The 131,607-nt window shown below is 39.7% G+C and overlaps 2 protein-coding genes and 2 long non-coding RNA genes across 5 annotated transcripts; 3 read left to right on the top strand and 1 right to left on the bottom strand.

Annotated features, from left to right (window-relative positions):
• The first annotated feature begins 29,281 nt into the window (after positions 1 to 29,281).
• Positions 29,282 to 33,654, top strand: LOC117818089. The gene is made up of 4 exons (XR_004632298.1): positions 29,282 to 29,389; positions 29,482 to 29,544; positions 30,777 to 30,844; positions 31,605 to 33,654. It is a non-coding gene; the product is annotated as an uncharacterized LOC117818089 (long non-coding RNA).
• A 2,132-nt stretch (positions 33,655 to 35,786) lies between these two features.
• On the top strand, positions 35,787 to 118,178 carry ctnna1 (catenin (cadherin-associated protein), alpha 1). Of its 2 annotated transcripts, none has more exons than XM_034690956.1 (18): positions 35,787 to 36,243; positions 39,187 to 39,304; positions 39,938 to 40,133; positions 50,151 to 50,317; positions 51,172 to 51,291; positions 52,857 to 53,126; positions 57,546 to 57,749; positions 80,677 to 80,757; positions 81,044 to 81,196; positions 86,924 to 87,016; positions 88,453 to 88,609; positions 89,319 to 89,519; positions 92,359 to 92,510; positions 96,014 to 96,124; positions 97,799 to 97,980; positions 103,462 to 103,567; positions 115,008 to 115,142; positions 116,188 to 118,178. In XM_034690956.1, exons 2-18 carry the CDS (start codon positions 39,200 to 39,202, stop codon positions 116,476 to 116,478), a joined length of 2,724 nt encoding a protein of 907 aa, XP_034546847.1. In that variant the 5' UTR covers positions 35,787 to 36,243; positions 39,187 to 39,199; the 3' UTR covers positions 116,479 to 118,178. The 2 variants fall into 2 exon arrangements, with proteins under 2 accessions (XP_034546847.1, XP_034546848.1); XM_034690957.1 differs by having other exon boundaries at positions 35,881 to 36,034.
• On the bottom strand, positions 72,931 to 75,262 carry lrrtm2 (leucine rich repeat transmembrane neuronal 2). The gene is made up of 2 exons (XM_034689544.1): positions 75,259 to 75,262; positions 72,931 to 74,573 (listed from the first exon to the last, which is right to left on the bottom strand). Exons 1-2 carry the CDS (start codon positions 75,260 to 75,262, stop codon positions 72,931 to 72,933), a joined length of 1,647 nt encoding a protein of 548 aa, XP_034545435.1.
• A 3,196-nt stretch (positions 118,179 to 121,374) lies between the features above and the next one.
• Positions 121,375 to 123,264, top strand: LOC117817338. The gene is made up of 2 exons (XR_004632126.1): positions 121,375 to 121,895; positions 122,941 to 123,264. It is a non-coding gene; the product is annotated as an uncharacterized LOC117817338 (long non-coding RNA).
• Positions 123,265 to 131,607: the final 8,343 nt, after the last annotated feature.

Here is a 131,607-nt window from a genome sequence, read left to right as displayed (position 1 = left end):
GGGTATCACACATAATTAAGCGCTTTAATTTAAAATCAGCCCTGAAGGCTGAAAACATCACACCAAAGATGTTATTTTCTTCAGTACTCTGAACTGACGTCACGGGTAGTCAGCTTTAAGGACAGCAGCTGATTCATATCCCAGCAGACAGACAGACGTCTGCTGGGATATGACCACAGGTCAGCAGGAATACGTGAGCTTTCTTCATGCTGTGTTCATTCCCTGTGATGCTTTTTTTCGGTTCCAACTACTGTTCAAAGCAAACCTTTATATATTTATTTCTACACAAGGCTTCATATAGGATACTCAGTGGGACTTTTTCGCCACTATCTCCTATTCAGAACACAAAGCGTCTGCTTCAATGAGCTCTTTAAATTCAGCTGTTATATACCGACAACAAAGGCAAAAAATCCACACTGACAGACGTATAGATTATGTATTTCTATGTTTCACTTTGTTTTCTTTGATACAAAGTTTTTCCATGTTGACCTCTCTCAACTAGAGAAAGAAAACATCACAATATATTCAAGGTCAACACAGCAGGTCCCTTTAGTTCTGACTTTTTTGACTTGGTGGAGTCATGACAAGAGAGGAATAATATGACCTTATACACAAAACAAATCAAACATTTCTTGCTCCACCACTAGCAAGTCAGGGTTTTAGACATGATTGCCTCACGTTTTATTTTGCTGAACTTCCTGGTATTATTTCGAGACTGACACCATTAGGTTGACATTTGAGGCTACAAGTGAAATCTCAACAGCTATTTGAAAGATTGTCTTCATTTAATTTAAACAAATACCTGCTAATTAATGACATTACTCAGGCTTATTGTATCTCCAATGATATTGTGCTTATGTTAGCAATACTGTATGTACACATTAAAATTACTAAACATCATTTTGTTAGCATTGCCATTATGGTCATGGTTTACATGGACCACTAATAATTGGAATGATAGCCAGATCACAATAAAAAGGTTAAATTTGTGGAGGCCAGCAACAACAGCTTGTTTTTATTTGTGCCACATTATGTACACATTAACATTTCCTGGGTGCTATATTTATACGTTGTCAGTGTATTAAGATTCTAAGGCTCCTGTGAAGAACTTTAGGTTTGAGTTGTTTTTGGTGCCCCCTGTGGCCAAGTAAGTACCTGTTACCTCTTTGATGTTTTTGAGTTTTTTAAGATACATTTTCATGGCAGTGACTACAGGCGTTGATAATAACTATGTATTCTGATGGTCTTTATATTTATGGTCTTGTTTGTTTTCATAGCTCATCAATGTTAACTTTATTCTATTTCACAACCAGCTAAAAACTCCTCAAATGAGTTGTAATATTAAAAATTACTCTTCAGTTTCTGTCACAGAATGTGGTAGAATTTGAAATTCATCATCTCACTTCCAAACAGAAAGTTTCCGTAACTGTAATCTATACAGTTCATTCCTTTTCGGATTGTATGTAATAAATGTCCAGGCCTGAAGACGCATACATGCAAAAGAAGGGCCTGTGTCCACTGGCACATTTTTGAAGCACCTTTTCTCCATATAAGGCAATGTAGTTCAGTGTTTTCAGCGCCCACCATCCTGTGTGTACAAAAAGGCCCTCTTCATCAGCGACCCTCTGGATCTCAGCACTTCTAGGCAAAAGAAGTTCAACTTTTTTAACACCACTTTGCTTCTCAATGACGCTTACTCCTCAACTGGCTTATCAAAATCCACATGTGGTGGACTTCCGATATCAGCTTTGTTAACATCAATTCCGGAGAAGCCACTCAGGTTTATGTAATGCACCCATATATATATATATTTTTTTTTTTAAAGTTGTGATTTCTAGGTCTTCAACTGCTGCTAATGCAAGAACATAATTCCTTTCCAATGATTTTATGTTTTCCTGGGAAATGTCTTTGTATAAAAGATTATATTAAAAAAACAAAGCAGTTTAATCAACTAAGACTTTTAAAGACCAAATTAAGTACTGTGGTCAAGTACTGCTGGACAACTTTTGTAACCCAGAAATGGTAAACAACAACGAGAAGTTTACAGCAATGAAGGTCATAGGCACTGCCAGCTTAAGAAATACTGTTGGTGGGCACACGGGCCCCAAAAGTATTTGTCGCTGCACCATTAACTGGCCACAGGAAAATACAGTACATGTTTCAGACTTTAATGTAGGACTCTGCTGGTTGTACAGATCCACTTCAAATATGCTCAAAAAAGCCTAGTAACCTTGATGATGCTTATACTGAGATTGTGCATTATCATTGAGCAGACTTTGTCTGGAAATCTCAGCTTTTAAAATGGTCAGCACATGTGCAAAACCTCACCAAAGTTATCACACAAACTGCAAAACTTCACTGTGAGAAATCTAATGAAACCAGTGGTTTCATGTTAACCTAACAGGATGTCAGCAATTTTAATTTATTGGAAATGAGTTTTTATTTTCTAAAGTTTAGGAACTCCTGCACAAGATTTTTTTTTTTTAAAGTTATGTTTTTGGGGCTTTTTGCCTTTATTCCATAGGACAGCTGAAGAGAGACAGTGCATATGGGGAGTAGAGAGTGGGGGAAGACATGCAGGAAATCGTCAATCGGCCGGGAATCGAACTGGCGACCCCTGCGACAAGGACTGTAGCCTCTGTATGTGGGGCGCTTAGACTGCTAGGCCACCAGCACCTTGACTCCTGCATAAGATTAATCAAACCTGCTCAACATTGGTTGTAGGTGTGTCGCCATGACAGAAAATTCTTGCAACTCCAACATCTACCTAGTCTGAAGCTTTTATTCATGTTATTATTTCCCAAACCAACAAAAGACGATGAAATGTCAACTATTGTGTGAATGTAATGGATATTAAAGAGATCAAATAAGGTTAAAAAATGTTGTAAATAAAATGTTAAAACCAATCTAACAATCTTGGGTTTAAAATAACAGTATGTTTTAAAAAGAGCATAAATACATCTTTAAATATCATGTGTATTGCCCTTTAAAATATATTAAATGTTAATTAATTCTGCTAAGGTTAAAATGTAAGTTTATGTGGGTAATCGTTTGGATTGGTCGAACATTTGTTTAATGTTGGAAACTTCTGGTTTTATCCACCAATAATGTGTGTTTCTCTCCTTTCTAATCAAAAATAGTGCAAAAAAACATATTAAACTCTACACGTATTATCGTAATTAAAATGAATATGAATGTTACAAAATAGTTCTGTTTACAATCAGTCGAGTAAGTTTATTCAGTGTTTGTAATACAGAAGTGATAGCCGATGCTAATGTGTTTACCAGAGCAGTTGCTAGCTTAAACTGTACAGTCAGTGCGTGGTGTGAGAGACACACAGTGCCAACTGGTGAGATAGTTTGTCAGTATTTGTATTGTTCAGTAAGGGGGAACTGGGGTTATTGCAGTGCAGTGGTAAAAAGCTGTTCTCATGTACAGCATGTTTACTTTTACATCGCCCCATTACACTGTGGAATGAAAGCCAGCAACAACGTTTGCTTCTTTCCTTCTCCTCTTACAGGGGTGAAACATGAAGCTGATATCATAATCAAACTTCTGGTAGTCTAGTTCAGATGTTGTGAAAACACAAACTTACTTTGATGAGAAGATGAAGTCAGCAGCAGTTATACTTCTCCAGAGCAGCCACGTTTTTTTGTCAGTTTGTTGGGACAAATGACAGCCCAGCATGTGGTGTTTTCATCCTACTGCGTCCTGGAAGGGTTCATGCAGATTTCTCAGTGAAGTGCAGAGAAGAAAGTGATGGAATAATGATGCAAAACCCCAAAGAGGCTCAGACGGTTGCCAAAGTAGTCAAATGTTAAACTCTATTGACAGCAGATTAAACTGTCTCTGGTGCACAACACTCAGACTGTCACACTCACACTTATTACAAGCTTACACCCCTCAACAGCCTGTTTACTGGAAAATGTGGCATAATTTCAGTTAGATGGTAAAGTCAAGACTTCACTCAAAAACCCAAGGAGAACATTTTCTTCATTTCTTTCTATCTACAGATAATTATTAACTAAAGTTATTGGTTAAAGGTTCCCTTTGTCCCCAATCATCATGCTGGTAATGTGATCATTTTAAAGTAAGTGTTTCGTGTTTTCTGTGTGAATAGTTTGCTCTTGTTCAGAGAACTTCAGAGCTGCAGATCCGTCCTTACTGCACATGATCCACTGTTTCTCAGAAGACACTCAGACATCAGCTATTAAGAGACTGTGCATGGAAAAAGGCAAAGAAGTTAATAGCTTTAAGAGCCATTGTCGGGTTAGATGTAGCCTATTACCTCAGAGATACACTTGATCTTTCTTTGCAGGACAGAACTGTTGGTAATAGTTTAAAATATATTAGACTGCGGTTACACAAGCCTGCAAATACTGTTTTTTTTTGTCACTATAAACGTCTAATCCTGAGAGGTGCATTTTTTTTCTTTCCTGCAAAACCTGCCACAGTGAGTTTGGGTGCAAGACGGGGTGAGCAGGGTCAGATCTCCCATCTGCTCAGCGGCAGACAGTGGAGGACGGCGCTCGCCCCGGTCAGCTCCTGATAGTGAGAGTGTACACCTGTGCCAATGTGAAGCAGGACATTACTATAAAAGAAGAATTTAGAGTTCAGTAGTATTCAAACCCTAATCAAGCCCTGAAAAGACATGACACCAAGAGTGACAGCTTTTGTGGATTACTCACTTCCTGACAACAGTGTCCTAGACTGCTCAATTAAAAACACCTACTGATTATAAGTACTCATTAATGAGATAAAGGACACAGCAGACTGTCCTGAGGCGGCTTTCAAAGCTGGAACAAACTATATAAAGCTCACAACACGGTGGTATCAGGGGAGTAAAGAAGGACACGTAAACAAGAGCAGACAAAAGCACCACAGTGTTAAACTGAAAACCTTTAAAATAACGCACAGGGGGAGGAAATATTGACGATTTATTTTTTTGTGACAATCAATGTTCACATCATTTTTCTAACTGTTTGTGAAAATTGAGCTGCAACATAATTTCTGCAAAATGAATGTGTGGTTTTATCCTGTCAATAAGAACAGGTATAGGGTATACATTGACAATAATCCATGTGCAGTCTATGTGAAAAACAACATTCTGAAGTTAAACCTGCGGTTTCTGCGATCAAAATCTTCATGGTCACTGGGGACATCAGCACAGGTTTATTCAAGGTAAGAGCAAATCTCGAGCAACACATTTTTTCAATTTAGTCTAGAGCTGGATGTATTCCTGGATAAGCAACTTCCAGCGTCTTCTCGCTGTTGCTAATGCACTTAAAGGTTTAAAGACATCCCATTTCAGAGGGCACTCTTAGTTTTTTGGAGAACTTCACTCTACTAAATCTTAGATATCTTTTAATCAGTGAGACTGTTGAGAACTTTTTAGGTGGTATGAGTTTTCTTAGCTGAATCAGACATTTACAGACTTGCGATCTATATTTAGCCTTGAAAGGTAACCGTGTGATTTTCTTTTTTTTTTGGATGCTCATGTCACACTCTTGCTTAAAAACTGTCACTTGACAATGATACTCTCATTTATGCCAAGTTTATCAAAAGCAAAGCATGTAATTTTGGGAAATAGGCTTGTTAATTGTCTCACAGGGTGATAGATGAAGAGATCAAAATCAGTTTTATTTGTTGTGCAGTAAACATGTAGCTGGAGCGAATAGGCAGTTAGCTTAGCTTAATAAAAGTCTAAACTCACCCCTGAGAATAGTGTGCAGAAATGGGAATATTTATGGAATCTAGCAGTCAGATTCTTGACTGAAATGCTCCATTGCTCACCCCTCATGTTAGTGAAATTCCAGTGGTTACGGTTGCCTTGAGGACAAGAAGCTACAGAGATGCAAGATAACTATGATCCTCCATTTGTCAAGTTTTTTAACCCGTGCCTTTCCGCCAGCTACTCACTATATATAAAAACTCATGCATTGCTGGTTTGCCCATTCTATGCTACTGTAGAAACATGGCAGTGCATGCTGCGGCCTCCATAGAAGGGGACCTGCTCCAATGTAGATATAAAAGGCTCATTCTACATTTAGACAAACAAAAATATATCTAAATTCAGGTGATGATACACCAATTTAAATATATCTATGAATAGTATGTTTCATGTCTACCAAGGCTGTTCCAATAAATATCACTAAATACTACAGACTGTACATTTAATGCTAAGTTAAGCAAATATAATCAGATGATGGTTTGAGCTATTTATTTATCCTACATGCCTTTGAAGTGGTAATGATTTTCTCAGCAATATCATGAGTTCCCAAAATTTTTGACCTTTACATTTGTACAAATAGATGTACTCCAGGCCAAAAAAAGACCTCTCCAGCTTTACAGAGTAAGTAAATCCAGTGTTGATTCAATGAAGCATAAATGTCAACAAATGTAAGAAAAGATGATCTCTGTAGAGACTACACCGACTCTCCACCACTGGTCAAAATGCTTGTCTCACTGACTGTGTTTCTGTGGTGACTGAACATTCCACACGTCTCCACTTTTCTCCTCTCAGTCCTGATGAGTGCTTCTCATTGTGAGGGGTATAATTACCTGTGAAGTTATTTGACTGGGTCATTGAGGAGTTTGCACTGATTTGTAGAGGGATTATCATTCATTCCTCAAAATGAGAGTTACTGTTTCTCAGAACAGGCAGAATGAAGGTGTTTCTGTATGAAGTCTCCTAAATAACCTCAGTAGTCTGCATGATCTTTATTTCACTTGATAGAGGTTACATGTAGTGAATTAAACCCAAAGCTGAATCTACCTGAAAATACAGAATCTTTATGTATGCAACTCAGGATTTGGACAAGTCAGTGTAGAAATCAGTTTTCTTGGTCTAGTATTGAGGCGGCTGTGGCTCAGTGGTAGAGTGGGTCATCTCTCAATCAGAAGGTTGGAGGTTAGATCCCACCTTCTGCTGCCAAAGAGTCCTTGGGCAAGACACTGAACCCCAAATTGATCCTGCTGTTGTTCAACAGTGTGTGAATGTGTATGAATGAGATTAGCTAATACTGATGGTCACTTACTATATAGCAGCCTCTACAACCAGTGAGTGAATGGGTGAATGTGAAGGGTAGTGTAAAAGCACTTTGAGTGGTCAGAAACACCAGAAAAGTGACATATAAGTACAAGTCCATTTACCATTAAGTCCATTTAATGCAAACCCAGAACCCACTGACCCTCACATGTTGACCATTTAACACTGGAAGCACTGAAGAGAAGACCAGTGAGGGCAATAAAGTCATGAGACTTAAGCCAATGGATTCTATGACTTCTGAATAGACTAAACACAAAGGTTAATTTCATCGTAATCAGAGCATGATGCACACAATGTCAGCCAATCAGGTAGAGGTATCTAAATTTGAAGTCATTAAACTATATACTGTATATTTCAGATCACAGCTTACAAGAATCACGAGGCTGTGCTTCAATTAAAAACTCAACACACATTTTCAAAGAGGACAATGGCCCAATCCAGGTCTTTGATCTTAAGTGTTCGCACTGAATCCTCAAGGACTGTGATGACGTCAGTTGTGCAGTGAGCTAGTGTGCAGGTCCAAGTATGTGCTTGACGTGGTATGAAATTGAAGAATGAGACACGCTTTCATGACATCACAGGTTCCTTTGGGGCTCAGAGCAAATAGTTGATCGTCAGTCTGTGTTTGTGTTTTTTACTTTACAAAGTCTACATACTGAAGCAAAGTCTCAAAAGTCAGAAAATCCATTCTTGCTAATTCTTTGGAAATACCTCACTTAAAAAACAGAATCAACCCTACAAACGTGGATTTGAGTCCCACAGAAGGGATTCATTTGTTGTATGTACTATGACCTCCATGCTTGCCTTGTTTACTTTTAGTTTTTATGTAAACTCTGTTGAATACTACTCAATATAACAACATTTGTTTTTATTTAGTATTTGAGATAATCTAGTCAAGTCCAAAGATATGCAGATAGATATGTGGTGCATGATTTGACAATGTAATGTTAACATCAGAGTACTCATTTTATAAGTTTACCATGGGACAGCAATAACCGCTCACACACTTGCAGCAGTGTGCAGAAAACATTAGGGGCAGGCAGGTCATCACACTGGTGAAAAAAGGAGGGGGGCAGGAGGTGGAGAATTTGAAATGAGTCAAAAGGTGAGTTTCCAAATAAAACGAAACATTATGGTAACAGATGGATCCTTAACTAGCTAACACTGATTAGTTACGTCTAATTGATAGACACTAAACCTGTGGGGTGGCTTGCCACAGCAAATCGTTTACTACCACATCAGAGAGCACTGATCTGAGAACATCCTGTGCTTCATGTTCATAAATACACTCTTCAATCATGGATGTAAAAAAACAGAGAGTGCTAAGTGCCGCCTGCAAATGAGCAGTAAAACAAGGTCATAACGGAGCGCTTAACCAACTTTTCTAAGACCATCTTTAATTGAATAGATGCTGGTCTGCCTGAGGGCCATAATTAAATTATGAAAATGGGAACTGAAATGCCACTGTTGCCACAATGTCTGCATGCAGTATAGGATAGGGCCTCATTAAAATATCTATACTAATTAGTAATTAGTATTTCCTATAAATGTCAGTCTAGACATGTTTTAATTGACAGTATAATAATGGTCATCTATTGGGGCTGTATTTGACTTTGCTCTGCATGTTAAGCTGAGTCAGACTAAAAGCATCTGTTGTTGTTAAAGAATCCAGAGAGAAAACATAAAGCAACAGAAAAGGAAACAGTGGCCTGCCCTGTCTGGTTCTCACTTAATAGTATCACATGCCTGAGATGTCATATGATTTTTTGTTAAGATTAGATTAGCATGTCAGTAAATGCTCTGGGCCTTTGAAAATGTTAATTGCACGCTCTAGTCAGTGTCAAGTTTAAATTAGATGGCAGAAATGACAATGTGAAATAGTGTGAGCCGGGGTAAATATTAACACAACAGGAGAGACCATTGAGTGAGCTTGATGTGATGCATTATCCCTGCAGTGTTTTTCAGCCTAAGAGGGGAGTCTTTCTGGTTTTCAGCATTAGTTTCATGTCTCCTCTGGCTATGTATTTCAGTATGGACTTTCCTTCGTTATCATTATTTTTATTTGTTTATAAAACCCCCGTTAACTCCTCACATGTGCAGTACATGCACTTTATCAGCTGTGTAATGCTGCCTGGTAAAAAGACCTAAAAAGATCTTTTGTTCGACAGTGCTTTTGGGTTAAAAATTATAACATCACAGAAAAGACATATGACTCTCCAACTCTCTCCAAAACTCTTGAACAACACCATGGCTTTGTGGTTGTTCTTCTGTCATAACATGTAGAAGTTACATCTTCTGTGCCTGCCTTACAATGCAAGCTGTCTCTCTAATTTAAAATTGTATGGGGTTCAGTTGCCGATCAGATTACGACTCACTCCCAGCAGTACAGTCCTCCCAGTATAATATGAACTGGCAATAGGTCAGAAAAACTTTTAATCCAATCATGTTTATTATCAGATTGGAAACTCAGTTCAAGTTGGATTTATGTTTTATTTCAATCAAAAACAACACAAGCTTTGACAGGCACTCCCCTGAATTGAGTCTGGCCACGCAGTTTGTCCCCACATGCTTGTTTTGTTCTCGGACGGCTGCTGCTGGATGACACAGGTCTTGTGGATCTTTGGATAATCATATGATCTCTCTCTGCTGCTACCCCCGGGGGATCGAGCACAACTAATTCAAACAATGTGGTGAGCCCATTCCTTTATAGCAGTAACCACACATCTCCTCAGATGTTACAATACTTCCCTATACAAGTGATTCACTTTCTGAGAACGAATAATCCAAACAGTATTTTTTCCTCCTCCAGGCTCCAGATGGAATTTTGATTTACTGATGGTTTATGTTGCACTCATTTCAGTTCAGAGCTGTTCATTAGCGTGAACGTTTCAAGAATAATCTTGCCTTGAGTCTAAAAATCAAATTGTGAATTTGTGAATGTCATTCACTTTCCCTCAAGCTGTGACATGTTGACACACGAGACAGCAAAATATGCCCTGTTTCCTCTTCCCTGAGCTATTTCTAGTTTTAAAGGGTCCTGAGGTAGTATTTCTTTGCACTTGTTATTCTTTAATGTGGGTAGCGTATTGATTCAGAGCTGAGTACACTGTGTAACTTGCTCTGCCTCCAAGTACACAGATTTGACAGATGAATGATGTTGATTTTGTTTGATGAAGGATATTTTGGTCCAAGAAGATGAAAGCAAAGTTTTGTCTGTGATGTTCATCCAATCATAGATTTGGCTTGAAACGGGAATCGATTACATTTGCCCAAATCAGGGCCTTAACAACCATCCAATGCCCATTTCTGATCTTTCATAATGAAAAACATGTTTCCAATTTCTATGAGACAATGCAAGCACTTGTGATATAATGAATGCAATGGTAGTGTCATTTGAGGACATTTTAAATAATATGGTTTTAAGCCTCATATGTTTTATGATGAAATACAGTATGTACCATTACTTATGGAAGGAAGAAATGTACTGCTTTTACAGAAGCAGAGCTGTATTCTCACAGTCACAAGGACATTTTAAGTGATGCTGGACTGACGTACTTCTTGCTACACGATACAAAGGGAATGAAAATACTGGGAGTTTTCACCATAACACTTTCTTGTTTCGCTGTAAGCAGTCTCTTTGTTTGAGCGGGCTTAATGATAAGGTTCATGTTGCTCAGTATGAAACTCCTAGTATTTAACATTGAAGGTTCAATAATAATTCATATTTAACTTTCTCGTATTGCAGGAATTAATCTGAGTAATATACAGTATTAATCTGAGCCTGTGAGCATGCAACTTCAAAAGAAACCATCAACAAAACTTCCTCTGTTGGTGATGACTTTTATCAAATAATTCATTTTATCTTTATTTTTCAAAGGCTCTTGTCAGAGAAATTATATTTTTTCTTTAAACAGTGTTTAACAGAAAAAAAACATGTTCTTCAGTCTTGAAGCACAAAACTGAAGAACATGTAATACTTTCCTATCAGCGTCAGCTATTCATGTAACAACCCTGTATGTCATTATTAAAGCATTAGAGAGAGAGACTTGTTAAAAGTGCTTTGCGTTACTTTAAAAAATATCTGTGCATTATAATTCAACAAGATTCTATGCTTCAAACAACATTTCTGTTAATAAAGATAATAAAATGATAAAGACCATTGTTAGGGTGACTGCTCCTCTCTCAGTTGCTGTGAAGCTGGAGCCGATCCCAGCTAATATTTGACTTGTTACAGAAAGAAAAGTAGAAGTGTCATTGAAAACATTCATTCTTGTTCTATTTATAGGTCCCACTGGACAATGACAGAGTAACCAGGAGTGTGTACTATCAGGAGAAATGACACAGCTAAATGAAATTCACCCATCCTTATTATTGTTGTCTTTTTCTGATGTGCCAAAATCAGGAATAGCATAGGTCTATGAGTAGTTCAATCTCTATAAGAGGTTCATATCTCTTGTTATGCCGATGACACCCTGCTGATGGCATCTTTTCTCTAATGTCTCTTGAAGAGTCTGTTGCAGATATGAATGTTTCACAATTTGTTGAAGCTTGACAAAAACAGAAATACTTATTCTTCCTGAACTTGTTTTGCACAAATACCAAAATGTTACTGTAAAGAAATGTAAAAACCAGTAACCAACAACTAAACATCTAAAATTGTACTTCATGCCAAATCACTTGTCTTTCCAGTTTTGTTTTTTCAAGTAACAATAATTGCCGGGCTGCAGCTTTTCTGCCTGCATGTGGGCTGTGGGTCCTCTTTGGGTCCTCTCTGGGTCCTCTCTGGATCCTCTGGCCTTCTCCTACTGCCCACAGACATGCTCATTAAGTTAAATGACGACGCTAAATTGCCTGTAGATGTGACTATGGGTGTGATTTGTTGTTTGTCTCTGTATGGCCGCCCTTTGATTGGCTGGTAACCTGTCCAGGCTGTGCCTCTCCTCTCATGGGATAAGCAGTATAGATAATGGATGGATAGTTTTGAAGAGGTCATCCATGCTTTCCCACATTAACCTTTGAACTTTTCAATAGAAACTAATTCAGGCAGCTTCTGTCAATAACACTTTCCCACGGTAAAAATGTTGACTTGTTGTAGAGGATGAGCACAGCTCTGTGAGTCTCTTTGTTTGTAAAAACTGTCTCAAATGCAATGGCAAGTCTTGGTGAGATTTTGTAATGTTTTTCCTTTTTGTCGTTCATGTTGGTAATAATGATTTGTGACTGATAGTTTTAACCACAAATGATGTGTTTACAGTGGGGTAAAGAGTACTGAAATGCTCTTCTCAGGTAGTACAGTTTATTTGATGAAACGTTACTTACAACTACCAGTTTGTGAATCTACTCAACTAAGACTAAAAAGAATTTGCTCCAAGTCTAGGGTACAGAGTTCTTACTTTTAACCACAGAGTTGGGAGGAAAGTAGATTAAAGTAAGATATGAACCTTAAATTACCTAAAAGCATATTTTCCTAATCTAATTGTTGAAGTTTAACCAACTGTAGACATTTAATGAGTGAAGGGATCATCTACCAAGAGTAAAGTTATTAAATCCTTTTATTACATCTTTTTTTCAGGGTTGCACTGTAGCATTGTCTCATAGAAATGGGAAAGGAGTCACAGCCTACTGTGTGTGGAGGCCACTGTAAAATGTCCAGGACAGCTCTTATAAAAATCTGGTTGTAGCTTGCAGTCTACCTTACTGTTGAAAAGAAGTGTCAGATCAGCTGATGTGTTGTTAACCCAAGAAGGACAAATATGTTAGTACATTTCTAAAGTAACAAATGTCTTTCTTCTAGCATGAAAATACATTTTCCTCACATTTGTTGCATGTTAGTTCAACTGACCATCTAGTGGTAGACATTAGCCAATCACTTGGCAGTCATGCAGTTGGAACAAAGCTTGTATTCTTTTTGCGTTTCTGTTTTTTTTACTCAGTATGTTGGTGTAAAAGTACGATTTTTCAAACAACTCAAAAACTACAAGTGCAAAAAAATCTACTCAACTACAGCAACATCAGTAAATGTATTTAGTTACTTTTAACTTATAAGTGCTTATTACATTTCTTGGAAGCATAGTAGCTGGCCTCATTAGTTAGAGGTTAGTGAATGCCAAAGCCTGAGGCAGGTAGAGCACACTATTAAGTATATGCAGGCCATAAAGTATCTGCATAGTTTTTTTGTTTTAAAAACTATTTATTGGAGGAGTGTTCTTCAGTAAATGTGATGTTTTCTGTATGTGTTTTTGTTGGTACTTTAACTTGAAGTTTGTGTTTGTTGGATACCTGGTGTTTTTTTTCTGTATTTTCTTTTAAGTTGCACTGTGTACAGCTGTAGCAATTTTGATTTTACTGTACTGGGACAATGACAACAACTGGCTTTCTATTCTACTCTACTCTATGTCTATGTTGGTCTATGTAAGAAGTCAGTTGGATGTCATTAAAACCAAAATATATAGAAACGTCCTCAACTTAGTTTCTGTGGTGATTCCTCTTATTGGTTAGCAGGTACTTACTGGGGCGACTCAAACCACATCTGTTTTATCACAAAATCTAGCATGACAATGACAGGTACTTGCTGAAGTACACACAGAAATAGGGGTGTTGCATCTGACTGCTGTGTGGAGTTGGTAACCTCTTTTATTCAGAGACTGAGAAGCAGAGATATTCCAGATGTAGGAGCTCATTTGTAGCAGTTCTGGTGTGATCATGATGCCTCCTGGATGAACCTCAGCAGCAGATGTATTTCAGACACACTTCACTAAAAAGAGACCCTCTGGTAGTTTCTGAAGACACTGGATTGATTATGAACTAAAAACACCTGAGGCTCAATAACAGCTATAGGATAGAGGATGGGATGGAAACAAGAGTCTAGTTAAGCCTCTACACATTAGCATGAGCTGACTCATCTCCATAATGCTGCTTTTTATCGTAAAAAAATCTTTTTACTCAGCTATCCATTGCATAAACTGGAAAATCATGATGAATACCAACTGAGTCATAACCAACCAGTTCAATGTGCAGATAAGCAAAGAAAAATTGTGTGGTCTTCTGCCTGTTGCTCAAGATTCAATAAAGGAGCCAGAGCAGACCTGTGTGCAAAATCACTGAGAGGGAAAGAGGGAGAGACGGGATATGAAAATGTGCACGTATGCTACATTAGACTTTATGTTGTGTGGACATTTACCAGGCTGTGCATATGTTTGTTTACTATACAAAAAAAATAAAGAGAAGCAAATTGTACATAGGTACAATGAAAGAGATTCATGGAAACAAAATGAATGAGCAGAAAATAGAGCAGAGTCAAGGCTGAGTTGTGCTCTTGACCAAAGATCACATATCAACTGAGAGAGTTATGTGCAGATAAACTAAAGAACGATCTTATTTTCAAATTTAATCCAAAACCTGACAACATATTTCCCAACAAGTCCTTTTTAAAACTGTTCATTACGACTGCCCTTTGAGAAGACACACATGTATTCACTGATCTTTGCATGTATCCACTGTTGCTATAATTAGTACGACACTCTAATCCAGGTCTTTATCTGTCAGGCAGGCTATTGGTTTTTGCACAATAAAGCATGCTGTTGGTGAAGAAATCCCAGGTTGACAAAAAAATGTCAAAGCAAAGAAACAACAGACTGACTTAATACTAATAACTTTGAGGGAACTGGAAATGTTGTAAGTAAGGGATAATGTATAGTGAGCGGGTGGTTAAAGGGGGTTACATGTCCATACTGTCAGTGGTTGTCAATATGTCAGTTTAGACATTATAAAGAGCTTCTGCCTCTGCATGCAGATTCATTCCACCAAGAAAACGGCAAGCCAAAATGGTCAAAGTTGAGGAAACACAATTTCTTTAATAATAATAATAATAATAATAATAATAACAATAATAATAATAATAATAATAATAATATGGATTCAAGACTTCCTTGACTCTTTTTAACACTCTTCTGTAATGACTGTTGTGTCAGGGTCGCTCCTGATGGAGACATCTGATCTACTCTTCTGAACAATCCTCTTTCATCTCTTTATTATGATTCCTCCTGTCTGAGTTCTTATTATTGTCTGTCTGTTGACTCCACATTGATGCACCACGCAGAGGCAGGCTGCCTTCTCATATTTTAAAAATTATTTCCAATAATATGTTTGTCAAATTTTCTGCTGGTCTTTGATGTGGATTGTTTTTCTTGTGAACACAATCCAAGTAAAAAAAATGAGATTAGTCTTCCTGTCATGCCCCAATGCTTTGTTAACATGAGTGCAAAAAACAGATTTGATAAAGTAAAACACTTCAAGAGCTATCATTTTAACACTGATTTAAGATTTTAAAGGCATAACTGTTATATTTTTCAGGCTGGAGGGATGGCATGAACTTTTTCTCCAAAGTGTTTTTACTCAAAAATGTCTCCTCGCAGTTTATATGCAGCAGGTCTTCTGATGGGTTCGTAAAGCGTCTAGCTGCCCATCAGTCTGCTCTCCAGAAATAAACAAAACAGCTCACTTTCACCTTGAAAGTGTTAAAAAAAAGAACCTGTATGCAGTATTGATCCTGCTGAGCCTGCTGGGCTTTATGAATTAGTGCTCACCATCAGCCCAGCCAGAGCTCTCACCTCTGTGTAGCATCTGAGGATTCACACAGTGTCTGAGGGCTTTCAGCATTATCAGTATGCAGCACGCATGCCTGCAGGTCTGCAAATAACTCCATGGCATAGCCTCCACCCACCTGCCCACCCCACCTCAACATCCAGCCCATTTGTTGATCTATACTTTATTGCTATATTTATGAGTAATACGCAGGCTCCAACACAGTCGTTCCAATCAACCAGGGGCTGTGCAAAAAAAATTCCCCGCCAGCCATAAAATTTAATGAATAATTTGAATAGATGCTGATGCAGATGGAGCTGCTGGTCAAGTGGGTTTATCTGATTTGCTGTGCTACACAGCTCCATGTTTGGTTTTTACGAACAAAGGATTAAATCTTGTAAATCTGCCCAGTTTGCCTGTAAGCTCTTAAGATAAAAAATGAACATGTCAGACAACTTGTGATACTCGATAACGTGACTTTTCAGAGGTAGGTACTGACTGAGCATAAATGGTCACAAGCAGATTGACCTGCAGCCATTATAAAGCTCTGTGGACTTCAACGATTCAGCTATGGAGACACAATCAAGCACTAAGCCTATGAAGCAGCAAGGATCAATAATAGATTTTTTACACCCGAGGGGAAGGGTTTATATCTGACAAATGACAATCTTCTGTTAGATATTCATTCATTCGACTCAGAATGTGACTCCAGCTGAGCTTAAGTCATTTTAGTCAGGAAAATCAACAGACAGAAGTAAAGGAGTTCTTGTGTGGAATAAAGTCAGCAGGATCTAATAATTACAGCGAGGTACCAAGGATCAAAAGCACATCTGATTTTGGGTTTGTGTTTTATCATTCTGAGTGAAGGCCTCCTTTTCAGGGCTGACACTCAGGTATTTCTGCTGTTTTCCTCATTGCTTTTCATCTTTGAAGTTCCTTCATCAGGCATATGGATATTTTTGTGTATATTCCAAAAATATATTCATTTTTCACAGATTTTTGTCACACAAGGATAGAAAAGGCCCACTGGTGATGAACTGAAAGAGCTAATATAAAGGCACTAAAAATAATGAAATATCAGAGTTTACATATGAGGTGAAGACATTTAGTAAAAGTAAGAAGAATATATCTAAAAAATATGTTTGAATAAAGAAGAGATAATAATGTGATTGTCACTGTTACAAATGTCTTCGTCTTTCTTTTTGCAGACACAGGCAATGGCACAGAGGTGTTACTTGTCACACACAAGTAAGTGCCGATCAGATTAAGACTCACTTGTAAAATTAACATTTTTCTTCCATTTGCTGTTTGATTGAAAACTGACCCTAAAATGTCTTCTCCAAAGAAAGATGAAGATTTCTAACATATCTCTCAGAAATATACATCTTCTGTTCCTAAGACCATCTTCTGATTAATTTTATACAGAGTTCATGCCACTGGACTATCCCAAATCACTTCATTCAACATGCAAAAACACAGAGTAAGTTAGAGTCAAATAACAGCATAGAAAATGATGTTTCGAGGATAATCGGTCAATAGCTCCAGAACTGTGGAGAGTTTGGACCTTGAGTTAAGTGTTTTTATAAATGGTAAGCTCTTTGTTTTTTGTCTAAACGGATGAGAGAACTCACAGGTGCTTACGTCATGGAAACATTCAACATTTATATTTCCATGGTAACTGTATACAACCGATACAGTCAGATTCTCTGGCATTTATTTCACAGATCTAACACTAACAAAATAACCCCACAAATAAACTACAGAAAATTCCCTGTCCTCAATTAGCAATGTCCAATAGCTTAATGGATGTACATTTTTTATGAACAGTACACTTATGACATATTTCATTAATTTTATGGCTGATTTCAATAGTAAATAGGGTGGGGTTTTAATCTTAAGTATCTGTTTGGGCTTCTTGTCTCTGGCATTGCAGTAAAAGCTGTCTGGCACTGACTCAGCCACTTAATATGCAAGTATTTCCACCTACTGGTCAAGTGATAACACTGCACATCATCCCCATGCCTTTATGTCCTAGTTTATGATACAAATCTAAATTACTGCTGCATAATAGAGATTTGGGCAGATACTAGACATGCATGTAAAATTTGAGCATATTTATAGAATAGATTGCAGTCGGTGGAGCATATCACTGGCAGCCCCTGGGGTTTATAGCTGTTATCAAACAGCCTGGTTCAGGCCTTCGTTGATTTGTGTCTCTGTTCTCAGGTAGTCCCGCGTGTAATTCAGTCCAGTGTGTCCCTTCATCCATGCTGCCAATTTCCTCTGTCGAAAAAGCATGACAAAGCATGCCAGCAGTTCTTGTTGTGCATTTTACATAAAGTCTGTCATCTAAATCTGCTCTGATGTTCAGGGAATAAAATAGGTGGTGCCTCCCCCTCTTGTGGTTTGATACATTATTACATTGGTGTGCAGATGCAGCTCTTAACTGTGCCTGCTCATTAGAGCTTTGATAACCATATTGGGGCTTGAGAGGTGCTTCAGAATCTGCAATTTGTTATAAAAATGTATGTGCATGGACAGCCGGCTTGTTTCATCAGAGCAAAATACCCCAGACAATCATTTTCTTGTGTATCATGTGGAGCTATGTGAGCGTCTGTGATCATGTAGACAATGTTTAAGAGGGGCGAGAAAGAAATCAATGTCAGGATTGAAGTGGTTTCCTTATTTCCTTTGGAGTGCAGTGTATTGCTGATTGAGCGTTCAGACCCATTCAGAACCAAGATTGCCTCTCCTTTTTATAGGCAGCTCCAGCTCGGATTGACTCTCAGTCTCATGATGCTGGTAAAAATAGCTTTATTCTCAACTGGCTCGATTTAATTTAGCAGGCCTCTGTCTCCACTGTGATAGCTGATGGAGAGAAGTAGATTCATAACAGAGGAGTTGATGGATCAGAAACTTATAAAGATTGCAAGTATTTTGTGTTTCATTTAGTCTGAAAAAACAGCAGTTAGCAACATCAGAGATGACTGCAGCAGAAAGCCCAACATTTGTATTTTTCATTTGTGTGCATCTGAACAAATTCCTCTACCTTGATGTTCCATTGTGCATGTGTTTTCCTTTGACAGTGAAGACGAGCGTTGGGAGTAGTGATTGTTCCTCCATGCATTCAGAATTTCCTTCTTTAATCTCCTCCTAGGAAGCTGCTGGGCTCGGCTGCAAAGCATGGATGGCTGTGTGAGTTATGGCATGCAAGCTTTTCGGTTGTGGAAAAAAATTGGATGAAAGGAAGGATTTCACCCAAGAAAACGCTAATTGTGAAAACTTATCACATCTTTGTGCAGTCCTCACAGATCCTTAGCAGATATGATAAAGCTGTAATATAGGACAGACAAGATTGAGCACAAGGGGAACACTGGTCCCTGGGGGTGATGGTAAAAAGCCACAGGAAAGTGTGTTTCTCTGCCAAAGAGATGGTGAGGAAAAAGGCTTTCTTCTTTTTCACCTTCCTAAAGGCACTGAAGTCATGCCTCACTTTCTCTCTTTCCCTTTTCTGTTTGGTGTTTATCATGCATGCTACACTTTTATATGTGTGTAAGTGTGTGTGTTTGTGTGTGTGTGTGTGTGTGTGTGTGTGTGTGTGTGTGTGTGTGTGTGTGTGTAAGTGTGTGTGTTTGTGTGTGTGTGTGTGTGTGTGTGTGTGTGTGTGTGTGTGTGTGTGTTTGTGTGTGTATTTGTGTGTGCGCGGTGAGTGTGGCAGGGCATCATTGGGTGGAATGAAATTTATCAAAGTCAGTGGAGCATTGTGATGAAAGCTTTGTGAGGGAATTTCAACCACGACTATAGCCAGGGTCCATGCAAAGTGGTTAGCTTTCTCTTGCGTTTTAATGAGAATTCTCCCCAGCTATTTTGGTTCACAGAGTCTAGTATGGCTTTAACCTTTGCTATTTATACTGTCAGCTGAATTGGACGGTTAGCGGGGAATTAGAATCATCCAAAAGTTGTTAAGTGTGCAGAGAATCTGTGCAGGCATCCATCTTTCTGCTCCCTCCCCAGAGACAAATCCTCCATATTCAATTTGTGTTTGTGTGCTCCACTTTCCATTTGGAAGCTGATTGATTCACAGCTTCCCCATCCACTATAATCACCAAATAATTTACCCAGCTGTTATCAAGAGGCAGATAATAGAAAATAAAAGAAATCCCAATCTTTACTTTGTTGGGCCAGAACATTACAATCAAATCCCGGAGTTTTTTGTAAGACAACAAGAATGGAAAAGGGAAGAGAAAGCTCTTGCTATTTGGGTGATTGCTTTTGCAGTATATTACCTGTGCTCTTTGTCTTTGTGTCCAAATGGATTCATACACCGAAGGCCAGTCATTTATTTATAATAACCCAGCACATTACTGTAAATGGCACGGCTGAGACCAGCTATGATGTCCTCTGCTACACGCAGAATGAGCACAGCCCATTGCCTATGCATTTACGACCTCCAGGTACAGCAGCACATGATATACAATTGACATTAACTCACTACCACTGTCAATGGAGCACGGTAAACACATTCATGATTGCAGCACAATAGCTTTGCGTCCGAGTATGATGGATCACTTGCCATCAAAATACCTTTTGATGACAGATTCGCTCGGATGCATTAAACACTGCAGGTTCGACAGTATTGGGAGGCAGAGAGCAGTTAACATGAAAAACAAAGTACACATCAGGACTGCACTGTGAGCAGTCATGTGTCAGTTTACATAATTGAGACTCCTTTTAGGCAATATTTGATCTGGTGCTGATGCATTGCTGCTCAGTGGTGGTACCTTGTAAATGCTGATGTTGAAGTCAGTGTTCAGTGAAGAATTTCACATTATTTTCAGGCAGAAAAAGAAATTCAGATACCATCCATTTAAAAGTGCTGTGAGCATGTGGTGAAAAAGAGCTGCAAGGAAGGATGTCCAGAGATCTTCCTTTCTTAACACACACAAACCACCAGATCTGCAGCATTTTCTCAGGCCACATTTTTACAGTGGGATGAATATAGCACTTTTACACCAGGCTCCAGACAGATTTCCCAACCTGCCAAGTACTGACTGAAATTCCAGTAATAGTTTTTTACATTTATGTAACACTTGCATAACATGATGGATTTCATTATTAAAAAATACACCCTGTCATGGGTTTTTTTTACAGTCAAAAATGTACCTATCATCTCATGCAGCCTCGTCGACTCTCTTCGAACTACCACATTATTTCACTCCTTAAGCAGAAACTTGTTGTCCTAACACTCATTACAAACAAGCACTGACATTGGTACTGCTTTCTCCCACTCATACCTCTGGCTATTGTATCTGTAATTGAACTCAGGTCCACTGCTACTCAACATTCCTGACCACTCTGCCTGTGACAACTTTGCATTACAGTGCGGTGAAGGTAGGAAGGTCAGAGCAAGAACATACTGCACGAGTATCAGAGAGCAGACCAGGATTTCTGCGGCCGCTTGTGCTTATCTGCCTTATAATTACACTGAATATGGTCCAGTTTTGCATGAATAAAAATTTCAAAGTGTAAAATTCATAGGATTAAATCCTGCAAAAATGTTAATTTAATACTCAGATAACAGAGTGTAGATCAGTCCAGAGTTCAAAAGTCCAGATAGAAAGTCTATTTATAGGAGAAGTTACTTATTACACATTAAATTTAATGTTCCAGGGCTTAATGCAAGCCTGCAAGTGTATTACTTCAGTTTACTTAATCATTACAACATGTATTTTTAATGATGCATTGTTTCCAATGACACTAGCCAAGTTAATAGCATTGCAACATAATTAATAGATGATGAGTTTGTAGACAGAGAAGGCACATTTAGTCTCCTGCTTTACTCACTTTCACACTCAAACACATGCATAAATTTGAATGAACAGAAGCACACAGAAGTGGAAAGAGGAAAAGGCAAAATCAATTCCAACCAGCAGGAACCTGACCTTATGCTAACTATGAGCAACTGAGACACTTAGTAACTGTGGAAAGCTGAGGCTGACCACATTAGAGTGGAAATACATAGAATTATTAACCAGGCTTAAAGGAGATCTGAATGCAAAGATGTACCTAGTGGCATTGATTGAAAGAAATCACCACTCATAGCAGTGTATATAGACAAGATCTGACACACAGGATGATGTTAATCCTTATATGTCATTTGCTAGCTGCACCTAAATGCCACCTCCCAGCGGGGATTGTACATAAGACCCCTGGACTTGTCGCCACTCTTGTATCAAGCTAACCTTTGTGTCTTTGATCTGTGACAAGAAGGACAGCATCTTAAAGAAAAACAGACCCAGATATTGTAAAAATATAAAAACCCTGCATAGAAGTGTTCCAGAGAGAAAAGCGTCTATTTTTTAATTACCCAGAAGATAGATTTAATTTTGCTTATATCAAAGGTAATAGGTTACAAAGACACAGTTCTGTTTAATGTTAAAGTTAAGAGTCATTAGCTTTGAGGCGTGAGAAATTTGAAAGCTAAATTTAAAAAGGATTTCTCAAAGTAGGGAACAGAGGTTTGTTGTGCCTTTGGGTTGTACTTAATTACTTTAACTCACCGGCCATTCAAACCTTTTTCTCCCAAGCTGTTCAATACCAAAACACATGTGTTGTTATGCAGAACAACTGTCATAGATTAAAAGCACCATCCAGATGGTTGGTAAAGGAAATGTTCTCTTACTGTGACCTAGAATTGGCGTGATGGTTCACAGGTGTTCTTTGATTTTTTTGTGACTAAAGAAATGTATTATAAAGGAATAGCTTAACAGAAAATCTAACCTAATGTTTTCTCTGTGGTATATATTAAGTGCTGCTCTAAGGGATACCAGGATTTTGGAACAGTCTGAGGTGATTTTGACACACTCAAACACCTGACAGTGAAAACCATAAAACTGACATACTCACAGCTTTTGGAACTACTCCCATGTTTTATGTTTTGATCAAAAGTTCAAATGTTGTTTGAAGGACAAAAATTTTGCAATAATTAGATAGCACTGCAATCTGTCAAGAGAATTAAGTGTCCTTACGCTTTCTTTTCCATCATGAGATTAGGAATAAGCTCATTTTTGATATAGAATGGTATCTGTAGTAGAGTGAAGGACGCTTATTGTGAAAAATGTGTTGAACCAAACCACCAGCTCAAAAGACACCCACACAAGCTCACCCACACTCTCTCACACACACACACACACACACACACACACACACACACACACACACACACACACACACACACACACACACACACACACACACACACACACACACACACAAATAACACACTCACATACAGGTGTCCTCATTTAAAGTGATTATTTCTTTGAAGAATAAGGATTGGAGTAACACCAGTATTTTGTGCATGTTCCTCATATGGAATATCAAAATATGCCATCCGAAGATGAAAGTGACAAGAATGATGATTCATCACCGCCTGCATTTATACACAACTTAGGTCAATAGAGGGCAGAAATCCTATCACACTATGACACTGCCATATTATGGCATTTTAAAGTAATTTATCGGTCATTTTAATATTTTTGTTTGAATAAATAGTGCTATAAAGAGTCAGATATAAGATTTATTCCATACCATTTTGTGCTTAATTAACTCCTGAGAAAAATATCTGTATTTTTTATGGCTCAATAAGTGCTCCGTCTTTTTTCTCTAAATATATACACAATAACTTCTGATCTGTAATGCAAAACAATGAGCTTAAAGAGTCTACACTGTAAAATATCTTATTACTGACAAATTGGACAAGTATTGTGCTTGCTGCATTGGCAGCCATTTTTACCCACTACAATCATTAAACTGCCTACTTTTGGTTTTTAGTATCTTGAAATTAGATTTATATCTGAACTTGTTAGGTCAGAGTGACTCGTTAAATTTTATTAGAATTTGAGTTTTTGCAGTGTAAAAACTCAAGAGCTGAGGGGTTTAGTATTTAAGACCACTCACTATTAAAATGTTTACAATTTAATTCAAACATAAAATTATGTATTTCTTTATTTATAAAGGCAATTATATTTATGCATTATTACAGCCCATTTAGCAGTTTTGCAACCAAAGAGCTGGATAGTTTTGATCCTTATGACTTTTAATTGTGCCAGCAGTGGTTTTCGTGAGACTCTGTATTATATTCTTCAAATGCAACTTTATGTAAGAGATAGATAGCTTACTAATCAATTCTCTGTTGGCTTAGATGTGCGTTACATGGCAGGGGAGGCAGACCTTGACATCTGTCGTGATAAATTTTTCATAAGGACGCCCTCCTAGTGGGCATACCCCCTCCAATAGTATATGAAAAATTTACCATAATCAGTGAAATGAAGCTGAGCAATCAGCAAGAAATGAGTTGAAGGTGCACTCTGTGGTCTTACATGTGAAAAAAGGCAGACCGAAGCTCTTTGACAGACATGCAATGAGAGATCTGATACTGCAACACCCAGCCTGGCTACAGATTTCTTATTCCTGCGCTTTGATCACTGCCGCTTTTTAACCAGGTCCATTTCTCACTCTGTTTTTTTCCTTTTATTCTGCACCTCCAAAACCCATTTTCTCTCTATGATCCTGTAAAAAACACACAGCTGGGTCATTCGTCTCATTCCACTTTCTCTCCTCATCTCCCCATGCTTCATGATTAATGGTTTCATTACACTTAAGAGAACATCAAGACACTTTTTTGGATAAGCTGCATCATATCCGTCACAGGATGGTTGTATTTTTCACTCTTGTCTCCTGTCATGAGATAACCTTGGTATGTAAAATGGAGCAACAGTAGCTCTTTTACAGATGAAACTGCTTTGTGACAATGTCTGTTGTTATCATTTTGTATCGTCTTTGTCAGTCTTCAAAGACATGTCAGAGCCTGAGTCGACTAACCCTTGGATTAGTTTTTGCTGCCATGCACTCCGTCCTGCTGTGGATGTGATACTACAGAGTGGATGTCAGCTCTGTCACACTTAATGTAAACTGACAGGGTATGATCAGCTTTTCTGGACATAGATCCATGTATTTCAGTCTAGGCCATTTATACACATCCAAGTGTAATTAAACCACTTTTCCAGACCCCTCAATGAAATGTCGCTTTGCAACAACCTCTTTTACTGGGCAGATTATGACAGTATCTGACCGTCTCGCTGAACCTAAATGTATTGTGTTCAAGCTTAAATACTAAGGATAAAATTAGAGTTGCATATCTGACCATCGTTTACACAATTTGACATTATTTAACAAGTATGGCTCATGGTCTGATGGATGATTCCTCTCGATCTGGAGTGCATATCCAATTATACAAGTTTTGAAAAAGCACCTTTCAAGCTGATAAAGAGAGCTCCGTCAGTCATCAGTTGCTTATTTACACATCCATCCAATTTGAACTCTCTTTGAGCTGTAGCTACAAACTCTTCAGGGAAATATTTGTTTCTCTCTAGCTCCTGAACGCTGCCATATAGCTTCCTTCTAACTTTGTTTGAATGTCTTTTCAAACCCCAGCAGTTAGTGTACCATGTGTTTAGGAGGTTATTCATATAAACGGCAGCCATCTTTAACCCTAAAGAAGCCAGAGAGCAGAGTGAACCACAACTCTAACATAAAAAACCTGTTTTACACTTCTATGTCAAATCTACACTTTAGCATATACTGTGGGTTTGCGTAGCCCTATACCTACGCAGTAGCCTGTACACTTAGGCTGGCCTTCACCCATTCAAAAATGTAGCTATGGGTCAAATCAGTGCAGCCTTGTGATTGGTCCATAGCGTAGTTTTGTAATTTCCTGTATTTACAACATTTCCTGTATCGCTGCCTACACAGATTCATTGGCTGTACATTCCATCTTCTCTGACGTCTCCCCTCTTTTATCTTTGCAATAACTACAGTTTGGTGAACAGCTGCTCAACATTTATCAGCTTCTACTGCAACATAATACCCTTGAATTCAGATGCCATAGTTTTCTGTGGACAACAAGCAAAGAATATAGTGGGCCCAGGACCTTGTGATATGACGAGCATAGAAATCTGCTAAATAGCATTTGGGTGGAATAATGCAGAGCAATGCAAAGCTAACCCTGCCCAAGGATGTAGTGCTCACAACAGCATATGCCACTATGGCAAACGTATAACCCAGGCTGAGGTTGTAGCTCAGACAGACAGGGGCATGTCCAGAGGGGTGGCCGTGAGTGGCATGGGTCCATCTTGATATCTTGTTGGCCCCCCTTGATGCCACACTAGAATCTCATACTATGATTGGCTGTTTTCCTTGTCACAGACACTTTTGGTGCAGTAAATTGTGTAAAAATACTTCAGATGGCTAGTTCAGATGTTTGTGGCACAGGTGTGGAAAAAAGAAAGGAATAAGTCCATCCAAAATTAGTTTATTGGCGGTTTTGACAGTTATAGTGTTTAGGTTGTGGTTCATTTGCATGAGTTTGGCACTTTAGTTTGTGACCCTTGACAAACATCTTATTGAGTCCTTAATTAATTAAGCTAAGAAGACTTATACGTTGTCATTTTGTTTAAGTAAACGATGTTCATTCATTTGTTCACACACAAACCTGATGCCCTGCATGAGTCAGTGCCCCAGTTTGGCCACCCCAGTCAAGAAAGTCTGGACACGCCCCTGCAGACAGCTTACAATGAGCTAAAACAGCTTATAAAGCTCCTCAAAGCAAAAAAGAGTTGAAGAGGGTTCTTTATCAATGGCTCCTTTCAGATTGTTACATTGTTCTTGTTCTGATTTCATTGTTTTTATAAAAAATGTTGATATAGACAATTTAAGTGTATATTAGAGTAGCTAATGATTCCATAGCTATTTATTGTATGCACAGGAATAAAACAATGTAGTCAGTAAAGAAGGATTTATCAGCTTCTTTCATTTAGCTGGAAAATGTTCTCTTCAATAAGAGAAATCTACTCTAATAATAGTAAACTACATAGTTGGAGTGTTTGCAATGAATGTTCAAAACAAGACCTACAGGATTGAAATGATCTTAAATCTTTAAGAAGATTTATGACGTCTTAAAGATTTAAGACATCACTGAAGGCGCTGAGGGCTTTTTATGGGCAGTTTTTGCTTTCTGCTGCATAAACTGAAAGCTTAATCAAGAAAACGTATAATTTTAAAAGATAATTGTAGTTGGTTAAAGGGGGAAAAGAAACAAACTTTACTTTAGTAACAAACCATATCATACCACTTTGCATATATATGCTTGAGTAAAGCAAGCTAGTCAGTTAATTAAAAATGCAGAGTCTAAGATATCACCCATTGATTTTATGCTTCAACAAAACACATCCCCATTTATGAAATATTGTGAAATTTTGATAATAGACGCATGGGATTCCCTGTTATTGGCAACATCGGCGTGTCAAAATAGAAATCCATAAACCTCTCTTGACAGTGCATTAAAGTGGACACATCCCCATGATTGATTGGACATCCAGCTGACAGATCCCGCCGATTGTTTACTGTGGTGGACCCTGGCAACGACTGGGCGTTTATTGCTGTCTGGTCCTGCAGTATTTCAACGTTGTATCTCACTCCTAAGAGCCATCAGCGAGCAGCATCACAGCAAACACACACATCCAAGTAAGCATTACCGGCTTTCACACTGATGTTTTCACTCGCAGGTACAGAGGGAGTCTGGATAATTAATGGGTAATTATCCATCACACTTTGATCAACAGTTTCTTGAATTCCCTCTAGGTTTGCGAGAACTCTGAGAGGGGAAAAAAATGCTGTTTACCATGAGGGTAATGGGAATTGGATCATCACTTCAGAAGCACTTGTAGTTTGTGTATTTTTTATTTCGTACAAGATTTTTGCATATCAGTGGATCAGCTTTTCTTCAATGTCGTATCCATTATTCAAAACACAGCTATTTTTGCAAGAAATGTCACTTGAATTTTAAAGCCCTGAAGGGTTGAAGATACCTTTCCCTGCAATCAGGTGATGCAAAAAAAACCATTCCCCCGCACTTCTAGGTCTCATTACCCATTCAAATCACAGCCGCACTTTAGGTATGAGTGACTGACAAGAGCTCAACATGGAAACCACAAATAAACGGGAACACTGGTGACATCCTCCCCACCAGGAGTCCTTACATCGGAAAGAATCAATGTCAGACTTGAAGGAGCATCGTTTTCTCTCGCTACATTTTTCTCTGATGTGTGAAGACTTCGTGCCTTCAATGACCCATGCTTTGCACCAAATCAAAAACAAAGCATGGCCGACTTCACAGAAAGAGCAACACCACTTTCCTTCTTCTTTTTTTGCTTTTTTGCTTTTGTGATGCCTGAAGAAGTGATTAAATTTGTTGTATTTGGAGCAGTTTTGATGCAAGCCAGTAAACAAACACTTTTTCGGGGTGGGGTGGGGTGGGGGGGCGTATCATTTCTGCTTGAACAACAACGTAGGGCAAAGAGAAAATAAGAAAAGATCATTTGAACAAGCCATCATCAGCTGTGTGCAGAGTGGGAGGATGTGCTCATTGAATTACTACACTTGTGCTGCATTCAGTAGAGAGTGAGTGACTCAAGCTCACAGCGTGGTACTCGGTTTGATAAATTTTTATTAAAGTAAATACGTGTATGAGGAGCTGTGGGTGAGCTGGTACAGTCACATCTATTCATTTCCCTGGATCACATGGACCAAAACAGGTCCTGATGATGTCACTGTTCTCTGCTGCATTAATATTGAAAGGTCATTTCCCCTACTTGGAAGCCATGTCTATCACGTGCTGGGCTCTATTTCAAATTTGCCACAAGACTGCCTTGGTCAGTCTAACTATTCATTGCAGTAAAAATCTGCCTAACAGTGTTACATAAGTTCTCTGGAAATTAGCCAACTACATTCCTTCTGATGAAGCCCTGATGAGATGCAAACACAATCTGCTTAAAAACTGACCAAGAGTTTTCTTTCTGTGTGGAGTTTTTATGCTGTGTGAATTCTGGAGACCCCTTTGGATGAAATCGATGATGTTTACCCAGGATGAAGACAACATGTCGGATGAGCATCATCACCCATTGTTGCAAAAATGTTGCTCTTACCAAAACAACTTGTTGAAGGATGCAGAGTGATGTAATGTACTGATTTAATTACTAACTGTAAAGTAATAACGATAAAACATTGTAAACTCTGATTTATTACAGTTAGCTTACAAAAGGTAATCAGATGTACTGGTTTAACATTACTCGTCACATCCCAGGTGTCATGACATGTGCTCCTGTGTCCTGGTTGTAGAGTTATTCCATGTAAAACAATAGTTCAACCGAACAAATACTTCTTTTTGCTAATCTTGCTCCATTATCAACCTTGAGAACAAAACATTGTCGGAAAAGAACATTTTCTAAAAAACAAAAATACTCACCCTGTTCACTTACTTACTTCTCTCTGCCAAACTTTACCAGCAGAGCTCTAAACATAGTCACTTCTGGTTGAGTGCCAAATATCTACTGAGGTTTATCTGTGGAAAATTCAACCCCAACACTGGCACTAGAACTCAGTGTGAAGAAATTAACCATCTTATCGCTAATAATGTCATGATCTGGATTTTCAGTATATTGTTTTGTGTTAAAATCTTAGTGTTTGCCGGCAGGGAAGTTGTTTATTTAACCCCTGTGCTCCCTTTCAGAGGCTGGGCATGGTCTCTGGAGACTGGACTCTCCATTTACTCACCTGTTCCATATCAGCTCCTGATTAGCAGCCTCCTGAGGCTCTGGTCTCCTCTTTACATGCTGCCAGATTGTTTCTACTCTCCAAGTGGTACAGTTGGCTCCTTCTCAGTGTTTTTTCCTTGTTTTGCATTAGTTGTTATAGATTTTCCTGTGCCTAACCTTTTGCTGATCTGTCTCCAGCGTCTCCCTCCTTCGATCCCCAGCGCCTAACCATGCACTGCCAAGCTTCAGATCTTTGGAAGTGTAAGTCTCACAGCTGCCTCATTTTATGTTCTACCTGTGCCACAAACACCACAACCACCCAACTCCTGAGTCTCTGTCTCAACGGCTGCTCTGCCAGCTCCACTGAGTCACCAAGTCACCCCTGCCCTATCAAGATAACTGCTGCCAATTATCATCTGCCTGCATGAAGAAAAAACTATTTTGTAACGTTTTCCCCCAATCTGTGGTCTCAGATTTTGGGTCCCCTTTAAAAAGTATTGGTACAAACCGTATAAGATAATCTAATTTTATTATGTAGGCCATTAAATCGCATCAGAAGAGTGAGACTATTAACAAAATCAGTTGAAAACTTCTCACGGTACCTTAAAAATGTCACAGATATTACAAATATCAAACAAGAATACAAATATTATTCATTTAATTCTAGTTTTTGTTTTACATAGAGTCAGTGGCAAAAAACAGCTCAATATAATTAAGGCTTGAATTCAAGATCCAAGAACTTATATTTCATGAGTCATGAACTCAGATTTCATGAGTCACGAACTCAGATGCATTGAGTCATGAACTCACAATTGTTGCAAAATCAGGTTTTTCTAATTTTATTTCTTATGTAATTGTCATTGTCTGCTTCAGCACATTGGAAGTCTCAACCAACAATATTGTGAAAACTTTTCAAAAAGAACTGACTCCAAAAATAAGATTTTTTTTTCCAGCAGCTGCTTTATAATGTTCTAATTAGGAACCTTAGGCTACAACGGTAGTGTTATAGGCATAATTAGTTTTGAATCCTCAAAGAAGTCTTCCTATCTCTCCAAATGCTGCTATGTGTTCGATCTTATTCTATTTGCAGAACAGTTTCACTTGAAAATGTGTCCTGACTTTAAGACACTCTACAAAAGTCTGAACATGTGACAAAATGTGAAAAAAAGGCTGGACATGTACATTCATATAGACACATGTACTCTGTGTGTGTTTGAAAATGTAGCCAGCCCCAGATATTAAAACATTTAAAGATGCCTGTAGCTTACACATGTCCTCAGAGCTGCTTATTAAAAAATGAAAGCCATAGAGTAATGTACTGCCTGGTGTTATATAACCTGTCTTCAGCTTCTTATTTTGAAGCACACCTTCAGCAGCATCTTTTCCAGATGGGATGCAATTTGAACAGGCTTTGGACCTGTGACTTATTACAGCTTTGAAACACATTATGTTTAATTTTGTGTTTTCCTTCACATTCTTCACCTCTATATTAGCCTGAATCCCACTTGGAAATCAAGAAATGAGGCCAGAAGCTCCCAGAAGAATCACGGAATAAAACAAGGTTTCTGGAATAGTGTGTGCACTGTGAATGACAGGGTGTTTTCAGCCGGGTGGTCTGCTGGTAATTGCTTCGTCGTATTCAGGAATCATTGTATGTGTGGAAATGATGATGAACATGCTTTTGTCTCTCCATCTGTGAAAGATATCCAACAACAACAACAAGATAGATAATGTGATCACAAAGAGCTCTACAGAGGGAGAAGACAAAGCAAATCTCACACAGTTGTATTAATATTGTCAGCTTCACTTCGTCAAATAGAAATCTTGCTTTGCACAAACAGCACAGATACTGGTTTCATTTTAAAGCCCTAAAAATACAGAACTTGAGTTAGGCACCTACAGATTGAAGTTTCATAAGCTACACTCACTAAATATAGCTCAACTGGGGGAAATGATTCACTATCACAGGTTTCTGTGGTGTCCGGCAGCAGGCGCAAAAGCATGTCACTGAGTTGCTTCCTGCTCTTTTTTTAAGCCAAGGAGAGGGGCACACTCTCTATTTGAGCAATTAGAGGAGCTAAAGTCTGATACCAAAGTCTAAACCAGCAGGTGGAGCTAAACAAACTGTCAATGATGGATTAGCAGCAGTTGACTCATGAGCCGCGACCTTCTCCACAGTCCAATCAGAAGAGAGCAAAGCTGCCATGTGAAGTCATATCATCACTGTCCCAACACCTTGCCGTGAACATGTGTGAGATGTCCTCCCAAGGGACTTTTGTTTAATTCACTCTGATAATGTATGTTTCTTTTCACCTCTGCAGGAAAGTCACACTGAATGACTGCTGTGTGGAGGCTAATCATTACTGTTACTAGCCTGTTGACTCTCCTTTTCCTCCCCTCGAGTACTGCTGTGGAGGAGTGACGCCTACATGGCAGCAACACACTCATTTCTCATCACGGAGGTACAAGGTCTTTTTATCGGGACGGGAGAGCCTGAAGATGACATCATGCAGCTCTATGGACAGCTGTCAGGATGAGTCAGGTGAATGTGGGCAGACTGAAAGTCGCTGTGTTCCTTATGTCAAGAGGAAAAAAATCCTCCTGCTGTGAGGGACCTTCCAATCCAGTCAACATCAAAGTATGAGTAACAGCTTTGACAGGGAGCTTTAAATACAGTAGCCGCCATGAATGCAGAACAATAGAGGAAGAAAGAATTGTGAAAAAAACTCATTGACAGCTGCAATCACAAGTTTTTTCTGATCGGCATTTAGCAGTGACTTTCAACTGGAATAGAAATAGAATGCTTCAAATGTCATTATACATAGTCTACAAAATTATGAATTGCCTTACCTTTACATGCATGACATTCAGGCATTCATAACATAGTTGCAAATATTCATTCAAGTTGCACAAAATAAGCAAATTTGACTACATAATAATAATTGTATTTCGAAAAATCAGCAACTTTAACAAAAAGAATTACCCAAACAACTCCAACATTTTCAAGATCCTCTTTTTTAAATCTATTTTTTTCATCCACCATACTTCCACACACACAGATTTGCATGTGCTCAATTATACATTCAGAGTGTGACAAACATGTGCACTTCCCCATAATGAGAAGGAATTATTTATAGCATGCTGTGCTCTTATCATTTGTCGGGCCCAACAGGTACAAAAAGAGTGGAGGTCAAGGACACCCAAAACTTGTCCTCCCAGCAAGCTGTTCCTCTGACAAACATTTATCATTCAAGCACACAACTGCACCACATCCAATCCCTTTTCAGTCTTAATTGGATAAACAAATCTTCAACGCTGTGGAAGTGATTGGTCATCCTCTTTTTGACTGAAATTAAAATTGTACATAAGAGAGTTCACTGTTATATCTCTGTTTGCTGGATTATAATATGCTTATTTAATGCACGACCCTTCAGTTTTGCCATGGTCAAAACTCTCTTTGGGGAAACAATTAGTTTGCAATTTATTATTGCACAAAAAATATTCAGGAGTGTCTTTCTTGAAGATAATAATATTCTGAAGCCTTCATTAAGAGCTTCCTAAGTACATTTGTAAGCTCATTCCTTTCAGGACTATAATTCATGCTGCATTGGTGGAGCCTCTTAATTAACACCTACTTCAGCCAACAAATAGAAGTGTGTTAGTTGTACTTGCCTGCAGAACAAAACACCATTGTTGTTTGTAATTTTCTCCGTGGCCACCTCCTTGAATTGCTCGAGACTGTCTCCCTTTTCGCTCTTTCTCTTTTTTGGGGATTTTAGACTCTTTATATAATTGAAATTATGAAATCTGCTTGTAGTGCTTTGTCATATTTGATTACGTTGTTTCTTTTTATAAACAGACTTATCTTTAGCCGGTGCAGTTTTCAACACACACACCAAATGAAAGGTGCAAAAAGGATGCAGGCTGTAAAAAATGTAATCACCTAATTACCGACTGTCAGACCCACTTATTTTTTACCACCGTGGGGAAAATTCCGTTAGTATGACACCTCTGTTTAAAGACAGAGTGTGTGTGTTGTAAGGCTGAAAAGTGAGACAGGAGGGGTGGCACCTGGCCTCTTTAGATAATCTATTTATGGCTTTCACACTTGATTAGGCCCAAACTAAAATACTTGGCTCTTGAATGTGTTTATCAAATGTTTTAGTGTTATCAGTCACAGCAGCAACAAACCATAAAAAGTGTTGCGACTGCATACTGATCTGATCTTGTATGGTTTTTCTTAACCTTGAAATTGCAGAATTTGTGACATCTGCCAGCTATCTCTTCCTATCTGAATAGAAGTCTCATCTGAAATGTCAGTGCTGCTGTTGGGGATGTTTATTATACATAAATAAAATATGAGAAACTGAATATACAACCTGCTTATTGTGTGTGCACCTGATGCAGCTCCAGCTGACACTGGAGCTTGCTCTTTCTCTGTTACCCTGTGTTGAATTTTTTAATCCAACATTTGAACCCAATGACCTCCAACAAACAAATGAACAAGTATATAACTTTGTCATAAATGCACTTCAACTATGATTTTGAGAAGGTTTGAAACCACACTGCAGTAATCTTTTTTAATACACTAAGGAAAGAGACATAAAGAACAGAATGGTTCCTTTGGTATTGAAGCAAGACAGTAAAACACCAAATGAAGAGTAGTAAAACTGGACTCAGACTTTAAATGGCCCAACTATAAACAATTCAACTCCGAGAAGATATATCTGCCCCCTTCCCCCTCAACCTCCCTGCAACAAAAAAACAAATCATATATTTAATATACATCACATTTGCAGGGCCTAGAGTAGAAATCCCTGTGATGCCTATCTGTACAAAAAAAACTGTTGTGGAAGATGCCAATTAAGTGGGTTTAGGGCTCGATTAAAGGGGTAAATCTTTAACTAATTTTGTATTTGAATGTTGTTGAGCTGGGCTACAGCAATAGAAAAATACAATAATAGAGAAATAAAAAGAAGCTATGAAGGAACAATTAGATTTCCCCTGAAAAAAATAAAAACCCCATGGATTACAAAGTGGCAATATGGTGCTTGTTAGGATTATCTAGTGAGCTCTGGATCTAATAACAAGGCAGTCCCCCCTGTAGTAACCCAATGAATCGAGACAAAGTGAAGTGCTGCTATGAGGATTAAACAAGCTATTCAGTTTTAACTGTATAATAGAAACCAATAGTACATGGACAAAAACTTTTGCAATAGTTCCTAGAAACATTTCCACTTTTTCTCTGTTAACAAGTTCCTTCTTCAGCCTTCATGCTAAGAAAGTAAAACTAGCTGATGTTTATTGGCAACAAGTTTTACGTTTGGTTCACTCCTCCTCAATCTGTGCAAGGCACGGCCTCCTACAGTGTAAAGTTGTGCACAAAGCTTATTACACTAATTTGAGACTATCTCATATTTACTCCAATCTAAATGACTCATGTAATAAGTGCAAACAATCCCCAGCCGACCATTCTCATATGTTCTGGTTCTGTCCCAGGCTTGCAACATTCTGGTCCGAAATATTTCAAACGCTTAGCACAGCATATTCTATAACAATCACTCCTGATCCTCTTTTGGCCTTGTTTGGTGCCCCCCCCCGCAGCCTGTTACCTCTAAAGTAATGCAGACTGTCCTTGCCTTTACCACCCTCTTGACTTATACTCCTCAAATGGAAACACCCTCAACCTCCATCTAATAACAGATGGGTGAAGGAGTTGTTACTGTCTATTAGACTTGAAAAGCTCAGGTTTTCCCTCAATGGTTCCTCAAGTACATTCGAAAAGACTTGGAGCCCTCTCTTAAATCATATTGAATCTTAGACTTCCCTGCCTGATTGTGTTGACTGACCCCCCCCCTTTTTTTTCATTTTCTTTATTTATTTTCTTTCTTCTAGGTTTTTATATATATTTTTTAATTCTATTTTTGTTACATTTGGGTCTGATTCTCTTATTTTCCTTATTTGTGTAACTGTCGTGTGTATTCTGTATTGTTTACACAATATTTTTTTAAGTACAAGTGGGGTGGGTTTGTGGGAGGGAAAAAAGAGGGGAAAAATGGAAAGAATGGAAGTCCTCTGTACCACTGTCGCTTTGTTACCTGGGAAACTGCTTCCATAAACAACAGTATCAAAAAAAAAAAAAAAAAAAAAAAAGAAAAAGAAAGCAAAACTAGAGTCTTACTGCTGAAGAGGATAAGGGCCGCTGGAAAAAATAAATTAAGTTCAATTTTTTTTTTATTATTATTATTATTATTATTATTATTATTATTATTATTATTATTATCTTTTTTACAATTATTATTATAATGAGAAAAAAAGTCGGAATTCTGGGAGTCTTTTTTCACAGAATTCTGACTTTAATCTCAGAATTCTGACTTTTTCTTCAGAATTCTGACTTTGATCTCAGGATTCTGACTTTAATCTTAGAATTCTGACTTTTTTCTCATAATAATAATAATAAAAAAATGTTGACCTTATTTTTTTCTTGTTCTGTTCCAGTGGCCCTAATCCTCTTCCGTATCCTACAGCTTGGCTCCCATAGTTCTATAAAGGCAGTAATTAATCCATATATGGGCACACACAGTTAGTGCCACGCCCCAAACACCTCCTCGTTTGCGGGCCTGCTGTGTCCTGTGGTCGCCCTGCCCCACTGCCAGGAAGTTCAGGAACTCGGTCACCGCCCCGGCCCCCCCTCATCCATTGTTGGGCGAAAGACTGCGACATCGAAACGCCGTTGATCGAAACTTTTCAGGTACCTGACCACTGAGGATCTTTTGGTCTTTCTCTTGTGAACTTTTCAGTGTGTAAGTTGAGCAGACACACTTTGTGAGGCCATCAGCTGGGAGGAACATTAAACTGAGTCAGCGCGGAGAGGAAAAGGGAGGAAAACTTTTTGACTCCGTAATTCTCATTCCTCCATTTTGAACTTTTAAACTCCAGTTTTCTAGTGGGCAGCACTCGGTAAGTTCACAACTTTTCCTTACAGCTAAACGTAAACCTTTATTATCTAATATAATTATTTGTTCAGCCAATAGTGTCGATAGATCACTTTATTTCGCAGTGATTATGAAGCTCGATGATGTTTGTTTGGTCGGTTAGCATTAGCGTTAGCAAGGTGTCGTGTTTGGCACAGTGCACGTTAGCAGGTAAAGCACATCAAGCTTCAATATTAACTTTTCTCAAGTTATTGCACTTAAAACTTGAAGCAACCTTTTTGAATCACTTTAAACCTTGTAATTACTTCTTATAGCGTCAATATATGTGACTTAATGATGGTGAAACCAACGTAAAGTAGGTGAAGTTAGCACAACAGGTGTGACTGACCTTAAGCTCCTTAACGTGAGCATGGTTAATTACACAGAAGATCCACCTAACTTACTGTTCTTCTGCTTGGGTCGATTTAATGTGTTAAAATTCAATTTTGGGCCCTTCTAGGTTGGATTGGGTATGTAAGTGTTAGTAATAGATTCCCACCTAATTGCGAATCTAAAGTATTTTGTTATAGTCCAAGCATATCGCGTTTGTATCCTCTTACAAACGACCTGCAGGTTTCCCCCATGGTATCTAACCTTGGCTTTGCACATTTATTTTAGTTTCGTTTGACCAGATTTTGAAATATCTTTCTCAGAGACCACTGCTGCCACACCCATAGACAGGAGGTGAATCACGACACCTGTCTGAGTTAGTTGGAACAAACCAGGGCATACCTGCCAACATTGGACTGTGAAAATTAGGGAGATTTTCTGCAGTATCTTAAAATCAGCCTATACCCAGCAACCCCGTCCATGTGTATGACCCTGAACTGCAGATTAATACATGTAATAAACGGATATGTAAGTCAAATACTTTAAATGTCTCTTCATTTTAAGGTTTGCAGTGAAATATGGCAATGAAAACATACAAAGTTTAACAAATCCATGTCTTACAAATAGGACAAAATTCATAAACTTATTGAAGAGTGAACCACTGCAGTGAGGAGTAACACACATATTCCAGGTAGAGGGGTTTGTGTTGACATCATATTTTGATGTTAATACCATTATAGTATTATTTCAATGAAGGAGTCTGTGTAACATTGATCTACATCTTTATGTGCCTTTTAAAGTCATTTATCTGTCCTTTAAATCCTATTTATTACCTACAGCTAAATGTTATCTGACCTACAGTAACCTCTGCATCCTCAGCCTCTGCTGCTTTCTGCTCTTTATTTAAAGAAGGAAGAGATTTCCTCTGCATCTCCACCTGAGGTTATCAAGTAGAGTTTAGTGTTTTAATAAACTTCACCTGTGATATTGTGATAGTTACACTGTCAGCACTCTGTCATCAGATTTACACAGCTCTAAACTCTCCTGATGAACTTTAAAGAGGATGCTGCATTATTGCAAGTCATAACTAAATGTAGCTTTCAAGATCAGGGCTAACCCACTTTGATGAGGGATGGATACAATCTTTAAACAGTGCAGAAGTTTGTTAAACTCATAACACTTCAGCAACAGGTGTCACAGATCTGCCTGTCTACCTGTGTGTCTGTGTTTACTGTCAGAAACGATCTCATGCAGCATCTTGTGGATCAAACCATCGACCAGGAGAGGAGGGATGGATGTCTTGGGGGGTTTGAATATAAGGCTCAAGTAGAGGACTTCTTGAAAAAGAAGTTGAGGGACACTCATTTGATTGACATCAACGTGAGATAGGGAGATTGTTGGGAGAAATAACAACTCGGGAGTACAGTAGGAGAATAAGTTAAGAAGCGGTAGACTCTCGCCTAAATTAGGAGTGTTGGCAGTTCTGCCATGGAGCAGTTTTTGATGCTTATATTTTATTTATACATAAAGTGGTTAAATGGAATTGGACATCACCAGTAAGACCTCCTGTATTGCTGTTTTAATTAACTCGCGACACCAAAGGCTTAATACACTGTATTATTTATTAAGGTGGCCTCGGACGCTTCTCTCTCAGCAAATGAAACCAAAATGATCCGCAGTTTTCAGCACCACCAAAAACGTGACCTTTTTGATATCGTAGCTTAGATTAATTGCAGAAGTTGATGAATTATTTTGGATCAAAGCCTCTGTGAGTAGGAAGGAAGTGCCTTAAGATGTTTTTCAGTGATAAAATGGGTTGCAACTGGGCCAGGCAATCTGCTTCCATCCGTTCTGACTGGCATTTTTAAATTAAAAGTTAAGAGGAGCTATAATTCATAAGTTTTCTCCATCCAAATGCAAACATAAGTCAGGATGTTTGACAGCAAAATTGAAAGCACACTCACCCAATGAATAATAGGTCAGTAAAACATTAGATAGCCATCCCTCGATTATTCCTCAATTATTTCAAAAATTTAAGCTTAGCCTCTTTGTTGACAATGTAGGCTAATAGCACTGTATGTCATTGTTGTCATATTCCGGCTGACCAAGTTTTAGTTGAAGCCCTTTAGCCCTCAGGCTTTGCTGATTATCCCTGCCCATCCATGTTAGATAGTTTATCAATGGCTTTGCAGTCAGTGCCTAAAAAGAGGGATCGAAATTGGGCCACAGTGTCATTCTGTAAGGGATGGAGCATTTCTGGCTCAAAGTAGGAGTGTAATATTTTGGCTGTCACACAACTTTTAGAGACTAACTGGTCTGTAAATCATACAGAAAGCTTCAGTTAGCTAGCAAACTTCTCTTACTCTATCTCATTTTATTTATGATTATTTTTCTTGGCCAAGTAAAAAGCTTTTCTCTACAAAAAACAACCACAATCATAGTACTTAACATATAACATAACATCTATTCAATGTTTTAAGACATACGTGTATGTGTTTCATGCAGTGTACTGTTTTTAGGGTTGAGTTGTAAGGAAAAACATGTCCTGGAGTCCTGGTCAACATATTTCCCCCTTCCTTCTTCCCTTTTCTACCCTCAGAAATCCAGACACTATGACAACCATCAACACAGCCAACATCAACTTTAAATGGGATCCAAAGAGTCTAGAGATCCGTACACTGGCAGTAGAGAGGCTGCTGGAGCCCCTCGTCACTCAGGTAAAGTACACGTTTATTCTTTGAAAAAGGACATTTTATTGACTAACACCACTAGCACACACTATATGGTGGTAAAATAAGTGTAAAGGGTAAAAAACAGAACATTCTAAAAAAAATTAAAGTGGAAAAAAATGAATTTGGAAAAAATAAAACGAATTTCATAGGGCCCTAACAGTGGATAGAGCAGGGGCTGAAGAGAGAGTGGGGATGACATGCAGTAAAGGGACACAGGCGGCACCTGCTCTGAGGACCATAGCCTCTGTACATGGAGCGCACGGTTTAATCACAAGGCCAAACCGACTCCCCAAGGCTGCTACTTTACCTAGAATTAAAGGAAAGGGTTATATAGCTTGTTGCTGGAAGTTCACAGGATCTTGTATTGTGTCAGGTTAAGTAAATGGAACATCATCCCTTTCATCCTTTCAAGATTTTCATTGTTTGCATTCATAAATTCTTCATGAAAAATAGATGGATGCTCTTCCTATGGAGCAAAGGAGTAGCATAGAGGGAAAACTGAAATAGCAATGTCACATGTCTGAAAAGAGTATGTTGGCATAAGTATAGTCTGCCAAACACACTCAAGGCTCTGAGGTAGCTGTGTCTGATGTTGAACCTCGTGTATCCTTGCCATAGGTCACCACTTTGGTAAACTCCAGCAACAAAGGCCCATCCAACAAGAAGAAAGGACGCTCTAAGAAGGCCCATGTTTTGGCAGCATCAGTGGAGACTGCCACACAGAACTTCCTGGAGAAAGGAGAGAAGATCGCAAAGGAAAGCCAGTTTCTTAAGGACGAGTTGACTGCTGCTGTGGAAGATGTCCGAAAGCAAGGTATGTTGAAAATATATCCTACGACAGCGTGTAGTTTGAAGCTTGTTCAGAGTGCTTCTTAAGATAGGGATGATGAATAAATCATAAGCTATGTACATATCATCTGCCCCAGAGGAAGACCTTTAAATAAGAGCATGCTCTGAGCTCCATGGATCTTCTTCTGTGCTGTGTTTTCAGGCTACAACTAATAGAGACTTTTCATGTTAACATTCTGACCGCTCATACACTGTCATTGTCCCGGTTCAATCAGGATTCAGGTGACTCGTGTTTCTCCCACTCACACACTTCTGTGAGTGTTGTATTCCAGTAAGCACTGTGACGTTGAACAGGAGGTGTTTGCACTTGAGCATCATATCATGAAACTCATCTCAGCGGCTCAGTGTTAAAGATGATAAGGAAAGACGTGAGTCAGAACAGTTATTGAGAAATACGGCTTTAATGAAGAATACTGACTTATTATATGTATTGGACCATACAGTATTCATGGGTTTTGTTTAAAGTTGGCTAAGGATTGAGATGCAGATGAATGAGAATTATTTTGCAATCCAACCCTGATGTGGGCCTGGATCTACTTTATATAGATCCAAATCAAAAATTGAATACCAGCATTTACCAATAAAGTAGGGCCGTTAAGTAGTATTGCTATATATAACTTTATATCAGTCAGCCCTGCCACAGTAGATATTTATTTGATAGAATCTTACATTTTTCCCTTTCCTTGAGCGGTGTAATACTGTGATGGACTCTCATCAGGAGCAGAAGCGTTTAGTCAGCTTAATTCTAAGTGTTTTAATCTTTTCACACCAGAGGCAAAAACGGGTACTTCCTGGATCTTTGTGTCAGCTTGTAAGGCGTAATAGTTTGTTTCCTCCGCAGCTAAAGTTGTCTGTTGTGATGCTGACAAAGTAGAAAGTGAATCATCAGGCACCAGAAGGCTCATTGTGTCTTTGGAAATTATTCCGGGGGCCTTGTAGGTAATGGCTGTGATTTGTCTCGCTTTCTTTGTGAAAGGTTGCCTGCTGAGCTGCTATTTGGAATACAAGGTCATTGTTCGACAGAGGAGACATCCTGCTTTCTACTGTTTTTGCTCCCATGACCTATATCTGTCATGGTTCGATATCAACCATGGCCGAATTCTCAAACACTTGGTCACAAAATATTACATGCAAATGGCCCCAAGTGGACATCACAGTTGTCTTATACTGCAGCTTTTGGTTACACAAACATCCCGCAATCTTTGTACTTGTGTTAGTGAAAAGCAGAAGCTCAGGCTTTTTCCGCTCCAGTAGCAAAACGGCTTGAGCAGCTGTAGCGCACACACTCATACAGCGAGTGGGCTCTGTGTCCTCTTGATGCTGTTTTTGTTGCTTTTGGGACTTTGTAAGGCGAAAAGAAGTCGAATATTCTTTACCATGCCATTGATCAGCTCTATCTGCTGCTACAGTCAACTGTGACCCCAACAGCTCTTGCACACAGCATGCCAAAGCAGTGTGTGATGGCTGCCTCTCTGTAGTACTGCAGCTGACTGTCACAGTGTTCACACAGGCTGCGTCTCGGCATCAGTGCTGCTGCAGTTGTTCTTGTCTCTCTATATTTGAATTCGTCTTTGATAATGCCACTAAAATACAAGTGTGTGGTTTTGATATTGATCCATATTTTTTATAAATGCCAAAGTTAAACAAAAAACAGATAAGAATATCAGCAAGTGTTTTTTCTTTTTACTTATAGGTGTCTAAAATGCTGTGAAAGGTGTATTGTGCAAGTATGACCATCCCTAGATCATTTTCACGGACCAGTTTGGCTGAAAACCATGCAGTCTGCAGTTGTAATCTCCTCTTCTCCTTTGTGTGCGCTGCAGCCCCGGGTCAGAGCTTTAGCCCTGCTACTCACATGGGCGACAATGACACTGCTGTAACCTTTCAGTGTTCACAGAAATGAAAATGACAAAGTTTTGTGACTGACATGCACATGCTATATGAATCAGCTGTCACACATCAACGTAAAGTGAGGATGTTGTCACACCAGATCAGAGGAATTCATTAAGGTAGCACATTTCACAATGTGGATGTCTGTGAAAGTTTGTTGTCCGACTCAGTCACAGGACTGTGAGACTTAGAGCTAATGAGACACAGTGTGTTTGAAACATGGGCTTTCCTTACGTAGACGCTACTTTGAACAATTAGTGTCTATTCTTGCTAAGGATGCACCGAAAATTCGGCCACCGAAAGTTTTCGGCCGAAAATGCCCCAAAACTGTATTTTCGGTTTTCGTCCGCAAGACTTTTATCACCGAAACAAAATGTTGTGATGACGCAAGCAAAAACGTCGGCAAGTGCGCACTTCTCTGGATAAGGGCCAACATGTCTGCATCCGTTATTCCTTTAATTGCAGCACTAAAGCGTCTTCTAAGGAAAGAGTTTGAGACGGACCACGGAGTGAAAACAATGAAAAGTACACTCTTAGAGTCTGTCAGCACACGTTTCACTGAGATCTTTTCAGATCCTCTGCACTTCATCGCGACTGTACTTGATCCGCAATATAAAGATCATTACTTGGATGGAATAAAGCAGCGCGCATGAGAAATGATCCAGCCTGGATGGATGCGGAGAATCCGTTTGGAGACGGAGAAGCGCACAAGGCAGAAAAAAGGACTGGTCTCTCTGAACCAGATGAGGGGCATGCATTATCGTTGTCTGATATGTTCAATGAGATCCTTGATTTTAGTGAGGTTAGTACACAGTCAGAGCCATAAATGCCATGGTAGGGGAGACCGGGGACCGTTTTAACATTTTTGACATTTTTGTCTATAACTTTGAGCTCTTTTAACCCAGTGTGTTCAAACTGCTATGTAAACTAGCTTCAAGTGTCTGCTAATAAATGGCCTGGAAAATGCCTGTGCAACACAAACAGAAAATGCAAGGCCTACTCCCCACTAATAATTAGCATAATAATTTCTTTCAGTGTTTCTGCTTTGGTTTTGTCATTTTTAGTTTCTGCCAATAATTTTCATTTCAGTGCATCCCTAATTCTTGCCAACATGCAGAAAATGTACTCCTTTATTGACAAATCACCAGGCATGTAAAACGCCCAATCTCTTGCTTTGCAGATCCCATCTTCCAGCTCCCACTCAAGTCTCATCTGTTCATTTACTTATGAGTTCTGACTGTCTTATGACACACTAGCAGGCCACCGAGACCAGGGCACTGTGACTCGAGGGGCGGCTGTTATCACCTTGTGAAGTGACATCTGTGTCACTGTGCCTTTTCTCCCCAGATGCCCCAGCCAGTTAGAAGTCGAGTTCAAGCTCTGCTCTGAGTAGTTGAGAGGTAAATGACATGTTGCCAGATAGCCTGTGCAGTGCTCAGTGTCCAGGAATGTTACTGTAGTCGCAGTAAGCTGTCACAGGGCTGGAATCCAGTGACTGTTGTTAGCTGGTGCCTGGGCCTGGCTGTCAGCTATGCCATGCTGCTCGGTGGAGCGTGCCTGGACTGATAATACAGCTATTGAGTAGGGTAACAACACCCCCACACACCCCTGGATTCAGAAAGCATTTTCCACCCAGCTGTGGTTTACCAGCTGTTTTCAAATGGAGAAAACAAATCCTACTTTATCATCTAAGGTAATTGTGCATACAACGCAAGTGCCATTTGTGAGAAGTCGTTCTCTGTGTATTTGAGAATAAGTAGGTGTTATGGTTTGGCTCACATATTCTTTGAATGTTTCAAATAGTGTTGTATTGACCAGAGGCATCCATAAGTTAAGCAGACATTTGTCACCCTGTTGAAGACTTGAACTCAGCCGTTCCAGCCTGCTCGTGTCCTTGTTCTCTTTGTCTTGCCCTTCAGTCCCTGCCTGTGTCATTGTTCTCCTGCTGTTTAGTGTATCCCTTTGTGATATACATTTTAATTATTTCATTGTGCTCTCGGTGAGCCACAGTTAAGTGTTAGATGGATAGAAGTTTATTAAAGGAGTACCGATCACTATCTGCCCTCTGAAAATGGCCGTATTGATTTTGATCATGGGGGGAATAAGAGCCTGAAGGTGTTGGACTGTGTTTGAGGTCTGTGTTGTTGATCATTCGCACAAACGGCTGTAGATCAGATGGGGTGAAATGGTCAGACTGTTCTACACATCTTATGTTGCTGCTTTAAAGATCTCTTTTCTCACCACAGAAGTGCCTTGAGATATTTGACCTGTAATTCCTATGTGACAATACAGTTTCTTTATTGTAATAATGATGAAATGTTCTTCACTCATCTGTGAACTATTTATTAAAATGTCTAACTTTGTTGTAATGGAAGTCATTGTTAGTTGCAGCCCCTTTTGAAAGGACATTTTGTAAACTGCTGTGTACCTCGTTAAGGTATTTTCTTTTAAATGCGTTACATGATGAAAGGATGACAGTTGCTGCTTATGTAGGGCTGTTATAACCACCGTCCCCTCTGCTTCACACCCGTTTTTAGCTGTGTTTTTAGTGTGTCTGTTTGATTGGCTCAGTAGGCTTCATTATAACTGACAACGCAGTCTACACTGGCCCTGTAAAAAAAAAGAAGCCTTTCAAGCTCCAAGTTGTATTTTTTAAACTTGCTCAGGGTACTCCATTGATTTTGTACTGGGCTGTGAGCACTGTCAAAACTCTTCTAAGCATGCCGCACAACAATATTTTGGCAGAACAGATCCACTGGCCGAGCACTGACTCTTCTTACTCAGCCTGCAGCACTGTGAAGATGTTTCTCAAAGCTGTCCTCCGTCACCTGGTGACATAGGCTGTGAGGGACACGTTCCTTTTCATGAAAATATATGTCAATTTTGGTTTACTTGCCATTTGGTGAAAGCGTTTCATTTTGGAGCATCTGCAAAACGTGTAGGACATGGTAGATATGCTGACAAGCTAAAAACAACGCAGAGGCCATGCCAGGCTTAAATCAAAGAATTTTGCTTTGTGGCTTTATTGAAGAATCAGAATAGCACGCTGTTAAAGAAGTGTAGGTATCCTTCTAACCAGGGATATACATTTAAATTATTTACCGTGATCCATTTTTGGAAATGTTAACTATCAATTATCGATTCATCAATAAAAAACCATTATTATTCTTATGTCAAAAACAAGGCCAAATATGTTTTTTCCCTCTAAATTATATTTTCTACAGCAACGCAATGCATATCACTGATGGTATTGAATACGGGTACAACATGTTTAACACTGATTATCAATGATCAGGCTCATAAAAATATTATCCGCGGACATAGTCTTATAAAGTGAAGGCTCATACTACTAACCGAAAAGTACTTCAGACTCACAGTGTCCAGTGTTCTGCTCTACTCGTTCTTATTGAGAAAAATAAACCTGTATTTGATCAGGTGTCAGCCGGGAGCGCAACCGGATTATAATCAGTCCAGATGCAGAAAAGCTCAGACGGCTCTGATGTTGCTGGTCAGCAAACATAGCAATTCTCAACAGTCTGTTGGCTTTGTATCTAAAGGAGAGGAAATGTCCTGTTTAAAGTTGTCAACCCTTGTGTCTGTATCGTTGTAGGCAGCAGTTGCGCATTGATCCTCTTTAAAAAGCGCTCGTGGAGACCTGACGTACAGCCACAGCCGCCAGCTGAGCGTCTCCGCTGTGCGCAACACCTTTAACTCCTGAGTCCTAAAGCTCAGCATCCTTGGGTTATCTAAACTTCAACATTACAATGAAAGATGTATATTCTCCTCAGTGCTGGCAGAGCTTGATCATATTTACACATTGTTGACTTATTGACACTCACATTCTGTCAGTAGTTGTTGAAGGATTAGACTGAGAGTGCTAGCAGGCATACATGATGCTGGCTTTAGCAGAAGTTGGGTCACGTGTGTCCTGGCACAGGAACAAACACTTTTGTCTCCCAGGTTGTCAGATCACCGGCTACAAGGAGGGGAGTCTGCTGATGGCTGCTGATGTTTCCTTCACTAAGCCGGGTAGCTCACATTTTATTAGTCACTGAAGCTTCTCAGTCCACTCAAGCTTGTAGCTTGGCAACATTAACTTACAGTTAAACTGAACAGGGAGGATGCGTTTCTAACTCTGCAGCTTGTTGCTATGGATTCAAAGTGACTGGAGGGGAGAGTGGAAGTACACATTCAATTTCTCAAACAATGAATTTGAAGGATTTTTTTCAGCCAATAACTAACACTGATGTGCAAGTTAGTGCTTGTGACTAATTAAAAAAGTTTAATTACAGTTATTCACCTGCAAACATTTTTGATTCACTTAATGAACATGATTGTATTTGATTTTGATGAGTGCTTGGAGGCCTTAATGATAGTAGATTTGTATAATTACAAGAAGCATAATTATGAAAACTGCCATTCTTTATTAAGACAGGTCATGGAACATTTCCTCCCACTACTGTCTCTTATCAGAGGATATTTTGCTTTCCTCTATGTTCTGTAAATGTAGTGCTTTTGGACAAACTAACAATATTTGCAGAAAATCAGTTTTGATTTGATTTGATGTCTTTATTTCGAACATGTAAAAGTAAAATAGAAAAAACAAAACATACAAGTAAAAAAGAAGAAATAGTTATACAAAAAAACCCAAATCAGTTCCGTTAGCAAGCACTGAAACATTTTACTTTACATGTGCGAAGAGGAGTAGGAAGAAGTTAAAACTTATCTAATCCTACCCCTTTATTCACTATTTTCTTGCATTATACGAGAGCATTCACACAAAACAAATCTTCATCTCCTATCTTCATACTGACACCTACAATCAAAAGCAAACTCCTCGTGATTCTCAACACTTGTCTTCCTCCTTGTACCTCATGAAAATTACTTCTTTATACCTCTTCCTGAACTGGATGATGTTCTGACATTGCTGTAGCTCCATGTTGAGTCTGTTCCACAGTTTTACTCCACAGATTGAAATACAAAAGCTTTTCCTTGTGGTCTGAACACTCACCATCTTTAATCTTAACTTCCCTCTTAAGTTATAACCCCCCATCTCTTTCAGTTAAATTGTGATGGGCATGGTGTTATCATTTTGATGTGCGCTATGAGCAGATGTATACCGGTCTTTCTTACAAAGCAATGTTAAGAGTAGGGCTGGCCCATAAAACAATAACAATAATTATCTTAAAATCATTTTTCTCAATATAAATATAACAAATGTACAATAAGAATTTGATACGTTTCAACCTGTAATTACACTCTCGAACCACTGGAAAGGGAGGGGGCGCTAGTGTGTCTTAAATGCTAGTATCCACCCAACATTAAACAGAAGAAGTCAGCATTGAACAGCCAATCATGTCGCAGGGTGAGGGGTAAGCAGGTTTAAAGATGTTTGGAGTGGGATGTAAACACAGCTGAAACGAGGGACGGCGACAATGAAGGAAAGTCAAAACCTACCAGCTCAAAGCAGAGTGAAAATATGCTCAACAAGAAAGGCCACTAAACTTCATTAGTGAAGATATTTTGGCTACTTATTAGACTACTAAATCCCATATACAAGCTAAAACCTTCTGGTTTCACTCAGGAGAAAAAAAATCAGCCTTTAAATGATATAACAGAATTATTTTATATTTATTGTGAAAATGATCGGTATCGACGGATATGAAAAATGTTATTGTGATAGCATCTTTTTTAACATCACCCAGCTCTAGTAAAGAGCAAACATCTGAACAAAGTTGGGTTACCATTGTTTAAACACATCAATAGGGTATGAGCACCAAATCTGTAAAGCAAATGTTGATGTTCAGTAAGACCTCACACATGATGATACGTGGCATGTATACAAGTCATGTCAGCATAAACACAGATGGCATCATTGCACGCAGCAAATTATATCTGCTCAAGTTGAAGAAGTTCAATTCAGTGGAAATATGTATTACTCTGAGCTGCATGAAGGAGCAGGCAGAGACAAGGGCAGGAAAGATTGGTCCAGAGGATAAGAGGAGTTGGTATTTCTGATAAATCTGGAAATCTGTCCGCCTTAGCGCTCATGTAGAGTTGCATTTTGTTCTCACAGCCAGCCAACACAGGCGGAGGAATTCATCCATTTGTGTTCATCTGTGGTCAGGAAACACAGAAAACAGTCCTGCAGTCAAAGCCAAGAAGTCACTTAACTTTGTGTCTTAATACGGCTCAGTTTATCTTGTAATGAGAATGTGCACTTATGAAAAACACACCATTTCATTCAGCTTACTCTACAACGCTTACCCGGACAGTGTATAAGACTCAGTGCATATTTCAATCCATTTCCCAGTGTTGCCTTTTGTTACATGAAATATGATGCCACAACAGTCTGCTACATTCCTACTTAAATTCCATTGTTGTCTCTGAAAGCCTCCACAATTGTCTAAACTGCTTACCCTGTTTAGTTTCTTGGTGTCTGGAGTTGGTCCCAGCACACAGATGGTAAAAGAAAAAAACACACCCTCCATGGAAGCATGTTTTTCTGAGCACCACAGAGAACGTGTTGGATAAGATGGTAACAACTGCAGCCTGAACTGCTACTAAATCAGTGTTCAGTTGTCTTTTTTTTTTTTTACCAGAACACACTTATCACCGAGAGGAAATTATTCATGTTGCTGCTTGTCATCTGTTGTTTTCTCAGCCTCAATAGAGCTGAACTACATTGAAGGAAAGTGGACAACATAAGTGCTCGTCATCTCATTGGCATTGGATTTCTGAATGCGGGCACACTCTTTCTGTTATTGGGCATTCTTCTTTTTTCAAAGTTTGTTTTGGCTTTCCCTCCACTGAAGTAAACTATTTACAGATTTACTGTCTTGTTCATAATGTGAGCCCACAAAGTCCATTTGTGTGCTCAGTCAACTGTGTAGACCCATCCAATGCAGGACAAAGAATGGTGGTGGACACACCAGACAGTGAGCCCTTTGTATTGGCTTTGACCTCTTTTTCTTTTTTTTCCTCTGTTTTGTAGAGGGCTGTGTGTGCATGTCTGTGTGCAGGCACAGATTATTACTGGATATTGTGAGGTGTGTTTATCTTTGTCACTGTGTGTGACACGTGCTGACCTCTAGCGTGCAGAAAAATGAATCAGACTGTTGCCGCCCTTTTGCACACTCCTCTTTGTCTGAAATGAAGACTTCTGAGGCGATGGACTTCTGGTCTGGAACAGATTGCTGCTCTCAGATATTTCCTGCCACCTCTTATGGACCACCACTATTAACACTATATTTACTGCCATTAATACCAATGCTGCATCTTATAGTAAATAATGATAATATTAAGAATAGTTCATTTGCAAAAACAGTTAACTCACTTTTGAAAAATAAAAATATATATATAAACACATTTTTTTCAAATACTAGCTTTGGTATGATCAATCAACTGAGGTTTGGTGGCTTTGACTAAGTCAAAATGACTTTACTAATCAGAGGTATCTTGAAAATGTAACTATTAGGAATCTATATCAAAAGTTTTTGCAAATTAACTCTTCAGATGTACAACTGCAGTTATTCAGTGTTAATCATGGCCACCAAATAACACTGAATTACTGCCATGAACACTCATAGGTGTGCTTGTTAAGTATGATCCTCATACTTAGTCGAGGTTAGTCAGTGGTCCAAGACACCAAGAGAGACTATTTAACCCTATGTTCTAGATCTTTCTGTTAAAATTGATGTTTTCATTTGTCTTTAACATACAAGAATATCACTGTGCAGGTTTTCTTTAATTGGGTTAGGTTGACATTTTTGTATTGTATCTATGCTGACATTTAGATTACACATCATGTAATTTGTAGGCCTGTAATGTCAGTGCTTGTAAACCTTAATATCATTTGTTCAACCAGGTTAAGCATGCTGCATGAGGGCTGACTTTATGCATGTAGAAGTCAAACAGTCTGTCAAATAGACGTTACATTATTCCCTGTTCTGATTATGTTCCTAAGTTTTGTACATTTTAATGACTAATATTAACTAATCCAGACCTGTTGATGTGACATTTTGCACAGCTGAGTTTAAGTTCTACACTGCAGCTAAAGCAACATTTTCCTCTGTTTTGTATCTTTTCTCAGGTGACTCCATGCGGCAGGCTTCTGGAGAGTTTGCAGAAGACCCCTGCTCGTCTGTGAAGAGGGGCAATATGGTTCGTGCTGCAAGAGCCCTTCTGTCGGCAGTCACACATCTGCTGGTGTTGGCAGACATGTCGGATGTCTACAAACTTCTACTACAGCTCAAACTGGTGAGGAAGTAACATTACCTGTAGTTTTCCTGGTAGGTGTCCTTGAGTGCAGAGCAAGACGCCTTTAAATCAAATGTATTATTATTATTATTATTATTAAAATACAAAGGTCTGGTTACTTTGAACACTGCATGGTCCTCTCACGATTAAAATGAGCTGATAAATTGTTCACAGAATAAAGGTATCGAGGTTGATTCCATATTTTTTAATGGACTGAATAATCCAGTTCACCCAGTAGTTAAAACCCCCCCCCAAAAAAACACACGATTAGTGTTATGATACACAGAAAATCTTTAGTCTTGTGTTTTCTCAGTGAATGTCAAACACACTGTTTGCCATGCAGTGATCTTGTTATCTGCTGCTTCTACTACTTTTTATTTCGTCTTCAGTCGCTCACTCAAATACATCTGAGGTCAGAGAGAAGCTGTGCATAAGCGCTGAGCGTAGATAATCAAGTCAAACCAAATGGGCCAGATTTTTTGGAATAGCTCTTCCATGTTACCATGTCACAGCAATTAGCCCATGCTTACCTGGGTAAAAGAAGGGGTGGGTATCATCTTGACTAACTGCTTCCTTTTGTTACTATTTTTATCTATTTCACAGGAACTTTGAATTTTCTTGTTTAACCCATCAAATGTATGATAATGAAGAGATGTTTCCTCTTTCTACTTAAGCCACTTAAATAACATCTTCAGAGATTGGCTTGATTCGATTGCAATTTATTCTATTCTATGAAATCCTGATGTCTTCAAGACTGCATCACACATGCACATGATGAATCAAAGCAATCTTGTAGTAAAGCTTTGCACATTTTTGGAATGTTGTTGTTGACTTTTTTCATCCGTCTGTCACAGGTGGAGGACAATCTGATGAAAGTGCGCAATGCAGGAACAGAGCAGGACCTCGGGATCCAGTATAAAGCTTTGAAGCCAGAGGTGGACAAGCTGAATCTCATGGCTGCCAAGCGACAGCAGGTAGTGTACGATTTGCCGTATAGGGAATCAAAACAGGGCAATTGCATAGGAGCACAGGAAGATTCAGTCCTTATAGAGGGGCTGTGGGAGGTTATCACGTACATGAAAGGTCATATTAAAACATTTCTCCAGCACATGTACCAAATAAGAAGCAGATCAGTTGGAGGTAAAAGTGAAAAGAGGAGTGCTTCACGCCTAAGTATACGTATGGATGGTTGGTTTCAGTTTGCATGAACATGGTGTTTATCACCAAAATCAGTAAAGTGGTCTTGGAGTGCAAGAAAAGAGCACAAAGGCATGAATCCAAACAATTGCACTGTGAAGTGGTGCATTGTTTTTCTCCACTCTGGTGTAGGTGGTTGCCAACAGAGAAGTGCATTTCATAATGTGTTGTCTAAATAAAACAACTTATTTAGTTTCTTGGTGCACATCCAGGATTACACGTTGCTCTATTGCAGGAAACAACGGAAATGTATTGGATTAAGATTTAATTTGAAACTTGAATACCTGTGTCTTCACACAGTGCTGCCATCAACACATCCTTAAAACAACATGCCATTTTCAGTGATGTGCACAAATACTAATTACAAAACAAACAAACATTAGGTTTGGACTTGTTTTGTAAATACAGTTTGTAACTTACATTGCACAGCTTTGTCATATCTGAGCTATAACACATGCACAAGCAGTGTTTTTATAAAACTCCCTCTGTGTAGTTTGTCTGCCCACTTCCACAGTGTCTTACTATACTGAGAACAGTGATATTATCAGCAGTTTGTAAACCAGTTTTACTAATACACATCTTAAATCTAGAAACAGGTCACTAGTATTGTGATACTGTGTACAGTGAGGATTTCCTTTTGTAACTTGAGGTTGACTAAATGTTTGAATGACGCTGCATTACATAACACTGTTGTAACAGTATCAAGTACAAGCGTCATGCTGTTAAAGCATTCAAACAACACCTTCACACCCAGCCAAGAAAAGATAGTTCTTGATCTCCTCATTCCCCCCTTTGTAAATGGGAAACTTGCCAAATAATCACTGATGATTCTGTAAAGAAACGACTTTGACTCGTAATTTCCGTGGGTAGCCAAATGTATTTAACCAAAGTGATGCTGGAAGTAATGATGCTTAAAGGCTGTTTTGTTTTCTCAGTGAATGTCTGAAGAATTAGTGGAAGTAGTGGAGGGGAGGCTTTAGTCTTGTGTGTGTGCAAGCCCCTTTTTATGTCATAAATCTATGCCAGTGATCACTATCTCTCCTCCTCCCTCCTATGAAGATGTAATTGCAATATAATGCTGAGGTCTGAATAGCAACGCATTAAATTGCAAAGGCATATTATAATGGCCTGATTATGACTGTGTTGTGTTACCGCAGGGGACAGAAATAAATCTGGGTCATCCAGAACAAACTCTGTCGCACTTAGTGTCTCTGTAAGGGTATGACTGGCCCATTCTGAATCTAAAGTAGATTACTACCCAGCCCCCTGTAAGCATCCCATCTTCCAGTTAACCTTTTTTTAATCCTTTCTTTTAACGTTCCTTTTCATCTCATCCTGCTAGGAGCTAAAGGATGTCCACCACAAGGACCAAATGGCTGCCGCCCGCGGGGTTCTGCAGAGGAACATCCCCATGCTGTACACAGCGTCCCGTGCTTGCCTGCAGCACCCTGACGTGGCAGCCTACAAGGCCAACCGTGACCTGATCTACAAGCAGCTGCAGCATGCCGTCTCAGGCATTTCTAACGCTGCCCAGGCTACTACCACTGAAGATTCAGCACTCAGTCAGCCAGCAGGAGGTGGAGAGCTCGCCTACGCCCTCAACAATTTTGATGTAAGTCAAATGAGTGGTTTACTAGTCACAGCCTATTTGTGTTTTTCTTTCATCCCGCCAGAGATCTGATGGATTAGTAAATATCATGCACTTTATGGTCATCCTTTTCACGACATAAACAAAGCTCAGTTCTGAAGGTAGAGTAAAATATATAATTAGTAAAAGCTACACGAGGACAAGTCAGGAAGGTTATTCTTAGGTCATATTTTAGTTTACGGAACTTAAACAACTGAATCATAAAATGACCAAAACCCTGGAAGGGCTTGGGGAAGAGGTGGAAATTAGGACGAGAAATGAGGAAAAAAATGGGACATGGCTTTGGGACACTTTGAACATGTTCTTGAGTCATTGCTCCTTTTACTTCTTGATAACTCTGTGTTAAATGAAGGAGATTTTACCTACTGTAGCTTTCAAAAAACACTTAAATAACACTAGTATAAAAAACTGAGTTCACATGAATAAAGGTTAACATTTTTTTCCAGTATTTGCTGAACTTTCTCTACTGTCGAGCTATAGAATACAGTGGAAGCATAACATTTCAGCATTCATTTCATGCAGAGGTGAGAAGGTTTACACAAAATCCCTGTGTTGCAAACAAGAGTGTGCTTCATATTGGCATTTGAAAAACAGAAAACCTAATCTACAAAAGAACCTTACATATTGCTCTTCAGTCTCTCTGACATTAATGCTTTTAAACCTGTGTATTTCTTTCTTTGTATCTGTGTCAGACTTCATCTCAAAGATCTCATGTGAAAAGAATGATTCTTTGAGGTGTTTTGATGGAACTTAAAATGCCTATATGTGCAGAATGCCAGTCATCATAATAATATTATTAGAAAACAACATGAAGAAAACAGCTGGATAAAACATCCAATTAATCACCTTAATACAGCATGGGGTGATAAATGCAAAGATCATTAACCTGATTGTTCCTTTTTTTCTCACTGCCACTGATTTCAGTCAGATATGTAGAGCACCTTTTTATTTTCAGGAGATTTATTCAAAAGCAGAAAGCTACAAAAGAGACTACACATCATCGCTGACAAATTAGACCCTTTCAGTGAGCTCTATAGAAGTTTCCATTGTTTCCTTTTTAGTTTGCACATTACTTGTCCTGTGTTCATCGGCTGTTTTGTCATTTACAAAGCAGCAGTGTGTAACCTGATGATTTGCTCCTGCTGGGACATTGTTTGCCGGGTGATTGATGGAATCTAAATGCTCATGTTTTACCTGCCCTTGGCCATATGACACACTGTTAAATTTGTTATGGCTTTTTGCAGACATCTTAATAAGGGTAGTTATAGCAACCTGAGGATGTTGTGTTGGGGAAGCATTGAAAGCAAGTGTTTGGATGGTGTACCCAAGGGGGGGGAACATATTCTTTTTTGATAGGTTATTACTTTTTACATCTTTTTAACAACTGGAACTCCGTTAACCAGCTGTCCAGTGTCACACTTTCAATTTTGCCTTTCGTGTTTAATTTGAAAACATGACTGCTGTCATAGGATCTAAGTGACTGTCACTTTTAAAATCAGAAAATGGAAAAGTTCTCTCAAAGCCCTCTCTTGTTAATGTCCATCTAAAAAATGTGACACCCTGTAATCACAGAAACCTTGTTTCTTTCCAATTATATTCCACCGAGCCTGTAATGAAGCCGAGTTCAAGCTTTATTGAAACAGATTCTCACTTTGTTTGAAGTCAAGTGAAAGCCTGTCAAGAAAATTGAGCCTTAAAAAAACCTCCTCCATGTTTCTGTTTAAGCCACAGTGTGGAGGTTTGTGAGGGTCAGTGCCAAAGCAGACTGCTGCTAGAGCTCAGGTTTTCTGGGCTGCTGCCATTATAAACTAACTACTTCAACTTATACAGTCACTGACAAGGGTTTTTTCTCTTATCCAACTTTTATGTGTTGAAGCTTTTATGATTCAAATCATTTTTTTCTTTTCAACTCTTACATAACAAGGAAGCCTCTTGAGTGAGGTGTCAGAGATTTTTCCACAATGGAAGCATTTTGGAGGTATCACAAGGTTTCATTACATAGTTTGGTGCCAGTATGCTTCAGCTTCTTTAAGATAAGATAAAATAATCCTTAATTTGTCCCACAATGGGGAAATTTAAGTTTCACAGCAGCAAAGTAGACAGTGCAAAACAGTATAAAGCAAACAAGAGCATATATAGCAATTATTAAAAAGTTATTAGCAATTAAAATTAAAGAAGTAAAAAAAGCATATCTTACAACACGTATACACAACTAAAGTAAATTTACAAATATTTACAAAACCAGTGACTCAGTGAAAACTGTACACAGACTTGTAGCATTGTATAAAACAATGTACAGAACAGAACTGAGAAGATCGGTAGAAAGACGTATTGCACATGTAAAGAGAGAGGGATGAAGTGAGATGAAGTAATTATTGCACGTTAATAAATAGATGTGGGAAATATTGCACTTGAGTCCGTTTTGGTGACGTTATTGTTATTGGTTATGGAGTCTGACCACTGCAGGAAGAAAAGACCTGCAGTATCTCTCCGTGAGACACCGCGGGTGAAGAAGTCTGAAGAAAAGTCTTTTTGTTGGTGAATATGCTAACAGTTAGTAGCTTTTAGCAATACTGATTAAAACATTATTTAAGCTTCCTAAGTAGCAAACGTGATACGAAGGCCCTGAGAACACTTGTTATCAAGAAAGTCTGGCTTCCCATTAGTCCTAATACTGTATGTAAAACTAGGCAAATCTGCTCTTAACTATTTTTAACAACACAAAGCTCATGCCTACAGGCAAAGAGAGATTGTACATTTCACTTTGCAGGTTACTTTACCCACTAGACTTCCCGTGAAAGTGTTGGAAACAGATTTACAAGGTTTTGTATTATAGAATCGTCTGATGTCAGGCTTTTCAGACTAAGTGGATTACAGTCATGGAAATTTATGTTAAAGTGTTAGAAACTATAAAAGCATCTGTCTCCAATGACAGCTGGTGAGCCAAAAGATTAATCTACATAAAATAAGTGTCAACAATGCAGTCTCTCAGATGTGTTGCATCAGTGATTATTTTATAGGCAGCCGTGCAGAAAGTCACTCCCCCAAAGACGGGCATGCAGACCTTTCCAGAGGAGCTACTTTGTGATGCCTAATTTCAAGTGCATAGAAAAAAAAATTAGCAAATGAGTCAACCCCCCCAATTCTCTGTCTCTCTCTCTCTCTCTGGCTCTGTGTTTCCTCCTCCGTGTCTCTCTCGTGTGCCTGTTGCCATGGTGATATGACACGCAAGCAGAGGAGGTCAGATGAGACCGAGTGGAGGGGGCTGGAGGTGGCTGTGATAGAGGGCGGGCTGCCTAATAAACCACACTTCTGACAGCTGAATTGTTGAATATTTTGTAGCCATAAAGGCCTCTGTGAAAGTGCAAGAGTTTGTCTGTCATTTGGGAAGTTGGCTTTCTTTCTTTAGCTGACACCAGCGTCATGGTGATACCTTAACCCTGCGCAGCGCCTCTCCAGCATGTCAACTAGTTGCCTCTCGCAGCAGGCCTGCCCGTGTGAAATCAGACATTTAAGTGTTCTCTCTCATCCTGCAGATATGAAAGAGAGGAGAGGAAGTTACTGTTGCTCGTCTGTGACTCAAATGAAAGGCAGTAAAGGCCATTGTTTAAAGACCTTTCACGAAAGGGGTTATATATTTATAAATAATTACATATTTATAGGCTCAAAGGTTTTCTGAAATGGATCTTGTAGTCTACATTATAAAAATAGAACAACTTTTCCCTCATTCTTTTTATTTTGTTGCCTCAGAGCAGAACTCTGTTGCTGTATATTTGCAATTCCTGATGAATCCCTGACATTTTTTGCTGTGTTTTCTGCAGTCACTGCACTGAGAGTCTCTTTTAAAGCTGTATTGATAAGTCATAAAACTGTGTATCAGCAGGGCAGAAGTGCAAACTTTGTCTTGGTTACATGGGCTCTGACTCAGGTTTATAAATTGGCTTTTGTCTGTTATGTTTGAAATGCATAAGAAAACAGTCCTGACTCCAATTCAGAAAAGACAATGATAAAATGTCTTTAATATCATTTATACTTCACTATTACCAAACTGTATTTATAAACTATTAACTGTTAACGTGAACAGCACTCTACTCTCTGTCATCTTCTCCATTCGCACTGAAAATATATTTGGTTTGAAGCTGTAGCCTCTGTGATGTTTTCACTCCTTTGGCCCGTGGATACTCAACAAGCTGCAAAGAATATTCTCCTCTCGGTTTTCAAGCCACCAATCTTGTCAATAAGTCAAATCAACCCTCCCCCTGTCTCTACACCTCTCTCCCTCTCTCTCTCTCTCTGGGCTTGGAGAGTGAGACATTAGTGTAACATGATGACCTAAAGTATACTTCTACCTGTGTAATTTCCCCTCTGACCTTTTCCTTACAGAAACAAATCATCGTGGACCCCCTGGCGTTTAGCGAGGAGCGCTTCCGTCCATCCCTGGAGGAGCGCCTCGAGAGCATTATCAGCGGTGCTGCCCTCATGGCCGACTCATCATGCACACGTGATGACCGCAGGGAGCGCATTGTGGCCGAATGCAACTCTGTACGCCAAGCTCTTCAGGATCTTCTGTCCGAGTACATGGGCAATGTAAGTGTGATCTTTCAATTTCACCACATAATTCACACTTACTAATAAAAAACAATACACTTTGAAAGCTTGTTTACCTCAAACATCTATCTTGAACCTTGTAAACTTTGTAGATTTCGTTAAGTATATATTTGCATTCTTCTGCAAAGACTCATTTACACGTTCTTGGTAGACAATCAAGACTTTGCATCAGTCACTTAGCTTTCTGTATATCCTGAAGAAACAAGAACTGTTCAATTACAAAGAGTAAACAACTTTGCCCTCTACTAAGAGTTAACTACATACATCTGTTGCACTTACCTCTACATATGAACCCTATTGTTACTCATCCTTTGTTTGGGAAGTAAATGGCTTGCTTATAAACAATGACACAGCTCATATTGACCTTTCACCAGCACACACCTGCCTGTTACATAATTAATCTGTGGGAAGTGTTTCTCTTTGTGAGAGACATTAGTGTTGTTCGGATATACAATTTCCAAATGGTTCATTCATTCCCTGTTTCGACAAACCATTGATGAGGCTGTGAATGAAGAATAAGCGTTTCCACTTTGTGTTATTATACATCAATCCTACTTTTAAGCTTGCTGTCAATATCAAAATCACAGTGATTAATTGGTTGAAGCGCATATTGATCTAAGGTAATATCTAGCTTCATCTTACTCAACAAAAAACAACCCCCAACACAGCTCTACCTTTAAATACTTGAATCTACTGATTGTTGGGTAAAAGTGATAGCTAGGTTTGGAGTTTGCCAATTCTTCACAAAAGATATTAGATTTGTACACCGAGGAAGAAGTCCCTGAGACGCTTAACCGAGGGCCCAATGGGAACCTCTGGGGAGAAAAGCAGCCGCAGGCACACGACTTAAATGCCTCTGTGACTAGCAGGTTATGTGACATGCGGGATAGTGGTTGTGACTTTAGCTGGATTTGATGTGGACTAGGTTGTATCCTCTAGTAAGGTTTTAAGCCACTCTATGGTGGTACTTCTCGGATAAGCTTTTATTGTGAGAGCTTTACACATTCCTGTGTAGTGCCTCTGTAAAACTGCAAGGTTAGCTGGGTACAGTGTTTTCAAAGGCTTGTAATAAACTGATCAGATCCAAGGCCCTATTTCACACCCATCCACATCAACTATAAATGTCCCCATTAGCTTCATTAAGATATCTGATCACATATATTTGTGTTTACCTTTTTATGTGTTAATACTTTTGTAGTTAAGTGGTTATTCCCGAAATAACAAATGCACATAAAGATCTGCATTATAACACGTTATACTCTGAAAGTCAACAGCTTTTCTAACCCTGCACAAACTCATAAACAAAATGCATTTATGAAGTATGAGTGAGGCATTTTGTCAATTTCACAATCTGTACTCCTGCCCATGCACATCAGTGCTCTCTCACCCAGTCAGGTCATTCAGTGATTGAACAGATCAGAGATCACTGCAGCAGATTAGTGCAGTTCTTTTCAAAGAACTTGTGAGACTTGTAAGGCATGTCGAAATCTCTTTTTACTGTGTTTAGAAACTCTAGCTGCCACTTTCAAACAGCTGCACCCAGCCTTTCTGAAATCAGATAGCTATTTGGTTCAACCAATATGTATGAAGTGTAAGTAACTCTGTAGTGCAAGCAAAATGGGGTCAAACTGATTCTGTTCACACTGAGTATATTGTATTACATTATGTTCAACAAATGATAAGCTCCTACGCCATTAAATTCAACATTACTTTTCAAAGGTGAGAGATGAAATCGGGCGACTATCCAAGGTTTTTTTAAACCTGAAAATTATGAACTTGGATATCGTTCTACCTGTAGTGGGTCTCATTTTCTAACCCTTCAGCCACACAAATTAGACGCTGCCATCTCCAGATGACAGGAGCTCATATATATATATATATATATATATATATATATATATATATATATATATATATATATATATATATATATATATATATATATATATATTACAGTATCCTCAATGGTTGCATGGTTTGATGTGCTGCATGGAGGATTCAAAGCTTTTTATATTTTTCAATTAAACCGAAAGTAAATAGATTTGTATTTCTTCACATTATTCTCTCCATAAAAGGCACATTCCACATTAAAACTAGATTAAGCGTGGTGTGTTAGGGAGGGAAAATGGCTTTGCTTACCATAATTATGTGGCAGAAAAGCATATTTGATCCAGAGTTAGCAAATGAAGCTAACTGAGTGTGAACCCATACTACACAGTTAAATCCTCTTAGATTCCATCCAGATTTGTTATCAGCTGTTGCTGGCTATGAAGTCACTTCTAAAGTAAATCCTTTTCTTCAGATGATTAGTCTGCAAAGTCAATATGTGATGAAAGGATTAGAGAAAATTGTTCATTTCTATTCATGAAATTCATTCAGCACTCTTTGATGATATAGATTTGGAAACAGAAAATGTGAGTTTTTGTTTTTGTTGAACTATTAACCACCCAAAGAAACAACAAGAATCCCTTCATGTTTTCTGTGAGTTAAGCGTTAGACTTGTGTCTACCACTTCTACAAATGCCCATATCATTTTACCTAAAAGTATTGTCACTTGAATGGAGAGCATTCAAATATAATGGATGTTTTTGTGCTTCCAGTTCCTAGAAGTTGCCCAAGAGCTCAGATCAGTAGAAATCTCTTGTTGTCTGTGTTGCTACATGTGTGAGGGAAAAGCGATGATTCAAAAACTATGATGATTGATCCAGTGTGTCATTCGGCTTCTTTGTGCTCCCCATCAGAATTCTCCTGTCTCTGTTTGGACAGCTCTGTGTAACCACCTCCTAAAAATCCAACATTATCTAACAGCCCAATTTCAGTGTGTGCCAGTCATCCAGAGACATTTCATTGCGGTGGCGATGCATTGTTTATTACTATCTATGAGCTTGAACTTTATGTGTTCTCTGCTGTTCTCGCTGGCTTATAGAGGTGAAAACATAAATTGCACAGCTTGCCCGTTTCGTTTTTAAAGTGTTCTACTCGTCCCGTGGATGTAATGGATGTCTGGTCAGGCAGGATTTGATTGTAGAACAAGTTTTAACACTCATCCACACACTCAGCAGTCCTTCTGCCAGAGCACAAATATCCAAGGATGCAAATGCTGTTTTCCAATTTGTTCAGATATCTGCTATAGGCTTACGTCGGCTGATAACTTGTAGCTTCCCTTGCCTGTCTCAATACCTACAGTAATAGTCCGTCCAAGCCAGAAGGCTAACCTTACATTATCTAAATAAAGTATTTTGTAGCTCTGTATGTTACATAATAAATAGGCCAATCTAGAAGTGGCACATTCAGTGCATGGCTGCTGGACCGTTGGATTTATTTTGGCAGAGTGTTGGACAATGTCCTAAGCCTGCCTGCTTAATAATTGGGCAAATGGGTTTTCTATGTGAACCCAACAAAAATCTGTTTCTCTCAGGCTCTTAGCCAAACTCACCACGCACTGCCACAAAAATCTTTTAAGTAGTTTTAAAGGGTTAATATAGAGGAGCAGATAAACATACAGGGCCAAAAAACACACCCTCCCAGCAGATAATGTGCTGCATACAGAACGTTAAGATGCTTAACATGCTGAACATGACAAATTAATTCTTGTTAAAAACAGGGAAGCTTTACTTTGTAATAGTGCAGTAGAAATCTGGTCATTCCAGTATACAGATGGCCAATATTTTTTTGTAATACTTCACACAGATGTTAATGGATTAATCCTGTTTATTTATTTTTTGCTAAAATGAAATGTTGAGTCATCTTTTGCTTGGAATCAGTGGTTTGCATTAGGTTAGAGAAATGAAATGTGTTTTTTGGTGGACATTTGAATGACTGTCTTATGTTGCACGATTTAAAAGGAGAATTAGCACAAGAACCATCTTGAAGTTTAAACTATCGAGGAGCTGTTAGTTGTTACATTAATAACCTGATGATGGATAAAAGGTCAGCAAACGTATAACAAATACGAACACACTGTTGTTGTTTTTACTGGACTTAATGGACATATTGATACACTCATATCAGTGAATGTATATGTTTCATTTTCTCTCAATACTTCCCCGCACGTGATCCGGTGACAAAGCCATAGTTTGCTCTCATTGCTCACTGAGAACACTGCCAGTTTATTTTAAGGCTTCAGGCCGTTCATGCAACATTTCTGTTTTGCTTCAAAACAAGTTTTCTACTTCACTGGACTTGTCCACGCCACTCATGTAACTCTCAACGAGTTGAGAACTTGGGTTCGCAGAGAGAGACATCTCGTCACGGCAGTGATGGTGAGTGGTCATGACAGTGGGTTTGCCACTCATTTGGCCAGATGAAGTAAACATATGACAAACAAAAAATATATCATTTTCTATAATGTGCATTCAGTGGCACTGCATATCCTCTGAGACCCTTGGCTGCCATATAGTTAGTAAGAGAGAGAGGAGGTTAATTCAACATGGTGCCTTAAACAAATGACAGATAGTGTGACTGGTAACTTCAGAGTGTCTGTGATGAAGGTTGACACACTAAACAAACCTCACTCTGGCTCAATGAGGACGTGTGTGCTGCTGTTCCGTAGCACGGCTGTAGAGGTGGTATGAAATATGTAATTCATTCAGGACCTCCTTCAGCACATCATACCAAATGAGCGCATACTTAACAATGATTTTGCTGGGGATATACTGTATGTGGCATATTGTGATTGTGGATGGTGCACTGCAAGTCATTAAACAATATGTTGCCATTACAGCATATGGGTTTACAATCTCAGCTGAGGCAGTTGGATGGACTCCTAACTCATTCTCTTTCTTCCTCCCGTCCCTTCTGCTTCCTCAGTCCCTCAGGCTACAAGTTGTGTTTATCCCTCTTCTCAGCTTTTCTTCCTCTCCTTCATCTGTTGAAAGAAATCCTGTCAGACATCCCGAACATCACCATCTTTTTATTGAGAAAAATTTCAAGGATAGAAACTTTTGCAGCTTTGTTCGTAAACCTTCACTAGCTGCTGTGTAGACTGCTGTTGGGTGAATCTGTTGCAGCAAGTTTTCTAACAAATGTATGTACCTGTCCTACATAGTATGCACGGAAATGGAAGAACTTCTCTCAGTTTTAGAGGTGTCACTTTAAGGGATTTGCTCATTTCCATAGGTTTTTAAAATGTTGAATGTTTTTTGATAATTAGAACAAATATTAGTGTCACTTTGAGTCTTTTTTAATGCCTGCTCTTTGGTCCAATACCAAACACATTTCCCCCATAAGCAATAAGGTCTGTTTAATTAAGGCATATTACAAATTATATTACTCTTGTAGGTCTCAAGGCACAACTGAGCATTTCATTAATAAGTAAAAAACAAACCCTAATTAAAGTCAGTTTGATTTCACATAGAACAATTATTACAATAATACAAACATTTAGTACGGAGGCTTTTAAGAGTTTTTAACATGTCCTTGTTATTTTTGATTAGTTTTTTATTAGCTCTCAGTTTGATCTCGCCAAGCTTTGGGTTGTGCAGCTAATTTACTTAATAACTGTTAATCAGAAGTAGAATATATAAGTCGACTTAAAACCAGTAAATGCTTTCATATTTACTGACCTTGCAAGTTATGTCACACAGGTAATAGTTCACATCATCACAGGGTGACGTGAACTACATTTTTTCGCAGTGCACTCTTTAGGGTTATTTGAGAGAATATGGGACTATATATTCACTGGTGAAGTGTATGAGGTGTTATGAGGTTAAAGGCTGACTCTGAGTTATGGGCGGCAGAATTGTGTCTAAATATGTATGGCTTCATTCTGTGTGGAGTGCATGGATGTCCTGTTTTTTTCCGTTTTTCCTGGAGTGGAAATGATGTACTCTCTAATGATGATCATTTAACGAGACCAGTCCTTGTCTACTCGACCAATGAAGAGTAAAGATGGGTGGGGGAATTGTTGCCCTAGCACTGCCGCATAGTGCGACCTCAATTATTCCACATTGTCATGACAGTTTGACATGGAATGTGTTGAGTATAACTGGTTCTGCCATTTTTTATTAATAATGCATCTCTAGTTCCCAGCATCTGTCAGGGTTTTGTTTCATATTAGAGAGTGATGCTAGGTGGCTTTGACATATTAAGCTACTGACATTTAAATTCCTTCAACTTGAGGTGCTACGTTATCCTTCAGACCCTCATGAAAAGGACATTCCTGGACTCTGCTGTGGGACCCTTATGTCTCCCTTCACTAGCTGTGGGTCTTAACATAGTCTTCCCACTCTGTGCTCTTAAACATTTCCCTCACAGTTTGCTTTGTGAAACCTATTTTCTGTTTTCTCAGTGTACGAAGTCATTCTCTTCCCACTTCTGTCCCTTTCCCTCTCGACAGCTCACTCTTTACCGACTCTCTGTCTTTTTGCCTGAGGCATCTACAATGAGTGGCAGAATTTTGCTTTATCCCTATTCCTCTGTGCATGCACAGTTGCCTCATATTTTAAACACATTTAAGTTTGATAGGATCTTGGACCCACTCTGCTTATTTCAGTCTATTGTACGCTACGTGCAAGCTTATAGAGATAATTATAGTTAAAATCATCTGAACACTAAGTTCTCTGTAATAGGGACACCAGTGGGTGGTTTATACGGCCTATTCATTCTGAGGAAAGTTCATGAAGTAACAGCCACTACATTGTAGAAAAACTGTAGTGAAATGATGCAAAGTACTTTCTTTAACCCATTCTTTAGAAAATGTTCTAAAAACAGAACCACTTATCCAAGATCATTGTGGAAGCAGTTTAATTTATCAGGTTGTAATCTCATCTAAATGCATAATTAAAACAAATTACGCTCCATACAATGTACAGGAAAAAGATTTAGTGTCCCTAAGGCTTTTCGTGTATTTACAGCCTCTATAAAACACTAGTCTGTCAGTAACAGCGCGTCAAGGCAACATTTCTCAGACCTGGCCCTTGATCTCTTGCTGCTGGGTTCTCTGCTTTTTGATTGGACCTGCTGGCAGGTAGATGAGATGCACCCTTTTCGCCCACAACAGTTTAACCGGATAACAAGGGCCATGGCCTCTCAAATGGACATTTTGGAATGGTACTACTGAAGTCTAGCTTTATCTCTTTACACAGTTGTATGGGTGAATACACTCAGCCCAGGGGAAACATCCCTGCAGGTTTTTTAAAAGCTTGTCTGTGGCTTTTAGTCCTGAATGGTTTCATTGGAATATATGGCGAGCTGTGCCTCCACAGGTTTATACATGCGTATCTCCCAAGATGAATATTTAATTGTTTGCCTGTCTGATCTTTTCTTCTTCTGTGGTACAGTCTGAGGAACAGTGTGTTGTCAGTATGTAGAGCTGCAGCACTGATTTTAGTATGCAACTCGCCTCCCATCCTGAAAAGCTCTCTCTCTGCTTTAGCCCGTGGGATTACTTAATGCCTCCAAATATCTCTTTTGTGCACAAACAGCAGATGTGATGTCGTAAAACCATCTCATTTATCCCACATCGTTGTTTAGAGTTCGAAATTATTCAGTTGTAATTTAATTGTAATTTAGAGATGATATAAGGAGGTGGTACATACTCACCGGGAAAAAACAAAACACACTGGCAGATTATCAGATAAGACGGAACAGGAGCTCATGGAGTCCCTTTAAAAATCTGTAACTTTTACCATCCATCACAGCAGGTTATGACATGTGTGGTTCACGTGTGAAGTACTTTTTAGGTATAAAAATGTTGATATTTTCCTCACCTGAAGTAGGATTTCTTATCTTTTGCTAAGACAAGTCAAAAGGTTTATCAATCAAAGGTAAGTTGTTCTTAGCACTTCTTTCAGCTGGATGGATTATCACTGTAATGTGATGTAAGTGTTCTTTATTGTCACATAAAAAAGACTCAGGCAATTTTTTTTTGTAGGAGTTGGGCAGCAGAAACAAGCTATTACACACCTGACACTTTAAACACCATAAACTTAAAACAGTGGATTTAACCTCTGTTCACATCGCAGAGCAGAGTTTGGATGCTGATGAAAGAAGGTTAATGTAAACCTGAACATGGAGCCTGTTGATTCTAAGCTCTGAGCTGAGAGGAACCACAGATTAACATATTAACTCTCTGCAGATACCTTTCCTTTTAGTAGCTAGATTTTTTATGTAAAAATGTGTCATTGTCCCATTTTGACAAATAATAAATAGATTAAATGTTCTCTTTCTTGCCTCTCTGAGCATTGATTTTTCATTTGTTAGACTTGCACAAACCAAATGAAGTCAACAATAGCATTTCTACTCTGAATCCAGAAACACCTCTCGAGTCTGTTTCTTTGTCAGATAAGTTATATAAGTAATTGTCCTCCATCGAGCTGCACAAACATTGTTAAAAATGACAAAAAAGAACAGAATTGGAATCCACTGTGTGCAGGTGTGTTTAGCCAGAAAATAACATTGGCTTGAAGGCGAGGTAGACTGAATTGACGTGAATTGAGCTGTGATAAATGTGTCTCTCAATTGGAGGCAACATGTGCACACACATTGGCACAGACACTCAGCTGTAGCAGGTCCCTTTGTTTTCATCAGAGATGCTGCTGACCTTGGCAACGGGAAATTACTGTTCACAACTGCGATATTAAATCACAAAGTAAAATGGGATAATCTTTCCGTTATATTACATTTTTCATTCCTTTAAAAATTATGCCCATTCCTTCCCTGGCCTTCTAACACTGCATTTAACACATACTGAAGAAGTTTAACATCGATTTGTTATCGCATTTAAAACTACGCAAACACGCTTTAAACAACATGTAGTGCAAACCAGGGAGAGGTCACCACTCTATCACAGAGCTCCCATAAACACAGAAACTAAGACAAACACTTTGCACTCAGGTTCACAGTGGGTGTTTGTAGTTCACCTGTCAGGCATGTTGTTAAACTATGGTAGAACTGCAGCACTTTAAGAGTCAACACTGGAAAAAGTCCCAGCCTGGCTTCCATCAAGGACCTCCTACCTGTCAGGAGGAAGGATAAGCTCCTGTGTTTGTAGTCTGGCAGTTCAGGGAGATTTGTAGGAAGTGTTTCTATTTTTTCCTCATTCATTTATTATGTACAGGAAAACAAGGTTTGTCTACACTTCAGGTGGAGCTGTCAGAGCTGTCGTTAAAGGCGAATGCTTTCAGTAATATATTTCATTTAATGATGTGTCACATTTTAAAGCATTTGCTTATAACTTTAAAACATTGCTTTCTGGTTTGGACGGGCTCGCCATCTTAAGTTATGTATTGTCCTTAATAGGATGCTGTAGAACTGCGCCAATGCATCAAAAAGAGGGAAGCCAAACTGAAATGAATCTAAATAACTTTGGCCTGAGCAAGTGAGCCAATGGCCAAAGCCACAAGTCATTGAGGTAATCAGTCTGGATGTGGTCTTTATGGAAAACAGTCGTGCATTTCTGAATTATGCTTACATTAGATGAAGATAAGTTTGTCAGTGTTCGGATATGTAGTGATGTAATGTCTGCTCCTTTGCAATCTGCAGCATTCTTGACAGTTGCACTGGAATGCTGTTGCTTGACAGACTGCATCACATAACACTGTATCACCTCTGTTTGCAGCACTCGTAATGGTTATCACTTTGTAATTTTTCGTTACTTATCTTCTAATTCCTTTAAAATCTCCTTTGTTTCTTAACCCTCTGTGGAGCAGTGTTGAAGAATGTATTGTGTCTCTATGTTGCTGACATCCATCTAGCCTGACTTTGATACAGGGGAAGGAGATGGTAAAGAACATAACAAAGATGTAGATATCTAAAATTCTTTTTTTTTGTGAAACAATATTCATACTGTCAGCAAAGTGACACTTGAAAGGTCCTGCTGGTTGCTCGTCTCCCCGCTGTTTGCACTGGAATTCCAGAAATGAGATTTTTGAGGAATGGCTTTAAGAGTTAATCATCAGATATACTTAGGAGGTATTTGCTAATGAGCACAGATCAAAATGTCCTACTTAGTAAGCATATTCTAGATTTATTAAAGGCTTCATAATGAATACATGGAGCATGCATGGACAGAGTCCTTGAACCCTGCAAAACACTGAGGCCATGCAGTCAGACTCATCACTTCAGTACATCCCCCACCTAGCTGCACTCTGCAGGTGACTTACTGAAGCTTGCTTTCTGTCGGACTCATCAAAAGAGCCGGCAGAATTGAAGTGTTTCTTACAGTTTGATACTCCTCACAACGTGTGCATCCTTTAAAACCTCTTCTCTGTGAAATACAGACGGATGACTTCAGATAGAGTATACATCTCTCTAAACTGGGACACAAACCTCAGAGCTGTTTTCGTCCCTCTTAAAGCACATTAGATGTTTTTTTGTGTAGAGTTCCTACCAAAAAGGAAAAGCTTGGATAAGATTGCCTGATAAGATCCACCACCAACAGAAGGGATGAGCTCAGTGATGCAGCATCCCCCTCACTACCTAAAACCACATTCCTCTATTTTTTTTGTCCCAGTTTCTACATGCCGTACTTTTAACTGCACAGAGCTTTCTTAATGTGAAAAGAGAGCATGACAGGCTCTTTCTCTCGTTTTTATTCAAAACAGGTAAAAAAAAAAGAAATAGGTTTACTTTGATGTGCAGTGAAAGCAGATTTTAATGTGTTACAAGCTCTCAGTTCCTCCCATTGTTTTAGTTCAGTAACACATAAAGATTACCTACTGGGCAAGTGAACAAGCCAATTCTTCTTCTTCATTGAATGTTACGTCTATACTTAGATGAAAGAATGTCAGAAAATATCTCCATCTGGAAGTATCTAAATATCTTACCAGATAACATGGAATTATAACCAAATCTCCATCACTGGCCTTTGAACTGATTGTGGTGGTCCTTTCTTTGTAACAAACAATTTGCCCACTGTGGTGGTACTATAAATTCAGGCCTCTGTAAGGGAGGTGTACACACATAAAAACACAAATACTGAACACTCATCTAGTGGACCATGTACCATTAAAGTCGACTCCTGAACTAATTCTGACCCTGGACCATAACTTGAATGAAATGCCATTTCTCCCCTGCCTTTTGAATCAGATGAAAGCAACCTCAGTTTTAACCTCATCTTTATTAAGTTGCGTGCAAACTACTGAGTTGGAAAACCCCAAATCCGTGTGTGAAGTTTCTGCCATGTCCACTCTGCAAATCCCCTGAGTCTAGTGCCAGCTTTTAAAAATCCTGTTATTCCTCTGTGTTGTGAGAACCAGAGAGCAATAAATGTGTTAACGGTTGTCCATATAATTCTAACTCTTATAAACATAACAGCAATAACCACTACCGTCAATGCACAAACACAATGAATCAAGTATTTTAAAAAACAGTATGTTAAGATTGTAGTTGCTTAGTTAGATTCCAAATTGAGCAGTACCGGTCTCACACGGTAGATTTCCCATGGATGCAGCATTTGTTATTATTCTTCACTGCTAGTTCATCCAAGATCATTAAAAAAACAAAACAAGAACAATGAAGGATTCTGTGTTAGGGTTTCTTTTCTTGATGTCCCCTTATAACTATATAAAAAAAGGCCTGCCACATTTTAACAAACTAGAAAAAATAAGCACAGCCTAAAATGACAACATCTAAAGCCTCTTAATGACTAGTGTGCAATGATTTAATCCCCTTTTCTCTTAAAATCTTGTTAAAAACACAATACATTTAAGACACAGACTTTTGTTTGGACAAAACGAACATTTAGAAGAACTGCCTCATGTTTTTGGAACTCGTGATGACTTTGTAATTGATTTATACTAAAAACTAAAAGACCGACCAATTAATTAAAAAAACAAAAAACGAGTGGAAAATGAAATTGAAAAAACAGTTGCAGCCCTCTATTGAAGCCTAAAGACCACTTTCTGCAAAATGCACTGCAATACATGATCAACAGTAAATGATCAAGTAAATACCCACACTTTGAACTCAAACACTCATCAGCACTCTGTCTCAAAGCAAGGCTTTTCAAGTTATCTCCCACTGTGGACTCTACAAAGACATCTTCCCTGTAGGCGTGGAGATTGGAGTTGACTTGAAAACTAGATCATCTATTTAGTGTTGTCATGGGTTTATTTAAGGCAATAGGACTAAAATGAATCCCTTCTTCTGAAAAAGCTTTAAGCAGAAGATTTGATTAGACGACTGAAAAGAGTTGTCTTGCCACTGACACAGATTATAGAATTTTTCAGTTTTACTCGTATATCATGTTCACCAAAGATTTGTGTTGCTCAAAGATAATTTTTAATGCTTAAACAATATGTGATAAAAGACCAAACCATCCATGTTGAGCATCCATCAGTTAGCAAACACTCTGTAAATTATAACCATTTTATTTAAAAAATATATGTTTTGAGGGGAAAATGTTTTTTTTTTCTTCAGATTGGCACATCTTATCCACTATACAGATATGAAATTGTACATATTACAATACAAAAGGAAAATGGGAAGAGAAAAGCATTCATTTGCACAAAGAGGTTGGGTAAGAGAGAGGGGAGTGGATCACTTGTTTTTTCCTTTTTTTTATTTTTTGGCAGGGTTGGGACCAGGGCTAGAGGATGACAAGAGGAAACAAAAACAGTTTACAAAGAGCCAGAGTGCAAAGGGATGCATATTTCTACAAATTTTGTGGATTTTCAGTCACTTAGTACAACCGTAGTCTTAAACAGTGAAATGTCAAATGATCGACAGAACTTCATAGGATTTCCACATACATCCCCATTCTTGGTGTAACCAAAAATGAGATCTCTCCATAATGTTTGCTGAATGACATTAAGAAGTATTCAACTCAATTTTGACTTTTGAACATGCAAGACAGATTTGAAGGGCAATAGTAAAAGCAGTGCGAAGCTGGAAGTAAACAAAATTGGATACATCGTGGAATTGGCTTTGGAAAATCATTATGATGGGTGTGAGCAATGTTTTTCATTGAATTCAAATGTTAAGTGTAAGAATTTTTGGTTCACACAAACACTTTCTTAAACACTGTTGTTGTAGGCATCATATGAGCATGTGCAGAGACATTGACACTAGCATTCATGTTGAAAATTGGAGTCAATCTTGGCAGGCTCAATTTAGTGACAGTCTAAAATGGTACCTTCCAGCTACCTCTAGAGGGCACCAGCCAGCGAACTGCATCCTAATTGCTCAAAACCAGATTTCTCGCTTCAAGGCGCAGTGTTCACAGATGCATTTTTCCGTCTTAATCGCTCACTTCATTGAACATTGCCAAAAGCTGAACTGTGGAGAAAATTCCACAGTTGGATTTTCATAGTTAACAATTTAGAATATTACACTTGAGAGTGTCAAGAAATTAATTTTAGTTTGACTTTGTATGTGATTTAACATTGGGTAGCTCTTGTGTGGTCAATGTGCATTTCAAGCCCAAGGAGTTGTCAGAACTTATTATTCAATCCTCCCTTTACCTTCAGAAAGAGATTTGATTTTTAATACAGATATTACCCCATAGTTGCCCCTCTCCATCGTCCCATCAATTCCTCTCAATCCCTCTCTCTTGCACCCTGCCCCCACCACCAAACTGAACACAAAGAAGTGCGGAGCTGCGGCAGCAGCTTTAGTCTGATGCTAATGCACATCCTCTCCCTGCTGCATACAAATTTGTCCTGACCCAGGCTGGCTGTTTGCTTATCACTGGATCTCCATTTGCTTTCAGGCTATTGACCGCGGTTTAACTTGACACTTGTGACTGCTACCAAGGAACTGTTGTGATATTTACTTTTTTACCATACTCCTATTTTAAAGACTTTTCATGACAAGTCTGTATCCCTGACAATAGCAGTGTATTAAAGTAAAGGGCTATGTGATGTTTTTTTGTGGTTTGGAGGATGATTCTGCCAGAAACATTTTTGAGTGGCTGAACAAGCTAAATGTTGCTGGATCACTGGTGTGGGTGACAGAATATTAGATTCTTTTTGCCTTGCCTTAATTGGTTCAATCTTGAGCCTGTCAGTCCTGATTAGTGTGTAAGCAGTAAAGAGCCCGGGCTACTAGGGGGAAAGATTTTATTCTCAGAATGAAATGTTCTCCTGTCTGGCATTTGCACTGTTCATTTCGCTTTCTCTTGCTACCCTCTCACCTCTCTCTCTGTCTCAGTATATTGATCCTGGTATACGATAGCAAATCAACAAACTGTACTTACTAGGATAAGCTGCTGGAAATATAATGGTCACAGTGTGTATGGCATTTGGGAGCTAGAAAATTCATGGTCAAATCATTGTACATTTAAAGGCCTAATCATTTTGTTCTCGATTTCTAAGGTGAAGAAGACATCTATGTTGGCTAAGCAGTGTAGTATATTGGAGATTAACCACAGATAAACAATGCTTAGTGTCTCTCAGAATTTATTTGTGGCAGTTGGCCCTTGTGAGCAGGAAGAAATCCAAATTACTGAACACAAAAACTAATCTGTTGGCTCATGGAAGGCTGTTTTGGGGTTAGCCACCCACCAAAATCCTGTAAACAGAAAACACTCAGAGATTTTGATCTGATTGAAGATTATAGACTCACCTAATAAACTAATTTCTAATTTGTGAAGAAATAGAATTTCATTTTTTTCAGGATTTGTGTTCATTTCTGGATAACCAAAGTTATAATTCAGTGCTAGATTTAGCTGCGAGTGGCCTCAAATGTATCGTAAATCTCCCAAACAATAAATTCTACAACAAAACCATCCTGACAATTTATCAAATTTGTTCCCCCAGTGACTGAGTGATTGGCTTACACTGCCTGTGGTGCAGTTAAAAACACATTTTCAAATATTTACTCTTAAAAAGAAATAAGACATAAATCACATTTCTCCACTTAATGTATGTCGTTAGCAGAGGGCCATTTGGCTAAGTGTTTTGTCTGTGCTGCAGAATATAGAGACAATGTGGAGACAAATCTCACAGTTTACAATTTTCTTGTTTAAAATGATTGCCCCTGCCTGATATTAACAACTTTGCATTCATAGAAAAATAAATTTGTGACTATCTCTACATCATCCCTTAACTGTCATGTCCAACCTCTGTCATTGTGGCATTCAACATTACTCGCATTTTCTCAGATCTCACTTGTAGAAATTATGCTTTTTACATAAACTGGAAAAAAATCAAAAAAGCAAACCCTGTATCATCTGAAATGGTCGAATGGCAAACCATATGCTCTAGGAATAAATAAGAGTTCATACTTCACACTCTTTGTAAGGCAGTTGCTGACACTTGCACTGCCCATAGCCATTGATAATCACAAGTGCCCCTTCTTCGTGGCTGGGCTCATACTCATTATAGGGTACCTGTGTAGCTAGATCTGCCATAGGCTGCCTCTGCTGGGTCCTCATCTGTCTGCGGTTCTGAATAGCCGAACAGTGGCGTATCCGGCGCAGGGTGGGAGGGCAGCACTTCCGTGAGATATACACAACGAAAATGATGAAAAAGAATGAAAATAGGAGGGCCATAGTTCCAATGATAACCCTATGAGTCATAACAGTGTTGTCCATTGCCGAGAAGTCATCCGTTACAGCTGCCTCTTCCCATGTAGCAGTAGTTGCTTGAGCAGTGCGTGGTGCTTGTGTTGTGGTTGTTGTCGTAGTGACTGTGGTAAAGCTCCCAAAATCCTCTGCATAGTCCTGCGTAGGGGTTGGCTGCATAATTCCAAACAAGGAGCTTGTGATCTCTGCAGCCATAGTAGCGTCTGTGGTTGTACTAATGGTCTGTACAACTGGCGCTGAAAAATTCTGGCAAAGCTGGAATCCATAAACGGCATCGAGTATCTCCTCACCTTGGGCGTATTCAGGACTGTGGCAGAGAATGGAATGTTCCCACCTTCCCTTAAAGGTGCTTAGCCACGTGGCCAGAGAGCAAATCCTTTTGGTACATTCCCAAAGGTTGCTAGACAGCCCAATGGTACCCAGAGACTGCCACATATCCATGACTTGGGGATCCAGACTGCTAAGTTTGTTGTTATCCAGCAGCAAAGTCTTTAAATTTGGCAGCGTTTGAAACACATCAGGTGTCAGGACACGAATTTCATTTCCTGTTAGGTCCAGCTTTTCTAAAGTAGACCAGGTCCACTCCATGCCACACGTTAGGTTGCTGATCTTATTCCATTGCAGATAAAGAAACTGGAGGGCAACAAGTCGAGGGAAATGGGCCAAGTTGATCTTGGTCAGCTGATTGTGTTCCAAGTGGAGCTCTTTAAGCTTAATGAGCCCAGCAAATCCATTTCGGGCCAGACTCCGTAGACGGTTACTGCTTAGGCCAAGGTATTCCAGGCTGCGGCAGTCCCAGAAAGCGCGAACAGGTGTGGTACGAAGTAAATTGGAGCGGAGATGGAGTATCTGGAGCTTCCTCAGTCCATGAAACAGCTCTGGTTCCAGTGCTGTCATCTGATTGAAGGATAGGTCCAGTATTTGGAGATTGATGAGGTGGATGAAGGTTGTGTTGGGCAACTTGGTGATACGATTGGAGCTTAAATTCAGGTCTTTCAACTTGTAGAGTCCTTGAAAGGCATCCTCTTGTACTGTGGTAATCTGGTTATGGTCTAGATGTAGCCAAGTGAGCTGGCTGAAGCCATAGAATTGATCAGGGCTGAGCTCAGTGATGCTATTGTGGCGTAGTGACAACCCCAGGGCCCCCTTGTCCACACCATCTGGGGGTGCCTGAAGCCCCTGGGTGTCGCAGTAGAACTGCAGATCCTCACAGCGGCATTTTTGAGGGCAGGTTGTGCACGATGCAGGAGGCAGCAGGCACACTAGGAGCATGCTGATCACACACAGACACAGAGCCGCTGGTGCAGGTCCCACCAATGGCCACCTTGAATGGAAACCTGGGTGGGTTCAAAGATAAGAAAATGAACTGTGGGGCGGGAAAGCTTATCTCTGCATAGCACTTATTACTAATTCATAGTGACGATTGTGCTTTTTCTGAGTGCTCTCATTTCCCCCATGCAGGCACTTGTTAAAATATTTTTCATTGAAAACTTTCAACACGTATGCAAACACGATCTCATTTCGTTTATAGATGAGATCAATAAATCTATCGCAGATTTATTTTTTCTCAAGGCATAATGATACATGACATTCATTAGCAGCACTTTGTCCCCAATCTTTTTCTATCTATATGGAGCCTCTCTTCTTCTTCTTCTCATAATTTTTTTGCTCTGTGATTTGGCTTGAATTTAAATTTCCTCTGATTACTGTCAGTAATCGAAAAAACATGCTATAGTGTTATTTATGTTTTTGATTGAAACATATCGTCATCCTTTTGAATGCTTTATTCTTTTAACTGAATAAGTTTTTTTTAAGTCTTCATCAGTAAAGAGGTCTGCCATGCAAAACAAATGGTATTTAAAGGTGTAAATATTCACAAGTGGTGTGTCGTTGAGAAAGGAAAAATGAAGGACAATTGCGGTAAATAGACTCGGCTGAAGAGATTTTAGTCCTTAGCCTCCCTTGCTCTGACTTGTATTCCCTATTCATGTCCAGATCTGCCGTATAAAGGGACTAACTTACCCATTCTTTTGTGCACATCGGAGGCTGCATTCAACTGTCCTTTTCCGCAGACTCTTGGAGCAACCAGATGGAAGAAAAATCCAAAGGGAAAAAACCCTTTTGAGTGAGCACAAAAGGAATCAGCCTCTTTGGAAATAAAGCAATTCTGAGCCCACCCAAATGAAACAAAATATGAAATTCCATGTTTAGAGATGATGCTTGTTCCTGTTGGTTTTTCTTAAGAGTCCCTTAAAATCCAAGCTCAGAGAAAAGGTTGAATCTTTTCCTTCATCCCACGAATCCTTGAAATAAATATTTATATATTTTTCAAGTTGATCAGTTGCATCCAGAGCGACTCCGGTGAACAGATCCCCCCTCCTCTCCTTTTTTTCTTTTTTCTTTTTTTGCCCTTTTGTTTCCCTTCCACCGCAATGATGTCAGCTCAGACGGTTAATTGAAGATCAAGCATCCCCTTTTCATGGTTGTGGTCGTCCAACCCTAACTTGTTGATGGCAGCCAGAGATCCTGCTTCCGACGCCGGCTCAGCCTCAGCATAGCCTCTGCAGAGCTGCGAGCGGAGCCCCTCGTCTGCTAGCTGAGACGCAGGGAGAGAGAAAAAAGCAGAGCAGGGAGTCAGGGATGTTATTCTGTGCTTTTTGTTGCAGCCACTCACTGCTACAGAGTGGTGGCAGCCTGGCGTCGATCATCACTACTGTTTCTCTCTCTCTTTTTCTCTCCCACACTCGCAAACACCCTCTCACTCTCTCTCGCTCAGTCACTTGCTCTCTGCCTCATACACACTGCTTGTGCACCTCAGTCTTCCTCCACCTCCCTCTTGCAACCCCCCCTTTCCCTCCCACTGGCTCGTCACCATCAGAATATTGATATCTTGAACGTGTTGCGGCAGCTTGCTGTTGAAATTAACCACAGCTGTAAATCTCAGCCTCGCCTTGCTGTTGTTCTGCATGCCCCATGTATGAATGTATACGCACAGGCGTTCAGAAAGCAACACAACAAAGCTTGATATAGTTAGAAACATGTGGCTCTGAGCAATGTGAGCAAAGGATAGGCAAAGGTATGCTGCAGTGCCATATCCCTATGTTAGCATCGCTAACATAGGTCATCTGTCTTATATTCATAATTCACATATCCTGAGTGCAGTGCTTTAATTTTTGAACATTGGCATGTGATGTATGGCCAGCTGCTTGGAGCTAAATTAAGCCAGCTTTTTAAATGTAATTGACGAGGCTGGATACTTGCTTTATAATGTGGACCACAAGTGGATATCAAAGAACCTCAAATGTTAACATGATTTAGTTGTTTGACATCAGGAAAACGGATTTGATTAATGGTTTTGATAAAAGAAGGCTCTTTTTCGGCACCATTTAGAATACAGAACAGAATGTAATATTCATAGTTCAGAGCATGAAAGTGCAGACTTTTCTCAATTATTTAATGTGGGCAGAGATGAGTGTAAGGCTAGTTGTGCTGAACTAGATTTGAATCAGCCAAATACAAGATACAAGAGAAAGTATAAAGGGCAGATGCTGATATCTTTCACTTCACCATGTCAACTTAAGTTTTACCAATGTGCCTTTAATTTAAACTTGACCTCTGTTTGCTACAGCCCTTAAAACTCTTCCCTGCTTGTGCTCTTGTTTTACTTTACTGAGATGGCATGGAATGAAAGTGTTTCTGCCCTTACTAGTCACAATTAGGGGTAATAAAACGTAAAGAAAGAAGCAGGTGCTTTGGCCCTGGGCAAATAGTGAAAGAGTAACTCAAAAAGTTTCATTTCATCTTTGAATTATGTATAACTTGCATACTAATATGACGAAGAGTACGCTCCCTGATAATGTCTTGTCGATCATTCTTAGGTTTAGATACCAAACATGCACTCAGCTGTGACTTTCTAGGTCACTTGACCAGGATGCTGTCATTCTCCACATTTTTTGTGCTAGACTACTCTCCCGCTGGGACTCTACTGAAGTATGAAAGAGTGGAAATCCTCTCGAGGCATGATTGGTATTGTTTTTTTTCCAGGTGTGCACGCTTCCTTTTTTAAAAGAAAATCTGTTGTTTTAAAAAGCATTTTAAAGAAAATGTGAATTATGTCAGATGTCCTAAAGAATGAACTTCCTTCGATATGAAGAACCATCTATCTGAGTACTCTGGGATCGGTGGACTCTTGGAGCATACTTTTCCTCTCATTGAATTTTTCCATAATTCCAGCAGACTGGTGGTTTTGTCGAAACGGGATGTTCCTAAATCTGTCCTAAAGGAGATGGATAGAGTCTCACTTGAGTATAATAAAAGATGCCGCAGAGAAACTGCCTCCATAATAAGCACCTGAAGAAGTGCTTTAGAAGCCTCTGGTGTGGAAATGAAATATAGGCTAGGCATGAATGAAATAGGATTGAGAGAGTAGGGGCAGTGCAGACTGAAGCCCTACCACAGCACTGCATCCAACCGGCACAAAATCACAGGGGATTAGTGCCGTTGAAGCTCCCGGGCCCCCAACTATGTACACAACCCCCCATTGGGCAAAGGGCAGTGGGGGAAGGTGCAGGTCAATGCCACCACCAACTATGGTGTTATGTCGCAGTTGATTTAAGCACTATAAGGGGGATGAACAGCCCAGAGTCCAACGGGTCCTTTGCCTTTCCTCTTTTGCCCTTTCCTGCTCATCTAATTTAGCTCTAATTTTATTAATCTCTAGTATCTGTCTATCTTTGTGGCTGTCCTCTCTCTCCTTTCCATCCCTCCATCCTAACTGGTACTTTCACATGCTGACTAGATGAGTGCGCAGAGAAATGTTACCCAACATTTCTCTGCGCTTTGTGGTGACTAGTAGTTAAGGCTTTAACTACTGTGGTGCACTAAGCTGTGATTACTGTCATGAGTGTTGCATCACAGTTAGAGAGGTTGTAAATGAAATAAAAATTGCGAGTCAACAGTAAACTTTTATTTAATGCAGATTTCTCATTTGGCACAAGAAGAAAAAATATATGAGGATGAGAATAAGCTCTATTTTTAAGCTTTCAATGCTTAGTGTTAGGAAGGCAATAAATGGAGCTTTGTGAAAATAATTGTCTTGCTTCAAATGAAGCCCATAAAGACTTAATATGTGATATTGATCCATACAATAAAATAAATTACGGCTAACATTATACATACATTAATACATACACAGTTATTTATTTATTTTTCCACTGCAGTCCTGGTTTTTAAATATTTAAAATTTGACAGTATTTCCCCACCTTTTTAATTTCTGGATGTTTGACAACTGTAAGATCTACATCAGGAGACCAACACCTGCATCACAGGTTGACTTTATTGCTTTACCGCAGTATATTTCATATTTGTCCCGTACAACATCCATGAAGAGAGCTGTGCTGGCAGACATGCTCAAATAGGATTTGGATCTCTCTTGATCCCTGCATGAATAAAATTTCAGATTTAAATCTTCCAGCAGTTTGCCACAGCAGCACTCAGAGGGTGTGGTGTGACATGAATTATGGCACTGTTGTGGATGCAAATCAGCTGTTTTTAACCAAAGGCAGCTGTCTCTTTTTCTGCCGCATGCTTTCAGCGCTTTTGTTTTATTAATTGAAACTGTTTGCTATTATTTGTTTGTTTGCTCCATGATTCACCGCTCGCAATATTAAGAGTTGGGAAATAATTCCAGTGTTTTAACGGAGGGCAGTGGGGTGCGTTTGACAGCTGGTCTACCCAGAGCACATTGGTTTACAATAAATAAAAGGATCAGAAATGGATCAGGCTGGGTATCTGCAGAACACCAGCTGTACTAATAACACTATTAGTGACTGGTTCTTACATACAAATGGATGGATGAATGACTGTATTTATTTTGTGTCTTGCCATTAACGTGACTCATCTCTCATGAGGGTATCGGACACATTCATAACCAACAAACAAATCGCTCTGTATACCAGCCAACATGATGCATTGACCCCATGCAGAGATGAAAGCAGTGGCTTCTGTCAAAATCTCTCCATGTAGATGTGATATCTCAGGAGTGCCTGGAGGGGAGATGCTTAAATTTGGTACACATATCCGAATATTAGACTCAAGAAAAAAATAAGATGTCTGTGATCAAAAGCCACTGTGACATCAAGTCCACCTCTTTATCTATTTTTTGTAAACATGTTTTATTGATTTTCACATTTTGCTGGGTATTCACAGAATGTATCAAAACATACAGAAAGCACCCCCCCCCCCCCCCCCCCCCAAAAAAAAATATTGCCAGAATATTACACACATGAAACACATACAGAAAACTTAAAAAAAATAAAGAGAATAGGAGTAACGCTTAGATTGTCAGAGTAAATTTTCAGAAAATTCTACACAAAACCTTACAGTACATAAAATGACATTTAAAAATAAAAATAATAATAATACATGAATAACTAACCACCTCTTTTTTTTAATGAGAGTTATATCTCAGTAGTTTTTTCTTTTTCTTCACTGATCTGTTTATTGACATTTTGTTAAATGTGAACAACACAAAACCAGGACAGTGCCCAGATAGTGATACACAACAGCAACAACAACAACATCAAAAATAATAATAATAGTACAGATTATATGAAGATTTAAATTATATTGAGAAGTGTATACAAATTAGTATATGTATAAATACATAGCAAAATAAAGTAGTAAATAAATAAGTAAATAAATACAAAAATACCAACAAAAATATATACATATAGTTGTGCTCATAAGTTTAAATACCCTGGCAGAATTTGTGATTTTTTTTGGCAATCTTTTAGAGAATATGAATGATAAGAGTTTAACTTTTTTTTACTCATGGTTAGTGGATTGGTGAAGCCATTTTTTGTCAAACTGTGTTTACTCTTTTTATATCATAATGACCACAGAAACTACTCAATAAATAGTATATTCTGCCAGTGTATGTAAACTTATGAGTACAATTGTATATATTGGTCTGTCTGCCACCCTAAACATCACTTTAAAAATTGCCAAAATAGGTAATCACCTAATCAGGGATCTCAGAGAAGTCCAGCTCCTGTAGATACCTAAAGAACAGGTCCCACTAGTTTGTACTTATTTGAGTTACTCCTTGCTGTAGCCCGTGCACACTGGAATCAGATTTCCAGTCACACACTTTGATGAGATATCAAGACGCATTCTCTCGTATTATGTCCCTCTTATCCATAATGTGATGAAATCTCTCCTAATAATGGACCCACTTAAGCTGTTGTTTTGTTGATAAGGTCAATTACTCTTTCAAATATTTTGACTACACAAATCTGCATCCCTCGCACCTCGTCATACCACTTACACTGTCATACTTCTGAAAACAAAACAATTGAACTCAGTGAAAAGATGCTGGAAACAGTTGTCACTTTACACACTTCCTTACTCTTTTTTTCCTTTTCCATGTTTGTGTTTCAGGCTGGAAGAAAGGACAGGAGTGATGCTCTCAACACAGCCATCGACAGGATGACAAAGAAGACCAGAGACCTTCGCAGACAGGTTTGTTTTTCTTTCCGCTCTGTATTTATCTTTCACATCCTTTCAGCTTGTGTACTGTGAGATTTAAATGTGAAATATGTTTTACTTTCAACCAAAATATCTCATATGCAGTTGATTGGGTTGACAGGCTATATCTTAGGAGGCTGGTGTCTGTCTTGAACATGAGGGGAAGGAGTACTTTGTAGTCAGGTCAACAAGCTGTTCTGAATGTGTCAGAGCATATGCACAGAGCAATGTGTTATTTTAACTGAGCCTTTTTCTTCATTTGAAATATCTTCCTTCACAGCTGCGTAAAGCCGTAATGGACCATGTCTCTGACTCCTTCCTGGAGACCAATGTTCCCCTCCTGGTCCTCATTGAAGCTGCCAAGAATGGCAATGAGAAAGAAGTCAAGGAATATGCCCAGGTGTTCCGTGAACACGCCAACAAGCTGATCGAGGTAATGCAGAATTTTGAATTCTCTCACAGCCAAAACGTGCCATGACCCAAATACAAAACATTTAGATTTGTTCTGTTCTGGACATTTTAGCTTGGCTCATAGCAGTCGTCAGGCTTCATCCAGCTTTGTTCTCTCACTGTGGCTCTGCTCTCAGATATTCCCTCGTGATAAAAGTTTAGGATTACAGTGCCTCAGAAAACAGCAATCTGGGATCTTTTGTCCCCGATGAAAACAAAGCAGTAAACATTGAAATTATTTTCTGTGATTTCTACCACTTTCTATCCACTCTGTGTTTGTGTACGCCTGCCGCTCACTCACACACAGAGACACACACACTTGGTAACAGCGTGTTTTCAATTGAAGGCAATGCTGATTCTAATCTGAAGCTGTAATGCTGTAGAGAGCAGACAAACAGAACACTGCTTTATGTGGTTATAGCAACAGATCAAAATTTTAAGCAGAACTGAAGGAGTGAAACAACCGCATCTCGGGATAAGTGCTAGCTCTAGGAAGATGATGTCCTTACCGCAATAGATTGATGTACCACTTCTAGTTGACCAACAACAGAAGCTCACAAAGATAAATATCTGAAAGGAGTCTTTTTTTTTGCATCCTGCTTGAGATTGTGTGTCTACACTGTTGTATACTTAGCAACAAGAACACAGATGCAAGGGGTCAATGTAAAGTGACAGACTTGGCAACAAGAATGAAACATCAGCTGTCCTCATTAGGAGACTTTCCTTCAGTTTCTTGAATGCCTCCATCAGAGCATCATATGCTGACATTTGAAAGTGACTTCTCCCCATGGGCAGATGACCGTGAATGAGGCCTGATTGGTTTGCCCAGTGAAAGCAGGCCAGCACAAGCTTTCACCAGGGAAACCGCTGAAGCGTCAGAGGGAAAAGGGGACTACACTTGGGAGTAGACCCTTAAGTAGCTCTTAAGGCTTCAGTGTCAGAAGTGACGTTAGCACATGACCTTTGGACTTCCCTAACGCTTGGATACTGCATCAGCTCATAGCACTTTGATGGAAAACACAAAGAGGCACAGGTCTGGCAGAAAAAAATCCGTGGGCGAATCAGACAAAGAATGATTTTAGTCGTGAAATGTAGCTGGATGCAGCGGACATCCTTTCACAATGAACTTCATGATGACACATTGAAATGAATAGTGCTCTGTGTTGTTAGTCTTAGATTAACTGACTGAAGTTTTGTGCACCAAGGTAAACAAAACTGAACAAACTTCATAATGAACTTTCAAAAAATTCAACAAAAAAACACCCAAAAACTAACGCACACATTTACTTGTAGTGATTAAATTCAGCGTTGTCTCTTCCTGACAAAATATTTTACCTGCCCAGTCTCCATGTCTGTAAAGGGAAACTTCACTGCAGGCGTATTCAAATGGTTCTTCAAATATTCATCAGCTAAAGGAAGTTTTGTCACATAAATAAGGAATGACAGTTACATATCCGAGCTGCCTCACTGAATAGTGTGTAAGAGCTTTGCTGTGTCAATAGAGTCGGCCAAACTTAAGTTATGATTTGTCTAAATGTGATTCATTAAAACTACAGGTTCAGTGAAATTGTAAGTGAAACTAGTAAAGAAGGAATAATTTAAGCTTCAAAAAGAAAAGTAGCAGTTTTTTAGAAGTATGTGGCATAAAAATGAATTGGTTAAATCAAATCAAGATGACACACATAGATGACGCAAAAAGCTTATGGATGATCACGATGAGTTTAATAAGGTCTAAATGTTTCTGCTCAATCAGAAAGACTTACAAACTACATCTAGACCATTTGAATAAGAAGGGGCTCAGTCGCATTTCTGCATTGCATTATCAAAGCAGGACTGCAGTAGGGGGGGGGATATGGGCTGGCAAGCGCAATTAAAACAATAAAACAATTAAAATCAGTAAAACAAACAAAACAATGAGTGAATAAAAGAAAACCATGAATAAAAGTGAATTAAAAATAAATGTACCATCATGGATAAAACAATATCACAGGAAGGACTTTTGATATAAATGTTTTCAGCTGTGATTTAAAAGAAGACAGGATAAGACTCAGTCTTATCTCATCTTAATCCACCATGAGTATTGCACCTTGCAGTATTTAGATAGTTACAGTGGCAAGGAAAACCGCCTTTTAACAGGCAGAATTCTCAGGCAGAACCTGACTCATGTTAGACAGCCATCTGGAAAGAGGGATACAGGAGATTAAGAGAGAGAGAGAGAGAGAGAGAGAGAGAGATGATAGTTGATTTATGGTTTCAGTATTATTGTCTAAACTTGCCACCAGTGTCTGATACATGGGTATTAATGACTTTGAAATAAGTTCTATTGTTTGTCAGGACAGTTTTGTTTTTCCATCATTTCTTCATTTTGGATAAACATTGTAACAAGGAGACAAGGAGCAAACAGTGTTGTGTTTTGATTATCAGAACAAACTTTTGTCAAAACTAACACTATAATTGGCAAAAGAACACAGTCAAAACTTTTCTATTCGTTTTCATGAAAAAAAAATCCCTCTCCTGTTGTGTAAGCCAACATAAACGCAACTGAGCAAAAGGTGAGTCACAGTCAGACTCCAGGCTTTCAACCTCTGACTGAAAACGCTTGACATTTCCCTGCAAATGCATCATGCGAAGTGAATATTGAATGATGCTGTAAGTAACTCTGGACGAGGACCTCTGTCAAAAACTATGGGCAGAGATAGATACTGTTTACATGTCCACAGGAGAAAATGTTCTGTGCCTCATCACACAGGGGAAAGATATGTTTCGTTTAATGCAATATGTCCCTTTTTGAGGTAAGGACAGCAAAATGTCAGAAATCTCTGACTCTGTTAGGATGACATCATGAGCAGTGCAATTGTAGGCTGCCTCAAGGCAAATGGTGCATTAGTTCACACACGTTTGTTTGAAAGCAACATTATGACTGACCCACATTTGGGCCCTTCAAGCAGCTGGTCTATTCTCTGATGTTTGTCAAAGTATCATTATTTCAAAGCTAACTATATGAAGCAAAATTTGAGGTTTTATACTTTTATGAACTTACATTTCATTCCATCTCTATAGACGTATTCCATGCTGTCACACAGTCTAATATATGATGATAAAATGCCCTTATCTTTGAATAGGATTAATACGTTTTTGACCTGACATCAGGAATGACTTACCTTTTATCAGGTTTTCAACCTTTTTAAACCGTTTTACAGAAAAAAGGGCACACAACAGACTTAAACCTCTGAGTTTAATACAATCATGACATTGAAAATCAGCTTTCAAGATGCATTCTCCTCTTCTCCCCCTCCTCCACTCTTGTCCTTTTCTCTGGCAGCTAAAGGGAAATGTATATGATATGGTGTCTTCACCTGCTCTGCTCTTCCTCCTCAAGCTTCCCGTCTGCATTTCCTCTGTTTGACATGAAGCCCCACGAAGGCGGGAACGTTGACTTATCAGATTTCACTTGGTGCAGAAATTCTGAGACAAAACAAGAGACCATTGGTTATCTCTGATCACCACAAGCCCTCTTAGTCACGTCATATATCTAACTCTACACAGTGTCCATCACATTAATCTCAGACTCTCACACAGCATCTCAGTTAGTTAAAGAGATGGTGTGATAAAAACGGCACGCTGTGATAAAGCCATGAGGATAAAGTTTATTGGATTGCCCCTCATATGCTTCGGCAGCATTATTGTATCACAGGTCCTCACACATTTCATGTGATTGGACATGGCTGTTGTCATTGAATGAAATGTTTATTATTAGAAGGGGGTGGGGGGTAGGAATGCGGAACTTGGCAGCCTGATGAACCTGTTAGTGTATTTATATGGAAAGACAGATGCATTTTTGAATATGTTTGCACAGACTCCGTACACTCTGACTCCCCTGACACTTACAGAGTGTAGTACAGCATGGCAAGCAGAGCGCTGTTAGTTGACTTCAGGTTAGAAATTCCTTCTTTGGCTTCCCTCGCAGTCCCTTTATGCTGAGAAGGCTGTTTCCCTCGAGGTATCACGGTGCGAGCAAGAGAACGCTTATGTGAAAGATCATGAAAGTAAAAACACTGGTCTAAAGTGCTGTTTTTTCTCTTTGCACCCGCTCCCTCACCCTTCCTCCCAGGATACTGAATGTTCTCCCTATGGTCCCTGCATGTGTTTGCATAGTGATGCAGAATGTGTTTATATCAATGTTTCAGTGCCTCACCAGCGCTGTGGAATAAGTGCTTCTCATCAGCAAAATTGCTCAGGAATTTCGAGGTGGGGGTGGGTCGCTTCTTGTAGAATTGACTGAAGAGGAGAGGATGTTTCACACTCTGTGATTCATTCCACCACCACCAAGGCTTCAATGGAAAATTATTTCTGAAAGATTTTCCCCACATTTCAATGCTTTTGTAATAGCACTGGATCTACCAGCTTAAATATTCAACTCCCAAAACCCAGCACAGTTCATTAAGGCGAACATGAACAATCAGATGGTAGAGGGTGAAACTTAACCTTTTCTTTCCTGCTATACTCCAGAGAGGAGAGAAACCAAAGAAACCAAAACAATTGCTAATATTCAAGCCTTCCATTCTAAACACTTATTTGCTTTTCCAACTCCCTCAATAACTCTCTGTTTGTGCTTTTTGCTGTCTTATTTTTATAGCTGTAAAAGCACTCCTGTGTGTGTATTATCATAATAAGCCATTCAGTCAGCTGCACCACATTTTAGATATTAGGGTAAAACTGGGTTTTGTGAACAGCATATGTGATAGTTGTACTGCTCATGTTGCTGCATGACCCAAATCTTAGCAATTAAATCAGTGAGTAGAATATATATATCAGATTGATTTGCTGCAAAAATAAGACACAGGTTCCCTGTCAGTGTTGTCACTGCTATAGTGCATTCAATAGCATGTTTCTGCCTTTGTAACTGATTATGCTTTAGCACATTTTCTGTCGATTGGATAATCCCACTTTGGCACAGTTCCTCACATCCAAGGCATTCTGTTTCAGCATTGTTGCCAGTACATCCCTACCAACAAATGGGAATCTTCACAGTCTCTGACCTAATTTTTTTTTTTAATTTGAGGAGATGCAGAATGCTACTCTATAAGATGCATGAGTATTTAGAAATAATCATGCCAGGGATGATTTGTTGGTCAATACAAGAAAATATACTCACAAACCATAAATGTTGGCAGCCTGGAGCAGGACCTGCTGAGCTCAGCACTCTGGTTCTCACTCGTTTTTGAAAGTGTCAGGAATATTTTGCCTCTCTGAATCCAGGAGCGTAATGGCAATCTGGCAGCCTCGTGATTCGTTCACTGAGAGCCACCACGTCTATGAGTCACCCGTTACAACTTCTAACATTTGTAGAAATGTGACTTATTTTTTATGGAAACAAATGCAAAACTTTTATTTTATCTATTCAATCAGCAGCTCATCTTTCGTTTCCTCTCCCACTTGTCCTTTTTTCCCCTCTGTGCCATTGCATTGTATCATTTTAACAGCTTTATAAATTAATCCTCAGCTGTGGGTTTGTATTCCACTGCGATTGCTTGTATTTCAGCATTGTTCCATTTCTGATAGGGAAGAATCCCAACCCAGGCTGCCATAATGAACTTATCTAGATTAATTATATATTTATGTGTTGCTCTTTCTGTGTTTCCCTGAAGATAAGACTGTTTCAGAGTCCCTGTCTGTGGCTAAAAACTAGATGTGTGTGTTTTCTTTTTAGGTGGCCAATCTGGCATGCTCCATCTCCAACAATGAAGAGGGAGTGAAGCTGGTCCGCATGGCAGCATCTCAACTGGAAAGTCTATGCCCCCAGGTACGAGGCTGTTTTGCCCCTTCTTCTATCTAGCTCACTGATAATGCTTTTTGAGAGGCTGCCATTTTGCCTTTTTATACAAGCACTAGGAGTTGCCAGTCTTTTTTCCTAATCATGATTTGATATTAAGAATGTGCAGACCAGCTCATATGCAGTCAAGTGCTTTAGAAGCAGATTAGAACAAAATTCAATTTTTGCAGTTGAAATGAACTGGCGTTTATTGGATTATCAAATTAATGTCAAAGTCAGAGTCAGCCTAATGCAAATAAGAGACCTAGCTTACATGTCAATCATACTAGAATAAGGGTGGTATGGATGTACCATAGTGAGTTTTTTCAATCCTTTTTGGCAGAATGATAGTTTAATGCACACAACCCTGCATGGATGTTACCCTTCATACAGCCTGTTAATTGTAACAATAGGGAAATTAAAAGACTGGGGAAAAGGTTGTAAGTATGCAACACAGAAAGCACTGTACTGTGTACAAACAAACAGCACATAAAACGGGTAGTATGACTTGCCAGTGCAGTCTAGAGGAAGTGGTACCCCCATGGTTTTCCACCTGCAAACATAGTATTCTGTTGTTTGTTGGAGAACAAAACCATGCCAAAGGTAATTCAACCTGGAGTTGCAATCCCGGGCTCTGTGTTGGCAAGGAATACATTTGCTCCTGTTCAACTCAGGCACATCCATCATCTGATATCAGTCAGTTTGGTGCAACATATAAGAAACTATGTCTCTATAGCAGTTTAGATTCATATTGATGGGAACAAATGCAGCAGCCGTGCATGACACAGGTGAAAGTGCGCTTGGTTTATTTTGTAACGAGTACATGAGATTTAAAAAGAACATAGAAACAGGCAATCACACCTTCAAGAAGAAGACCGCATTTTGCCTCAGATATCATTTGCAGCCACAGAGTTTTATGTCCCTATGAGCAAATTGATTCTCTCACTTTCTGTGCCCCCACACCCCTCTCAACTTTAACAAAACTCCCTGAACACATTCGGGTTTGTAATTCCCCAGCCCCATTTACGAAACATCCCATCATCCATTAGGATCCAGCATTTTCTTTATACCAATATCCTTACAATGTTTGCCACGACTCCCTCATCTGTACCTCCGAGCTCTGCCAGTTTTCTTTACTATGCTGCCACTGCTCCTTTTAATCTCATCTAATGACTCGTATTCACCCTGTGCCTTGATATTCACAGATGTTTCTTCTCCAAAAGCAAGCAGCTGTTAGTTTTACTTCATTCAGTCCTTCAAAACATTTTGTGTCTATAGTCACTCCCAGCGATGAATTGGTTTCATGCTGCAGTCCCAACATCGGGGGTGGCAGAGTGGGGGGGCTTTATGTAATCATCCTATGCTAATGTTGTGGCTGAGGGCTATGCTGTAATGGAGCTTTAATGGTTGTAATTGGGTGATTACAGGTGATTAATGCAGCGTTAGCCCTTGCTGCCAAACCCAACAGTAAGGTGGCCCAGGACAATATGGATTTGTTCAAGGAGCAGTGGGAGAAGCAGGTCCGTGTCCTCACTGATGCTGTTGATGACATAACATCCATTGACGACTTCCTTTGTGTGTCCGGTGAGTGGTGCTCATTTACATCTTATGAAAAGAGATGTGTTGTTCTGTTGGATGATAATTAATGATTTGTGTTTTTAAATGTGAAAATAGAATTTGAGACCATTGTTAGGAGGAGGTGAAATAGCTCTAAAGATTCAGAGGTACTTGTCTTTTCTGATGAGCGCCATACATATCAAGGCTGATTGGACTCTACAGAGTAAAGTACTGAAGCATCAGCAGCACTAAGTCTGAAATTGACATCCTGTCACGTGTGTTAAACCGCACAAATGGTTTGTCAGGCATACCCTTTAAGAGTTCTCGTTAAGCATTAAGCCGAGTGACTTCTCTCACCTCCAGCCAAGGACAGGCTGTAATTTACACAGTGGACATTTGCATTAAACAGGCCCCCCATTAATGAGCAGTCTGAGAATTTGTCTTCAGTCCTCTCTTTCTTAAGAGAGCATCCCAGTGGCCCTTTTAATTTCAGGACTATTCAACTAGGTGTGGGAATTTCCTGTCAAGAGGTGTTCTGCCATTATAGTGCATAAGAACAATTTCAACCTTATATTAAAGCATGTCTTGGAAATGGAAAAAAGCAATATTCTGTCTTAAGTGAAAATTCAACACTAAAGTCTTCCCCTCCAGAGAGCTTGGTAGCATGTTTTGAGACGTAGTGTTTAGGTGGTATAATGTATACACGGCTAACTGCATCATTGTTTTTCATCCCCAGAGAACCACATCCTGGAGGACGTGAATAAGTGTGTCATCGCTCTGCAGGAGAAGGACGTTGACGGTTTGGATCGCACTGCGGGAGCAATTCGAGGACGTGCTGCCAGAGTGGTCCATGTCGTAACGTGTGAAATGGACAATTATGAACCTGGAGTCTACACAGAGAAGGTCCTGGAGGCCACCAAGCTCCTCACTGACCAAGGTACTGAAAAAACAGAACAATATAAAAACACCAAGATTACTCAATTAACTACATTGACCTTCACTCAAATACATTATTATTATTTTTTTCAAGTTGTGTTTTTCGGCATTTTTGCGTTTAATTATAGGACAGCTGAAGAGAGACAGGATATGTGGGGAGTAGAGAGCGGGGGAGGACATGCGGTAAATGGGCGACCGGCCGGGAGTCGAGCCGGCGACCTCTGCGACGAGGACTGTGGCCTCTATACGTGGGGTGCCTAGACCAAATAATTTTAGCAAATTTAGGACTACAACTTAAAACAAAAGACCACTTCTATAACTTTAAGTGTGACGGCAAGTTTAGCCTTTTTATGGTTTTAATTGTACACAGGTACAAGAACATTCATAGGAAAAGTACACTCAAGCTTTACCGAGAGGGTTAAACATTCCTTTCAGATCTTTATTGTATGTAAAGTTACTTCCTTATATTAATCCATCAGCCATCCCCTTAATTTGTTTTTCTTTAAAAGTTGATTGCTCATTATTCATTTGATATTTATTGAATTATCTAAGCCAGTCTGCTTTGTTTGGGCATTGAGCTTTTCCACTTTATGCCTGATAAAGGCTTTTGTGTCACAGGCAGAGCCACACTGAGATCTGTTTACTCTCTGGTTTTCTCTTAGGCCTGCTCGTTTGCAGCTTTTTGAATGCTTGTACTGTGGGTACCAATTTAAGTTTGATTGTTATGGCACTTTAGAAGAAAAACAATTTTGAGGTACTCCCAGAATTGGCTTAGAAAATGTAATTTTCTGATTACAGCCAATCCCATATTTGTTATAAATGCTGCATTGTGGGATATAACCACCTCGACTCAACTTGCACTGCTTATCTGCACAGCAGGCAGTGTTCAGTTGTCAGCTTGGCCTAAATATCTCAACCCGAGCTATGTTATAGAGGTTGTTTCTGTCCATATGCTGCACTGTATCATTACCAAGCAGTGAGTGTGAGCCATGTTGGCTTCCATCACAAGGAGGCTAACAAGATGGCAGAACGATTTGTCGGTTGTCAGATTTAGGAACAATTTAGCCCTCTTGACACGGCTCCCATTAACAGTCAGGATATGCAGGCTGGAATTCAAGCAGGATCTCTGCTGTGGCTGAGAGGTTATGAGCTCTGGTGTCCCACCAAAAGGGATGAGATTCAGATTTAATCTGAACAAGTCTGATCTTTAATTATAAAATTTCTTCCCTGACACGATCTGCCAATCTTGGTAAAATATTAGTGCATTAAACTGGACAAGTTCTCCATAGGTATAGATAAAATCAAGTGTTAAAGACTTTAGATTTTTACAGTAACGTAGAAGAAGCCTTTAATTGTATACTGTAAAAAATTAACAATGCAGAAAGCTTGTTATATTTATGCTTTTAAAAATACAGTGTGACATATTTAGCAGAACAGACTTGATGGAAATAGGATGTAATATTCATAAGTATGTTTAATTCAATGAACATGTCCCTGAGCCTTTTTTAATCGACATAAAGAGCGGGTCCCATTCCACGGTTGCCTCCATCTTGCAATGCCACGTTTCTGCTGTAGCACAAAACAGACGAGCTAGTAATGGCCATGCATGTTTTTGTATTTAGCTGAACGTTGGAATTGCTCTGGTCGGAAGACAAAGAGGAAGAAGAAGAAGAGTGCCTGATGTGGACAAAATGATTTTTATTGATAGAAGTTTTGATAGTTAAAACTTGACAAATTGAGACCATACTTGTCCTGATCACAGCAGCTTTTTGTCCTCAAAAACCACAGACTATTGTGGAGCTTCACCAATGAGAGAGAGTTTCAATCTACAAACTGACTGTCAGATATCATCAAATATTTTCGTTTCTACACACTGTACCTTTGAAGCCTGACCACAAGAATTTTTTAATAGCAACCTTTTTGTTAATGGCTTACTCAAACAAAATACTGAATGCAGTGAAAAACTCCCAAGGTCTCAACATTGGCACCTTTTGAAAAACAAGCATTACTGTAAATGTGTTATTACTGATGGATTTGGTAGTAGGATTCTGTCGCTGAGAAACATGCATAATGATTCATGAATTCAATGATAATGAATTGTTTCTGATTTTTGTTTTTTATGTGAAATAATTCAACACCCCTCAGTAGTAGGTTAAGGGTGTGGTTGCTTCATCAATAACAACCACAGTTCTACCAGATTTTCCTTCAGCAGCCTTTAGGTCAAAATGGTCTTTAAGCACAAAACAAAACCATCTTCTTTTTCCCCCTCCTGCTGCTCTTTGCCCCCACATCAGCATCCTGACATCCATGGCTCTCCTATGAAGCCAAAGCTGAATTCCTAATACAGAATCTGAAATAGTATTAATGCAGATGTGCTGAAAAGCCCTCTGGAGCTGTTATTATATCGTCAGTAGGGCAAAGTACATGCCTGCTGGGACAGCTTTGTGAAACCTTCTACTGGAAAACTCTGTTTTGCCCATTATGGGAGCTCTTCCCCTCAGCACTTTCTTCCCTATTTCTTATGCAAGAGTAGAACGCAGTACATCGAGTAAGACGAGCAACAGTGCAGCATTCTCAGTCAAAAGTGAATGCGTTGATGACATTTATAAATGATAAGATAAAGTATCATATTCTCCGTCATTGTGTGAGAGGTTCTGGATTCACAGATCTGACACCTATGAGGTTTGACATAACCCCAACCACACTCCTGCTTTGTTGTCTGCACTTTCCCCTGTGCTCACTTTGGTTTTGTACCATCCTTTGTGTTTCTTTTTGAGTGAGTCTTCATCAATATTGTTTTTCTCACCCTCCTCCTCCCACCTTTGTCTCACCTTCCTCAGTCATGCCACGGTTCACCGAGCAAGTGGAGTCGGCAGTGGAGGCCTTGAGTGCAAACCCCTCACTGCCAGTGGATGAGAATGAGTTCATTGACGCGTCCCGTCTGGTGTATGATGGCATCCGTGACATTCGCAAGGCTGTCCTCATGATCAGGGTAAGTCACACTGTCTCTCTGCTTTTGCAAAAAATACATGTTTTTCATTCTGATGTGAGCGAAAACACTTTTTATTTACATGACAGCCTTTTCTTTTCCCTGCTCTGTTTCTAATCTGGATCGTATCCTCTCTTGGGCATAGACTAAGTTGAAACTTTCGGAGTAAATGAATGCTGTTTCTCTACAGGACATTTTCACTTATATAGAGAGGTTTACCTTTGACCACATTAAGATGCTGTAATCCTCTGAAAACCTCACAAGCCTTGTGTTAAGGTCAAAACTCATCTAGCATGGAGAGGATTTCAGGTCAGGGTTCAAGGTTTATTTGATGCTCTTGAGTTAAAGACACTTTAACAGAAGTCATCCCACCCACAACAGTGTGAGAGGCCTTGGTCATCGTAGTGTAATGTAATTGTATGTATATTTGGCTATTCGTGTGTGCACCAGATGCTGATTCTAATGGAACGTGAGAAACTGTATGTGCGTGCAGTCCTAGAAGCCAATGATTAACTTGTCTCATGCAAGAGCAGACCTAATTGACCAGACTTGCAATCTAGTGTAACAGCAGCCTTGGTTGTCTGTGGGTTAATGGCCTTTGCTTGAGTAGAACTATAACTGAGACAGATGGTAGTTGGGTGCCTAATTGACTGACTATGTGCAGACAACAAAAGCCACTCCAGCTGCAAAGAGAAATAGATAGTTCTTAAGGCTTTATAGTATATACCTACTTGAGACTGCCGAATGGCATTTTTTAGTGTTAGGAAGTAAGTGGATTTGTTTTAAGTGCTTCTGGTGTGTAACACTACCTAATTATATATTTGCTATGTAGCGCTACAATGAGCTGGTTGGCTGTATTATGTCATCTTCCATTATTTTCAACACTTAAATGGTTTGAATTGGAATCATTAGTCTTGACAGCACATTTTGTGTTGACAGCGGTACTCAAAGCTCCGCCCGGGCTCCCATGAATAATGTTGCTCAGACATAGACAAACCCGAATGAGTGAGGGACATTCATGCAGTATTTGCATTATAAAAAGGAATTGATTTAAGATGGAGGTTTTAATTAGCATTCTTTAGTCCGACTGCAAGCCAGAGAGCCACATTCAATTTCCATCTGCCCCAGCTCCGCTCCTGTTATCCAGATTGATTAAGCTGTTAACACTGGGCCTCTGAGGCTGGCTGAACACTACCAGGTGGGTGTGTGTAGGTGTGCAAGTGTGTCAAAAATAACAGAGGATTTATGAAAAATCTTTCCTACCTATAATTAATCCGTCAGAATAAATCTGCCGGTCTGAGTAGCAGATAATGGCGAGAATCAACTCAAACTTCATCTGTTATCGTAAGAGGAAAAATGATGCAGATCCCCTGGGGTTTGCCAGGTTTTCTTGATCAGGTGTGTGGGGTAATCATCACACGTTTGGTGGTGATTATTCAGCAGGAAACAGCTCAGCTGTTAGACTGGGGAGCTGTGGAATGTTGAACAGCATATACAGCAGCTTCCTTAAGATCCCTTTTAATTCCTGTTGTTTGTAATGAGGTAGGACAGGTGTTAAAAAAGACATTCATTTCTATCTAACAGGATCGTTCGCATGTCTGAGCTGCCCCATACTGGCACAGAAACGAGGCATGTTCAGCTCTGAGCCCAAACAAATATGAAACATTCCAAATCAGCTGAGCTCTATAAGACATCTGCTCTTGAGGGCTCGTCCACAGAGACACACAAACAAGAACCCACACACACTCACACTCTTTCTAGAAACCGTCACATGCATGCGCTGCACACTCTTAGATCAGAGCAGACAAATGTGCGGTCGGGGCAACTAAAGATGGACAAGTCTTTAACCTTTGTAAGTGGTGCCCAGGCAGGCTGTGTTGGACATCCCCTCGGATATTTGACAGGTGGACAGAGCCCTTTCCCACCTACAGCGACATCAGACAATATGCCTCCCAGACATCAGACTGTCTCAAAGTCAGGGAGCTGCTGACAGCGAGATACAGGGGGCAGCTGTCGTTACCATATGATTTGTACAGGGTGCCATTGCTCAAGGTGATTTTGCTGGCTCTGTCCTCAGAAAGCTGAGGGGGATTTCACTGTGGGGCTGCCCTGTCTGTATCTACCACAGCAGACAGAAATACAAGATAAGAATAAGACCTAATTTTTTTGTGTTGTTACGATTCTTTGATTCCAGCTCATCCTGTCTTCTGTCTCTTAGCCATAGAACTTCAGACACTGTCTACTCAAATGTGACACATAGAGGTGAAATAGATGGAACTGAATAATTCAGCTTTCAGACAGTGTTGGACATTACAAAATTAAATATTGATTCAGGTATTTTGCCACAGCATGAATAATGCCATTCTATTTTTTTCTGTGACAGTAACAGTGCTACCTCTACAGAATTTTTTTAATATAACTGCGGGCTATTGTTGCCACTTCTCTACAGTTCTGTCCCATCGGGTGCTCACCACGAGCTATCATTTGTGTGCGTCCCACATTCACAGGTTATCTGTTGCACAGGCCACAGCAGGTGATATCTCTGCCCCACTGCACAGCATTGTCTGGGTTGAAAGGGATGCCTGTGAGTCACTGCAGCTTTGTATCTGAAACCCCTATTCCCCTGAGAACAAGAGCATCTCTACATCCCATAAAGTAGTGTAAGGTTATTCAGAGACCTTCAGCTATTTTTAGATGTGGGGGCTCCAAATCCATTACAGAAGGGAGGTATTGAGACAGCTGGATAAGCACAAGTAGCGGCAGAGGCGTGATAATACACCTTTATCTGTCCACATCATCTTCCCTGTGCCTATATCACCACCAAATACATTTCCCTGTCAGTCAGTATTATATTTTGCCTCAAGCACGACCTGTTGAGATGGAAATTCTTTTGAATATTAATATTTACAGAAGAATACGTGCTCGTTGCTTGTTTTGCATTCAAAGCAAGGGAAGAGATGAAGGATCGGAGATGAAGTAGAAACACTCAAGAAGAACACAACTCAGGCCTCACACGCCTCTTTACAGACAGCAGCGACAGATGGGACTGAAGCGTTTAGCTCCCAATATGTTTCGTACCAGCTTGTACCTTCATTTCCCCTCTCAGAATGCACAGGCAGCACATTACACTTGATTTACAAATTCATCTAGAGTTTACAGTTTCTTGTACCAAGCTGTGGGGAAGAAGACATTTATCTCATGCTGCCCTTGCCAGCAGTGCCAAGGCATTTCTCACACATAGTAAGCAGGTTGGTTATTTAATAGTGCTCAGAAGGCTGTAGTATGCCAATATTATTTTATGTTCTTCACTCATATCTTACATCTTTTTCTTGCCTTTTTACTACCCTGTCTCTTGTGTCTTTTGCCCATCTTGTACAATCTGCTGTTTTGATTTATACCCCCTCTCTCTCTCTCTCTCTCTCTCTCTCTCTCTCTCTCTCTCTCTCTCTCTCTCTCTCTCTCTCTCTCTCTCTCTCTCTCTCTGTCTGTCTTTTGTCCTGCTACAGACTCCAGAGGAGCTGGACGACTCTGACTTTGAGACTGAAGACTTTGATGTTCGCAGCAGGACCAGTGTGCAGACGGAGGATGACCAGCTTATTGCTGGCCAGAGTGCAAGGGTAAGTTGTCAATCACTTGTAGATGTTTTTACCTCTAGACCTGACACACTCTGTTACTGCCTTTGAAACCTTCAGCTGCCAGATTTTAATCCTGAGAGGAAAAATCTGATCACTGCTTATGTTAAGAAAAATACTTTCTTATACTCACTGAATAATTCATACTCTAGCGGGCTTTAGGCCTAATGCACTAAGTGACCATAAAAGGGAAATTGCAATTAATTATTATCTTGCATATGACATCAGACCAGTCTTTTGGAACTGGACCGATTTCAGTTATCTAAGCCATCTGTGTTTGATTTGTAGATACGTCTATATTAAGGTTAGACTGATGCTTATGTGATTTTGTATTGCTGCTCTCTCTCTTCATCTTAAGTTGACTGTAGTACAGTATTCCATTGATAGGCAAGAATTGCCATTCTGTCTGTGTGAGCATTTGCTCTCTCACCAAACAGCTTTTGTCTGTTTTAACATCAGACGCTATTGTACCTTCAGAGGCTTAGTGTTTTAATGATTTAAAGAAAACAAGGTAATAAGTTAATCTCTCAAATCCCTACAGGCAGAGTGATCCATCAGTACTGTTCCATGCTGTTTGTTATGTTCATTAAAGATTATCAGACTGTTTTGTCAGGTAGGCGCTTCTCATCTTTGCACCGCCCTGAACAGCTTTGTTCAAGCTTAGATGACTCTGGAGAGTGAGTCCTATTTACCAGTAATGGAATGAAAACTCTTGCAATGATATTAGATTTCCTGCTCTTAAGTGTCTGCCCACTTTGGCCTCACAGGCCCATTCATTGAATGTCTGATTGCCTGTTTGGAAGCTGCCCTTTAACCGTCCTACGCGGTGGAGGGATAGAGATGATATTGAGCGCAGTTAAAAACCTGTCATGATCTCTTTCAGTGGAAGGTGCAAAGAGTTTAATAAATAAATAAGTAGGTTTTTTTCTAAAAGATATCATGATATTATTTTGTATTTGTGAACTCTGTATCAAACCAAGTTTCTGTAGCTAAGGAAAAAAATCAAAGTCCCCTCTTAACCTGAGACATTTAGTTAAAAGTCCATCTAAAGCACTGGCCTTGGTTTCATTGATTTAAAGGAAAGAAATAGCCATTTCTTTAGTCATTTTTCAGTCTTTGATGACTAGTGTACACTGCCAAGAGTAAGTGATCAATCCAATCCAACTCTGACAGATCTCTATATAAATTCCACCTCCAAAAAAAAAAAAGGGGGTTGATATGTGATTGATACTCTCTAAATGTATTAATCTGACTGTTTTATTTTTGAACTGGACTGCATCATACTTGGAAGTGTTTAGGTGGTACAACCACTCACTACAATATTATGTATTATAAACAATATAATATGATATATTTGTTTCCAAATATCGAGAAAATAAACATGTAACTAACTATAAATTATTTTAGATTTGGCTGATAAAAAAGCGAGGTTGTATGAAAGAGTTCAGTAAGTACTGTGTTGTGCTGTAATGTTAGTGTTTCTCTGCTCTGTTCTCAAACATTACCATGCTCCTCTGTGGCAAGGCAACTCTTGTCCATCCATGAAAACCATAGGAGATGGCATAAAACAAAATGCCCTGGGGACAGAAATCTCCTCTGCAACAGTATGATGAGGCCAAGTGTGCTAACCCTCTACACTTTCCATGAATCCTCCTTCAGGCTATCATGGCTCAGTTGCCCCAGGAGCAGAGGGCAAAGATCGCCGAACAGGTGGCTAGCTTCCAGGAAGAGAAGAGCAAGCTGGATGCTGAAGTATCCAAGTGGGACGACAGCGGCAACGACATCATTGTGTTGGCTAAGCAGATGTGCATGATCATGATGGAGATGACAGACTTCACCAGGTGAGTTTGACTAACAGCTTGGCTCAGACCCAAAGCTGTTTCCCTAGGAAAAGATTGCCCAGGTGTTAATTGTCAAGATTTTTCTGTCCTCATAAGACTTAAGAATGAATTGATTATAGTATAGCTGCACATTTTCAGTTAGCAGTTGATGTATTTCTCAGAGTATTTCCTTAATTAAAAGGATGAGGATGCATATATCTTCTTTCTGTCCTCACATTAATATTCGTACAGTGCAAGTCAAGCAACATGCTTCCAGGATAGAACACATGTTGAACTTAAGCCGAATGCCATCACCCTGTAAGCCTACATTTGTTTCCCAACACTGGTTCATATCTGCACAAAACTATGCACCCAGTTTAACACAACTGTTCACGCATTGGTGATCTTCCTTTTCCTAAAGCAGCACCGTAGGTAGGATTTTCTTCATGATTACCACCCCCTCCTCCCCCCGGTCCTCCTATGCAAAAGCCAAATCCCCCCCCTCCTCCTTGTGCTCCACTAAAGCCGGTTGTGCTCTGCAAATCTAAAATGGACAGTCTCACTTAGCACAGCCGCTACAGGTTGGGTTTATTTACACTGGTTAGTGGTTTGTTAAGACACTAATGATGGCAGGGAATGGCTGGACCACTTTTTTTTTTTTTTTTTAACCAAGCAAGTATGATGGAATATTATGAAACATCTTTGCTTAAAAATATGCCTCCACTGAAAATAGTCAGCGAGTCTTAAAAGTTTCTGTGATAAAAAGCAGAGTGTTTGCTGAAAACTTCATAAGTATTGATTTCTGCAGAAGCGCTGCTGTTTGGCAAATCTCGCCAGTGTAACCAAATCCCTCAGAGAGATGGAACATGTTTTTACGGTTAATCAACATCACACAGACTTTTCAAACGTCAGTGATCAAAAATGTAAATCTATAGGCAGCTCGACCAACAAAATCAAACTGATGACTGGAGCTTATCTGTATACCCAGATGAATAATACTAGAAATACTCATATCCCAGACATATTCCCAGATATTACAAAACCTTGAAGTTTTGCTGCGTTTATTTCTCATCTTTTATAACACCCCATGCTTCCAAAACAAGCAGGGATAAATTCCTGTGACTCCTGTCGTCCCCTCTTCGAGATGCAACATTGATAAACAAGACGTTAAGGTGCTTTGTCAAGATAAAAGAATATTCCATAAAGCTTTCTTATTTCATTTCATCAGAATTGATGTTGTGTATTTTAGTGTGTATGCATGAGTCTAAGTAAAATTGAAATTTGTTGCTGGTGTGATATTGACAACTTCTTATCGGTGTTCAGCAGCACTTCTATCTCTGTACAGTCGTCTAGCTCACTCAGTAGGAGTGTGTTGGTGTGTGTTGGTGTGTATGCGAAGGGAACGTTTTGACTGGCTGACTTTGTTTGCGCCTGACTGTTTTTGTATGACTCTGCCTTTTTGAATATTTAAGTGAATTAGTCAGAGGACATTTTGTGCCTAACTCTGAGTCACATCCGTAATGACGTTGAAATGCTGCCTCTTTACCGTCTGAATGGGTCAGAGATCCTGTCTCCTCGGCCAGAAGTACAATACTGGAAAGCTGCAGCAGAGTTCAAGTTGAGAACAGGGACAGTGATCTGACTGAGGTTACACAGAACCCTACAATTTTCTATTTGCTTCCATTCTCTCACAGGGCTGAAGAAAGAAAACAGAAATTGCTGCCTTTTGCACTACATGCACTGTATGCGCTGTAAACACATTTAAATGGAATGCAAATGACGCTGCTTCCAACCCAGAGTGCCACCCATGTTTCTTTATTAGATGCTGCAGCTGTGTATATATTTTTTAAGAGGTTATTGATTGCGGTGACATCTTTATATCAAAATGAAGGCTTCTTCTCCGAGTTAGAGGAGACCAAGGGAATTCAAATGAGAATCTCTTTCAATGAGAAAAACAGCCCTTCAAGCTTTACTGAGGAAAAAAAACTTTCCACTTCTGACCTTCTGTCTTTGGTTAAGTATTTCTCTTGCTCACATTTAGTACATATATTGTTCTTGAAAATTCACCATGTAGTTTCACATTAGTTTCATTGAATGTTTAAAGCAGAACAGGCATGAAATAAGTCTTTTATTTCTAAAATGCTGCTGATACTGTTAGGGATGAGCTTTGAGAACTGTTGAGAACCAGCTCCAACTAGCTTCAGCCATCAACATAATTTGCCTTTATGCTTAATGGTTACCTTATCAATGCCTTTCACTTACTTCTGCATGCCCTGCAATACAATGACCTCACTCATGGCAATAGACAAGCAAGGGTGGTAACACCAGCAACATGCTGAAACATTTGTCCACGCAACACAGCATTACATACATGTGTATTGATGCTCTTTGCTGCAGGTGTTTTGGTTTAAAGAGCAACCCTGTTATCTGGCAACTTCTAGCCAAATGCATCAGGGGTGGCCGGTTACAACAACCATTTGTTAGAAGAAGAAGAAGAAGAAGAAGAAGAAGAAGATCCAACATAATGACTACATATTTGAATATACTGTATATATTTATACATAATGAAAATCTAAATGCATTCGCAAGAGAGTTTTCAATAGCTGTTGCAACTACATCTACTAAAGACGCGTTCGGCCTTTGCCATCGCTGCCCTGGCTCTCTGGAACCCTCTCCCTCCACACATCCGCAACTCTAAGTCACTTCAATCATTAAAAAACCACCTCAAGACCTACCTGTTCAAAAAAGCATACAACACATGACCTATCCCTGTCCCATCCCTGTTCTGTTTTATTTACCTGTTTTATTTAAACTTTTATTTTAATTAAAGGGACTTTGAGTATTAAGAAAAGCACTATATAAAACCTATGAATTCTTACTATTATTATTATTATTATTTTTATTATTAAAATGAAACGAAACACCGTGCTTCCCTGTCTCAGCAGAGGAATCTAGGTACGTATGACCTATCCTATGTCAACATCAGCACAAAGCATTCAGGCAGTGGAAAAATCCACTTGAACTGATAAAGGAATTGATAAAGAATTGGATCGATGATGGCAACGCTATTAATCAAATCTTATCAATTCCCAACACTAGCTTCTGCTCACTTAACCTGTTGACCACCAGCTCACAAGCCATGATCATTGAGGTATGAAATAAAGCCCTGTGGATGGCTGCATGCCAAGGCATTTTAGAGTCAGTGGATAGTTTAAAAAAAGAGAAAGAACAGCCTCATAGTTCATCCAGGATGTCATGATAACCCACCCTGTGGAATGGTATTGAAAAAAAGTATTTTAATTGAGTATGACACTTTATAAAATGATCTCATTAACAGCTTTTTGTGTATAAGAAATGTTGTACCATGGCTTACCTGTGCCATGCGTTCACCTGTAGTAATGGGAACATTATCCAATGGTAACATGTAGACTACTTCATTGCTATTACCTATGGAGACACCAATTAAAAGCTTTCAGCATGACTTTAATGTTCGTGTCGGTAGCCATGACGTGACCCTGAAAGTTTAAGACCACAACTTAATATCTCAACTTCCTAATTGGCACACTGGCATTGTGCAGGCCAGTGTGTGTGTGTCCGACAGTGCACTCAGAGATGTTTGTCAGACTGAATATATGACTTAACATTATGCCTTGACTCTGGCATGCAGCAGTAGCACAGGGAAGGTCAGTAGCCGGCTAATTCAGCCCGGGCCCAAATTATTGCCCCTTCAACCTTGAGCTGGCTCAAAGCCCTGCCAAGGTTAATGCTGTAAGAGGTAATTGTTTTGGACCTCTCTCTTGACAAACCTGCAGAGAGTGAGAGTCTTGTCGACTCCTGCATTGCTTATGGCTGTATGACAGCTCTCATGAATAAGGCATGTGTGGTTGGGAAACATGCAACGTATTTGGGAGACACCTTTCTCGGAGCATTCTGTGCCGTGGAGCGCTCAGCCTGATGTGGCTTGCGCCCATCTGGAGGCATGCAGCTGTCACCAAAACCTTGAAGTCTCTTGGCTTTTCTCCAGGTGAAAATCCATCACAATAATCTTCCGAGGGTCCTCATGTCAGTAGGTCTCTTGTCCTATGTGGCCTCTTCGTTTGCCACTGAGGCAGAGCTGAGGATGGTGAGAAATGAAGCAGTGAGCCTTTATTTCTTTCTTAGGACTGCAGCAAGGGATAGGAAAACAGGAAGAAATGAGCAGCTGCCTTATTTACTTCTCCAGTTGAATTTGAAAATTTTCATTGGTTCAAACTGTAATATCTTTCTATCACTACCCTGTTCAAAACACTCAACGAAGGCGTTTTCCCCATGAACCTATCACACTGCCTTGACCGCTGTCTCCAGGGGGTTGACTCGTCCCCGGAGAGCTGACAGTCTGCGCTTGCGAGGACCCTGACTTGCTGTACAGCGATACAGCAGAGGGAGCAACAAGGGGGAAGGGCTGGAGATGGGAGCAGAGGGAAGAGGAAGCAAGAGAACAGAACACAAAATTCCATCTGTTCTGGGTTGGATAGCTCATTTTTTAGCCTGGAGAGAGCAGCTTTGAATCCAATTTGTGCCTCTTGCCAACTGTGTCTCGGAGTCCCTTGTGGGGGCAGAAAAAAAACAGCAAATGGCTGACAAGCTTACAGTGGGCTGGGTCAGGGCCGGCCTGACCCGTGTTGGGACGGGCTTTGTGTGGCTCACGAAAGGTCAAGACTGGATGTTTAGCTTTAGGACAAGGACCAAAGCCTTTAAATTGAATGTTTCTACTCTCAATTCTTTCTTTTTTTCCCCTCTGGCTGTCCTCCTTTGTTCCATACCTGGTTGAGAACAAGTATACAACATATAGCGAGGAGCTGGCGTGTGTGTGTGTGTGTAGAGCTTTTTTAGATCAAGCAAAATGTATGAAACCAATCCTTTTTACATCTTAGCGTCTTCTAAACCCTCCAAAGCTGCTGGAAAAAAAGTAGCTGAACAGATTGAATTGAGAATTTCTGTTGCAATTGAAAGCATATGGTGAATGCTATAATATGATGGGCTCCTCTATGAAGGGTTCCTTAGATTTAGAGTGTAATAGTACTGCCAATTTTTAAAAACATATTTCCAATATTTTGTTTATCATATGCTAAACCTAGATGAACAAATGTTAAATCCTCTGTTGATAAAGCGGGGTCATAGAGCTTCATAAGAGTGTGGTAAAAGGACTATGTTGAAAGTAAAGGCTGCCCCTCTGCATTTAATGGCTCAGAAAAGGTTCCAACCTTACGTTGAACAATATTGTGCCAGACTTGTAAGATTGTGGTAACATCTGCTCACCAGCATGCATGTGTATTTTTATTTCGTTTCCCTGAACTATTCCCACAAGTCACGCTTCTCTATCCATGCTGGTTTCTGCCTGAAAAACAACCTTCCAAAACAAACAGGCGCTCCATGACTGAGATGCTTCTGCTGCTGCTGCATATTAAATGAGGCTGCTGAAGATCAGAAACAGTGACTGATCTTTCCACTTTTTCTCCCCAGAGGGAAAGGGCCATTGAAGAACACGTCTGATGTCATCAGCGCTGCAAAGAAAATTGCGGAGGCAGGATCAAGAATGGACAAGCTGGGCCGCACCATCGCCGACAATGTAAGTCATTAACGAACCTCCATCCCAAAGGGTTTGCTTTGGACTACACCTTTTGTGCTACAGACCCCAATATATAATTAGAATTGTATCAATGTGCCACATCGACACTGGCAGAGCCCAATTAATTAGCAACAAGTGCAGCGACACAAAGGACAAATACAGGGAAATTAGTCGAGTGCTTGTGGAGAGGAAATGGAGCACAAACTTCATTACTAAATGAAGATGTCATATGTATTGCTAAACAACACGTTTTGGGCAAGGTAATAATACAAAAAGAAGTCATTAATCAACAACAAACAGGATTTTTACTGTTCTCAAAAAGCCACATACATCATTATTGTGATGGTCATTCATTTAACTAAGAATTTGGTCCCACCATCTACAAAGCCCTGAATGTTTCCACTACAATACACAAGTTGATCCTACAGTGTAAGAGAGGAGTTAAAGTTCTTCATCACCCAAATGCACAGCCTGTTCTCAGCTCCTGTGTTGCTGAAGGAACTGACTCTGCTGCAAGCTTTTGTGCTCGCGCAGAGTTTGATAAAGCTAAGCTTTCATGCAGATTGCATCTTGACACTCCTTCCTTTTATTTTTAAATGTTTTGCTCAGCAGTGCCGCATGTAAGGCAGATATAAAGACCCAGAATACGAGGCAAACTTTTCCTCTTAGAGACTATTCTCTTCCCTCATTACTTGAAGTCGTGTCTGCCAAAGCACAGCACTCTGTACATTTTCTGTTTTTGCATGAATGCTTTTTACTGTCTAACATTTTTTCTCATATGCACGTTTAGAATCAAATCCCAGCAAAGGTTTCACACTGCAGCACTCCTCAGATGTAAAGAACCTCTATGATTTGTGTTATTCATGACACGGCCCACACCAGTCTTTAGCAATTTCTTTCAGGATCAAACACTCCCTCCCTCTCTCTCCCTGTCTTCCATCTCCCACTCCCCAATTCCCGATTCCATCATCTCTCTGCATCTATCCTTTCCCCTGAGACTATGGTCCTTGACATAGGGAAACACACATTCAATTATCCATGGCCTCATATTTCACTTAAATACTTGCACTGTACCACACCTCAGGGAGACACTGTACATGATTTATCCCCCAACTTATTCATGTGTCATCTCTTAGGCAGAGATGCATCTCCTCTGTGTCTGCAATATGTATACTTTCTGTTGTTAAATCATGGAAGAGTTTAGTTTGGATGTTTGCAACAAGACACGGTTGTCAGATTGAGGTTTTCTTCTTTAAAGATGTTGCTCGACTCAAAGGTTTAGATGCACCAGCTGTAGGTTTCTCCACTTCTAGTTGGGAACACGGGCTCAGTAAGGCACATGCTGGCTTTGGATGTTTGCAGTAAGATTTCAATTTTGATAACATTGGAGGCGTTTGGAAGTCTCTCTCTTACTCTGGTGTTGACATCCCTTCTGATATGTTGGCAAAACAACATTACAGCAGAAAGCCTCTTTGTTAAGTAATGAGTTCTTTCAAATTGAATGATTCATAGCCAACTACAACACATGCATATCAATGCTGTGCATTGGTCATTAACAAGTCTGTTTGAATCTACCGTGCACCATTAGTCACTAAACAGTTTAGGTATACCTACACAAAGCAGTGTTTAATTATTGATTCAGGGTTTATGTTGTTTAATTCAAAGCCCTTTCCTTGGGGTTTGTTGTGTAACAAGACAAGACACTGGATGTTGTGGCTGCTGCAGCACATGTGAAGTACAATCCACACTGATTGTGTGGAAAAATCTAAAACTAAATTCAAATAATTTTTTGGATATTTTCCACATTCAAAGAGGATGTCAGAGTTATATATTTTATGTTGGGGTATGTAAAGTACCTTTGTGTTATTGGGGCCCAAATGGGTTTTAATCATGCCATACATACAGGAATATCTGCATTCAGCTTTTAGCAAGTCTCTGGTGTTATGTGCTGCTGGCTGCCTACATCCCAGCACGCCTGATATTTTATTCGAGGTGCCTTCGGATCTTTCGTGTTACAGGTCCACACGTCGATCACAAAGTAAAAGTCAGAACTGTTCTGACCTAATTGCATCCGAATCATCTGAAGAGGGAATAAGCCGTTCTGGAAAGTGACTTTTTTATGCTTCACTGCCGCTTTTGAAGATGCTTATTCACTTTAATGAAAACAGTGTTATCCCCCAAAGAAAACAGATGGGCAACTGTGCAGGTGTGTGAGCGTGCGTTTACGCGTGTGTCTGTGTGTAGCTGTGCCTACATCTAAACACTGCTGTCGACTGGCCTACCTCTCTGCAAGCACATGTGTAAGGATGTGGGGGATTATTTTATTCTCTCATCCTCAACTGCTTGTTAAGTACGTGATTCTTTATCTGTCAGCTGTGTATATGTATGTTTGTGTGTGTACACTATTAGGGGATTTGGGGGGTTGAGGCACTCAGAGAATGAATAAATGAAGAGCTTTGGCTGCGGGAACACACGTCTTTGCCAAAAGTGAGGACCCCTCCAGCCTCTGAACCCATCCAGCTGTCCCTCTTAGCCTTTCTCTCTAAGCAGAGACCAAAACACTAGCGGTCCAGGCGACACTCACCCGTAACACATCAGCCAGGGCTCCCAGGGATGGGTATGGGGAAGAGGAGAGGAGAATGATGGAGAGATGGAGATAGAAAAAACAGGAGGAGTGCATTTATGTGGGGAGAGGATCATTCCTCCTGAGAGATGAATCCATTAAGAGTGCTTCGCCTTTTAATTAGCAGTATAATTGCCAGGTGGCAGTTTTTTTAATTTATTTATTTACACAGGTAGTTTATATTTAGGGCCATAACTCTAACAAAGCAGGAGATGCCACAGGCCCACTTTAAGCAAAGGCATGGCACGTTGGGATGGTCTTCATACTCCAGCAGCAATAGGGACGTGATTCACCACCAAGATGCACACGTCCTGACAGCGAGCAAAGGCAATGCTGGGACTGCTCATTAACCTAGGCATATTAATCACTTGCGCTCTGTGCCTCTGGCCTGCAGGGCCTGTGAGGGTTTACTCCTCATATAAAACACATCGGCAGATGGTCCCAGACTGATAGCACAGCATCGCAACCCACATTTTCCTGTGCAAGACCGTGTCAAGCCGTGTTTGGGTTTCGTGCATATTGTATTCAACAGAACGACGTTCAGGTGGACATGATCTAGTTTGTGGGTTTGTGAAAAACAGTTAAATATGTGTAATAGAGCCTCATTAAATTTTAAAGAAATTAGTGTAGTGCAGAGATGAGCTGCAGGATTTAGGTCAGTGCCGTACAAAGGTCTGCACTGCAGTTTATTAAGAATTTATGACCCTCCTCTGCAGGGCACCTTATGAGAATTCCATCTAAGCCAGCTGGTAAACAAATAATGCTATGTAATTGAGATTTATAATGTAAATGTGTTAGCCACTATGTAGCCCATAAATTTCTGCTGCTTGCCTGCTGCCCACATAAACACTTGCATGTACACATACAAACACATGCACATAAAATAAGGCTTGCATATTTAGAGAATAGGCATGTGCTAGCTGTGTGCCTGCAAGCTTTATTCTCATGATGTATACTGACATACATAGTGTACTTTTCCAATTTGCATTCAATCAGTGGAGATTTATGGTGATCCACGGGCTCTGTTGCTGGTCACAGTCTAATCCCGGCACTGGCCCTAGACGCTTTACAGCAGACAGGGTTGTAAATTACCTACTGCAGTGGAGAAGCAAAATCACCAAGAGAGTCCACAAATTCTCAGCTCAGCAGTTCAAGGGTCAGCCCTCAACCAAATGCAGTTCAACCCAACTGAGTGAGGCATATCTTACATGCTGGTTGAGAAAATTGATTAATTCCTCCATGACTGTTTACACGGCCAAATTATATTTCAATATTTTATGTTTTAATCAATCCTGAATGCCTTTTTAAAAGAATCTGGTCATTTATGGTATCCGCAGAGAAATCACAGCAAGAACAGCCAGACATAGTGTCGTGATTGTTCAGAAAGTTGTTTTATCCCTTTTTAAACAAAGATCAATGCCGCAACTTTAGCTGACTTCTAGCTCAAGGCTAAGATGCACATTTTAAAAGACTTAAAGGCCTTAGATAAAATCGTTGTTTTTTCACCTGCAATTGAAAATCTGAGATTTTGGAGCAGTGGCCTTTCAAGTGAGCCAAAAAGGAGGAAAATGTCCGGCCAGATAAAAGTCAGTCTGAATCGTAAACAGTCAAAGTATTAATGTTTTAACACGTCTGTTTGTACCCAACTCTTCTGTGGCAGCCGTGCTAACTTATCGGTTTTTCTTACAAGTTTGAGAGTGAAATGCCTGACTGACAGGTGCAGCACCAACATTAAAAATTGATGAGGGCCATTTAATTGGTCCCTGTGGTTACCTCTAAAGTCTATCTTTTTGGCTTGCCCCCAGCTTGATGTTCTCCTGTCACACCCAGACGCCCTGTCTGCTTCAATGTCACATTAACATTCCCGATTGCCACTGTGATCGAATTGGCCCCTGCGCAAATGTGGAGCATCTTCTTAGCAGCTGCAGTGAAGAGAGAGGAGATGTGGTTATCACATATCGTTTTGAAATTGATCTTGATTGATACCATGGCAGATTCATATGTAGCCATCAACACAGTACAGAATCAGCAGCAGATGGATGAAATCTAATGTGCAGCACAGCAACAATAAAGCCTGTGAACCTCTCCAGAGGTCGCTGGATAGGAAGTCTGTTTTATTCAGGGTAGTTTTACTGAAATATTGTTTTCTCACTGGTTCAAAAAAAACTTTCTTTTTTGTTCCTCTGCTTAAAGAATAAAAGAAACATTTCATATATTTCGCTGAATTCATCTCAACATTTTCAACAGATTAAAGTGTAGATTTGATCAATTCCCGCCTCTGAGCAGTGCTATCTTCTACTTCAGTTTCCTCCTGAAATACCACAATGCTGTGTGCAGTACTTTGTCTTCTGTATCTCCTTAAACTTTGCAATAGATCTCAGGCGCACTGTTATTCCCAATGGCAGTCGGCACACTGTAACCTATATATCTCTGTAACCCTGCTTCCCCCCTTGGCAGTTTTGAGGTGTAATGGCAGATAAAAGTTCCCGTTGGCTTTTCGTCCTGAAGGTCCTTTCTCAGGCTAGGCAGAGCTAATTATCCACAACCCTCCATCGTGCACACAGCCGCACAAATGTCTGATTTATTCTCACATTTTTCTCCCCCTGCTCAATGTTTTACACGTCTGAGCCGTAAGCCTGTGTGGCCAAAACGTGCTTTCTTGTCCAAGGTTTGTGTCCTTCAATGCGAGCTGAAAAAATGCTGCCACAACACCACATGGCTTGCCTCAATAATGGTTTTTGTGTTTGTTTGTGGTTGTCTCTTAACATAGCAGGAGAACAAATTGGGCTGTCAGCAAGTTGCGTTATGGGGTGATTTATAAAGTTGAGGCATTGTTATCAGCTTACGTTTGAAATAAACACATTCTTTTATTTGTTTGAAGCAGTGTGATTGTCTCTGGCTTCACACAACAAGGGAACAGTCTAAAGGATAATGCAACAGGCAAAGTCCCAATGACAACGGTGAAACTACAACACTTGGACCTGACAGCAGTGGAAGTATCAATTTAGTGACTATAGGAAGTGACTGGAAAATCAAAACATATCTGAAAACACCTCTTTGTTCACTGCCCGGTGGCACTCCCCAACAGGTTGCTGGCAGCGGCACATTAGAATGCTGCGGTGTCAGTAAATATTGGAAATTGGCATTTCCTCTGGGTGATGCGTCATGAAAGGTCAATGCCGGGCGGCAGCAGCACAGTGGCTCTGACTCTGTCTCTGCTCTGTATAATGGAATTCAGTGAAACTGCATGGCATTTCCAATAATGGGACCTGACCTTCCTGATCACCATTTATATCATGGACATTACCCAACACGGACACAGTGAAATCCTTCTGTTCAACATCCGACTCCGTTATTCTTATTGCCTCATTTCCTCTCCTTTTTTGTAGGCTCTAAGTTGTTAAGGAGGGAAAGATTTTTTGCCTTTCAGTCTGCTGTGAAGCTTCTCTAGAGCAGCAGCTTAAATGCTAAACAATTCAAAATCAAGGGAGAGCTACCCACACACTTACAAAGTGAGACCTTCATGAATATGGAACAAAACAAAAGTCACGAAAGCAATTGTTAAGAGAAACAATTAGAAAATTAAAACAATGATCAACTACCCTTTGTTCAAACTTTGAAGTGTCTCCTTTATTTTTCTGAGAAGGCACTTAGAGCCTGCAGAGAGGAGACCAGGACAACTTTACAAGAATCATTGACATTTCTTCATGTACTGCTGGCTCCTGTTGAAAGCTGGTGACTCACCTTTTCTATTAGTTTGCCTTGAAAAGATATCCAGAGCTGTGTGATGAAGTCTCTAGTGCCCCTCTCTTTGCTTTGCCATCTCTCAGTAGTAGCTGACCCGGCGAGGATGACTGTCCCGCTCTTTAACCGGCCTCACAGCATGTGTAAAATAACAAAAGGCCATATCATCAGACTCAAAAACAGATTACAGCAGCACAAAACAAGACACGATAAAAAATCACAATGATGTGCTGTGAAGTCGAACTCAGTAGATTTACCTTCTACCCACTGGACTGGTTCTTTCAGATCCTAAAAATGCTTACCAAACAGTAAACTTAAAGAATAAAAGACCACTTAACCCTAGAACACCATCGCTAAATTTAGTAACACCATCAATAACGGTGATTGGGTGTTTTTTACCCAATGTAATATACCCAATAAAAAGTACATGTCATCAAAATATATCAAAATATGACAATACATGACAAATTAGAGTAGTCAATCAATCAATCTTTATTTGTACAGCGCCAAATCACAACAAACGTTATCTCAAGACGCTTTTACAAAAATGAAAGGTCTAGACCATTCTATGCCAAATTATGAACAGAGACCCAACTTCAAGACAGGATAAGACTCAGTCTTACCCCACCTTAATCCATCATGAGCATTGCACATCACAGTATTTAGCTAGTTACAGTGGCGAGGAAAAACTTCCTTTTAACAGGCAGAAACCTCGAGCAGAACCAGACCCATGTTAGACAGCCATCATGCCTCGACCGAGTTGGGTCTTGAAAGAGGGATAGAGGGGAGTAAGAGAGAGAGGTGATAGTGATGAGATGAGTAGTAGAAGCTGTTGCCGCTGGAGTCCAACACGTCCGTTCCCCCGGCAGTCTAGGCCATAGCAGCATAACAAAAGCTGGTCCAAGCCTGATCCAGCTCTAACTATAAGCTTTATAAGTAGTGTTCTTTTATTTTCAACTGTGCCATGTCTAACAAAATGAAGAAAATGTATCATGGGGGACCCTATAAAAGTGCTCCAAAATTACTGAAAATTTGGAATTTGGGACCAAAAAATTCTAAAACAAAAAATGATGAAACTGGAAACTTGGTGTTCGGTCCACCCATTCCTGGGACACTTGAGACTTCCCTGGTGAAGGCACAGTGTCCTTGACACACAAACAGCTGCAGGACAGAGACAAAAAAAAGGGTGAAAATCACTCTAATCACTCTAATCACTCTACTGTTGGAAAAAGCGGGTTTTGGAAACACCCACGCCTTCAAAGACGAGGCTGAAGCTACCCAGGGACCCATGACACTCAGACAAAGGCAACATAATGAAAATCATGGAAATGTGTTTGCGTCGGTGAAAATCATCCGGCAAAAGTGTTCTATGGTTAAGGTCTTTTGAGTTTCCTTGTCTTGGTAGGTATTAAATGTCAAGGTGACATTTATACTGAGATGTCCACATATTTAATCAAATCTACTTACATGTACTGCTAATTTTTGTTATGACTGTATGAAGTCTGTCGAAGACAAAGAGCCTCATTTTCACCGTCTGCAACACAGGAAATGTAAGTTCAGTGAATTTTGCCAACTTGATGTAACTACTGAGAACCATTGGCTCTCACAAGTAAAGACTTTAACACTACTTGACAGGTGTGCTAAAAGTCTTGCAAACTTTGGGCATCGGGAATTGAGAGTAGTCGAGTCCCCAGTGAAACCAGAAAAGCACCAATGCTACGCTGTAATTTCAAAAAGAGGCCCAAATGACCTCTTTTGCACCTGCTGCCACAGCAGCATCAGCTCCTGCTGGATCACAGACTGATAATGTTGGACCCCAAGATACGCCCATTGCCTCTTTTAATCTCTTTAAGACGGCTACTGCCTGTGCAAACTATGACGCAGCTGATTCTGATATCAAACTGCAGATTAATTCGCAACCAAATGAACAAAACAAACATAGTAAGCTTTATTCACATCTTAATCAATACTTTAGAGTGTACAAGCGAAAGCCTTATATGTTCAGAGAAATCTGACTCACCCACAGACGCGTGACTTTTGGAAGCCTGGATACAGCACAGTGAGGGTGCCTAGATTAGTGAAACTCTAACCAGCTTATGAAAACCATTGAGTGAATCACACACACAGTGCTTTTGTTTGAATTACCAAAACAATCCAAGGTGTTCTTGTCTCTTCCCTGTGCAGCTTATGTATTCACATGTCACAGTCGGAGCAGCCTTGCAGAGTTTCCTGAGTGCTGAGTGAAGCCAGCAGCTGAGCTGAGTACGAGCACAAGTGATGCTTTCACAGCGCCCTGCTCTCAGCCGTCTGAATACTTCCCCGAGCCCTCATTAGCATGGCTGCTGCATTCAGCCTCATCCCAGGTCTTTGCTATTGCATGCAAGTGTCTATGCACACACACACACACACACACACACACACACACACACACACACACACACACACACACACACACACCCACACCCACACCCACACCCACACACACACACACACTATTTCTTACTTACTTATACCCCCCTCCAAACTGCGGTTGAATCCTCCTGTCTGCGCCCTGTTTTCCCCAGTAGGATTTCTCCCCCTTATTTACTCCTCCATACTGTTCCCCCTCTGGCTCACTATTCATCCTCCTCTTTTTTCCAACTACTTATTTTTCTTCTTCTCTCCTCTTTTTTTAACCTTCCCTCCCTCTCCTCTTTTATCCAGTCTCTCAGCCATGTATTAGTCCTCTCCTGTATGATGATCATCCCCTCCAGCTCTTTCTCCCCTCATCTCTTCTTGCATACCCTTCTTTAATAGAATGTCAACTCTTATATTTCCCTCCTCTCCACTTAGCCTGTCTTCGATTAATCAGGAGGGGATGGTAGTGAGAAAAGGCTCCATTTTATTATTATTATCACAGGACATCTGTAGATCTCTCAGCGAGGAAAGACGAGTGCAATTGCCTTGGCTTTATTTGTTTTGATTTGTATTTATGTATGCAGATCGGGTGGCTGTCTCTGAATAAGGTGGGAGGAAGTGTTTGGTGTCCTTGTTCTACTATAGCAGCACATAACTCTGCTGTCTGTTGTGTATGAATGAGCACAGTTGTGCTGGCTTGCATGGTGTAAATGCATGCATGCTTGGCTGTATTTGTTGAAGTGAGTGCGCATTATTCAGCAGGCACCCTACACCCTCACCAGGGATACTGACGCATTCACCAGGATTAGACACGTCCCAGTCTGTTTGACGTGTCCAAAAAGCTTTCCATACAGCAAAGAAAACAGGGATTTCCTTACCCTCAAAGGATTAGCGCACTGTAATAGTGGTCAATTTTAAGGGATGCCCACTCTCTGTGTAATTTCCTCACTCACAGAAATCCTCCTCATTTAGCCGAGACTCATGCAAACACTCTTGCACACTTCAGCACTGACCTCACCAGCGCTGTCCTACAGATGCCATCAATTAAAAGATTGGCTGCTATTACCTCCCGTTCACCTTTTCCCCGCACTCAGAATTAACAGCTGCCAGAGGACTCCTCCTTCAGACATCCAAGCACCTGCAAAATCCTGATGTTTCAGCTGCTTTTTTCCTCCTGGCTCGCTCGCTCAACATGGTCACTCCAGTGTATTTCACAAGCACAGTTAGCTTAGTAGTCGAGGTGAGGAGCTGCCAGCCTCTGGTTGTCTGTAACAAGATACTCTCTCGCTATGTCTTGATCATGTCAGACATTGCCATTTGTGTGTCAGGTCACTCTACAGAGATCTACATCCTGATGTAAAGTGTCAGAGCCCCAGCAGGGTGTTTACATCCTTCACTTGATGAGCAGCTAAGAAGAGTTCTGTGTCCTAATTACCATGCTGACAGGGGGCTCATTTAATGAAGCAAGAAAAGGGTAAAGAAATGGTGTTCCAAGGTAGAACCCAAGTTTAATTATGATGAGATGAAATAATTCAAAGAGGGTGCCAGTGCTAAATGAGATGCAGTTGTTGGGCTCTTCACATACTGCCATTCTTAAGTGGGTTTTATGATAATTTATTGGATTCCTTGAAGTTGATGATTTTTTTATGGCTCCGATGTAATTTGTTTTGTGTTCTTAGCTCACTTTTAAGAGAACAGTTAACGCCTTGTTGGAAAGAATAATTAGCTCTCCCAATTATGAATGGAAGCTATGTCTCCATAATGTTTCGCTGCATAATTAAAGATTCTTCTCATCTATGGCTTGTGGAGCTGCATTGATTAATCAATGAATCAGTTGGTTGTTGACTGATAAATGAATCAACATCTGCATTGATGAACAATTACGTTGTTCAAATACATTCTTATATCAAACTCCATCCACTGAAAAGAAACGGAGGCTTAATGAAGCGTCTGAGACAGAATCTGAAATGAGGATTTTCAAAGACACCAGTCTGAGATGAAGAGAGTTTTTAGAGCTGTTAATCATGTAAACTAGAGGGACAGTATAAAGCCTGTAAATGAGTATGACATCTCCTCTTTAAAGCGAATGTCAGTCTGTAAGTTGTTGGGATAGAGGACTCTCAAACACCTGTTCTTGATAAACACAGAGATCAATGACTGCTGGGATGTCTGACTTTGTTTGATTCTGAATCCATTTTCTACTCACCAAACAGGACGACTGTCTTCATTTTAGCTGAGGTATTTTTGTTTCCAGAAAGACTTCACGCAGGATTCTGGCCAGCACTGAAAAGTATTTGATTGACAGCCGTGTTGGGCTCTTAATAGAATTTGCATTCTGTGTGACTTGATCGTGCCTAACCCTGTGAGGATGGGTTATCAATCTAGCAGGTAGTGGGCGTGCGTTTGTCATTTTGGCTCTGAGCACGTCCCTAATGTGGGTGTCTACCTTACCTGTCAAACTGCTACTAACTCATCTTGATAAAGTGCGAGATCATTGCCTCTGTGGAATCACATAAATATTCAGATTGAAGAGTGCCAGCAAATGACTAAAGTGACAAAAATTGATTCATTGTTTTGGACCTGCAGGCAGGTAATACTGAAACCACAAAGCTGTTACTGCTTATTTTACTTCCTGATGTGCACATTAGTTTACATGTTCTGTCCTTCTCTTTGTAGTGCCCTGACTCCACATGTAAGCAGGACCTGCTTGCCTACCTGCAGCGGATTGCCTTGTACTGCCATCAGCTGAACATCTGCAGTAAAGTGAAGGCTGAGGTGCAGAACCTGGGAGGAGAGCTGGTTGTCTCTGGGGTAAGTTCAATATGACATAAAACATCAAAACACCGTCAAGGCTTTACAGACTCCATTGTGCAACAGGCCCCACAGTACCTAGAGAGTAGTAGGATAGTTGATACGGGGTGTTAAATTAAAGCATTTTATTTGGACTGTAACTGTGGTGAGGACTGCAGAGGGCAGCCAGAGTTGATGTCAGCACCTTGAAAGCACTATCAGCACTAAGAGCTGATGTGAACAGAGCAGGTTTCAAAGTACGAACACATTCAAAGAAAGTGAATAGATTTTTTTGAAGCCTCAAGGATAAACACAAGGTACTTGGTGAGCAAATTATCAACAGAACTACATTAGTTTTAGAAATATCAACAAAGTAGCTTTTATTCCCAGCTCAAGAGATAATTTAATCAATAAAATTCATTGGCTTCTTTCTAATGTTTCGTTATCTGGTGTTGCCGAAAGGAATTGAACATACTAATACCTTGCAGCATTGGCTTCTGGTTGTCATTTGTTCATGATTCATCCTCTGCTCTGTAATTTACAGCCTATATGTCATAATGAATTATCAGATAACAGAAATAATGGCCATTCTGGGCCAGTGAGGACTAATGAAGCCCAAATGTTTTCATCCCTTTTTACTACTTAAGATAACGCTGTTAAAGGCAAATGTTTACAGACCCTATTTAAGTATTAATTAACCTATTACTTGCCAGTCAGATTAATTAAGCGAGGCTGCCTCTGTGTGCAGGAAGTAATGAATTCTTCCTCCTTTCAATAGGGCTGAAATGAGCCTATGCCTCGAACACATCCAGTCAAGTGTCACCAGAGTCTCTGAGGCTATTAAACTGTGGAGATGAAATTAGTGTGACCTTTTCCCATATTCTAAAATTTCTCACATCTATCTGTATGCAGGACAAACTCAGAGACACAGAACATGTGATACACTGTACTGTAACCCCTACATGATTTAAAAAAACAGATGCAAATCAAAACATCAGATCTGCTTCGATTGCTTTACAAAGCTAACCGTCTGTTGTTTTTTCTCCAATCTCTTCCATGTGCTCAGTTGGACAGCGCCATGTCCCTCATCCAGGCTGCCAAGAACCTGATGAACGCTGTGGTGTCCACCGTCAAGGCCTCCTACGTTGCATCCACCAAGTACCAAAAGAACAAAAACATGGAGGCCCTGAATATGCCAGCCATCTCCTGGAAGATGAAAGCTCCTGAGAAGAAGCCCCTGGTGAAGAGAGAGAAGCAGGACGACGGCCAAACCAACCGAGTCAAGAGATCCTCTCACAAGAAGCATGTGAACCCGGTGCAGGCTCTGAGCGAATTTAAAGCCATGGATAGCATCTAGACTCCCTTGTATCTGATTCAAGAGAACACACACACACACACACACACACACACACACACACACACACACACACACACACACACACACACACACACACACACACACACACACACACACACACACACACACACACACATACACCACACATCCTGACCAATGAGTATAAACATAGATAAAGCTTTTCATTCGATCAAAATAGGAAGGTTTATCACATTTGTTCTACCTTTGCATAGTTGGCTTTTCTGTTTGACCAATTATATTCCTACACTGCCTCATTTTTATTCCACAAGTTCACGTTTGATCTGGTCTGTAGCATTAACTGGCTCTGAGCAGTTAGAGGGAAATCAACTGGAGGAAGGCATTTTGTTTTTTATCTTTGTTCCTGTGTTTATGGGAGGAAGAGGAGTGAATATAGTGGGTATTATCAGAACTAATTCCAAGAGGCTTTTGTTTTGTATTCTAACCAGTTTTATAGTTCCTACTGTGGGGTCTCTGGTGTTTTCCACTAAAGTGTTTGATAATTGCAAGATTACTTCTGTTCTGCAACTATCAACTATGCAAAATCTCAACTGCCTTATTTTAACCTGAGCAATAACTGTAGATCAAGTGGACGTGCTGGGCTAACTGGTAATATTTTAAATGTGTCTGGTTTAACTTTAAGCAACCAATGTCAATATATTTCCGTGTGCCTGTACCTTTATAACTTTAAACATTAATGAAAAATCAGTTTAAACTGACTCTAAACACTATTATCAGAGCTGAGTGATGAATCATTTGTATACCCTTTAACATATTGTCTGTTAAATGTCATTTCTTCATAATTTAAGCATCTTAACTTGTATTTCTTTTTTATGTTTAATCATTGGAGCAATCAGAAGACGACTCCTCCCAGCCTGCTGTTTGCTGTTTACTGGGTACATTTGTTTGATTGAATGAGTCACACAGATCCACCATGTCTAGTCAAACTTTTGAAATATACCCCCCAACTCTTCAGAGTAAGAGGGATCCCAGTGGACTCAACAATTAGTAGACCCTGTGTCCATACTTGTGTAGCTGACAAAGCTTCATTAAGTGACAATGTGACCAAACACCTTCACAAACTAAGACCACATCCAAATTGAGGGATCAATATGTTTTCTTTACACAGCTTAGACAGAGAGGAGAGGATTTCCCTGACTTTAAACTCATCCTGATTGTTTATACTCCTTGTCTTTGAGCTTGAACACTAATAAGGACTTTACTTGTGAACAATCTTGATAAAAAACTAGAAACAGGTTGCTGGGTGTTAGAGCTTTAAACTTTGAAAGAGGATGTTTTTGTACTTCAGGTAACAATGGTGGTGATTTAGTTGCTCTGTGCAGCAGTCATATGTTGTATTACCCTGAATAGGGGTGCATCGGTGTACAGCAAGGCTTTGAAATTCTGCTACTATTGATGTGTGTGAACTACAGTGGGATTGGCATGGTATGGTTATTTGATAGTTTTTATTTCACTGTAGAATCAAGCATTTCCAGCATGTTCTTCATAAAGATTATTTCCTCAGTTTGTCTTTTTTCCTGTATTTGAGTTTTGAATTTGAATCTTGAGTGATATCAAACTACTTTGCTGTGGACATTTTGTTATTGAGAGCTGACTTATTAGTGCACACGTTTCTTGTATTCATGTGCCTGCTTTATATCTTAATAAACAAATAAAAGGAATTGTTTGTTTCTTTACTGCACACTGAAACAATGTTTTTCCCTCCCTCGAAACCCTGCTGTCCTTATATGCCTTCTTCCTCGCATTATACCAGATTTATGTGGTAGAAATAAGGTTTAGTACTTGGAAACTGCTAAAAAAAAAACAACTAAAAGTTCATTTTTCCTTTGAAAGGTAAAATGAGGTTTCACACATCTCTAAATATGCTGCTGTGCATAATTAGAACTCTATATCATGAATACATACCCCCCATATAGTCTGTATTACTGACTTGAGGGCCATATACAGCATGCTCTTGTAACTTCTGTAATTAGGTTCCTCTTTTGTTGTTGGTTATTTTATCTAAAGAAATAAATAAAAAACAGCAGCTTTTAACATCAAACACATTATTCTAGTGTTTCTTATTTTAACAAAGCTTTGTGAAATAAATTGCATTAGTAGACCCGAGAAAGCGCACACAATTTGAAGATAAGTGTATCTGAATAACACTGCATGTGGCGGAAAATGGTCTATTTTTCTCCAAGTGCCATGGTAATCAAACCTCAGAGCCAGTATGACTCATGACTGAGAAGACTTTCATTCTTTCATACACAGGCAGGTCATTCTAAGTGTCAGGGGGTGTGATATGGCTTGTGACTAGGACTTGTTGTGATGGTTAGTTAGATCCTTGCCCCCCCCTTCCTTTACTACATTTATCTAAAAGTCAAGTTTGTTGCGTTTTCCCTGAATAGTTTTCAAAAGAAATTCAGTGAACTAGGGAAAATGTATGTAATTAATATAATATGCTCACTGAAAGACACAAACTGAAATCATTAATGGGCGGCTATGCTTTCTGTTAACTGTCTTTTAGCATCTCTTCCTACTTATATGCGCCTCCGTCACCTATAGAATCCAGTACAAAATTCTCACACTTACTTACAGATCCCTACACGGTCAGACTCCAGAATACATGTCAGATCACATTCACCCCTACCAGCCACCTCGCCCACTCAGGTCCAACATGTTACACCTTTTAACTGTTCAACCTACACTCCTCAGCACTCGAGGTGACAGAGCTTTCCAGGCTGTAGCCCCTAGGATCTGGAATGCTCTGCCGATATCCCTGCACTCTGTAGAATTTGCAGATGTTTTTAAGTCTTTATTAAAAACCCACTTATTTAGGGAGGCTTTTAGTTGATTCTCACAGAACTTTTAATGCTTTTAAGGATCATGTAACCTCTGTAATTTGTATGTTGCCTATCGGTTTTATCTTTCTGCATGTCTTGTCTTTGTAAACCACTTTGTGACTGTTGTCTGTGAAAAGCGCTATATAAATAAAGTTTACTTACTTACTCACCTAACATTTGACAACCACATCAAACATCTGTCCAAATCCTGCTTTTTTCGCTTAAGGAACATTGCCAAACTTCGCCCCTCCCTCACCGTATCTGACGCTGAAAAGCTCATCCACGCCTTCATCTCCTCCAGGCTCGACTACTGCAATGCCCTCCTCATCGGGACCCCCTTCAAAAATCTCCACAAACTCCTACTAATTCAGAACACCGCAGCCAGGATCTTACTCAGAGTCAGAAAACACGAACACATCACCCCAGTACTCCGCACACTTCAGTGGCTTCCCGTCACTGCAAGAATCAACTACAAAATCTCACTCATCACCCATCAATGCATCTATGGAAACGCCCCACTCTACCTCAAAGAACTCCTTACCCAGCAAACCCCAACCCAGAACTCACGCACTCCACATCAGAACCTCCTCCACTCTCCCAGAACCAAGCTCCAGACCATGGGAGATCGGGCCTTTTTTGCTGCTGCACCATGTCTGTGGAACTCCCTGCCCAGCCACCTCAAGACCCCACAGACTGTGGATGCTTTTAAAAAACATTTAAAGACCTTCCTCTTTAAAGAGGCGTTTAACTTATCTTAAGTACTGCTTTTAAGAAATGTTCAAGTTTGTTTGTACTGTGTGCCTGTAGCACTTTGAGATTTCTGTAAATGAAAAGTGCGTTATGAATAAAATGTATTATTATTATTATTATTATTATTATTATTACTTACTTACTCACTATGGTATCTTTGATTTCTCTGGTCTTTTTAGGGGGACATCTGGGTGTTTGGACAAATCAGCCTTTTTGAACCAGTGTTGTATCAAAATAATAATTTTATCTTGCTAGAAAATACTCTAAGAAAGAGATTTACAGCTGCAGATTAACCTCTTAGCTCCTCGTGTTGAATTGTGGGACAAACTGAAAGAATATGAATATGAATGTGAATATTCCATCCAATACTTTAAAAGTTCTTGTTTGGCACGCATTATCTTGCAATAATACATGTAGATATTGAGTAGATGAAAAGTAAGCCTTTCATAAGAGTGCATTAGATTTTATTTTTTTTGTCTTATCTAAGGAAAAAGTGGGAAAATGATGCTGATAGGTCATGTTTTCAGTGTTTTAATCTATGGTTATAGACTATCATACTATATCTTTGTCAGTTTTGCTTATTAAGTAGTGGTAACGAAAAAACACGTTTTTCAAGTAGACATTTTTTACTTATCAAAAATAAATGTACAAATGTCGAAAATGAAATAAGAAAAAATAAAATACAACAATGGCTGGACTGGTCCCTTAACACAGTATGCACTTTACAGGAAGGGGCAGAGCCGCCTCTGTTTCTTAAGGAGGCTCAGATCCTTAGACATCTGCAGAAAGATGCTGCAGATGTTTTATCAGTCTGTGGTGGCAAGTGTGTTATTTTATGCTGCAGTCTGCTGGGGAAGCAGTATAAAACACAAGGATGCGAGGCGACTGGACAAACCAGAGACAAAAGCTGGCACTGTGATTGGAACCAGGTTGAACTCACTGGGAGCTGTGGTGGAGAGATGGACACAGAAATTCTAAATGACATGGATCATCCACTTCACAACTTCTTTGTGGACCAGAGAAACAGCAGCAGTGGACGGATCATCTCTGCGCTGCAGGACTGAGAGATACAGAAAATCATTCATCCCTGCAGCCATTAGGCTTCATCACTCTCTAGCCAATGCGAGATGAGCTGACAGACACCTGAATTACTTGTTTTATGTGATTTTTTATAATTTTATCTGCCAGACACCTGAATTTCCCTATGGGGACAAATAAAGTATATTCTATTCTATTCTATTCTATTCCAGTAAATTTCCTGGTAAGCCTTGTCACTGACTGAGCATGCGCAATGGCCGACCCCTATTAGGTTCACCTGTGCCCGTCAAAATGTTTGCCAAAGAGAAACCGGATAAGGTAAACCCTCTACCATGCCCCTAAAGTCCCCAAAAGACAATAGCGCGTTGCTGTTGCACCAGAAGAAACTTTAAAGACAGAGGTGGATGCAAAAAGTAAAGAAAATAAGAGTTAGAAGGTAAAATAGTGCACAGGTGTTACTGCAGTGTTGAAGGGCACACTGCTGTGGACAAAAACACTGCTGCCTAGGCATGAACGCTTTCTTGCTCGTCTTCGCTCGTGGATATCATGGGACTCAACGACGCCTCCAGTTCTCTGTGAAGTTTATACCGCAGAAACATGTTGAGTACATACCAATGAGACATGCTTTACAGCAGATGGACAACAAGTTGCATAGCCAGGGGACCAGCTAACCTTGGAGAGAAAAATTAACATTACCTGCAAGTCGTCATTGTGCTATCAGAGATGGTTAAACACCTACACTCACTGCCTACAGCAACTCTAAAGGTAAGTTAGTGTTCTTGTTCTGTTACTACTCATATGCTGCTGTTGTGCCTCTTGTGTGTCAATGGTTGTTTTACATTCTGCACGCATTGCCACTGTCTGCTGCTGTGGAAAAACACATTGGTTACACACGTGTCCTCACAGTTTGAGTGGTTTATGTGGTTGAATATATACACTTCTGACTTGTTTGTGTCTTTGATGGCCTTGGAATCAGCTTGCCCCCCCCCCCCCTGTTCAGCAGCCTTGAGCTAAAAATGTAAATCTTGTGGCTCTTGCAGTGGTGACACAAATTGGGATGCTCATGTCTGGTACATGTAGTGTGCAGCTTTGAACACAGCACTTGTGCTGTTATTGTTTCAAGCTTGTTATGTTTCTCTTAAACTGAAGTGTCTAAACACTGCTTGCAGCAGCACAGACAGCTACTAACTACAGGCGTGTGGCTTAGAACAGGTCCCTGCATCTCCCACAGAGCTTGTACTTAATAAAAAGAATCAGAAATCAGAAATCCTTTATTTATCCCGGGGGGAAATTCAGTCATTAAAGTTGCTCCTATACACAATAAGTAGTGTAAAATAATATTAATAGAAGGAGTAATGATTATGATATACAATGACAATAATGATAACAAAAGTATGTACAGAGACAGAATAAGCTATGTAGAAAGTACATGGTTGAAGTCCCCAGAGATCTGTCTGGAGTCTGGCTATGGCAGCTTTGAGATCATTGAACACTGTAGTAGGGTTGGCAGAGGGGGGATGTACCAGTAGCCTATGACATGTTAGATCTCCCACAGCGCTCTCGTTGCTATCCCGGTCCATCAGACAGTCTGGAAGCCGTCAATGGAGACGTTGTGACAGGGAATATCCAGATGCAGCCACGTTTCTGTGGGTATGTGGAACCAGGGGCGTAGCCGCGCTTTCAGAAGTGAGGGGGACTCATTGTGAGGGTTGCTATGATTTTAGAGCAAAATGTAATTTTTATCCTGTTGTTTTGATTCTTCTTCTTCTGTTTTAATATTTATTTTGACATTTTGTGCCTTTATTGATAGGACAGCTGAAGAGAAACAGGAAACATGGGGTGGAGGGAGCAGAGAAAGACATGCAGCAAAGCGTCATGGCAAGAATCGAACCAGTGGACACTGCGTCAAGGACTAAAGGCTCTGTACATGGGGCACTTAAACGGCTAGGCCAAAGGGCATCCCCTTTCAAACCCCTGATTCTGACAGTTTAGGGTTCATATAAATATATTGAGGCATTTTGAGCATGTGCTACTTAATTCCCTGCATCATAGTGAATATTTTTGTGACCGTTTGTTACATTCTAGTGTGAACTTGTGTAGCACACTGATAATAAAAATTAAGACACAGCAAGAGCTCTCTGTTCCCTCCCACTCATTGTGCATTCGGGATAACTTGGAAAAACGAGCTCAGACTTGTTAAAATGAATTGAACGGCTGTCACACTTCATTCACCCAGAGCCGGCCCTAACTGACTTGGTGCCCTAGGCAAGACTTCAACTAGTGCCCTTGTATTGTAACCAACTCCACCAACAATCACATCACAGATACACTTAAAGACAACAGACATAAAGCTTTATGTTTTACAGGTTTTCTTCATTGTGAAATGAAAATTGCCTTTAAAAGAGCATAAATAAAATGATCTTTTAACACTGATATTTAGCAGGAAAAATTTATACAATTTCAAAATACATATTGTAATAGTAGTAGAATTGATTCAGTCATTTTTTAACACAATCATTTTCACAGTACAGGCACTTTCAACAAAGCAAAAGTAACATGTTAAGTGAGGTCTGAGAAGGCAGAAGCAAAATGTTTGTTTAAGCCTGGCCTACATTTTCTATCTAATTAAGCTAACAGCTTCCGAAGTGTAAAGAAAACAACATAAACAAAACAAAACCAAGTAAATCATGAACACTTAAAGACTTCAAAAACTGATTTGCAAACCTTTTTTTAAAAAAACAAAAGTGAATCACAAGCTTTTAAATGCATCACTCCACAATTTAACCCCAAATGTTATTAGATAAAACAATATTATTTTTCCTATTATCTTCAAATTTTCTTTGTCACTCATTTAGGGTGCAAGTGAAGCCCCCTATGGACTGCCGGCACCCCTAGCATTTGTCTATACTGCCTATGCCACGGGCCGGCCCTGGAATTCACCCTATAGAAAAGTGCGGGTTACACAGGGAACAGATACAGCAGCTGTGGGGGACGTGTACCCCCTGTTCCCGCCGTTCCCTATGCCCCTGTGTGGTACCATGCTCTCACTGTTGAATGAGAAATCAGGGAAGAAAGTGCCAAGATAATCCTAGTGAGAGTGTGCCATATACTTTTCAGTGTTTTTTAAGGCTAGTGTCCTTAATCCTAGGACTGAAGTTTCATCATGACCTATTTAAAATGACAAAAAGTCATAGGGATGAATAGGATTTTAAAATGTAATTCTTACACTTCATCTCTGTGTAAACTGGACCCTCACCGTCTATTAAGAGTGGCAGCATTAAGAGTAAATCTGTTCCCTTCAATGTTAATATATCCAGGGTGGTTTGAATTAATCTGCCTGTGGAGAGAAGCAGTAAAGTTTCAAAGCATAAAGGTCTCACACATCATTTAACTATGATTAATCTCCAATGTGTTTCAGTGAGTCCTTTGTGTTCATGTAGTCATACACACAGGTGTTGAATTGCATGAAGGGGACAAAACAGTCAAGCAAACAAGTAACTGGAGGGGCATCATATCTGTTAGTCGTTATGATTCCCTGCCCTGTAACCAAGGGAACTTATTTCATGTTATTGACCTGCTCCAAGGCAAGCTGCACTCGCTGTCAAGTTTAACTTAGCTGTGTGACATCAAATATCAGACAGATGGTAACAGTTTCCCAATAAAGAGGCCCATTGGGTGCGTTTTTGTACTCTCGTGTTTTTTTATCAGAATAAAAGGTTTCCAATGTAAAGATCAATTCACAGTGTCTTTTTGTTTAGTTCCACAGATGTATTAATTACAATGAGAGGCTCTAGGAATTTACATCTAAGCATAGTAGAAGTCAAACACTGCTGGACATAAAGAGATAAAAAAAAAAAATGCTAAGGTTAAGAGAAAAGATGCACCTCGTTTTATTTCCCTTCCCCTTTACCCTTCAATTGATGGTAGTGCTTGCCTTTATTGGTTTGGGTTGTTAACTAACTAAAAATTTGTGGTTGAGAAATAATTGCTTTTTCAATGGCGGATGTGGATAATTAGAGAGCAGGTCAGCCGAGCTGATGTTTTTTTGCATTTGATACAAATACAACAATTTAATGGTAACAAGTGAAAAACAAGTCAAGTAATTTCATTGTTCCATGTAGATAACACCGAATAAACATGGTTATCTTAGCCAGTAACATTTTTTGGTTGAATTTTTAATTCACTAAAGAAATATGAAAATATATTGCGTTATGCTTTAGATTTTAGAACATGACTGATATGTCAGAAGCAATATTAAACTGCATTATTTTATATATCATACAGAGCTGGGTGAAATAGAAAAAGATGTTATCACGATAAAATATTTCATATCAGTCGATATCGATAATTATCATGATAGATATTAAATCATTATTTCATTTAGATTTAAAGGCAGATTTTTGCTCCTGTGCAAAAGTTGAAGAAAGCAGTCGGCTTGTTAGCTTGTGTCTGGATTTAATTATCTGATTACCTTCTTAAATCCCTCATTTTAATGTTGCTAAGAGGAAGCAGGTCTTTCGTGTAAGATGAGATTTTTGTGAAGTTTTAGATTCTTATTTTTCTCAGGTTGAGATAATTTGCATAATTTGATATAAATTTACAACAAAGATATATCAAATTGTGTACTGTGTATCAGTTGAGTATTGTTTTGAGTTGTGCTCTCCCCTTTTAGATTACTAAGGGTTACGGGCAGAGTGAGGTTCATTCCCACAGTGCAGTGAATGCATCACAGTTATTCAGTGGCCACCGTTACATGTTTTTTAATTCAGAATTAATTATTCAGAATTAAAGTATTCTCCTTCATGTTTACATGGAAATAGTAATTCCGAATTGAGAACATGGAAAACACGTTTAATCGTCTTTCTTCAATTCCACTTAAGGTCTGGGGGTTAGGAATGGTTCTGATTGGACAGGGGCGGGCGTGACGTATTTACGTTTACCGGAAGAAAACAGACTCCAGTTCCTGCTTCTTTTATTTGCGGTTACAACATTGAAGACCACACAATAAGTGCAACTTTACATTCCGCTCCAAACGTCTTTAGGCCCCGCCTACCTCTCACCCTGCGAAATGATTGGCTGTTCAATGTAATCTTCTTCTTCTATCTAATGTTGGGTAGCAACTGGCGTTTAAGACACATTATCGCCTCCTCCCTTGCCAGTAGTTGGGGGGTGTAATTACAGGTTTATTTCTAACACATTTTTATCGAGCATTTGTTATATTTATATTGAGAACAATTATATCATGATAATTATCGTTATTGAATTATTGCCCAGCCCTAATATCATAACATATTAATTCATATTAAACACTAGCCAGTAACTGTTTTAGGTTTGATATGCTGTTATTAAGGATGGGAGAAACGTGTTATCATTGAGAAAAGACTGGTGACTGAGGAATTTTAGGGTTCAAAACTAACCTGTTCACCACCTTCCCAAAACTCTGTTGAGGCATACTTTTATGTCTGATGTTCTCAATAACAAGCCAAATAGCTACCCTAAGAGACCAGACACGTTAAAAACTAATAACTTTATTCCTTCCTTTTGCACAGCCTGCTCAAATACCAGCCATCAAGTGACTGGAGGCAGCACTGACAAGGCTGCCTGCAGTGCGATCATTAATTGTTTAGTTTTATAGCCATGTGCTGTGGCTGTACCCTTACTGTGGGGACCTGGGTTTGCTTCTAGCCTGGGCCCAGAGCAGGTCGTCTCCTCTCTTCAGCTTCTCATGGATAGAAGAAGTGCAACAATTGACTTGTTTCTATGTTTCTATCTGGCTTTTGAGATCGCTTTGATTGAGATAATATGTGAAAAAAGAGTGAAGTTTAAATTAATAATAGATGCATTCTCATTAGGTCCCTTTCCTTTCATTACTTTATTATTTAGCTGGCATGGCAGACATATAAACCCCCAAAACTGCTGACTCATCTTTGCACAGGTATTATAACTTTCCTCAATGACCTTTAAAGATGAATATCCTATGGGGACTGAAATGTGTTCAAAACTTAAAACAACTTTTACAGACAACATCAGACAATCATGTCTGAGAATCAGACATGCTCGGATACTCAGTAGATCTCTGTCAAACTCTAAAAGATTCTTTGCTCTTGTTGTCTGCCCCAAAAATGCCTGCTCTATCCACCATGTATCTCTCCAGTATATTCTAAACTCTTGGAGCACATATATTTTTTATTATTTTTAAACATTTTATGGAAATAACTTTAAAGCAATGTTTTATTGCTGGCTGCAAACACTTAAAAATAACACTTAACAGTACTGTTCTTGTTAATGGAGGGCCTCATGGGCCATGAGACAGTCTACATAACTTCTGCAGTCCCTGACTGGCCTTCTCTCAAAACTTCTCATGCTTTAACAAGTAATGTTATTTTCTGCTTTTTGTTGCTTTGTTGAAAATAGTGTCTCTAGTAGTGTGAGTCTAAACCTCTATCCTCCAATCACAGCAGTGCTTTAAGAGGACTGGTATGCTCTGGTGCACAATACCGCCATTTCTAAGTTTAACCCCTTGGCCAACACGGAGCCTTTCCAAAATTCTGAGAATTCTTACCAGCTGCCAGTACCCTGTCCTTTCCCCCGCATTACAGTTTCTCTTGGTGATTCATAATAGCATCCTAAATACATTACCCATAGTTTACTACATGAAAATCCCCTCCTTTCACAAGCCTTACATGACGCTCACTTGTCTGCAGTGCTGGAGAAGTAATGAAAATGGGAGTAAAGAGAAGGTGACAGAAATGTTGACCTTGCTCTTAAAGGGTAGACAAATTGGATAAGAGCATGGTGATGCATAGGTTCTTTGTTTGTGTGAGATACTGAAGATTTTTTTTCAATAAATGTATGTGGTGTAAATCTACTTTATATTTAATTAACTGTAGACATACTGGTATTAGTAATGGTTTACTGACACTGGCTGCACAATATACTCGCCAACCAGTGAATAAGGGGAGTACTGGCACTTACTTTTTTTCCATTTGAAGCACTGAATCACAGTATCTGAAACCTGTGGGTCACTTCCCTGAAACACTGCTAGATTTTGAATTATATTCGACTTATGAGTATCCTTACAACAGCCCTCATACTCCAACTAGGGATGTCCCGATCCCGATCTCAACTATCGGTGAAGCAGCAAAGATTGAAGGGTGCCGCAGAGGCTAAGTAGGCTCATGTTCGTGACACATCTTGCCATAAATCAAAATCAAAGTCCAAGGAAAGTTTTCTTTTTATTAACAAAACACTCAAAATAATTAAATACTAAAAAAGATCTAAATAAACGATAATAATGATGATGACGGTGGCAGTCAACACAAAATATTCAACCCCATTCACTCTCTTTGTATGCCTCCTGCTACACAACTGAACAGGTAGGTAAAGGTTAACCACACCCATGAACCCAAAACTGGAAATGAAGTAAACCATAAAAGGATATAATTATGATCAACAAATAAGACACGAAAATCAACATTATGGCCCCTACAATCGGATTGGAGCCGATCTGGACGGTTTTTAATTGCAATCAGCATTTTGAGCCGATCATCTGATCTGATCATGTATGTCCGCTGTCACTGAACACAATTTGCAGATGAAGGCTAACGAGCGAGTGTAATTGAGCGTTCTGGGTTCGCTTAACTGTTTATACATAAAGAGAAAATCATAAATGGGACATTGATGTGGAACTCAAGCCATGATTTAAATTTTATTGTAGAACCCACTTGTGCACCGCCAGACGCATTACAGTAAAAAGCATGCTCTATGCACCCTACGGTAACTCTCCAGGGACATACGGTTCAAAAAGGCAAAAACCTAAACCAAACACAGGACAGTCGGTCACATTAGCATTAGCAACATCGTGGCTAGTTGCAGCTGCTGCTCTCTGTACTGGCATGCCAATCCGTAGCTATTGGCATGCAACTTGGCTTGTTTCGATCTCACTGTCACTCCCAATATTTACGTTCTCTGTCTCACAGCCGGATGCAGCCGTTGTGAATCACGCATTGTCTCGTGAGAGGTGCATTCAGAGCAGCCTCGTATTTAAGCGTGCTGTAATGCATGCGCACCAGTTTTGTGGGTCTCAAGCAGAGCTTGTAAAACAGATTATGAATTTTACAACAATGCTAGCTGGATTAAGTTAAATGGAATAAACATAAAAAAAATTGTAATTCTTTTTAATTACTTATTTTTGTTAAAGGAAAAAAAAAAGTGTGCAGCTCAACTCTCTTACCTCTTGTGCAACTATTATCTAGGCAGATCGGGACTCGGGATCAGCAAATATTCAATATTAAAAAATTGGTTTGGGATCGGGGGCCAAAAAAGCCGATCAGGACATCCCTAACTTCAACCTTTTTTATTCAGATTGATTTTAGCATGCAGTCACAACAGTTACCATCAATGCCTTGTTAGGTACAGTATGTATGACTTATTTACGCTTATCTTTACATCGATGGAAAGACTGTTGGAAAAGTGCAACTATGGAAGTTTATATTTCAGCAATGCTCTCTTTAGTTGAGCTTTTGACAACATGATTATATGAACTGTGAAATGTGAAATGTTTCTTGTTTCAGAGACATTGCTGTTTCATTTCTTTGGGTGTATAAAGCCATGGAGGATCATGTTGCATAGATTTATTTGAAACGTTATTTGCCAACTTGCTTGTGTTTGCTGTATTTGATCAATAAACGTTACTACAATACATAAGAATATTGTAAAAAAATTGATGTATTACAATGGATATTTTGATCCATTTGGCTCACCATAGCTGACTTATGGAGAATAGTTCTGAAAATTGCTAGCTAGCTGATCACTTAGTGTACAGTATTTTTTACAAGAAAAAATAAAATATGAAACCTTCTTTAATGGCACAAAGAACCACACATTGCAGTGCATCTGGTAGCATTTTGGAAAAGGGTTTTAAGAATACAAGGCCTGGTATTACTGTCCACTTTTTGATGGGTTTTCAGGGCAATGCCTCTAAAAGGTTCAGTGCTGTGTTCTTCCATTGAGCTCTGTACAGAATAAAATGGTCTATCTAGAGTCCAAAAAATGCTTGTAGTGTTACATTGCTCTCACCTTGTTCAAGCCATTCCCCACAGCGGTGTCTCTAGACGAACACATCTCGGTAAATATGGCAGGTCTCCAGAGAGAAGTGGAGTCTCGGCTGATAATGGGATGGGCTACCCTCTTCTCTGAAACTGTAGACTTCAATCTGTGAGGCCTCGTAGAGTAAAACAACACACTGTAGCTGGATAAGGTGTTTAAATGCAGATATGATGCAAAGGCGACAGCACAGGACAGCCCCTCATGTCAAACCCCACCCCTGCTACTTTCCCCCTATTTGTGTTTTGCTGTGTCACTCAAACCGCTGTCGTCGCATGACATGTTTGAATGAAGTTTTATCAATCACAGTGGTCAAGTGTGACAGTTTAATCAATAAGGTGAGATTCCCATTATTTTAAAATTAGTGGATCTGGGCTGGAGGAGGTGGGGGGGGGGGGGGGGGGGGGGCAGGAGAGGAGGGGGAGCAGGCTGTTGAGGAAAGGGCAGGCTGCATGCTGTACATAAACATAGGAATAGAGAGTCTCCAGAAGTATTAGCACTGAACCAAGTGAGAGAGAGTTGGCAATAAATACAGGCTGCTGGACTGACAATCTGTCAGTGCCAAGGTGGGCGTTTTGGATAAATAGACTTGGCTCCAAGTGCGTATAAATGTTAAATATGACTGGTTGAAAGGACCAGTGAACCACACCATGCAGATAATAGGATAGTGCTCGCTAAGATGATGCTGGCTTTAAAAGGGATCCAAGAGTCCTGTGAGTCCAGCTGGACACCACGGGAGATGGTCTGTAATTTTAAGGGGCAACAAAAGCACCAACATGTCTTTTATTTGTTGCATTTCTTTGTTGTGGAATAATTTGACAGGTGGTTTCAGTTTTACAGTATCACACTTAAGAAGCTGTTGGGTCATGGTTTGGTAACTCAGTTGAGATACTTCACAGTCCCAGCTAAGATGATGAAATGTCTCTTCTCTATTTAACAAAGATCGGGGGTAACTGGGAAGCAGAACCTTAGAAGTAGGTTTTTACTCTTTTGAAGGTCTTCCAAAAGTTCCTCAGACTTTTTGAGTTTAACTTTTTCAGGTCACTATAAATACTGACATCTTCATCATGTAGTAGGGGGGAGTATTGCCAAGAACCTCACGATACTATGCGCATCACGATACTTGGGTCACAATAAGATAGTATCACGATATATCACGATATCACAATATTGTGAGATATTGCGATATTCTACACAGTAAACTAAGAAAAAATAGGGATGGTGTATATGTAAATCACAAAATATTACTCAAAATTGAAAGGACAAATTAAGTCAATACTATTTGATTGAAAAAACTTTTCCATTTAGTTGTTTTTGAAATACTGAAGTTGTATTTTAGTTCCAACTCAGCTAAAATGTGAATTTTTATTAT

Source organism: Notolabrus celidotus, chromosome 8 (genome assembly GCF_009762535.1).
Source record: "Notolabrus celidotus isolate fNotCel1 chromosome 8, fNotCel1.pri, whole genome shotgun sequence".
Lineage (NCBI taxonomy): Eukaryota > Metazoa > Chordata > Actinopteri > Labriformes > Labridae > Notolabrus > Notolabrus celidotus.
The sequence above is the reverse complement of the archived record's forward strand: the minus strand, read 5'-3'. Positions and strand labels throughout refer to the sequence as shown.

What these genes read in the sequence shown, in the direction of transcription:
- ctnna1 (XM_034690956.1), top strand. Translation starts at nt 39,200, where the DNA reads ATGACAACCATCAACACAGCCAACATCAACTTTAAATGGGATCCAAAG. An exon ending in TGGAGCCCCTCGTCACTCAG is followed by an intron (nt 39,305 to 39,937) that starts GTAAAGTACACG and finishes TCCTTGCCATAG; the next exon opens with GTCACCACTTTGGTAAACTC. An exon ending in GAGAGCTGGTTGTCTCTGGG is followed by an intron (nt 115,143 to 116,187) that starts GTAAGTTCAATA and finishes CCATGTGCTCAG; the next exon opens with TTGGACAGCGCCATGTCCCT.